General features: G+C 35.3%; 2 protein-coding genes across 2 annotated transcripts; both read right to left on the bottom strand.

The window, feature by feature from the left end:
- Positions 1 to 24306: 24306 nt before the first annotated feature.
- Positions 24307 to 29162, bottom strand: LOC102539971 (TLR adapter interacting with SLC15A4 on the lysosome-like). The gene is made up of 3 exons (XM_031671564.2): positions 29055 to 29162; positions 27073 to 27173; positions 24307 to 25554 (listed from the first exon to the last, which is right to left on the bottom strand). Exon 3 carries the CDS (start codon positions 25510 to 25512, stop codon positions 24610 to 24612), a length of 903 nt encoding a protein of 300 aa, XP_031527424.1. The 5' UTR covers positions 25513 to 25554; positions 27073 to 27173; positions 29055 to 29162; the 3' UTR covers positions 24307 to 24609.
- A 26689-nt stretch (positions 29163 to 55851) lies between these two features.
- SH3BGRL (SH3 domain binding glutamate rich protein like) lies at positions 55852 to 124380 on the bottom strand. Its single transcript, XM_015251918.3, has 4 exons — positions 124110 to 124380; positions 67046 to 67231; positions 62742 to 62822; positions 55852 to 57140 (listed from the first exon to the last, which is right to left on the bottom strand). The coding sequence occupies exons 1-4, from the start codon at positions 124152 to 124154 to the stop codon at positions 57108 to 57110; spliced, it is 345 nt and encodes a 114-aa protein (XP_015107404.1). The 5' UTR covers positions 124155 to 124380; the 3' UTR covers positions 55852 to 57107.
- Between the last annotated feature and the right edge of the window lie 19799 nt (positions 124381 to 144179).

Below are 144179 nucleotides of genomic sequence, written 5' to 3'. Positions count from 1 at the left end.
TGCTAAAGCCACTATGGAAAACAGTATGGAGATTCCTCAAAAAAATAAAAATAGAACTTCTATATGATTTAGCAATTTATCTGAAGTAAATAGAAACACTGACTTTGAAAAGATATCTATGTTCAGATTCTCCCCATGTTCACTGCTGCATTATTTACAACAGCCAAGACATGAAAGCAACTTAGGTGAGTCCATTGATGGATGAATGTGCAAAGAAGTTGTGAGCTATATGTGTATACACACACACACACACACATACACATATATACCCATTATGGAATATTGTTCAGCTATAGAAAAGGAGGAATCTTGCCATTTGCAACAATATGGATAGACCTTGAGAGCAGTATGCTAAATGAAATAATTCAGATAAAAACAAATATGGTGTGGCCTCATGTGTGGAATGTAAAAATAACAACAACAACAAAAAAACAAGCTCATAGATACAGAGAACAGATTAGTGGTTACCAGAATCTGGGGGTGTATAGTGAGTGAAATGAGTGAAAGTAATCAAAAGGTAACATTTTCCAGTTATAAAATAAGTAAGTCCCAGAGATGTAATGTACAGGCTTTGGTTAATATGCTACTGTATATTTGAAAGCTACTAAGAAAGTAAATCTTAAAAGTTCTCATCATAAGAAAAAATTATAAATATGTGTAGTGAGGATATTAACTAGCCTTATTGTAGTGACCATTTCACAATATGTACATGTAGTGAATCAATAAATTGTACACCTGAAAGTAATAATGTTATGTGTCAGTTGTATCTCAATTTTAAAAATATTCAGCATTTCCATTTCTAGGTATATACATAAGATAAATGAAACCTATGTCCACACAAAAACTTGTGCAACAATGTTCACATCAGCATTATTCATAATAGCTAAAAACTTTAAACAATTCAAATGTCCATCAACTGATGAATAGGTAAACAAAAGTTTGTATATGCATACATTGAAGTACTATTCAGCCATAAAAGGAATGAAATACTGATATATGCTACAACATGAATGAATCTTGAAAACATTAACTAAATGAAAGAAATCAATCATAAAATGCCACTTATTATATGATTCCATTTATGTGAAATGTCCAACATAAGCAAATCCACAGAAACAGAGTGGTTGCCTGCAACTTGAGGGAGAGAATAATGGGGAATTATTGCTAATGGACATGGAGTTTATTTTGGAGATGATTAAAATTTTCCAAAATTAGATGGTGGAGATGATTGGAAAACTCTATGAATATACTAAAAACAAATTAAATATATTTTAAATGGGTGTAATTTATAGCTTCAATTGTATCTCAACAAATCTGTTATTAAAATACTCTAAACATCAATTAAACCAAAATTATGCTATAAATAATAGCTTTGAGAATAATGAAAGATGGTGTAAGAGGCATATTTCCACCCCACACTTAATAAGAACTTCATAAGGGAGAAGAAGAATCAGAGGATAGAATACAGTCTGATTTTAGATATGGCTTCTTAGAAGGAGACCTGAGAACAAAACCTCTTAGAAATTAGGGATTTTATGTCCTCCTTTACATTTGGAATCCTAGTAGACAATAGCTTTCCACAGTTTCCCTGCACCAATATATTATCAAGGATGGAAGGAACTTCACATGACCCAGAGTGACACAGGGGCAATTCCATTTTTTCATACTACCAAGAGGAATGATGGAGTGTGCTGAGAGAGAGAAAGAATATCCTGAATTACTGTAACTTTGATTCATTTTGAGATGTAAACAACGTAAGAGGTGGGAGTTGGGAAGAACTGTGATTAAAAGAGGTGTAACTGAAGCCATCTCAGCAGGTGCCAGCATAGAGGGGAAACATTAACCAAGGAAAGAAGTATTTCTGTGCTTTAGTGGATGTGAGTATGGGCAGACACTAATGACTAAGTGCCTCTCCCAGATGCCATGGTACTATTTGAGCAGCTGGAAATGTATATACCACCCCAGGGGGAGACAGATAAAATGAGTAGAAATTCTGCAAAGACTTCATTGAACCCTGAAATAACTGAGAAAACCTGAAAATGACCAGAAATTCCCCTGAACTGACTAGTAACAAGCTTTTGCCAGTAGGTGAAATTAAGGCTCAGTACTGAAAGGAAGTTTAGTAACAGAAAAGTGACTTTTTGGAACACATGAATAAATGGTGTATGATAGACATACTTGCTGCATAAAGTGTACTAATATGATAAGATAGAAAAATAAACAGAATAAACTCTATTAAATGCAAATCTGTAAGCAAAGACATATTTCTGTCTTCCATGAATGATTCCCCTGCTCCTTATTTAATTTTTATTTCCAGATAATAGAATCTAGATTTGGACAAACTTCAGAAAACAGTTATTCCACTGCACTGTCTTTACCTCTACCTAGCCCTTCCTGGAACATCTCCAGTGACATGAAATTCATAATTCACAGTAAAACTTATTATGTTTCGGACATTCTATCTGTTAGAATGACTTTTTAATGATCCACAATCTCTCTCTAATGTCTGAAAATTAGACTAATTCTGGTCTTATTAATGTATTTACTCACTTAACAAATATGTGACAGACACCATGTTAGGCACTGGTGTTGCAACAGGAAACAAGACAGACACAGTATAGTGTATAAGGCAGACATCAAACATGAATCAGGCACCCTGATTTTTTCTGGCTTCTATGAAGCCATTGGTTTATAAAGAAATGTAGGAGAAAACAAATACAACTAATAACCTTTCCAAAGATAATATTTACTGGCAAGGTAGCTATTGAAACAATAGTTCATGGAATCTAAAATGGATGGTGAGGAAAGTGAATAATAGGAGGAGGTTACTTAGTTAGGAGCAAGTTAGAGGTATCAATGGACCAGAAGTTAAAGAACATTTTTTAAAAATTTATTGAAGTGTAGTTGATTTACAATGTTAGTTTCAGGTGTATAGCAAAGTGATTCAGTTATACATATACATACATATATTCTTTCAGATTCTTTTCCATTATATGTTATTATAAGAAATTAAATATAGTTACATGTGCTATATAGTTGTTTGTTTATCTATTTTATATATAGTAATGCGTGTCTTTTAATCCCAAACCCCTAATTTATCCCTTCCTGCCCTTTCCCTTTTGGTAACCATAGTTCATTTTCTATATCCATGAGTCTATTTTTGGTTTGTAAGTAGAATTTGCATCATTGTTTTTTAGATTCCACATATAAGTGATATCATATGATATTTGTCTTTCTCTTTCTGGCTCACTTCACTTAGAATGACAATCTCCAGGTCCATCCTTGTTGCTGCAAATGGCATTATCTTATCATTTTTTAATGGCTGAGTAGCATTCCATTGTATAAATATACCACAGCTTCTTAATCTAGTTGTCTGTCGATGGACATTTAGGTTGTTTCCATATCTTGGCTATTGTAAGTAGTGCTGCTATGATCACTGGGGTTAACAAGCAATCTGGTAACGTACATAGGAGACTGTAATGATAAAACAGGATGCTCAATGTGAATTAGAGTTTTTTGGGGCGATGCCATGGCTGATGTAGAATAGCCACTGGAGAAAAATATGAGAGTATTTTGGGTAGAAAAACTTTGAGCCATGTATCAAAGTCTTCTATAAAAGAGGGAATTAGCCAATGCATAGGAGAGAGTGATATAGAGGATTTCTATGAAACAATGGGAAATTTTGGGCTGGAAGGAGCAATGGGGAACAAGTGAATATAAAATCCACCTCCCGATCCCAAAGAAGCAATGTTCTCAAGGGAGAATTCAGACTGTTAAGATAAGGAGATGACTGGAATATTCCCAGAAGAAGCTGAATATATAAGTAAATTTTGCCAATTATAGAGAAAAAATTCCTGAGAGTACAGTGATAGGAAACTGGGTGAAGAGAAGCACCTTGATAAAAAGCAAAGAAATGCAGCACAATATAAGTCTTATTGTGCCTTAGAACTCTGGGCATCAAAATGAGACTGCACAGCCAGAGGATGGGTGCTTGAGGAGATGTGGTTATAGTTACATAATATAATCCATTAAGGTGTGAGAAGAAAATATAAGCGCTTCTATGTATATTGTTGGTTCATACTCAATTTATTTTTACTCTTTTGAAAACTACTGCCATAGGGAATATCTAGTCAGGACCACTTCTTTATGTTCTGAATGATAAAACAGATCAGAGGCATGAAAAATTAGTCCCAAAAGCTTCCATGAGGAGCATGGGCACAGAGCTTAACTATTTCCAAGCTTGAGGTGATTGTAGGTTCAGCAGTGACAGTTGCAGCATCCATGGCTTACAATCATGTATGTCTACACACCTCTTATGCAATGGAGCAGTGATTAAAAAAGAGAGAGAGATACATCTTCAGTGTAAACCAATATTTATTTGTCAATGTATACTTTATTCATTTTAGCTAAGCTGGTATAAATAATGGACATATGAAATCTATATTTTAGGGTAAAAATAAATTTAAAAGTATAATAGTAGTCTACTATATAATTTTCAACAATAATTTCCACTAATTTATAGTAAAATAAAATTACCACTCTTCCATGATCTGCTGACAAGTTTTTTGAGGGTATGCATGTCTCTTCATTAATGTCATCTCTGGAGTTAGCCATTATTACAATTTGATTTAACATGTCCATTTCCAACCTAGAATCTATCTTTTGATCTACAGTGAAAAACATAGCTTCAAATATGATTTTTCCACCTTTTAGATAGCTATGAGAAAAAAATGAGTTATTTCAGGTAAATCACTTAAAAATTTCATCTTTCACATAATAAACACTCAGTAGATAATATCTTTATTTCAGTCTCTGGAATGAGTCACAAGAACCATAAAAATGTTAGGAATTTTGGAGGGGAAGGATAACTGTAAGCTAGGAAAAACTGCATGAATAACTTATTAACACTTGTATAGACCTTCTAGTTAGTTTACAAAGCACTCCCAAACACATTATACTATATGTAATATAGTATATACTATATATATTATATATAGTATATATATTGCACAGTATTCCTGTGAGGTGTGAGTAGCACGAGTAAAAATCTGATTTTACAAATGGGGTTGTAAGTGATTTCCCAAAGCCCTGATAAGAGGCATGCTATGATATGAGCCTGAGTCATCTCACCTCAAGTCTGGTGCTCTTGATTTGCTACTGTCTTCCTTGATAATAATAAAACTGAAAAAGAAACCTTAAAAAATGAATTGCTCCAAAACAGTCTAAGTTAAATTGAAAAGCAGGAAGTCTAAAATCATTATTCAAAACCTTGTTGTTACTTTCTTAATGACTTTGTAAAACTCCTTCAGGGAAATAAGACTTCTGCCTTTCTTACCTACTGTTTTCTATACCTGTTCCTCAGAACCATGTTCTAACTGTTCTTTTCAGCTAAGGAGCTATGATCAGTTGTTCTTTCCACACATGAGACCCCAACATCCCATTCTCCCACCCCTGTTTTTTGCAATGGACACATCTCCCTGTGAGAAGAAAACTTTCTTGCTCTTGAGAGAACATATACTATCTTCATTCTTCTACTACGCTTTCTTTAATACCAAATCTTGCATCATTTTAGAGCAAATCCATTAAAATTGGGTACATAATTTGTCTTATGTGTTCTAAGGGTATCAAGTATGTGATTTTCCTTGGATAAACTGAAATTTTATGTCATTTGCATTGTATCTAATTGATGTTAAATATGAAGCTAAAAAAATCACTTCTCTGCTGTGGTTAACCCTACAAAATCTTTTCAAAGGCCACTCTGAATATTCATTCTCAAGATGGAGAATTATAGAAGTTCTATAAAGAAGAATTTTTCACTACTTGAATGATAAAACACCACAATTCATAACTGAAGGTTTGCTCCTCAAGAACTTTTTAAATAATAATGCAGTAAAATAACTACTGTCTTGGATAAATAATTTAGATCTTCAGCAGCTTGAAAGCAATATATTGAAAATTATGACCTCCTAACATATTTTTTTTTAATTTTTGGTGCAACTACTCTATGATGTAACCCAAGTAAATAACATTAATACCCTGCATATAATGTGCTCCATTGATATTATCACTACAGTCTCAGGGTCCAAGTACAAAGGAATATTTATAATTGAAAACCTAATAATTAAATAGCAGCAACCCACATGACTAAAGTTAGGAGTTCCCAATGAAGACGGCCTTAAAATTGTGGCCTCTTTATTTGAATAAACTGACTATATCCAAGGAATGAAAAATAGAAAATAAACTAAGAAAATAAGCTTATAAAACCTGCATTACAGAGCCACACTTCAGGAAATTCTGGTCTTTCCCACTAAATACTGTATGACAGATTCTGAAAAGACCCTTCATACAGTATTTCATGGGAAATAAATAAATGACTCTGTATCTATCTTTATCTTCCAGTATTGGGTGGGTCTCAACATTTCTCACCTGTCCACAACCTCTTTTGGAAAAAATATAAGCTGTCTAGAGTTGTTTTCTAGGTACTTAAAATGTCTTAACTTTGTTTTACCAGTAAGAATATAAACCTCTCTGGGATAAGGGTACTGTTCCATATCACTTACACTGCCCCCCCAACATTCACTGTTCAAAAACACAGGTGGAAAATAAAGTGACTTTCAGCAAGTCACTTAACCTTTCTGACTCTAGGTTTCTTTATCTTTAGAGTGAAGGAGTTGATCTAGATCTAGATCAGAGATTCTTCACCAAATGTCTGTATCAGAAACTAAATAAGATTTGAAGCCTAAGCATCAGAGTCAGATTTGGTAAATATGGGGTGAAAGACAAGAAAATTTCTCTGAGAAGTTTCTCAGGTGGTTTTGATGAAGACTCTTAAGTTGATAAATAGGCTCTAAGAAATCTGCCATTCTACAGCCATATTATTTCTCCATAGCCCATATGAAAATATTTTCTAGCCCCTTTTGAGATCTTTTTGAGTTTAGGGCTCCTTACACTGGCTAGTTACTTCAACCACTGCTCTTCATCAGCCAGCTATCAAGTTTCACAATCTGGTCTATTCAGATCCCTAAATGTAAAAAGTAATGAGATTTATCTTGCTCTCCTTTATTTGGACATTAGCAGCACTGAAGAAGTTGTCCCACATATACTTATATACAAGAGAGCAGTTTTAATATCCTGCAATGATAGGAAAGAAGAAAGCAAACATATTTACCTGCTTATTCAAACAAATATGGTGGCTTGACTCATTTTAATGGATTTGCATTCCTCTTAGGAAAATACACTCACTGAATTTCTACATCCTTTCCATTTTATGAACACTTTATTGCTCACTTTGTTTATTTCCTTTCCACTGCCCAGGCAGCAAAGCTAAACCAGTGGGAAAATTCTCACATTCAATGCTGTTATTTCCCTTTGAAAATAAGTTCCAAAAAATAGAATAAGTTTACAAAATACATGATGTATCATCCCTAGATTTTAGTGGATCTGGGCATGGGGGATGAGAAATGATGAATGACTGCCAGTGGTTGTGTGACAACTGACCCCTTTGGTGCTTGGAAGCCAGAAAGAGCAGCTTATGTCATCATTTGAGAGGAGTATTTGGAAGCAGCAATAAGGCCCCACTATATGGGAGCCTAGGGCACTTCTCACATGCATACCACAGGGTAAAATTATAGCTGCTGTTGATTATAACAGTGATGATAATGATGATGGTGATGATGATGACGACGACAATGATGATGATGAAGACATTCTGGTCCCAGCATATAGAAGCCTGGAATTTTGACTCATTTTAAGAAAAGGAAAGTAACTTAACTAGCAATCTTCTAGAAGACCTGGATACCGGTACCAGTTCGGTCATTCAGTAACTGCTTGAACAACTTTACCCTCTTTGGGCATCATTTTTAATTTATAAAATAAGAGCTCCAGATTAGATCAACAATTTTCAAATTATTACAAGGAGCCCCACAAGGGTTGCCTTAATGTGGGAAGAAGGTCAGAGTTTTTATTTTCCTTCTTTCAATCAGAGAAACTCTTAAAATATCTGTTTTACATATTGAGACACTGCAAAAGTGTGTGTGTGTGTGTGTGTGTGTGTGTGTACAAAGGGTGAGGGGAGAGAGAGGTTTATTTCCCTGGAGTTTTAAATGTAAAAATACACCTCAATTATCTCTACAGAACTTTATATCTATGATGTTCTACACCTCTACCATATCTAAACTTAGAAAGCAAAGACCTTCCAAGAGCTCACAATAAATCCTCCCTTATTTTTCCTCTATCAGAAATTTTTTTGCTATTGTTGTCATGTACTTCTTTTTTTTCCGTTTCACTACAAGTTTTTTTTTATTTTTATTGAGTTATAGTCAGTTTACAATCTGTCAATTTTGGGTGGACAGCACAAATATTCAGTCATACATGAACATACATATATGTATTTTCATACATATATGTTTTTTCACCATGAGCTACTACAAGATCTTGAATATATTTTCCTGTGCAATACAGTATAAACTTATTTATCTATTCTACATACACCTCTCAGTATCTATAAATCTTGAACTCCCAGTTTGTCATTTCCCACCCCTCTCCCCTTGGCAAACACAAGTTTGTATTCTATGTCGGTGAGTCTGTTTCTGTTTTATATTTAAGCTCATTTGTCATCTTCTTTTTTTTTTTTTTAGATTCCACATATGAGTGATATCATATGGTATTTTTCTTTCTCTTTCTGGCTTACTTCACTTAGAATGACATTCTCCAGGGACATCCATGTTGCTACAAATGGCATTATGTTGTTTTTTATGGCTGAATAATATTCCATTCTATAAATATAACACAACCTCTTTATTCAGTCATCTGTTGATGCATATTTAGGCTGTTTCCATGTTTTGGCTATTGTAAATAAGCACTATTTACTATGAACTTTGGGGTGCTGGTGTCTTTTTGAATTTTTGAATTAGGGTTCCTTCTGGATATATGCCCAGGATTGGGATTTCTGGGTCATATGGTAAGTCTATTTTTAGTCTTTTGAGAAATCTCCATACTGTTTTCCACAGTGGCTGCACCAAACTGCATTCCCCCCAACAGTGTAGGAGAGTTCCCTTTTCTCCACACACTCTCCAGCATTTATCAGTTGTGGGCTTTTGACTGGTGTGAGGTGATATCTCATTGTAGTTTTAATTTGTGTTTCTCTGATAATTAGTGATATTGAGCATTTTTTCATGTGCCTATTGGTCACTCATATGTCTTCATTGGAGAATTGCTTGTTTAAGTCTTCTGCCCATTTTTGGATTGGATTGTTTGCTTTTTTCTTATTAAGTCATATGAGCTGCTTATATATTCTGGAGATCAAGCCTTTGCCAGTTTCATCTTTTGCAAATATTTTGTCCCATTCCATAGGCTATCATTTTGTTTTGCCTATGGTTTCCTTTGCTGTGCAAAAGATTGTAAGTTTAATTAGGTCCCATTTGTTTATTTTTGCTTTTATTTCTATCCCTTGGGTAGACTGCCCTAGGAGAATATTTCTGAGATGTATGTGAGATAATGTTTTGCCTATATTTTCTTCTGTGAGGTTTATTGTATCTTATGTTTAAGTCTTTGATCCATTTTGAGTTGATTTTTGTGTATGGTGTAGGGGAGTGTTCTAGCTTCATTGATTTACATGCTGCTGTCCAGTTTTCCCAATACCATTTGCTGAAGAGACTGTCTTTATTCCTTGTATATTCTTGCCTCCTTTGTCAAAGATTAGTTGACCAAAAGTTTGTGGGTTCATTTCTGGGCTCTGTATTCTGTTCCATTGGTCTATATGTCTGTTTTTGTACCAATACCATGCTGTTTTGATTACTGTAGCTCTATAGTTTTGTCTGAAGTCTGGGAGAGTTATTCCTCCAGCCTCTTTCTTTCTCTTCAGTAATGCATTGGCAATTCTAGGTCTTTGATGGTTCCATATAAATTTAATTATGATTTGTTCTAGTTATACAAAATATGTCCTGTGTAATTTGATAAGGATTGCATAAAATTTGTAGATTGCCTTGGGCAGTGTGACCATTTTAACAATATTGATTCTTCCAATCCAGGAGCATGGGATATCTTTCTATTTTTAAGCCCTCTTTAATTTCCTTAATCAATGTTTGCTGTCATGTACTTCTAAAAGCCTTCCACTCTTATCTTACTGAGCCTCAAGTAACAAGACATTGCCTAAGGAAGTTGCACTTATCTCATATTTTGTGAAATGGCCCTACAGCCCCTGCAGTAGTAGCTTTATACCTTAAGAGATTCAGGTCAGCTTTGCTAGTGAAATTCTGAGGAACCATCACAGGAAGGTCAAATTTTAAGCCCATAGGTATCTGGATAAAGCTTGAATGTGTTTTTCCAGAGAATAGAATCCATTGTTCCACACTGGGAATTTAGCCTTTTAATTCAGGCTTCTATGGAGGAAGGAAAACTGACATTCACAGTCAGTTAGAAATGACTCTTGTGCAATGCCATAAATATAATTAACACTGCTGAACATTACATATGAAATTTAAGAGAGTAAATCCTAAAAGTTCTAAGCACAAGAAAAAAATATTTTGTTTTTAATTTTGTATCCATATGAGATGTTGGATGTTCACTAAACTTATTGTGATGATCACTTCATGATATAAGTCAAATCATTATGCTGTACATCTTAAACTTATACAGTGCTGTATGTCAACTATATTTTAATAAAACTGGAAGAAAAAAAGAAAAGACTCTTGTCTGAGATCAAGCTTCTGATTACAGAAAAAAAGAACTGAGTGCCTAAAATCACTGGACAGAACAAATCTCAGTTTCCCCATGTATAAAGTGGGAAAATGATAAATATAATAAAAGTAACAGCACTCACCATTTATTGAGTATTTATTAGGTATCAAACATCATACTAGACATGACTTATGCTATCTCATTTAAGTCGAAAACCAATCTTAAAAGGTAGGTGAATTACCCACTGCAATGAGAAGGCCTCTATTATTTTTAACTTTTTACCATTATCATTACTACTATTATTACTGAAAGGATCTAGAATGAGCAAACTAGAAAACAAATTTCACCAACTGCACAGTCCTGTTGTCACACTTTCTTAACAGCATAGAGTTGCCTCTCTCATTCAGGTAGTATCCTATTCTTTGCCAATGTTACATTTGTTTAAGGAATAAAGTACTGTATCTACAGCATTTGCTGTTGAATCCTAGTACTCTTTCAGTGACTCTTCCATAAAAGTTCCCACTGGTCTCCCAATACTTCAGTGTAATAGGAGATACTGTGCATTAAGCTTAAATAGTTTCTGTTTCTCTCATCCAGTATTTATAGCATATTTTGTCTTCAAAAAGTATTTACCTCAAATTTCCTTCATCTGAAATAAAAAATTAAATCAAAATGCTATAAAGTTTCTCAAGCACTAGGAAAAAAGCAAATCTTTTTCTTCTTCTATGTTCCTATAGAGCACAAAAGCATCCCCTCCCACCAGTAAACACTAACAGCATATGTGAATTCTCATTTCTTATTTTACATTCAGATGGTCCTTTTAAGTAATCAGAAGGGATTTATTACTAATGTTAATTAGGTTAGCAGAAAGGAATTCTTTACCCCACCCCAACTTGAACGTGATGATTGATTTCTTACAAGTGTGCTGATTCCTTATTTAAAAAGCTATATATTAGTGGAATCTTTTACCACTTACCAAATCTTTTAAACTCCTTTTAATCCTCATAGCACTGCTGTTATATAGTTGGGGGAGTCCTGTTGCCCTCATTTTTAGATAAGGACATTGAGACTCAGAGAGGCAAAACGCCTTGCCAGGCAGTTACTGTATGAGTTGGAACTGCTAAAACATAAATCTTCTCATTGCAAATCCTCTGCTCTTTCCAGCTCTCTTCTTACCTGTTTCACTGAATGATTTACTCATGTAACAGAACAGAAACATATATGTCTCAACATACCTACAATAAGCTCTGTGAATCTATAAAGTCCTCAGGAGATGAATCTCTCTCCCCAGCTCTCCTTGAAGTAATGGCTCTGTAAAATGGTATCCTGCACTTACAGCTTCCAGAATTCTTGGTCGTTTTCCCCTTAGTTGTGTCCCTCAGGTCTCACTCTGCTGTTTTAACCACCGTGGAAAAAGCAAGGGTAGTGTTTAAGGTAGGGTCACCCAATAAAATACAGGACTCCCAGTTAAATTTGAATTTCAGATAAATAAATAATTCTCTTAATATAAATGGGTCCCAAATATTGCATTGGGACATATTTACACTTAAAAGTAATTTGTTGTTTTCCCAAAATTCAAATTTAACTAGACATTAAAAAATGTATTTGCTAAATCTGGCAACCGTAGGTTAACAGCATAGGTTCTGATGTCAGAGTAACTTCATTTGAATAATGACTCTTACTCTGAGTAGCTGTATGATACTGGGTGACAATTTTAACATCTCTTAACTTCTTCTTTTCTAAAATGAGGATAATGATACTACTTATCTAATAAGTTTATTGAAAGAATTAAATAAGAGGATAAGAGCAAATATCTTAGTAGAGTGCCTGTCATATAATAGATACTCAAAATAGTAGCCATTAATATAACTGAATGGCAATGACTAAGAATAGCATTCCTCTTTTTAGGTAGATAGGCATTTAACAGGTAAAAAAATCTCCAATTATATGGATAAAGCTCTATAGTAGAAATTAAGGGAACTTCACATAGGCAGAAAGTCTTCTCAACGCATTGACGTTTTTCATACTTAAGCTTTAAAGTATAACTTTTCAGTGTCTGAAATAAAAATAACTTTTGTTATGAAGAAAAATGCAATATGAGTCAATAGCTTTTAGGTCTGAGATGACATATAAACCAGGAATATTATAAAGTAGAATGTTCAAATAATCAGTGTCAGACACTCAAGATGTGGTCCTCTCTTTTGTGTCTTAGGTCACTCAGTTTCGTCAACAGGTGGCAAGTAAAAATCTCATAAGTCAATCTGCATCTGGATAGTATATCAAGAAGTAAATGACCTTTGAGAAAAATACAGCAATAAATGTTAAAGGCAAGGCCAGAGAAAATCAAAGAAATTGACTAACAGTAAAGAAGTCCCAGTCAAAAGATTTGGTGCTCATGAATATATCTCCACTTACTTAAGAGTTGCAAGAGAAAAATAGATATCAAGTCTAGAAGTAATAGTGTTACTCAGCAGGGTTTTGGAAATGTAATCTCAATATTGAAGTACATACAAGCAGAATGAAGGGTCAAAATACTTAACAATTTATATGAATAAGAAGTGCCATAGATAGTACTAGAGTTGAGTATTAAAGACCTCTCATTTGTCTGTTTACTTGCTGGATCATAAGAAGATATAAGGATACAGAAGCAGGGAGTAGAGTAGCCAAGGTAGTTATGGGGGGTTAGGACTTGGAGAGTTAGTGGTGGCAGCTTCACACAAGTTGTCACAGAAATATTTCAACATGTTTAATAATAAATAGAGGTATGCTGGTGAATGACACCAAATAGCAGCTCTGGATACAAGATTCAGACTAGATTAAAAATAAGCCAGGCAGGAGAAGAGGCAAGATGGCGGAGTAGAAGGACGCTTGTAAGTCACCCTCTCCCACAAATACACCAAGATCCACATCTACAGACTCACTCAGCCAACCAGAGCACCTGCGGATCTCCGACAGAACATCGCCCTCTTCAAAAGATAAAGACGCCAAAAATCTGGTAGGAGAAAAGGAAAAAAGAAAGAACAAAAGGCAAAGCAGCGTGGGACGGGTCCCGCGGGGAGGGAGCGGCAAAGGAGGACCAGCGCTTGCTCGCTGGGTCTCCCCTCTCCAACTGAAAGGCCAGCGGGACGGAAGGGGAGCCTCCGAGGCTCGGATCTGTACAGAGCAGCCCTTGTCGGACAGAACTAAGTTAAACGGGCACAGAGTGTCCCCCCGACACCCAGCCTGAGACGCGGGCCAGCAGCGGCGGGCAGGGCCAGGCTGAACAAGCCAGGCGGAGGATGGGGGCGGCTGCACGGAGGCAGCGCCAGGGGACTGCAAGGGGCTGGGCGCCGTGGCTGTGGGTGTACAGGACAGAACAAACTGGGCCCTCCATAAAACAGCAAGGTTGATGTGCTCTCGGGGTAAGGGTGGATACCTCCATCTCTGAAAACCCACGGAAACTTTTCAGGGGAAGGGGGGGGGCCCAGGCACAGCCGCCATATTCTCTGGCGCGGAGCACCCAGGCGGCGGCAGGGGCAAAACCTGCATCCGCACCGAAGGGCTCAGCAGCCTCAAGGGCCAGACTCAGATGGGCCTACAGCCCGGGGCAGGTGGGATCTTTCAATCCTGGTCCCTCAGAGAACTTGCTCCGCAAAGACAAACAAGGAGCTGGGTCTTGGCTCGGAGCAGGGACAAGGCTGCCCCTGGGTCTTCCCCAAGCCCACCCGCGGAGCGCTCCAGGGCGGAGCACGCAGCCGCACAGAGCAGCTGAGCTACGGGCAGCGCAGGCAGAGGGAGAGCGGCCCCCCCACCTGTCAGGCAGGAACACAGCCCCTGACCGAGGTGCTGGGAGGGGGCACGACCCGCCCTCCTGCCTGGCCAGTCTGCAACATCTGACTGTGGCATCCGGAGGGGCAGTGACCCGCCCGCCCACAGCAGAGGAGAGCTGCATCTGACCCGGTGTTAGGGGGAGGCACGATCTGCTTGCCGACAGGTGCTGGGAGGAGCACAGAAGAGGTCGCCAAAGGAGGGCCTATGAAAACAAGCTGAACTTCCAAAACAGGACAAAGACAGAAGGACTTCACATTAAAAGCAGACAGACTCCAGGAGAACACCGACAACCCCTTTTTTTTTTGTTTTGTTTTTTGTTTTTGTTTTTTTTTTGGTTGTTTGTTTTTTGTTTTGTTCTTAAATCTGTTTTTACCGTTCTATTTTCAATTACTCTCTTAATTTTTACTTCTTAATTCATTTCTATTTCTCTTGGGTTTTGATGTCCTGTTATTGATTAGACACAGGCTTCAAATACATCTATTCATCTCCACACCCCTTTTTTTTCTTTTTCTTTTTTTTTAAAGTTTTTAAAAGGACGTCTCAACCCGATGAATACTCTGCTTCAACTCGCTCTTTTATTATTCATTATACACTGTTTTCAAGCCCTCTTTCTCCATTCTTTTAAAAATCTTTCTCTCTCTCTATTATTTCTCTCTTTTTTTTTCCTAAGTTCTATTCATAAATAGGCATTAGGTAGATAAAATACAGTTAAGATCCAAAATAGACAACTGATACTCCATAAACCACAGTGCCAGAGAGGTATGTGCAAGATGAAGAAGCAGAGAAACCTTTCCCAATTAAAAGAAAAAGAGGAATCCCCTGAAAGAAAGATCAATGAAATAGACACCGATAGCCTACTAGATCAAGATTTCAAAAAAGGAGTGATCAAATTGCTGAAAGAATTAAAAGAGATAGTGCTTAGAGAGATAAAATATGTCAAAAATGAAATTGAACCTATAAAGAAGAGCCAAGCAGAATGGGTAAACTCATTGACAGAGATGAGGAATGATCTAATAGCTGTGCAAAGCCGACTAGTTAATGCAGAGGAACGAATTAGTGATCTAGAAGACAGGGCAATAGAAAGCACCCATTCAGAAGAACTACAAGATAAGCAAATAAAAAATAATGATAATAGCATAAAGGACCTATGGGATAATATAAAGCATCCCAATCTTCACATAATAGGGGTCCCAGAAGGGGAAGAAGGATCAAAGAGGATTGAAAACGTTTTTGAAGAAATCATGACTGAAAACTTCCCAAACTTAAAGAAGGAATCAGATATCCAAGTACAGTAAGCTCAGAGGGTCCCAAACAGGAAGAATCCAAATAGACCAACACCAAGACATATCATAATCAAGATGGCCAGAGTCAAGGATAAAGAAATGATTCTATAGGCAGCAAGAGAAAAGCAAAGAGTGAATTACAAGGGAACCCCCATAAGGCTCTCATCTGATTTCTCTACACAAACACTACGGGCCAGAAGGGAGTGGCAAGATATATTCAAAGCCCTGAATGAGAAAAAGATGCAGCCTAGGATACTTTATCCAGCAAGGCTATCTTTTAGGATAGAAGGAGAAATAAAGAGTTTCACAGACAAAAAAAAAAAGCTGCAGGAGTTTGGCAACACTAAACCCATGCTAAAAGAAATATTGAAAGGGCTATACTAAATAGAAAAGCAGCAGGATGCTACAGAAATGAGAAACTCACAACTGGAAAGGTGATAACTCATGAATTACAAATAAAGAAAACACGAAATTATAAGAGAAGACATACAAACCACTGAGAGTGGGAGAGGGAGACAGGGAAATATAAAATTTTTTTCTTTCTTTTTTAAATTTTTTTAACAGTAGGATGAGTTTGAGATCATGTTATTATCAGTTTAATAAAAACGGGTATAGGTTAATAGATTTACTAAAAAGGGTAACCACAAGTCAAAAATTTACAAGGGAGTCACAAAAATTAAACAAAATCCATGATAATACAAAGGAAAATTACCAAACCACAAAAGGAAGAAGAAAGGAACAAAGAGGATATACCAATTCAACTGCAAAGATAAGTTCAAAATGGCAATAAACACACATCTATCATTAATTACTGTAAATGTTAATGGACTAAATGCTCCAGTCAAAAGACATAGGGTGGCAGACTGGATAATAAAGCAAGAACATTCAATATGCTGCCTACAAGAGACCCACTTTAGGGAGAAGGACACATATAGATTGAGAGTGAAAGGATGGAAAAGGATATTCCATGCAAATGGAAAAGCCAAAAAAAGCAGGTGTTGCAGTACTGATTTCACACAAAATAGACTTTAAAACAAAGACCATAAAGAAAGATAAAGAAGGACATTTTATAATGATTAAGGGAGTGATACATGATGAAGACATTACACTCGTTAATTTATATGCACCCAATATAGGAGCACCTAAGTACATAGAAGAATTACTAACAGAGATAAAGGGCGATATTGATGGGAATACAATCATTGTTGGAGATTTTAACACTGCATTAACTTCACTAGACAGATCTTCCAGACAGAAAATAAACAAGGAAACAGAGAAATTAAATACTACAATAGAAAAACTAGATTTGGTGGATATTTTCAGAGCATTACACCCCCAAAAATAGAATATACATTCTTTTCAAGTGCACATGGAACATTTTCCAGGATTGATCATGTAATTGGACACGAAATAAACCTCAACAAATAAAGAAGATAGAAATTATCTCAAGCATCTATAGTGACCACAATATCATGGAACTGGAAATCAACAACAGAGAATCAAAGAGAAAAAAAGGAAAGCATGGAGATTAAACAATATGTTATTGAAAAAACAATGGATCAATGAGGAAATCAAAGCTGAAATTAAAAAATACCTTGAGACAAGTGATAATGAAAGCACAACCACTCAAAACCTATGGGACACAGCAAAGGCAGTGCTAAGAGGGAAGTTTATAGCGATACAGGCCTTCCTCAAAAAAGAAGAACAATCTCAAATAAACAAGTTAACCCACCACCTGAATCAATTAGAAAAAGAACAACAAAAAGCCCCAAAAAGCAGCAGAAGGAAGGAAATAATAAAGATCAGAGAGGAATTAAATACAATAGAGATTAACAAGACCATAGAAAAAAATCAACCAAACCAAAACCTGGGTTTTTGAAAAGTAAATAAAATCTACAAACCTCTGGTCAAACTCACAAAGAAGAAAAAAGAGAGAGCACAAATTAGCAAAATAAGAAAGGAAAATGGAGAAATTACAACAAACAAAATAGAAATACAGAATAACATACGAGAATATTATGAAAAACTCTATGGAACCAAATTGGATAACCTAGAGGAGATGGACAAGTTTCTGGAAACATACTGTCCACCAAAACTGAATCAAGAAGAAACTGAACACTTGAACAATCTGATCACTAGAAAGGAAATAGAAATAGCAATTAAAAACCTCCCTACAAATAAAAGTCCAGGACCGGACGGCTTCACTGGGGAATTCTACCAAACATACAAAGAAGAACTCATACCAGTCCTTCTCAAACTCTTCCAGACGATTGAAAAGGAGGGAATACTCCCAAACTCATTCTATGAAGCCACCATCACCCTGATACCAAAACCAGGCAAAGACACTACAAAAAAAGAGAATTATAGGCCAATATCACTGATGAACATAGACGCCAAAATCCTCACCAAAATTTTAGCAAATAGAATCCAACAACACATAAAAAAGATGATACATCATGATGAAGTGGGATTCATCCCAGGGACACAAGGCTGGTTCAAAATACGCACATCAATCAATGTAATACATCACATCAACTAGAGAAAGGACAAAAACCACATGATCATCTCAATCGATGCAGAAAAAGTATTTGATAAAATTCAACACCCATTTATGATAAAAACTCTCGCCAAAGTGGGTATAGAGGGAACATATCTCAACATAATAAAAGCTATATATGACAAACCTACAGCCAGCATAGTTCTCAACGGTGAAAAACTCAAAAGCTTCCCACTAAAATCTGGGACAAGACAAGGATGCCCACTATCACCCCTCCTATTCAACATAGTCCTGGAAGTCCTAGCCACAGCAATCAGGCAAGAGAAAGAAATAAAAAGGATCCAAATTGGAAAAGAAGAGGTAAAAGTGCCATTATATGCTGATGACGTGTTACTATATATAGAAAACCCTAAAAGGTCCACACAAAAGCTACTAGAGCTGATTGAAGAATTCAGCAAGGTAACAGATTACAAAATTAATGTTCAAAAATCAGTTGCATTACTTTACACTAACAATAAATCAACAGAAAAAGAAAGTAAAGAAACAATCCCCTTTAAAATAGCACCCAAAGTAATAAAATATCTGGGAATAAATCTAACCAAGGAGGTGAAAGTATTATACACAGAAAAGTATAAACCATTGATGAAGGAAATTAAAGAAGACTTTAAAAAATGGAAAGATTTTCCATGCTCCTGGATTGGAAGAATCAACATTGTTAAAATGGTCACACTGCCCAAGGCAATCTACAGATTTAATGCAATCCCTATCCAATTACCCAGGACATATTTCACAGAACTAGAACAAATCACAATAAAATTTATATGGAACCATCAAAGACCTAGAATTGCTAAAGCATTACTGAAGAGAAAGAAAGAGGCTGGAGGAATAACTCTCCCAGACTTCAGACAATACTACAGAGCTACAGTCATCAAGACAGCATGGTATTGGTACCAAAACAGACATATGGACCAATGGAACAGAATAGAGAGCCCAGAAATTAACCCACAAACCTTTGGTCAACTAATCTTCGACAAAGGAGGCAAGAATATACAATGGAATAAAGACAGTCTCTTCAGCAAATGGTGTTGGGGAAACTGGACAGCAGCATGTAAAACAATGAAGCTAGAACACACCCTTACACCATATACAAAAATCAACTCAAAATGGATTAAAGACTTAAACATAAGACAAGATACAATAAACCTCCTAGAGGAAAACATAGGCAAAACATTATCTGACATACATTTCAAAAATTTTCTCCTAGAAGAAATAAAAGCAAGAATAAAGAAATGGGACCTAATGAAACTTACAAGCTTCTGCAGAGCAAAGGAAACCAGAAATAAAACAAGAAGAAAACCTACGGAATGGGAGAAAATTTTTGCAAGTGAAACCGACAAAGGCTTGATCTCCAAAATATATAAGCAGCTCATACGACTCAATAAGAAAAAAATAAACAACGTAACCCAAAAAGGGGCAGAAGACCTAAACAAGCAATTCTCCAAGGAAGACATACAAATGATCAAAAAGCACATGAAAAAATGCTCAATATCACTAATTCACTAATTATCAGAGAAATGAAAATCAAAACTACAATGAGGTATCACCTCACAGCAGTCAGAATGGCCATCATTCTAAAGTCCACAAATGACAAATGCTGGAGAGGCTGTGGAGAAAGGGGAACCCTCCTACACTGCTGGTGGGAATGCAGTTTGGTGCAGCCACTATGGAAAACAGTATGGAGATTCCTCAAAAGACTAGGAATACACTTACCATATGACCCAGGAATCCCACTCCTGGGCTTGTATCCAGAAGGAAATCTACTTCAGGATGACACCTGCACCCCAATGTTCGTAGCAGCACTATTTACAATAGCCAAGACATGGAAACAGCCTAAATGTCCATCAATAGGTGACTGGATAAAGAAGAGGTGGTATATTTATACAATGGAATACTACTCAGCCATAAAAACCGACAACATAACGCCATTTGCAGCAACATGGATGCTCCTAGAGAATGTCATTCTAAGTGAAGTAAGCCAGAAAGAGAAAGAAAAATACCATATGAGATCGCTCATATGTGGAATCTGAAAAACAAAAACAAACAAACAAACAAAAACAAAGCATAAATACAGGACAGAAATAGACTCATGGACAGAGAATACAGATTGTGGTTCCCGGAGGGGGGTTAGAGGGTGGGAAGGGATAGACTGGGATTTCAAAATTGTAGAATAGATAAACAAGATTACACTGTATAGCACAGGGATATATACACAAAATATTATGATAAATCACAGAGAAAAAAAATGTGACAATTAGTGTGTATATGTTCATGAATGACTGAAAAATTGTGCTGAACACTGGAATTTGACACAACATTGTAAAATGATTATAAATCAATAAAAAATGTTAAAAAAAATAAGCCAGGGAGGTAGAAGTACCAGCATACATAATCTAGAGCTATGTGTTATAACTTTCATGTCCCTAAAATAGTCTTGTGGTAATTTACTTTTGTTCTTTGATTCTATTATCAGCTGAACGATAAACTCAGTTAAAAGCAGTAAAAGCATCAGTTTTGTTCATCATTTATTGGGATTGCCTCTCACAATGCTCAATAAATATTTGTTTAATGAATAAAGAGCCAGTCAGTTTCTCCTAGTGCCTGGAGTGTCCTGAGGATAAATATTCCTAGAGGATGAAAAGCTCTGAGAATTCATTCTGATCTTGAACTGGCCTTAGAAGTCTTCTCCAGGTGAATGCTGGTCCCTGTCATTTGAACTCTTAGAAATCAATTTCTAAGCCTCATCTATTGGGAATACAAGGGTACTCTACAATTATATAGCTTCCCTAAAGCAGAGCTGAACCCTTAAAGGAAAGGGGCAGAACTACACAAGTCACTGAAATCCTGACCAGCCTCTTAAACTTTTTCAATTCTGCTCAAGAGTTCATTTGTCAGATATGAGTCCAGTTTACAATTGTAGAGGGAAATAAATTTCAAGAAGTAGCTGACCAATGAATTTCAATCACTCTCAGCTAAAACCAAGGTCTTATGACAATTTATGTTTCTCACGATAAACTGCCTCTATTAATTTAGGGAAGTAAAAACAGGAACTACAATGTAATTCTGTAAGCTACAAATTTCTCAGCTTTAAATAAAATAGCAGAAAAATTCAAAGAATTAACTGCCCAGAACAATGATTCAGTATTTTTAACTGATGTCATTATACCTTAATTTGGTTCTCCTCATGTTTATAGCTGTGATCTTAACATAATTATGTAAAAGTTATCTCATAAAATTACAAGTGATGAAGTGCATTTACACTATAATCAATGTGAAATCAACATTTCTATAAATTTTTGCTAAACCTTGAAGAAAAGAATACTATATGATTGGGGATTAAAACTCCCAAATTTCCAATAAGCATTTTTCAAAAGGGCAGGTATCTTTATTTTGCCATCAAGAGAACATTTTTTTCCATCATTTTTTTTTGCTTTCAAATATTTCTTTGTTTTTCATTGACTTTCACACATAAGTAGCTGATTGGTTAATTTCCATACAAATGACTAGTCATGAAAACATTAAATCACTTGAAATTTGATTTAACAGATATCTGTTGTTGTCAATTTACTTATTTCTTTCCTTCTTGTATTAACTGCAACCAATTTTCTACTTAACTGCATAATTATTCCATTTTATTGCACATACTAATCCTCATCAAGCCATCCCTCCACCTTTCATCCAAATATGCATTATGTAGTAATGCTATATTAGTCAGATTACCTGAAAAGAAATTCATTGTATTTAAAGATAAATATATTTGTATATTTATAATGATCTACTCTGCCCACAAAGCAGCTGCACTTAAAGGGAAATTGCATGTGAAAAGATATCCGTAGAGAACTATTTATTTTGTTTTTCCACTTCCAAAAATCAGTTTTGATAAGACTCAAATGTTAAAGGTAAGATTGGAAAGAACCAGAAAGTCTGCTTATAACTTTGAGTGGACCAGGTCAGTGTTATCGTTGGTCTTAAGAACCTCAGGGAGACTGGCTTCTTTTAAAGACTAACCCATGAGACAGATAGATGAAGCCTAAAAACTCCAGGAGTCCAGAATAGTCTATCTCTTGAATTTTTTTTAATGTTTTAGGGATACTCCTGACAGAAAATTACTTGAAACTGGGTCAAACCCACTCTGGGCCCTAAAATAGTGACCTGAAATCCAAAGATGGGATATAAATTATACTGACCTACACAGGTAAGGAGCAGCATTGTAGTGGGCATCATTCTTAACCTCCTAAAATTTTTCCCTACACAGAAATGTTATGATCCTCCCCAACTGCTGAATCAAAAACATTCTCCATTTCCACAAAAGCACAAAAGTAATACTTTCAACTTCTGAAAAAGTGAGACAGAAAGAAGTTAATCATCTCATACATTTCAAATAACATTTTAAAGGGAACTGTATGGTCATATAAGTGAAACCCATGATGAAAGACAGAATGAAGAGTGACTACTTAAGGTAAAAATATGCTAAACACAGTCCCATAAGCATATCTGAGTCAAGCATTAAAGTCAGCAGGTATGAGGTCAAGGTGAAAATAATACTAAATTTATCTTCTTTCCTTGGTTAAATATTGCATTGAATTCTTAGGCCATTTTAACAATAAGTATCTTTAGATAAGCATTTTGGTGACATAAACAAGAGGGAGAAAATTGAAGTCTGAGAGTATAATTAAATGCATTTGTAAATTTTATACTAGCTAAATATTGTGCTTTTTTACATAATACTATGTATTCTTAATACTATTTATGAATATATACACTTCATAAAGTATTAATACATATTATAATATTTTAGAAAATTTCACACAAATAATGTTGCCCAACATTTAATTCACTTTAGAAAAGATAAAGCTTGACATTAATATTTCATTATTTTGGTAACATATTAAAAGTATAAATTTAGCAATATATAAAACAATGTATACACAACCATTTTTCAGTATCTACAAGACACTAAGTCAGTTTTTCCGAAATCCTTGCCCATTGTTTCTTCAGAATCAATGTCAGAATGATGGATATGGATTGGAAAGTTTATGGCAGAAGATGCTGGGGCAAGTACCGATGAAAATAAAAACAAGATAATTCAGGCATATTTGTTATTAGATCATAGAAATTTGAAGACGATGAAAATAAACTAAAGATTGTGTGATCAAAATGAACAAGCTGTAAGGACATCTGGATAACTCATTCTTTAACATTTAATCAAAGACCAAAGAGATAATTAAGGGGGAATATGGGATTTCTAAGGTACAAATCTTATTAACATATAATGAAAACATAAAAATTCCATAACATAGATTCATACCATTTAATTTTACAAACAAAAGTGCATGTCAATCATGTTACTATCCAAGAGAGAAGTGTTAGCTGTCAAGTATAGGGTCTTGTTCCAAGACTGCAATAAACCATACCATTCCTTTAGGTATGTCATGTTTATTTTATTAATTAATTAATTAAATTCCAAAATTGCCATAACATTCTACTTACTTTTATCATAAACCAGGATCTTGACTGAGGATAATCTGAGAAGTGTAAAAAGTTGCCAAGAAAGCCTCTTTATTTCTAGGTGATTCTCTATGTACTCTGTTCACTCTCCCTATATGCTTTCCTTCCTCCCATTGCTGAAAAACACCATGCATAGCAGAGTGATATAAAAAAGTTGATGCTTGTCCCAAGAAAGATCAAGGAAGCACCAAGTTTAGTTGCAAATGTTAATGGCAAATTCTCCATTTTTCCTTAAGTCCTCCTTCCATATTTCTTTCAAATATAATTTAAATCCAACATTTCTTTGAAGAATTGCTGATTGACAGTGTGAACGATTCTATTTGTTGAAAATAAAAAGAATGGTGTTTAAGTACTATTCATGTCTTTAAACATTTTTGTAGAAAAATAAATGCTCCCTTCTGATACAGTTTCTACTGGTCTTTTCAGTAGCTGAGAACAATAATCCTCTCCTTATTCCACTTTTTTTTAATCACTTGTGTGGTAAATAAATCTGATGAGTGAGGGTGAAGTGATTAGCTTGGGATGCTCTGACAATTAAATAGATAAGCACATCAAACTTGAATGTAGCAACCATTAAAGATGTCAAAAACAATTAGAATTTATGGTCATAAAATTTAATTATTAAAATTGTCTCCTAAAGAATTCAGATGTACCATTGGTCAAATAATTTATCTGTAATAACCATACCCCAAAGGGGCCTGATGTGGCACAATAAGCCAGAGAATACTACTGTTACTCCAGTCTCATAAAACAATCCATCAAACCTACTGTTGGTTCTTATTGTAGATGTGATACATGTTCCCTACTTCTCTGGTTTGATATTTGTAAGTTAGGAGTGCTGAATTCAGAACTATTTCCACAGGAAAAGTTACAGAGATTACATCTTGCTAAAGAGTGTAAGAGAGCTTCCCGAACTTTCGATGCCTCTATGTTCTGCTCTTGAGAGATTTGAAAGCTTATCTGATTTACATTATTCATTAGTAAATTGGAAGCCATAAGATTGGTTATGGAGCAGCACCTAGTAAGATTTTCTTCCAAAAACTGTTTGTAGAGTTCGTCCACTTTTTTTTCCATATAACTATTAAGCATAGAATTAGAGATGGGCTTCTTATAAAACAACATACTTTTTTCTCGAATTTCATCCCCATTCAAAATCTTTGAGGTAGGTAATTTGTCTAGAGGTTCAAAGATAGGAGAATGTCCCAGAGGTATATCTACTGAAAGTAAAAGAGGACCATTAAAAGTATCATCACGTATGTGTTCCACAAAGCATCCTGAATCATACATGTTACCCACGTGGTCTCCTCCAATCTGTAGATCAGGATAATTCTGGCAAATACTTGTACATGACCAAGATCGGTATAAATCTTCTTGTGTTTCATCATGTTGTTCTCTCTTTGGTATGGGCAATGCAGCAGATACATTTCCTGGAAGCGATGCGCTTTTGTGTTTTGTTACAGTTTTCTCATCCACAGGTTTTATTATATTTGTATCATTACATTGCTCTGTTAAACTTTCTTTCACAACCTTATTTTGATTTTCCATTTTATCAGGGGAAAGTGAATTGTCGTCTATATCTAAAAGCTGCTTTTTCCAAGTTTCCTTTTCATCATTTGAGGTTTTCTTACATGTAAGTGGTTCTTTGTATAAGAGTTCAATTAGGAAGGCTTCTCCAAGCATTTTATTAGACAAAGTTTCTAACCAGAAGAAAGTAATATATTCCTGTAATATAAAAGAACTCATTAAGGCAATGTACATTAAAATGTGAAATGAAGATTTAACTTCTACATGAAAACACAAAAGATTTAAGGAGGCAGTATTACTTAAAGAATAGAGAATAAGACTAGCAGTAGGGAGACTTGGGTTCTAATTTTGTCATTAACTTTTTACTGTCAGGTGATTTGTTTACCATTCTTGTGTCTCAATTTTCCTCTCAATTAAATGGTGATAATAATGTTCCCCTGGCTTCTTCACAGGGTTATTGTCAGGATAATATTTAAGGTGTACATGCAAGTGTTTTAAAAGTACAAACTTGAAGGGCTTCAAGATGGTGGAATAGAAAAACATGGAGCTCACCTCCTCCCACAAATACATCAAAAATACATCTGCATGTGGAACAGTTCTCACAGAATACCTACTGAACTTTGGCAAGAGATATTATACAAGCAAAGCTACAAGAAAAATCTCCGTGTAACTAGATAAACAACAAGGTCATACTGTAATGCATAGGGAACTATATTCAATAGCTTGTAATAACTTATAATGAAAAAGAATATGAAAATAATACATATGTATAACTGAATCACTATGCTGTACACCAGAAACTAACACAATATTGTAAATCAACTATACTTCAATAAAAAGTACAAGCTTATACAAATGTATTCGTATAGATTCAATTGTCGTAAATGATTTATTTTAATTTTTTAAACATTTTTTATTGAGTTATAGTGATTTTACAGTGTTGAGCACAATTTTTCAGTTATACATGAACATACATATATTCATTGTCACATTTTTTTCACTGTGAGCTACCACAAGACCTTGTATATATTTCCCTGAGCTATACAGTATAATTTTGTTTATCTATTCTGCATATGCCTATCATTATACATGATGTATTTTAAAGTTATTAGTTAAAGTGCTTAACTCTTTCTCTATCTTCAAACAGTTTGTTTAGAATCAAGCCTGCTTTCAAGGAATTGATCATAACTGTGCTTTAATTGATGTCATTTGAATCACATAAAAAACATATACCTTAAGATGTGTACAAGAAATGGATATTTATATATAGCTTGGACACATGCAAATTGTCTGATTTAAACTATAAACAGAGTCACTTGATTTTTCAATAATTAAATGCAAATAGGTTTATGAAATTCACTGCCATCATTTTTCTTTTTATTCTCTCTCCCTTTCTTTTTTCCTTCCTTCTTCCCTTCTTTCCTTTTCTTTTCTTTTCTTTTCTTTTTTTTTTTTGGACTTAAATCTTATTTCCCAAAGCACTTATGTCAGTCTTTTGCATGATTCTTTAATACAGTTTTAAGACTTTCAATTTTCTGTACAAACTCTATAAGTGTGCAAGACGGAAAAATAGACTTGATTAAAGATACACTTTTCTTTTAATAGGCCTATAATGTCTACTATGAATGTTTCCAGGAAACCTACTTATTCATATTTTAAATCATTTGGTAAAAACTAAAATAATATGAACTAAAATACATAAGAATTCAAACTCACCTTTTCCAAATGTCAGGGTAACTAAGATTTAGTCTTCTGAGATTCCAACAATCCAAACTCAGGAAAAGTCCCTTTTGGCTTGTTTTTTTCCTAGGTCTTGCCTACACCTCAGAAAGATAACTTTAATCACGCAAAATGAAATGGTTCTGCTTTCCAGTCATACCCTAGGACTGAACCAACTAACAGGAAAGTGATGTGGGTTGATCACATATATGGTATGGCAATGATCACAAACTAAAAGAGGATCTTGAAAGTATTTATTCAAGATGCAACTGACAATGACAGTGGGAAATGTTAACAGCAATAGCCTTCTTTATTCAAGTGAAGACAGAGACAAGGTTATTTTAATTTTTTAAGTATTAAAAAGCAGTATGGTAACCAGCATATTTTGTAACAATTAATAATTAAAAGTAATTTAAATGGCCATCAGTAAGACAATGGTTAAATTGTGATATATCTCTTATGTGAAAAACTAAATTTCATAGGATTTTTAATAATGGAATGATAATAAAGAGAAGTAATTACTACATAACAGTCATTCTAAATGTTATACACATACGATTTAATTTAAAACAGAAACTATTATCTCCATTTTATGGAGGAAACAGAGAAAGTTGTATATATGAAAGTTCACAAAGGATGAAATTAGATTTGTACCAGGCAACTGGACTCAGAACTCATGCTCTTAATCACTATACTGTATTCCTTCTATGTTTATTGATGGAATGCAAGTTGCAGAACCTTATGTACAGTATGATTCCATCATATGTTGTATGTGTACTATGTGTCAAGCACTTTTCTAAATACTTCACATATACTAACTAATTTAATCCTCTTAACATCTCTATGAAACAGACATTATAATTGCCATTTTACCTATGAGGAAACTGAGGCATAGAGAAGTTAGATAAGATATCCATTATCACACAGTTGTAAGTGGTAGAGTCTGGGTTAGAACCCAGGCAACCTGGCTTCAAAGTCTGTGTATTTAACTTTCCTGCTGTAACAGAATTTTTCCCCTTTTAATTGACTTAATATATGTAATCATGTTAATGGAAAAGACTGCAAATCAAACTGTTAATAGTGGTTTCCTCTGGGAGAAGGATGGCAGGCAGAAGGTGAAAGGGTAATTTTATTTTTCACTTTCTATATTTCTATAGGGTTTGAATTTATCTACAAAGAGCATGTATTCATGTATTATTTGTATGATTAAAAATATATAATTCACATACATAAAAGGACAAGAAAAAACAACACTATCTTCTTTAGAATTTATTTTCTCCATCTCACAAGTGTCTGGCCCATTCTTTAGAATAATTTTAAAACCAGATAAAAACTGTGAAAATAGACTGGGAAGCACCAACAAAATTTCTACATAGTTGATACTTTCAGCTACAATTATCAATGCAGCTCTTGTTTTACAAATAATTATTTTAAAATAATTATCACTAACATCCTATAGAATAGGTTAATTCTAGTTTTGAAATACATATCAGCCATTTTTTTTAGGTTGTCAAAGATAGCCTCTTGTAAGAAATAGTGCATTAATTTAGCTTGGAACCAACGGAATGGTTCACAGTGAAATGAGGAACTATTTCACAATACCACACCAGAAAGATAATGAAAACAGTTGTTAAAAAAATTTTTCTACCACTGCTACCACAAAGAAATATTAAAGGAAAATAGAGGTCTCAAATTGTTTCTAACTTAAACTCCTTCATTGGTTTTATCCCATCTCCTCTGACTTCCTCCTCTCTATTTCCAGCTGATCCAAATTCTAGCAGTCCTCTGTACTAAATATCTCTACCTTTCACTACTGTCATTTTGTTCTTGGATTGTTGTAGCTACTTCCAATCTTGCCTCCTTTCAAATCCATTTGACATTGTAGATTTATCCACCTTTCACATGAACCTGCTAAATCCTTCAATGGCTTCTAATCATCCATGGATTAATAATAAGAATAGACATAATTTATTGTGTACCTCATAAGTGAAAGATGCTTTTAGGTGACATCTGTTGTTTATTTAATCTTCTCAGCAAATCTGCAAGTTATGATTTTCCACATTTTCACAAAACAGAAAACAGCCTGGAAAGGACTAAAAAGCAAAATCAAACATGAGATCTGAAGGTCTGTGTGCTTTTCCCTGTTTACTTCCTTAGCCTCTATTCCTCCACTTGCTCCCCAAAGTTCCAATTACCATGTTGCTTCATGACTGTTCCTAAAATTCTTTTACTCTTATAATTTCCTGGCAGACTATATATCCTTCAGTTTTCAGTTTCAGTCTCAATTCTTCAGATCCCTGAAGGGCCTTGACTCACCTAGCCTGGTAGATTTCTCTATATTGCATTTACCTCGTCTTATCAGTTATCACTTTGGTTTTTTCTTATTCATATTGATGTGTTTGTTTCCAAGCAGCATGCAATGAGTATGGCATTTATTATCATCTAAAGTAATCATCATCATTTTCTGAACTACCTGCATGTCAGATTGTATGCTAAACACTTGTACATACTAAATTCTTTTACCCTTCACTATGATGCTGTCAGGTAGACATCACCTTTCTCACTTTAACAATAGAGAAACTGACATTCAGAAGGAAATAATTTGCCCAAGAAGCATAGTTATGAACTGGAATCCAAATCTGCCTAACAGAAAAGCTGGTGCTGAGGTTCTCTGGCACTTTACTCTCAATTTTCATTGCCCATTTTTGCCAAACCAAAAAAATCCTGGAAATATTACAGTGATCTTAAAATACTGGAAAAGATTACAACTCGAAAATAAACGCTGGAATGAGTTATGAAGATATTGAAGAGGAAATGGACTTTAAAGTACCAGGTTATCTTTTTACAAAGGGGTGGAGAGGAAGATCTAGGAGTCAGGGACTATTTGCACCCACTATCACACAAACCCAAAGGTCAACTCCCAGAAAGAAAGGGTGCCTCTTGCAAAGCACGTGCTCAAGAAGCAGGTTGGGTAGGAGGACTGGAGAGGGAAAGGAGGCACTTCTCTGGGCTAAGAGAAAATGTAAGACTGCTATGGTGGTCCAGACCCATCCAGGTAAATATCGATTCCATTTTCTCTGTTCCTACAAACCTAGACAACACAGGTTTTAATTTATATGTTTTCTTCACTCATCATTTTGTATTTTGGCCATTTTCTCCCTCTGGTGTCTCGGCCCTTCATACATGGCCACGTTTCTCAAGCATGAAAGCTCAGGTTCACCACCATTCCCAACCAGGGAGACAGGAGAAGGGGCAGCAGGACTGTAGAGTGCTATGGTTCCCCTGCTATTCCTCCCCTGGGCCTCACAGATGAGGAGAGAAAAAAAGCTTTAACTAAGCTTTATTCTCCCTGAGAATTCAGCCCCTCCCCCGAGGCCAGTGGGAGTCACAGCCTCCGCCTCACCAGGCACCTGGAGTTCCTGGAATGTGCACAAGCTTGCACCACAAGGGCTCTTGTTTCCCAGCCAGTGGTGAGCACAGGGCCTCGGGCCGTTAGCAACGACCCTGGAGAAGGGCCGGGTGTTGGGACACAGTGCCTAACGTTGCTGATCCGGAAGCAGCGGTGAAGTGGCAGAATTCTGGTTACTTCTGCAAAGTAGCCTCAGAGTGGAAACATGAGCATTAAAGTCTATTACACCAGCGTGTCAGGGTCTAGGGAGGTGAGTGGAAAGAAAAGGGCCTTAGCGGGCAGAAAAATGACATAAGTGAAGACATCCCAGTTGGGGACTTTAGGATTGTGCTGAGCCATTACCATCCCCTTCCTGCTTTTCATTCTTCAGTTCCCTCCTCTGTAGGTTTTTGGGGGTGGGAAGTGCGGGAGAGAACAGAGAACTTCATTAATACCCTCACCCAGGTTGTGCTCTATGACCTGATCTGGGAGGTTTCTGTGTCCTGAGTTCAACCATCTTAAGAGCTTTCAGTAATTTTGTGGATGTTTCGAATGGATGAGATAAAGAACTCTGTTTAAGACGGGAGAGGAAAAATGCCAGTGAATGGCCAAAATCCTTAGATAAGTCTGGGCAACCACAAAAATACAAACTGATTAATTCCTAAGAAGGTATATTTTGCACAGATCAGTCATTTCTTTAGCTTAATTAGAACTAAGGAGAATCATCTTGAACAAGATGTACAAAATGTTATAGAGCAATGTTTTCCAGCAGCAATATATTGTGAGCCACATAAGTAATTTAAAATTTTCTAGTAGCCACTTAAAAAATAGATGAGATTTTAATATTTTATTTAACATAAAATATACTAAATGTTACTATTGCAACATATAATCAGTATAAAGATAGGAATATATTATTTTTTTCAAATTAAATCCTCAAAATTCAGTATGTATTTTGCATTTATAGCACATCTAATTTTGGACTAGCCATACTACGAGTACTTCGTAGTCACATATGACAAGTGGTTATCACATTAGACAGCTCAGTTATAGAAGGACCATTATATGATTAGAAACTTCATTCTGCAAAGTTTTTGGAGAAGCATGAAAACTGAAAGATTTGGAATTGGTTATAAATGGTTGAGAAACATTCATCACACTACCGATGTGCGCCAGATACCATGATCGGTGCAAGGAATGAGATTTGATCTGAGCCTAGAAAGAATACATTACTTTTCATAAACCTCATCAGGTAGATTAGAGATTTCACCTGGATATTAAGAAACAATAACAAGTAGTAGTTTAAAAAAGAAAATTACGGGCCATTTGACTAGTTATTTTTTTTTAACACTGAATTGTTATTGGATATGGTACTGAGTCTGTAAGAGGGAATGATTTGAAATCTGTAAGGACTACAGTGGATGCAATAGAAGATTCACCCAAATGTTGATCTGTGTCACTCAAATTGTAATATAAAAATAATCTGGAGGACTTATTAAAGCATTCCTGAGACCCACTGTAGACTGTGTGTAGTTTTGGAGTGGAATAAGGCTGATGATGCCAGGTTTATGAACCACCCTCTGACTAGCACTGGTCTAAGCAATAGTTCTTCTCTTAATGTGTTCCTCTGAGAAGGTTTTGAAAAACCACTATAGAAGTGTGACTAAAGTCACATGCACCATGTTTCTGCAACTTTAAAGACAATTGAGCCTCAGAAAGTGGAAATGTTGCATTTTGGAATTTCGGAAATTTCTCAGCTATACGTCAGAAATAAGCAGTTTTCCTAAGCGTGAGTGTGACTCGATTACATTTTCAAATAGTCAAACAAAAAGCCTACTGACATGCCCTTTCACAGAAATCCCACTTGAGTAGACTGGGGTTTGTACTTGTCAAAATGTTTTCACGTAAGTTTTCTCATTCTAACGTCAGAGATTTATGTGACAAAAATGTTCAAGACTGTCATATGAAAATGTAGAAACCTCAAATTTAATATTTCTGTTATATATTTTTTAATTTCTATTTGTAAAACAAGTTTAATAGATAACTATCACAATTTTACTTTAATAGTAGTGTGTATGTTTAAAAGATAACCGGCTATGACAATTTTATTTTAGTTGTCTGTGATTTAGGGGAAAAGACAATGGAGGGAAATACGGTAGTAACAAATGACACAAATCTAACTGTTTATATAAGTGGGCATAACAAGAACTGAGCAAGTGATACACACCACATCTTTATCTATTCATCTGATAATGAACATAGGTTGTTTACATATCTTGGAAATTGTAAATAGTGCTGCTATGAACACTAGGGTGCATGTATCTTTTCAAATTAATGTCATCATTTTTTCTGGATACATACCTAGGAGTGGAATTACTGGATCATATGGTAGTTTTAGTTTTTTGAGGAAACTCCATACTGTTTTCCAGAGTGGCTACAGCAATTTATCTTCGCAACGACAATGTACTAGGGGTCACTTTTCTCCACATCCTCTCCAACATTGGTTATTTGTAGACTTTGATGATAACAATTCTCACAGGTGTGAAGTGATGATATCTCGTTGTTTTGATTTGCATTTCTCCAATAATTAGTGATGTGAAGCACCGTTTCATGTGCCTATTAGCCATCCATATTTCTTCTTAGGAAAAAATGTTTATTCAGGCCTTCTGACCAATTTTTAATTGGGTTTACTTTTTATATTGAGTTGTTTAAGCTCTTTGAATATTTTGGATGATAACCTTTTGTCAGTCATATCATTTGCAAATATTTTCCCTCATTGTGTAGGTTGTCTTTTTTAATTTTTTTAACTTTTTTTTATTGATTTATAATCATTTTACAATGTTGTGTCAAATTCCAGTGTAAAGCACAATTTTACAGTTATACATGAACATACATATATTCATTGTCACATTTTTTTTCTCTGTGAGCTACCATAAGATCTTGTGTATATTTCCCTGTGCTATACAGTATAATCCTGTTTATCTATACTACAATTTTGAAATCCCGTCTATCCCTTCCAATCCTCCATCCCCTTGGCAAACACAAGTTTGTATTCTATGTCTATGAGTCTGTTTCTGTTTTGTATTTTGTATTTTGCTTCGTTTGTTTTTAATAGATTCCATATATGAGCGATCTCATATGGTAGTTTTCTTTCTCTTTCTTGCTTACTTCACTTACAGTGACATTCTCCAGGAGCAAATGGCGATATGTTGTCAGTTTTTATGGCTGAGTAGTATTCCATTGTGTAAATATACCACTTCTTCTTTATCCAGTCATCTGTTGATGGACATTTAGGCTGTTTCTATGTCTTGGCTATTGTAAACAGTGCTGCTATGAACATTGGGGTGCAGGTGTCATCCTGAAGTGGGGTTCCATCTGGATATATGCCCAGGAGCAGGATTCCTGGGTCATATGGTAAGTTTATTCCTAGTCTTTTGAAGAATCTCCATACTGTTTTCCATAATGGCTGCACCAAACTACATTCCCTCCAGCAATGTAGGAGGGTTCCCCCTACTCCACAGCCTCTCCAGCATTTGTCATTTGTGGATTTTTGAATGATGGTCATTCTGACTGGTGCGAGGTGATACCTCATTGTAGTTTTGATCTGCATTTCTCTGATAATTAGTGATACTGAGCATTTTTTCATGTGACACTTGATCATTTGCATGTCTTCCTTGGAGAATTGCTTTTTTAGGTCTTTTGCCTATTTTTGGATTGGGTTGTTTGCTTGTTTCTTATTAAGTCGTGTGAACTGCTTATATATTCTGGAGATCAAGCCTTTATCAGTTTCATTTGCAAAAATTTTCTCCCATTCCATAGGTTTTCTTCTTGTTTTATTTCTGGTTTTCTTTGCTGTGCAGAAGCTTGTAAGTTTCAATAGGTCCCATTTGTTTATTCTTGCTTTTATTTCTATTCCTTGGGTAGACTGTTCTAGGAGGACATTTTTGAGATGTATGTCAGATAATGTTTTACCTATGTTTTCTTCTTGTCATATGTTTAAGTCTTTGATCCACTTTGAGTTTATTTTTGTGTATAGTGTAAGGGAGTGTTTTAGCTTCATTGATTTACATGCTGCTGTTCAGTTTTCCCAACACCATTTGCTGAAGGAACTGTCTTTATTCCATTGTATATTCTTGCCTTCTTTGTCGAAGATTAGTTGACCAAAATTAGTGGGTTCATTTCTGGGCTCTCTATTCTATTCCATTGGTCCATATGTCTGTTTTGGTACCAATACCATGCTGTCCTGATGACTGTAACTCTACAGTGTTGTCTGAAGCCTGGGAGAGTAATTCCTCCAGCCTCTTTCTTTCTCTTCAGTACTGCTTTGGCAATTCTAAGTCTTTTGTAGTTCCATATAAATTGTATTATGATTTGTTCTAGTTCTGTGAAATATGTCCTGGGTAATTTGATAGGGATCATTAAATCTGTAGATTGCCTTGGGCAGTGTGACCATTTTAACAATACTGATTCTTCGAATCCAAGAGCATGGAATATCTTTCCAATTTTTAAAGTCTTCTTTAACTTCCTCCATCAATGGTTTATAGTTTTCTGTGTATAATTCTTTCACTTTCTTGGTTAGATTTATTCCTAGGTATTTTATTACTTTGGGTGCTATGTTAAAGGGGATTGTTTCTTTACTTTCTTTTTCTGTTGATCCATTCTTAGTGTAAAGAAATTCAACTGATTTTTGAACGTTAATTTTGTAACCTGCTACCTTGCTGAATTCTTCAATCAGCTCTAGTAGCTTTTGTGTGGACCTTTTAGGGTTTTCTATATATAGTAACATGTCATCAGCAAATAATGGCACTTTTACCTCTTCTTTTCCAATTTGGACCCCTTTTATTTCTCTCTGTTGCCAGATTGCTGTGGCTAGGACTTCCAGGACTATGTTGAATAGGAGTGGTGACAGTGCGCATCCTTGTCTTGTCCCAGATTTTAGTGGGAAGCTTTTGAGTTTTCCACCATTGAGTACTATGCTGGCTGTAGGTTTGTCATATATAGCTTTTATTATGTTGAGATATGTTCCCTCTATACCCACTTTGGTGAGAGTTTTTATCATAAATGGGTGTTGAATTTTATCAAATGCTTTTTCTGCATCGATTGAGATGATCATGTGGTTTTTGTCCTTTCTCTTGTTGATGTGATGTATTACATTGATTGATTTGCGTATGTTGAACCACCCTTGGGTCCCTGGGATGAACCCCACTTCATCATGATGTATAATCCTTCTTATGTGTTGTTGGATTCTATTTGCTTATATTTTGGTGAGGATTTTGGCGTCTATGTTCATCAGTGATATTGGCCTATAATTCTCTTTTTTGGTAGTGTCTTTGCCTGGTTTTGGTATCAGGGTGATGGTGGCTTCATAGAATGAGTTTGGGAGTATTCCCTCCTTTTTAGTCATCTGGAATAGTTTGAGAAGGACTGGTATGAAATCTTCTTTGTATGTTTGGTAGAATTCCCTGGTGAAGCTGTCCAGTCCTGGACTATTATTTGTAGGGAGGTTTTTTATTGCTATTTCTATTTCATTTCTACTTATCAGTTTGTTCAAGTGGTCAGTTTCTTCTTGATTCAGTTTTGGTGGACTGTATGTTTCCAGAAACTTGTCCATCTCCTCTAGGTTATCCAGTTTGGTTCCATATAGTTTTTCATAATATTCTTGTCTGATATTCTGTATTTCTATTTTATTTGTTGTAATTTCTCCATTTTCCTTTCTTATTTTGCTAATTTGTGCTCTCTCTGTTTTCTTCTTTGTGAGTTTGGCCAGAGGTTTGTCGCCTTTTTTACTTTTTCAAAAAACCAGCTTTTGGTTTGATTGATTTTTTCTAATTGTTTTAAAACTCTATTTTATTTATTTCCTCCCTGATCTTTAGTATTTCCTTCCTTCTGCTGCCTTTTGGGGTTTTTTGTTCTTCTTTTTCTAGTTCTTTTAGTTGGTGGGTCAAATTGTTTATTTGAGATTGTTCTTCTTTTTTGAGGAAGTCCTGTATTGCTATAAACTTCCCTCTTAGCACTGCCTTTGCTGTGTCCCATAAATTTTGTGTGATTGTGCTCTCATTTTCATTTGTCTCAAGGTATTTTTTAATTTCAGCTTTGATTTCCTCATTGACTCACTGTTTTTTTAATAGCATATTTTTTAATCTCCATGTTTTCCTTTTTTTTCTCCTTTGTTTCTCTGTTGTTGATTTCTAGTTTCATGGGATTGTGGTCAGTGAAGTTACTTGAGATAATTTTCTATCTTCTTAAAATTGTTGAGGTTTCTTTTGGGCCCAAGTACATGATCAATCCTAGAAAATGTTCCAAGTGCACTTGAAAAGATTGCATATCCTATTTTTGGGGGGTGTAATGCTCCGAAAATATCCTCCGAATCTAATTTTTCTATTGTATCATTTAATTTCTCTGTTGCCTTATTTATTTTCTGTCTGGAAGTTGTGTCTAGTGATGTTAATGCAGTGTTAAAATCTCCTACTATGATTGTATTCCCATCAATACCCCCCTTTATCTCTCTACGTAATTTTTTTTATATATTTAGGTGCTCCTATATTGGGTGCATATATATTAATGGGTGTAATATCCTCATCTTGTATCACTCCTTTAATCATTATAAAATGTCCTTCTTTATCTTTCTTTATGGCCTTTGTTTTGAAGTCTATTTTGTCTTAAATCAGTACTGCAGCACCTACTTTTTTGGCTTTTCCATTTGCATGCATCCTTTCTCTCTAAATCTGTGTGTGTCCTTCTCCTTAAATTGGGTCTCTTGCATGCAGCATATGGAAGGTTCCTGCTTTATTATTGTTTGCCACTCTATGTCTTTTGACTAGGGCATTTAGTATATTAACATTTACAGTAATTAATGATAGATGTGTGTTTATTGCCATTTTGTACTTATCTTTGCATTTGATTTGGTATTTCCTCTTTGTTCCTTTCTTCTTCCTTTTGTAGTTTGGTAATTTTCCTTTGTATTATGATGGATTTTATTTAGTTTTTGCAATTCCCTTGTAAGTTTTTGACTTGTGGTTACCCTTTTCTGTTAGTCTATTAGCCCATTACTATATCTTGAACCCATCCTACCGAAAACAAAAAAACAAAGAAAAATAAATACTCTATATTTTCTTGCGTCCCTCTTCCACTCTTAATGATTTCAATGTCTTCTTTTACAATTTCGTGTTTATTTTATTTGTAATTCATGAGTTATCACCTTTCCAGTTATGAGATTCTCATTTCTTCAGCATCCTGCTGCTTTTCTATTTAGAGTAGACCTTCAATATTTCTTTTATCATGGGTTTAGTGTTGCTAAACTCTTTTAGTTTTTGCTTGTCTGTGAATTTCTTTATCTTTCCTTCTATCCTTAAGGATAGCCTTGCTGGATAAAGTATCCTAGGCTGCATCTTTTTTCATTCAGGACTTTGAATATATCTTGGCACTCCCTTCTGGCCTGTAGTGTTTGTGTACAGAAATCAGCTGAGAGCCTTATGGGGGTTCCCTTGTAACTCACTGTTTGCTTTTCTCTTGCTGCCTTTAGGATCATTTCTTTATCCTTGACTCTGGCCATTATATGTCTTGGTGTGGGTCTGTTTGGGTTCTTCCTGTTTGGGACCCTCTGAGCTTCCTGTACTTGAATATCTCATTCTTTCTTTAAGTTTGAGAAGTTTATAGTCATGATTTCCTCAAAAACTATTTCAATCCTCTTTGATCTTTCTTCCCCTTTTGGAACCCCTATTATGCGAAGATTGGTAAACTTTATTTTATCTCATAGGTCCCTTATATTGTTTTCATTTGTTATTATTTTTTTATCTTGCAGTTGTTCTGATTGGGTTCTTTCTGTTGTCCTGTTTTCTAGGTCACCAATTCGTTCCTCTGCATTATCTAGTCTGCTTTGCACAGCCTTTAGGTCAGTTCTCATCTCAGCCAATGAGTTTACCAGTTCTACTTTGCTCTTCTTTATAGCTTCAATTTCATTTTTGACATTTTATATCTCTAAACACTATCTCTTTTAGTTCCTTCAATACTTTGATCAGTCGTTTTTTGAAATCTTGATCTTGTAGCTATCGATGTCTATTTTATTGATCGTTCTTTCAGGCAATTTCTCTTGTTCTTTTAATTGGGAATGGTTTCTCTGATCTTCATCTTGCTGTATCTCTTTGGCACTGTGGCTTATGGAGTATCAGTTATCTATTGTGGTCCTTAAAAGAGTTTATTTATTTATCTATCTAATGCCTATGTAAGAATAAAATAGATTTTTGGCATCTTTGTCTTTTGAAGAGGACAATATCCTTTCGGAGTTCCACAGGTGCTGTGGTTGGCTGAGTGGGTCCGTGAATGTGAGTCTTGGTGTATCTGTGGGAGAGGGTCAGCTACGAGCATCCTACTACTACACCATCTTGGCCTCGTCTCTCATTGTGTAGGTTGTCTTTTAATTTTATTGATGGTTTCATTTTTCTGTGCAAAAGATTTATTGAAGTCCCATTTATTTATTTTTGGTTTTATTTCTTTTGCCTTAGGAGACAGATCCAAAAATATATTGCCATAATTTATGTCAAAGAGTGTTACACCTGTGTTCTTTTCTAGGAATTTATGTTTTCAGGCCTTGGGTTTTGGTCTTTATTGTATTTTGAGTTTATTTTTGTATATGATGTACAGTAAGGTTCTAATTTCATTGTTTTACATGTAGCTGTTCAGTTTTCCTAGCACTATCTGTTGAAGTGACTGTATTTTTTCCCTTGTATATTCTAGTCCCCTTTGTCATAGATTAGTTGACTATAGGTGTGTGAGTTTATTTCTGGGCTCTCTTTTCTGTTGCATTGATCTAGGTGTCTGATCTTGTGCCGATATCATACTGTTTTGATTATTGAAGCTTTGTAGTATAGTCTGAAGTCTGGACACATGATTCCTCCAGCTTTGCTGTTTTTCTTAAGATTGATTGACATTTTGGGGTCTTTTGTGTTTCCATATGAATTTTAGAATTATTTGTTCTAGTTCTGTGAAAAACGACATGGGTATTTTGACAGGAATTGCATCAAGTCTTTACATTGTTTTGGATAGTATGTCCATTTTAAAAACATTAATTCTTCCAACCCAAGAACATAAACTATCTTTTCATTTCTTTTATCATCTTCAATTTCCTTCATCAGTGTTTTCTAGTTTTCAATGTATAGGTATTTCACCTTTTTTTTAAGTTTTTTCCTTGGTATTTTATTTTTTGATGTTATTTTAAATGGAATTTTTTAACTTTCTTTTTCTGATAGTTCATTATTAGGATTTAGAAATACAACAGATTTCTGTACATTAATCTTGTATCCTGCAAGTTTTCTGAATTTATTTATCAGTTCTAATTGTTCTTGCGTGGAGACTTTAGGGTTTTCAATATAAGTATCATGTCATCTGCAAATAATGACAGTTTTACTTCTTTCCTTCTAATTTGAATGCCTTTTATTTTTTTTTCTTGTCTGATTGCTGTGGATAGGATGTCACTACTATGTTATAGAAGTATCCAGAGTAGGCATCCTGCCTTGTTCCTGAATTTAGAGTAAAGGCTTTTAGTTCATCTTGTTTGGGACCCTCTGTGCTTCCTGTATCTGGATATCTGTTTCCTTCTTCAGGTTTGGGAAGTTTTCCTCCATAATTTCTTCAAATACTTTTTCAGCCCTCTTCTCTCTCTTCTTCTGTAACCCCTATACTGTAAATGTTGGAGTCTTTGATGTTATTCAGAGATCTCTTAGATCTCTTAGATTGCTGTCAAATTCTTTAATTTTTTTCTTTCTACATTTCTGGTTGGGTGATTTCCATTATTCTATCTTCCAGATCACTTATGTGTTCTTCTGTATCACTTAGTCCTCTTTTCATTCCTTCTGGTGTTTTTTTTTTTAATTTCATCTATTGAATTATTTATTTTTGATTTGATCTGTTTTATAGTTTCCTTGTTTAAATGTTCAGTGTTTAGACTAATTCTTTTTCCTAATTAATTTAACATTTTATTACCAGTGTTTTGAATTCTCTATCTGGTAAATTGTTTATTTTCATCTCATTATTTTTTTCAAGGGTTTTCTCTTGTTTTCAGTTGAGAGTAGTTCCTCTGCCTTTTCATTTTATTTAACTTTTCCTGCCTCTATGAATTTAGGTGAACCAGCCACATATTGTGGTCATGAAGGTGTATTCTTATGTGGGAGCATCCTTATGTAGATTGATTGTTCCCAGTACCTTTACTGGGAAGGCTGGATTTTATGTGGATGCCAGTAATTTTTTTCCTTAGGGTGTGCTGGTAGCTATCACCTTGGTAGTGGGTGGGGCTAGAGATGGAGGTACTAGAGCCTTGTGCAGGGTGTGAGGCAGAACTTTCCCCAGCTCAGTGCCCATCACAGCCTTGTCAGGTGCAAAGTCTGACCCCAGGTTGCTGGAGCAGTAGCCCCAAGGGTCATTCTTGGGATGGCTCTGTTTCCGTTAAGTGTTTGTTTTTCCCACTACCCACACTTGAATATTTTCCCCATAGGAGAGAAGTGCTGAAACAAGTAGGGCCTGTTCACATACAGAAATCTGATGTACTCCCTGTGTAATTGTGTGTGTCTCCATTTAGGCACAGACCATGGTTGAGTCTTTTCCTGGTTTTGCTCATCCCAGATCCAATGCCACACAGTGGTGTAGTCTGAGCAGGGTTGGAGTGTTTGCTCTGCTTGGGCTATGCTCACTCTGCTGGGCCACATGGCAAGTGGTTGCTGGAAACCCAGTAGCCACTACAGCAGTCCTCTCTCTGCCCTCCTTAGGGGCAAGATACCTTTGTCTCTCACAGCTGATTATCATTCCCAGCCTGCACTCCTCCACAAGGGAATCAGGGACTGTATGGTTTCTCTGAATGTATGGGGAGGTGAGCTGTGGCCAAGAAGTTGCCATCAGAAATTTGGGCTGCTTCTGGAGTGCCATGTGAGTAAGGGCCCACAATGGCCACCACAGCCCTACTTGGGCTCTGCCTTGGGACCAGGTCACTTCTGAGTCCTAAGATTGAATCTTTTCCTTAGTCTTGGCTGCCCCAGATCCAGTGCTGCACTGTAGCAAGGAGAGAGGGGGGCTCAGAACATTTGCTTTGTTCAAGCTGGGGTACATGGCTAAGCAGTTGTTGGAAAGCCAGCAACCACTAAGGCAGACTTTTTCTCTACCCTGCCTCCAGGGAAAGCCAGCACAAGTGAGTGCTACTTACATTGGAGTACTGGCTTTTCCTGCCTATCTGCCCCAGTGGTCCTTCAACCAGAGAAAAGCATTTGTTATCTCCACATAGGACCTGAGGACTGGGAAGCCCAGTCTGTGCCTTGACCCACTCACTCCTTAGGATCTGTGTCTGCTGGCTCAATCTTTCTTTTCCTCTAAGTCCCCTCCCAGGGACAAGTCCTGACCTGACCACTTTTCTTCCCTTCCTATATGATTACATATGTATCTTTCTTACAGCCTTGGTTTGACAATTGTCCTTCTGCCAGTTTCTAGTTAGTTTTCAGTGAAAATCATTCAACATGTAGATGTATTTTGGATGTGTTCATGGTGGTGAGGGTGGGGAAGTGAGCTACATATCCTTTTTCTCTACCATCTTGATCTCTGCCAGCCTGATTACGGTTTTAGAACCGGCATTAACTTTCCCTCAAATTTAAAAACCTGATATCATGTCCATTTTCTACACAGTTACTATGTATTAGCATAAATTAATGCTGTGATGAGTTCAAAAGTCTGCTTGAACTGTTAGCAGAATGTTCATAACACTTCATGCCCAGTATGAAAAGAATTTGGTAAATATTTATAATCAGATATTTTCAGCCCCCATTGACTGTAATTCTTCATATTTATGTATTAAACATATTTATATATTATATGCATACTATGTGTATATACATATGTAACATATAATATAGAGAGATGTTTATTTATAAGATATGTATACATCTCACAAGAAAATTACCTAACTTTTGCTCCTCAAAAAATATCATACCATTATAAAAGCTGCTCCTCTTGCATAGCATAATGAACAGGGAAAATAAAAACATAAAATGAAATCAGTTTATTAATATATTTTTATCTTTGTCAATCTAGGTGAAGCAGAGACAGGAAGAAGTTACCAGAATTTTAAATACTTACAAAATAAAATATGAATTAATAGATATTTCTGTCAGTTTGAAAATGCTTCAAGAAATGAAGATGAAGGTTTCCATCTCTAAGGCTCTACCACCTCAGATATTCAATGGCCAAGAATATTGTGGAGTAAGAGTAAATGTCTGTATATTTTTTATTTTTATTTCATATTTTAAAGTCATATATTGTGGAAACAGTAAATTCATGGGGTGTGAGGGTCAAGTTTATCTATTTATGTAATAACTTATGTTCTTGAAGAAAGGCAATTTGTATTTTATTATGAAAAGATCATAAAAAGAAACTGTATCATGCTGCTTGTTTGGGATACTTATGCAGTATTTTTCATCACACACATTATAGCATGAAGTGACTGCTATTCTGAGGAAATTTCTTTTTTATCTAACTTAGCTGGCAGCAGTTTGCATGCAAAGACAGAGGGAAGGCTATTAGCAAACTTACCTAGACACTTGAGTTTAATAACTTCATAGTTGGGAATTATCAGTATTCACATTATGAGTTAATATTTATTCTTTTTAGGATTTTGAAATGTTTCATAAGGCAAAGGAGAACAAAGAAATTCTGAAATTCCTGAAGATGGAATGAATGGGCAGCAACAACACAAAAGATGTTTATCAAGGTGGATCTGCATATACTTCCATATACATCAGTTACTCTAATTCTAACAATATAACTGTTTCATTAAAGTTAATTGTTACGTAGACTAAGTTGTAATCATTAACATGTGGATCTTTATCATGCATTAAAATAATTTCTCTATTACACTGTGAACATTTTATAAAACTGTGTAAAAATTTTGTTAAATATCTATTGACATAAAACTTTTATTTTAAATCACTAGTAGCTGTCACTTTATAGGCATGAAGTAGACCTTTAATGCAATTTTCAATTTACTTTCAGCATTATTTTTTAAATATTTCTCAGTACTTTTAACAAAGGCCTACATACTGTACTAAGGCTGCTTAAAAAAAGAAAAGAAAAAGATCACTGGACTCCATTCCAAATTCTCCTAATTGGAAATGAGGGAGGGAATAAGAATTTGTATTGTAAACAAATTCCTCAGGTAATTTTTTTTGGTACACTAAACTCTAGGAACCGATACTAAAGAATACCAATAATTTTAGGTCACTCCTCCCTTGGTCTCTACCTGTGCTATAAAATGGCACTCTTCCTCCAAATCTGTTTCTCCTGTGATTTCTATATTGCTGAATGGCACCTCCACCCACTCAAACCTCAACTCAGAATCCTGAGGGTCATTCTTAAATATCATCCACTCCCTCACCTCTGTATGTAATCAGTCAACAAACCTTAGACGAGCTAGTCTTAATACCTCAGTTACTTCTCCAGTGCTCCAGCTATTGCCCTGGTTCCTGTCCTCAGCACTCTTGCTGTGCTATTGCAATGTCTTAACTCCCTACTTCCACTTTTACTAATCTAATATCTGCCCTTTGCATTGATTCTAAATGAGGACTTTTCAAACTTGACTGAACTTTGGAATCACCTGAGGAACTTTAAAAAACACAATGTTTGGATCCTAACTTTAATGATTCTAACGTGCACCTAAAGTTGAGAACAATAGAATTGGAGGGATCTTTCTAAAACTTAAGTCTAATCAAGTTTATATTGCCTGTAGCAAACATTTCTCAGTGTGGTGTACGAAAACCACATTCCTCAGAATCATCTGGAGAACTTAATAAATATGCAGATTCCTGAACACTTCCCCATACCTCTAAATCTGGGCAAAGATATTTGAATTTTAAATGAGTAGCTTCAGATAACACACTAATTCTTGAAAAGTATTGATCTGTAGGTTAAAATTAAACTCCATACTCATTCTCTGAAACAAACCTCTGTAGATTATTGTTTTCCCACCTTTTAGTTACATCCAACACTCTCCCCTATTAACCCTAGTTATCCTATTTGTAGTTTCCTAAAGGTTTCAGCTTTGCATTATCTTGCCTTTTTGTACGTACTTGCAGGCCTACATAGTCCTGCCATCTGCTTGACAAGTAATTACTGCTATTTCAAGTAAAATTTCTCTAAGATGCCTTTTGTGACCTCCTCCTCCCTAATATAATGAAATACCATTTTTCTTTATGACCCAGATGGTACCCAGTAGCTACTTTTATCGCAGCACTACTAACAGTTTAGAACTATAGTCACTCTTGAAAGTCACAATTGTCAATACTTCTTTTAAGTGAGGATCTAAGAGAATGGGACTGAGGTCAGCCTCATAAAGGCTTACATCTGCATTGCAGTGAGTGAAAGAGCATCCCAAACTTTCCCATGTCTTCTATGGGAATGAACAAAGAGCAGTCAAATGTGAACAATTAAAGGTTATTCAGATATTGCTATAACCAGTAGCCAGTCACTAGCACTTTTATTCTTCAAAGACTGAAAGGCAGGCAAAGGAGTGGGAAAGCTTTATAGTGGAAAAAAGAAGGCTTTAGGTATGCCCTGATTGGAGGTTGTTGGCATGGGGAAGCTGGAGGCAGGCTAACAAGAAGCATGGTGTCTTATGTTGATCTGTTGGGGGAGCATGTTTGATTTTCTATGCTTAGTCCCAATTTGTAAGCAGGGCCAAAAATTAGGGAAGCTGTCAGTTGTCGATCATGCCCTGGCTGTCTTGGACTGATTGCTACAGAGGTTGTTTGACTTCCTGAATGGATTACTGCAGAGATTGTGTTTGGCTTCCTGAGTTAGTTGTTGCAGGTTATGAGTTAAAGTTCTATTTTTATATAAAGACTAGCATTTGTCTGTTTGTGTATTCAGTTTCACACTCCACTTTCAGAAAGGATCAAAGGTGGCTGAATGTGAGCTAGCAGATACAGAAGTCCTCAAATTCAGGAAATAAATGATGAGTGACTTTTGTGAACCTGGTGATCATGGAGTAGCGGGATATAAACATATCATCCACAGTTTAAAATCAGTTTGTCCTCCAAAATAGAGAAAATGCCCATTATGTGCTAACATTTTCCCACTTTTAACATTTTATGCTTCCAGCTTTCAGGCAGAGACTAAGAAAACTGAGGAGAATTATCATCCAGCATAATAACATTAACTGAAGCTGTCCCAGGAATATAAATTTGGGTATTATAAAATGTTTACTGATTTTGCAGATTCAACACTCTGACAGCCATCCACTGAGAAGGTTTTTTTCTTACCTCCATCCCTAAATCCCCTGTGATAGATTGAATGGTGACCCCTAAAAAGGTATGTCCACATCTTAATTCTTGAAACCTAGGAATGTTACCTTATTTGGAAAAAGGGTCTTTGCAAATGTAAGGATCTTGAGATAAGATCATTCTTATATTATCCAGGTGAATCCTAAATGTAATGCCTCTTTATTAGAGTGAAGCAGGGGATATTATAGAAAGAAAAGAGAGCACCATGACCACTGAGACAGAAATTGGAGTTATGTGACAACATGCCAAGGAATGTCCAGAAGCAACAGAAGCTGAAAGAGGCAAAGAATGGATTCTCCCCTAGAGCCCTCACAGGGAATGAAGACTACTAACACCTTGATTTCTAACCTATTGCCCCCAGGATTGTGAGAAATTAAATGTCTGTTATTTTAAGCCACCCATTTTTGTGATAATTTGTAATGAAAGTCACAGGAAATTAATATTAGACCCCATGTGAAATTTCCCAAAACTAAGACAAAAGGGAATAAAATAACTGGTGTCATGTGTGGTGTCAAAAGAAGAAGAGGGTTTCCTTTACACCATCACGGGATGGATACAGGGATATCCCTAACTTAATATTATAAATGAGAAAGCTAGTGGAATAGGGCAAGAGTCACTCCCAAGTCCCAAGGATCTTTTGTAAATTCTGTAATGCAGATATTTTGAAAAGGCAAGTGGCTACACAATGAAATTAACATGGTTGCATGCTACCAGCATTTCTGAAGAATGAAATAAAACACTAGAAAACAGAAACTAACAAAACAGAGGCTTCAGTGATCACATATTAAAGTGAATAGAATATTTGCAAAAATAAATTAGAAAACACACTAAAACAATGGATGACTGTAGCTTTAAATGATCAAGAACAGCAAATCCTGAGGAAGGGGGCAAGTCTGATTTCCAGAGATACCACATTATGCTACTGTTAGGTGGAGTCCTTTATATGTCTGTTAGGCTTAAGTTATATTGTTATTCAAGTGCCCTATTTCCTTATTGACCTTCTGTATAGATGTTATATTTGTTTTGAAAGTGGAACATTGAAATCTTTAGCTCTTATCATAGAAATATCTCCCTACAGGTCAACATTTGCTTTATATATTTTGAAGTGCCATTGTTTTCTGTGTATATTTATAATCATCTTTTTTTGAAGTATAGTCAGTTACAATGTGTCAATTTGTGGTATACAGCACAATGTCCCAGTCATACATATACATACATATATTCATTTTCATATTCTTTTTCATTAAAGGTTATTACAAGATATTGAATATAGTTCCCTGTGCTATACAGAAGAAGTTTGATTTTACCTATTTTTATATATTTATATATGCAAATCTTAAACTCTTAAATTTATCCCTTCCCACCCTTTTTCCTCCAGTAACCATAAGATTGTTTACTATGTCTGTGAGTCTGTTCTTGTTTTGTAGATGAGTACATTACTGCCCTCTTTTTTCTTTCTTTTCTTTTTTTTTAGATTCCACATATGAGTGATATTATATGGTATTTTTTCTTTCTTTTTCTGGCTTACTTCACTTAGAATGACAATATCTATGTCCATCAATGTTGCTGCAAATGGCATTATTTTATCATCTTTTATGGCTGAGTAGTATTCCATTGTGTAAATATACCACATATTCTTTATCCAGTCATTTGTTGATGGACATTTCAGTTGCTTCCATGTCTTGACTATTGTAAATTGTGCTGCTATGAACATTGAGGTGCATGTATTTTTTCAAATTAGAGTTCCCTCTGGATATATGCCCAGGAGTGGGATTGCTGGATCATACCGTAAGTCTATCTTTAGTTTTTTGAGGAATCTCCATACTGTTTTCCACAGTGCCTGCACCAAACTGCATTCCCACCAGCAGTGTAAGAGGGTTCCCTTTTCTCCACAGCCTCTCTAGCATTTGTCATTTGTGGACTTTTGAATGATGGCCATTCTGACTGGTGTGAGGTGATGCCTCATTGTAGTTTTGATTTGCATTTCTCTGATAATTAGTGATATTGAGCATTTGTTCATGAGCTTATTGGCCATTTGTATGTCTTCATTGGAAAACTGCTTGTTTTAATTTTTTGCCTGCTCTACAAATTTCAGACTTTCCAGTCACCATTATTGTGTGAATTTCCTTAAAATAATTTATATATAGTTATAATTCACATATAAAATAATTCCTACATATATATATATAGGATGTGTATGTATGTATATATATATATATATATATATCCTACATATATAGGATGTATGTGTGTGTGTATACATATATGTATCTCCTATTTGTTTTTCTGTTCTGTCCCCTGAAGAACTCTGACTGATAGGAATTTTGGCATGTAGAGTGGTTCAATAGGAACAGAATCTTAAGGGTGAGTTCTCTCCTGCTTTAGTTCTGGAATTTCTTGAATTGTTTCTTTAGTCTTATTAGATTTAAAGGCATTAATGACTCTATTCCAAATGGTAAAGAGGACATTGATAGTCCAAGGCATTACATGTCAATACAGAAATGTAAAATATCACCATTGGAATTCTTAATCAAATAATTATAAAAAGAAAAGTTCTGAGTGACCATGTATTTGATGCCTTAGAACATTTTTGTTAAGCTCAGGAATATAATGGGATTGGTAGTCTCTTCCTACCTCCATTAGAGAAAATGAGGAAAGGAAAAAATACTATTTTGTAATATTTATTTTCCAATTATAAATGTATGTGGAGAAATTGATTACATATATATAAATATGTATATAGAAAGATAGGTGTAGATAGAGATGCATACACATATAGATGTGTATTCATCTGTTTAGCATCATGATTTAGGATGTGTTTTTCACTGGATATGATAAACAACTAAGTTTGAAAGCCATTATTCTATTAGGTTGAAACAGATAACCCAAACCAAAAGGCAAGGCTCTTTTATATTCTTCTTTAAAAATATACATTCTTTCAGACTGTGTGTGTGTGTGTGTGTGTGCAAGTGTGTGTGACTGGCTTAAGAACATTTGGATTGTTCTGAGTCCCATCTATGACAGAGATGTAATATTGAGATTAGAATATATTTTAAGTTAATTTAAAAAAGTAGACCCACTGCATATAACATAGCATAAGTAACCAAGGTACATTTCAATAATTTTACCCTACTTATACAGAGATAGTTTCCATTCACCTGATTTAATTAGCCAATATGATGTCTATTTATTAAATCCAGTACATGATAAAGATGTTACTAATAATCTGTTCTATATATTTAGTTTATTGGCATAATTTGGGGTCAGATAATTGATACATTAGTCTATGAGCTTTTGTGTTACAGAAAGGTATATGATTTGTAAGATGTGAAAATATGTTTTAAAGTATGAATATACAAAATTAATAATTCCTTCAGCAGAAATACTTGTTCCTCAAATGCAATGGCTTTCAAATTATTCTTGGTAGAACTTTATGGGATCTCTAGGATTTTTAATGTTTGGCAGGGAGCAGGGGAGAGAATAGAGCTAGCCAGACTCACAGTCCTCCAAATACACACAGACACACACATCTATTTCAATCAGAAAAACCACTTACACATCTTCTATACCAGGCACTTACATCATATTTTCCTTGAAGAAAGAGTCGCACCCATCAAATTTAAAAGCACTAAGTTTGACGCAACATTGTAAAATGACTATACCTCAATAAAAAAAAAAGTAAAAAGCACTAAGTAGTGATTACTTCTTAGCCAGAAGTGATCAATATTGGAAACGGAAATACATGTTTTTGAAAAAAAACTTCACGTGTGCACTTTATAATGATTTTTTGTTACTTCACTAGCTTATCTTTCAAAGTAACCCTAAAAGAGGCATAGTAGAAACATCACTGAATTGAGTAAGAAGCCCCAGGCTCTTGACATATTCTTGTTTTGTAAGTCAGCAGGTTTCTGTCTTAGGGTAAATCAATTGATTTTTCTGGATTTTAGTTTCCTTTTTGGTGAAATGAGGTTGGTCTAGACTAAAGTAGCAAATAATTTCTAACTCTTGTGCTAAATCTGGTTATAGTTATTGCCTTTCTAAAGTAATGTGTTTAGAAGGACTCCAAGGCTCAATAGGAAAGAGAACTGTTATTCTTTAACAATATCTTCCATGAACAAAGGAATGGGTAGGGAAAGATTTGGGGCAATTTATTTGACATCCCCAGGCTAGATGATCTCTTGAAATATTTTCCAATCCTAAACAATGTAACAATGTAACATAAAAAAATAACAAGTAAAAAGCCCATCAAGTAAAATGTAAAGCACAGGAATAAATGATAAAATGCAATAAATTTCTGAGCAGATTGACAATCAAATGACGTGAATGGGGCAGGGAGGAAGGGATGAATACGTGGAATACAGGGGACTTTTAGGGTAGTGAAACTGTATGTTACTGTAATGTAATGTAACATTATGATTCTACAATGATGGATACGTGACATTATGCATTTGTCAAAATCAATAGAACGGCAAAACACAAAGAGTGAAACCTAATGTAAACTATAAACTTTAGTTAATAATAACTTATTAATATTAGCTTATCAATCATAACAAATATATGCTACTAATTCAAGATGTTAATAATACTGGAAACTAGGAAATGGAGAGGAGTATATGGGAACCCTCTGCTTTCTGCTTAATTTTTCTTTAAACTTAAAACTGGTCTAAAAAATAGTCTATCAATTAATTTTAAAGGTAAAAAAAACATAAAGTACACTCATTACAAAAGCAGACTGTCAAGTAATGGCAGTAAGGAACATTTCAAAGAAAAATGTGAATACATTAAAGTCTTGTCTACTTATCTAGCTTTTTAACTGATCACAGGCACCCCTGCAATTAATAATAGTGTGCTGACCATGCACAATCTCTACCTTAGCCATACTGAAGTCCTTGTACTTTCTTTAGTGCTCCATAATGTCTCCTCCAACCAGGCCTAGGGTCATGCTGCTGCACTCCCCTTGCTTCGTAACCTAGCTAACTCCTACATAGACTATATGTCTTAGTTTATAACTCATTTCTTATAGGAAAGCATGCCTGTTCACCTCCTACATCCGCCAACACATAATGAAGTATCTCTCCTAAGTCCTTTCTTAGCACCATTTACTTATATTTCTGTATTAGAAATGTGTAGTAATTTGTACTTTTTCGCACACTAAACTATTAGTTTCTTAAAAGTAGAGATAATGCCTTGTTCGTGGTAGTATTCTCATCACTAAAATTTTTCTGCTATGTAGTACGTGATTAAAAATATGGGTTGAATGAATGATTAATTACAATTGTTACTCATAGTAGCACTTTAAAATGTAGACATTATAGAATATAGAGTAAGATTTTTAAGACAAAGTTCTTTGATGATCAAGAATGCCTTTTTCCTTTTTTATTTCCTCAGAGCATATCAAATACATTTTAGGAAACAACAAATGTAGAATGGAATTGGAAAGGCTATTTGCCATCAGCTATGTAAACCTATGTACTACTTGCTGAGGTGTCACTCACTAAACCAGGTGCTTAATTTGTGTTTTCTTCCACTTTCACTTCAAGCTAGTTATTATAAATTTCATATACACAGTATTCCCTGACCCTTTCACTTAATATTTTACTAATACTTAGAAATAGTTAAAAATCAAATATGATTTGCATATATTTCCTCTATTTATTGTGAAGGAAAGTGAAAAGAAATGGAATTATCCATAATTTCTCCAAAGCTCCATCTACATGAACAAAACTGTTTGATTGTTTTGACTGACTTAATCAACTGAAGCCAGGCCAGAAGCTGTCAATCCAATACCTCATTTGACTTTTTCCCCTTACTGAGCTGATAAAGTCAGCACAAGCATCAAAACACTTTGTGAGTGAAGAACCAGATTTAAGTTGGACAAGCTAAATAATTGAAGTAAAATCTGTACTTCCTCTTCTTTATTTTCTAAATTTCTTGCCTATATTTGCCTCAAAATTCCATTTCACAGTGCAGACTTTCTGCTGTCATAGCAACAGCAACATTCAGTAGGACCAAGATCTAATTTTTAAATATAAGTAAAATTTTTTAAAGTGCTCAAGCCTCAGAATATGACTTTATAGTCAACTTTTCAGAAATATATTTATTTTATATACGGAGCCTAGAAGTAGAGAGGGGCAGAAAAGGAGGTTTCCTTTCATACTAACTTTCAGGGTGATGAAATGAGAGGGGGAAAAAAAAACACAGACTGTAGAGTTACTAGGACTTAGGTAACTGCCATTTCCCAGCTATGTGACCCAGGCAAGTTACATAACTTCAGTTTTTCCATCAAAACTATGGAGACAGTAATACCTATTGTATAATTTAGAGTGCTCCAGAGAAACAATAGGAATATATACACACACACACACACACACACATATATGTGTTGCAATAAAATGTGGCAAGAGAAGATTGTCACGTCCCAAGTCTTCAGAGAGTTCCTGGGATGCACCTCACCAAATGAGGGTCCTTGGCCTCACGCAGGAAAGAATTCAAGAGTGAGCCAAAGTAGAGTGAAAATAGATTTATTCAGAGAGATACACACTCCACAGACAGAGTGCAGCCATCTCAGAAGGCAAGAGGGGTGGCCTCAGGGCATGGTGTCATCTCAGAAAGTGAGAGCTGCCCTAGGAGATATAAATTCTATAGGAAGAATGTGGGTATATCTCAGAAGGGAGAGTGGCCCCCAGGGCAGGAGATCCTCTCAGAAAATAAGTGTTTCATTTTTATGGGCTCAGTAATTTCATACACTAAAAAGTGAGAGGACTACTCCAGTTATTTTGGGGAATGGGCATGGATTTCCAGGAATTGGGCCAACATCCACTTTTTGGCCTTTTATGGCCAGCATTGAAACTATCATGGCACCTGTGGGTGTGTCATTTAGCATGCTAACGTATTAGAATGAGTGTATAATGAGGCTCAAGATCTCCTGGAAGTTGAATCTTCTACCATCTTGGGCTTAGTTGGTTCTAACCTTAGTTATGTCCTATCCTTAATTGCTGTGCCATTCTTTTAATGGTTATGCCTTGCCCCCTTACCTCCTGTCTCACATGCATACATTTTAAGGAACTGATTTGTGTGGTTTGAGGGTGGGGTGCTGGTAAGTCTGAAAGTTTGAAATTTGCAAAGCAGGCCAGCAGACTGGAAATTCCAGCAATAGTTGAGGTTGCAGTCATGAGTCATAAAGGCAGTGGGGAGGCACAATTCCTTCTTTCTCAGGGGGCCTAGATCTTTTTCTATTAAGACCTTAAACACAATTCCTTCTTTCTCAGGGGGCCTAGATCTTTTTCTATTAAGACCTTAAACTGATTGGGTAAGATTTACCCACATTACGGAGGATAATCTGACTTACTCAAAGTCTATTGACTTAAATGTTAATCACATCTCAAAGATACTTTCACAGCAATATCTGGACTGGTGTTTGATCAAATATCTGGGCATTATAACCTAGACAAACTGACACACAAATTTAAGCATTACACCTACGTATCATGGCTGTTGTGAAGATTAAGTAAAGTTATGTAGGCAGATGATGTAGCAGAGTGCCCAGAGTAAGTGCATTGCCTTCACCATGCCCAGTAACAATCCAAATAATTAGGATTCATGTGAAGAAAAAGAAATGAAGAAGGAAAAGGTGCTCTACATGCTCTGGAGCCACTTTTGCTTTACATAAAGGTGGGGAAATGGAAATAAAGTTGTAAAACAGGTACCACTACTATCTCTCTGCCTCTTCCCCTATATTAATCCAGTAGTAATGAAAATTAATTACCCAGTAGCAATATAAACTGGTAACTCTAGGTCTTTAAGAATCACAGTCAGTCAAACGACTTGACCAATTTCTGAAATTGAGGCCTTTTCTCTATTCCTACAGTATGGATATTTTAATAATAAACCTAGGAAGATCATCTACTTTGAAGGCTGTGTCATTTTGATAAAACTTGCAGGAAACCTATTTTTCCCATAATCCCACAGTATGATAGGTTGGAAGGACTGAAGTCATACTGTATTTCCATGTACCCCTTGCAAGCAGGTTAGGGCCAAAGAAAAATAATGTTATTTTTTTTAATTTGTGGAGGAAGATATATTTTATTATGAAAGACAATCATGCTATGCTTTTGTAATGGTGGAGTAAGGAGCATGGCAAAACTTCCCCCATCAAAATAGCAATTTGAGTGAAGAAAATTATTTTGAAAGCTTCTGAAAGTTATCCTCAGGGCACACAACTATATTGGAATAAGAAATGACACTAGATGATAACTTACTTGCAGAGGAAGGAATAAAGAGAAGCAAAATGGTAAATAAGGTTAATATGCATATATAACCCCTCTATATTTGTTCAGTTCTCTCCCTTAGGGTAATAAAATTATCCCCTTGGATACAAGATCCCTCAATTTCAGGTTTTTTAGATTTTTTTTTGTCCAGAGGAATCCCCTTCATATTTCATATAATGGTTAAACAAAAATGAAACATAAAGGCTATGGATATCATAAGAAAGGAACTGAAAAACTCTTCTTCCAGTACTGGTGACAGAGATGGGATGGGAGAAACATTTAGTGGTCTGTCATCTTGTGCAAAAGATGATCTTAACTTAAAAGGCTGTCTAGCAGAGTAATAAGTAACAGGTGCCTGCTCCCTGTCCCCAGACACACTTTGCCTGATCACCATTAGGTCATGCATTAGACCCATGCATGAATGGGTCACTAGGAAGTGCAAGCATTTCCCACATAAGCTAGAGTAGCCACATGGTACAAGAAATTCCACTCATCCCTGGGTTTCCTGCCTGTCAGGAGGAAGTTAGGAAATCTCACTGCTTCCTAAGCCCTCTTCCCTTATATGCATTTCTGGAAAACCTATTAGTAGAGAAGAGAGAATTTTGCAATCCTGTGTAACTCCCTAACCCTACCCCAAGAGTCATAGTAGATGGTGATGTGTGAATATTTATATACACATATGTGTTTATATAGGTTTAATTTCATACATAAAAGTAGACAATTACATATTGTACCCTAAATAATAATAATAATAATAATAATAATAATAATAATAATAATAATAATAATGTTGATGATGATGATGAAACTGTTTCTAAAATTTCTTGTTCCTTGTATCTGGAAATGAAGAGAGTTTTTATATTGGGGAACCATGTCTCTAGTCTGGCTTAGGGTGCTGGTTAGAATTTGGAGGTAACAGAGCAGACCAGCACACCAGTGGAGGTGAAGACTTTTGGAAATGAGTATCTCAGAAAATGAGTGGTACACACTCCCAACATCAGAAAGTTGAATCAAGAGCAATCTAGGAAAACAAGGGGCTCTGTTGCTCATGGAATATCACAGAGAACCAAACCCCACCTTCTCTCTGCTTTGCTTTCAGGTTTGTGTATTACTTTCACTAGGTTAGTTATTGCAGCTTCTTACTATCTCTTGGTGTTTTGTGGGTTTATAGAATAGTGGGACAATTTTTGGTCTTTCATAAAAGGGGCCTCAGCATGGCCTTGAAGGCATTTCCCTAATATTCAGAATTTCACTTGCTTTTCTTAGGTCTACCAGACATCTAGTGCTCAGCTGACAAAAAAAAATCAATTTGGAAAGACTTAATACAACCTTTTACTTTAAATATATATATATATATGTTAATTGTACATTGTAGTTAAGTAGATATAAACATCTAGAAATGCCATCTATTTTAAAAGAATGTCTGTTTTTTGAGAGTGTTAACTTATTTGATACTAAAATAAAAGTAAAAATGCCTACATAAAATACTACAAGTAGGATCATCAGCATTTAATAAAGCTCAGGAGAAAATATTGATGAAATTTTTTTTAGCATTTTCCAGAATCTATTACAAAACACCCTGTTTACTCGAGAGTTCTCCACAGCATATTTTTGTACACAAAACAATGGAATAATTATTTGTTTGACTCCAGTGTGTATGCAAAATTCAGAGCTCTAAGGAGGAAATTTAGAAATTTCATTCAAATTGTTTTCTTTTTGTTATTTTCACTTTTCTCCTTCCCCACCCTCTAAAAACTATATTATTAATCTAAAGTTATTATTACACTATTTAGAAACTCTGTAAACATATAAATTATGTTTCTCAAAGTAGTAAGTTTATTTTAAAGTATTGCATCAAGTTTGAATCTCCGTAAACAAAGCCATGTCTTCATTATATACTGATTTTGGCAAAGAGCACAGACTTGCATCAGATGATATGATAAAGTAATTTAAAGGTGTTTGCTTTTAGCAATAAAATAATGTGGAACTAAAGTACAATATATATGTCTCCTGGATGATTTAGGTCATAATGTTTCTTGTCTTCTTGTAAGTTTTGAAAATTAACATTTTTAAATTGATCCTTTTATCTGATACTAATTCTATTCAGTGGAATGGAGGCATAGAAATGATTCTCTCTGCTTAGATTAATGTACTCATACAGTATATGCCTAAGCTAAAACAAAAAGGTCAAACGTCTGAGAGACAGTGACATTTGTGATCACAAGTTGTTTTGAAAGGGAAAAAATGAGTTCCAGTGTATTTAAAAATAGTTAATTAAAAATCTGAGTTCCTTGCAAAAGAGGCCATTTTAAACTTATTTGCCATCCCACTTCCATAACATACATATGCATATTTCACTGGGGCAAGCAACTTAGTAATATGATTGCATCATAGCTGTGTACTTAAGCAAGAAACTTGTCAACTGAATACATTATTTTTTTTTGTGGGAGGTCACCAGTGTTGACTGGATCAGATCAGATCATTTTCTAATCACTGAAATATGCAATGAAAGGCTATGTTTATAATTCTAGAAAACCTGTGGTTCAGTACATAGAAGTTTCAACTACAGAAGAATGGCAATGTTATAATTACCATAGGAAATTGTCTGACATATCATAAACATTACCTGCAGCTACTTTTTAATCATAATAATGTCACATCAAAAAGGTACATATTAAATGAGGCAATCTGGGAATAAGAGATTCTTTCTTTCTCTCTCCTTTTAAAATTTCTCAATGGAGAACTATGGATATACTTAAGCTGCAGTAAATAATACCAAAAAAGGGAACAAGTGTTTGCTTTTTAAAATTATTGAAATACATAAAATGCCTTGGCAGACAACAATACTATTCCATGACATCTACTTAAAATTGTATGTTCATCTCCAAAGCTCATCATAATGTTCACATTGTAATTATGTATTCATTTTGATTGTTTGCATTTGAAAACAACAACTAATCTATTATTTCAACATTAAGCCTATTTCTGTTGAAGCCAAGATAATTTTGCTAATTTATAAAAGCAAAGGAGACTCCTTTTTCAGGATGCTTAAGGCAGAATGTTTAAGGTTCATTCTTGCTGCTTTGCCTGAGCTTCTGCTTCCTGAAATGAAAAACAAACAAAACAGATTTAAATATCACAAATCAGACATCCATGTGTATTTTGGTTAGACTATATAGTATCTCAAATTACTAAGACTATTTAAAATCAGAAAAATGGCCCCCAGAAAAGACTGCTTACAAATTCTGAATAGAAAAGCTATAAAATAGAAACTTTGGCTAGAAACAGATGTCATAGAGAACTGTCTGGTCATTACTAATTGTTTGAAATAATTCCATAAAAGCAAATGATTTACAATTATAGCTGACATTTTATTTAAACGTAGATGATGTCCTTTTTGTGTGATTTTTCACAAAAATTGAGTGTTCAAAAACATTGTCACCCACAGTTTACAGTCAGTTGGGGTTTTGTTTAATTAAGGTTTAAGTTACTTTTAAAATGTGTTGTTTGTTAAAATGTTGTTACTTTTAAATTTCATTTCAGTAGGCACGAAGAGGTAAGGTCATCTTTCTTTTCTTGTGGACAGTGAGTACTTCTAGCATAGGAACTCTGACTTATGGGTATGTTCTGGCACCTAACTTAGTACTTGGTACAAAATAAATTAAACAAAAGTTTATGGAATTAAAGATGGGTGGCAAGAGTGACTTTGGTGAAAGAAACTTCAGACTTAAGTTGTAGAAATCATGTATGCTAGACAATATTACTCTAAACACCTGTCACTAATTGAATACTTTGACAGTCTCATGAGTAACAGCAGCTTCATATTCCAAAGTAAGCCTCTGATATAACCTCAAAAGAAGGGGGAAAAGCAAACAAATAAAAAAAAAGATGCTACATTTTTGCCAAAAAAGAGGTAGAAATGATAGAAATAAGGAAACTAGAGAACACTGTAATTCATTCGCAATACATCTGGAACACACAGATGTCATACACTACTGATTCACCTTCCAAAATCCCCAGTCAAAAAAAAATGTCCTTAAGTTAGACATTTCAGAAGTTTCTTCTGAAACTTCTAGCATAGTGTTTGGATGTCAAAATGAATACATCTTAGGCCCACACTATGCATTTTGTTTCATTTTATAGAACAAGCTTCCAAAATTTTTCTCACACAACATAATAAATTTTATATCAAGGCCCCTCAATGGCCCAGCACATATAGTTGGGGAAGCAGTGAGATAAAAATGTGAGTATGTCCTAATGTGAAGTCCTTCTTATGAGCTCCTAATGACTCTGAGTAACTAGTATTTTGGAGACAGTCTAGTTCCCTAAGTCACATCTTATCAATCTTTGCTGTAATTTATCATAAATTCCTCAGTTATCCTTTTTAATGGAAGAAATCACTAGTACAAACATCCAAAACAAAAGGCAATTCAAAAATTATTTGTAATCTTTCTTTAGAATATATTATATTTAAATTATTCACTTTTCTAATTGTTTTATTCATCAAATATGTAAATTGTCCTAAAAGCTTTATTATTACCTAAAAATAAGCAGCCAGTATATGTAGAATCACGTTATTTAATCAACCAGAAAGCTTTAGAAACTGGCATATGAGGTGTTCCCCCCCTCCACTCCTACTATAAACATCATTCTATAAATGTACTAATTTTGAGTCAGATAATTCTGGGTTTAAATTCCATATCTGCTACTAAATTATTGTGTAGCCTTGAACAAATAATGTAAATTATCTGAGCATCAGTTTCCTTCTTTGTAAAATGGCACTGAGAACACCTAAGCTCATAAGGATGGTGTAAAGATAAAATGAGATGTATGTGAAGTGTCTAGCTCAATGTTTTAGCCCACTGCAGGTATCCATCCTTCTTTCCTGCTTTTCTCCATTCCACTTTTGGCCTAGTAACTAAGACCAACACCACAGCTAAGTGTTATTACATACACTTCTCTTGGAGATGCAGTAGAATAGGATGGGCTTAGTGGAAATAGAAATCCTTCAAATTTCACACTAGGGGCAGATTTCCATGGCTCCTCCATAGAGGAGGGTAGTTCAACCAAAGGTAAGGAGAACATTTTTTAACCAGTATCTTCTATTCCCTCAACATATTAGTGAGCATAGTTCTTCAGGAGCATGTTGGTTTTCCCCTCAACATGAACATCACTGGATTATTATTTTTTAGTAAAAATATATGCTATTTGATTTCATATCAAAACTACCAACTACACTGCAATGTAAGAAATGCTAGTGCTAAGAACTAATCTTTTGTATTAATAAAAGAATACATAGTAAATATTTATATACCATGTTTAAATGCATCCAATATACAAAAAAAATGAAAATTACTTGTCTTCCAGATAAGAATTCTTTGCTTTGTGGAAATATTTGGCAATGGGTATTTTTAAATATCAAGCTTTCCAGTGTAGTGGTTTTTAATAATTTTTAAATGTAAAGAGAATGTATGCTAATTATTTGGAAAATAAAGAAAGGGAGAAAAACATGCACATTAGCTATTACAGTTCCTTTCAGTCTCTTTTTATCCTATACATAGATTTTAAATGTAATTAGAATGTTAATTATACAGTAAAAATAGTTTTGCAGCTCATTATAATGTATCTTTTCACAAACTATCATTTTTTAACGAGAACATGAGTTCATTCAGTGCATAAACCATTTTTGCTGACTCTGTTTTTGGATATTTAACTTGTTTCCAAATTTTTTAAGCTTATAAATAACATTTGATTTGTTTTTATCCATAAAGACTTTTCCATGTATAGAATTATTTTATTAGGCTTCAATACGCAATGAAATTACTGGATAAAGAACTATAAATATTTTTGAGGTCCTTGATACTTATTTGGCATTCTGGTTTTCAAAAGGCAATACCAATTTATACTGTCACCAATAATATATATGTTTCAAAGCACTCTTTTCAACACTGAGCATTCTCACTGTTTTATATTTGCTAACTTTATAGATAAAAATGGTATCTCATTTTGTCACATTTCTATTTTATTACCGGTGTACTTTCCCAATGCAGGTTAATTAGTAGTATTTCTTGTTTTGTATACTTTCTGTTCAGCCAGTTCTTTCTGGAAGGTTTATTGTTCTGTTAAATTAAAGAGGAGGGGACTCTGAAAGCTGAGCTGAAGGATAGAAAAATCATCCTTCTGATATTGAATTTATCACTTTTAATCTTGGAAAAACCTATTAAATATTAACATTCAAAATCTCCCTATCACCAAACCACTCTTTAACTCCAGTCAATTCCAGACCTCTTCTTGTTATCCCAATCTACCATTTTCCCCTAGTTCAAGTCTTGATAACATCTACTTTTTCTTTACTCTATTCCTACTCTTAGGATTGAACAAAGATGGAAAAAACACTACAAACAAGCTGACTGGCTCCACTATGAGTTCATCAACTCTAACTTTAGCTGGGCCTCTCATTTTGCTCAGCCATCCTTCCATTCATGATTTTAGCCTACACCTTAGCTTATTTTCAACAAGTGAATCCTTTCAATTCTCCTCAAATTTCCCATCACTCCTAGCAGATGATCTTTCTTCTTACTTCATAATAAAGATAAGATGTTTTCAATGTGAACTTTCCCATAACCTCCACACACATTAAAATTTCTATTTTTATCCTCTCCTCATTCCCTCCAGTCTCAGAAGAAAATTGCATGCCCTCTCCTTCACAAGACTAACTCCTCTCTTGGATCATTCATTTTTCTGTTTCGTTCATGATTTTTGCTTCATTTTCCAATCACTCAGGTTAGAAGCCTCAGAGATAGCTTCAATCCTTCCCAGTTCTTTACATATCCAAGTATTTTATAAGTTGCTAAATCTTATCACGAGTGATATTTCTGTGTCTGCTAACTCCATCTTCTTCTATGGCTGCTATATCACTTTAGGGCTTCTCCATCACTTTTCTGGACTCTGAAGGTATCCACTCACAGGTCAACCCATCTCTAACATATCATTTCTCCAATGTTTCACAATCATTACCATTGCCAAGTGTATTTTCTTAAGACATAGATCAAATCACATCTTAAAATACAGAAATAATCACATTACTGTCTTCCTCCATTTCCTATCATGGCTTTTAGATGTCTAGAAGATAAAGCTGAAGTTATCCAGCACAGCATTCATAATCTGGTTCCAACCTGCCTAGCCAATCTCACTCACCTCTTAATGAATCCCCCTTTATTTAATATGTCCTATACTGGATTCATGCTATATTACACTCTGCTCCCTGAACATATCATCAGGTGTAGCTACATCCCAATGCACTGGTTCTTGTTGCTGCCTCTGTGAAACATGCTTAGTTTTACTTCAATATTTCAGAATCCCTAACAGCTCAAATGCTACTTCCTCTATGAAACTTTCCCCAAATCCCTAAGTAGTAATTTATGATTATTTCCTCTGGATGCCTACAACACTTTATTCACACCAGTCATACAGAATTTATTAGTCTGCATGTCCTTCACTAGGTTATAAACACTTTGAAGGTAAAGACTATGTTGTATTCTCTGTATTTGCCCTACAATCAATATCAAGTCAATGTTTGACACTCAGTAAATATTTATTGAATGAATAAATGAATGAATGACCTCTACTTTTCATTGAAAGAGAGAGTCATCAGTCATAGAAAACAGACTATCTTTCCTTTTATACTTCCTCTAATATGCACTGAAATTAATGACTTAACTCAGACTTTACTAACTTCTTTAAAGAAAAATGCCTTACCTAACATTTCCTACAACTTGAGTTACAGAAAACCTAAAATAAGATATTTTATCCATGGGAAAAGAAAGTTTGGCAAGAAAACAGAATTTCACAGTGACTCAAACAACAATGCCTGTAAATGGTCTCTAGTGAAAACACAGACTCTCAAAATTGTAGGAGGAGCTGGAGTTTGAAGAATCTGTTTAACATAAAATTAGCTTCCAAGAGCAAAATGTAAAATAACAGAGCAGGGGACATACATTTTGATTAAACCAGACTGTGGGTAAAAGTAATAAAGTAAGAGGCAAAGGCATATTTGAAGTTCATCGCTTTGAGACATTTCATAAAATAGGCAATTTAATATTTGATTTTTTTTTTCTTTATATGGTCTCCCCTGGGAACACCGCCACTTGGAAAATTAATTTGTTGTTGACAGGGGAAAAGCTCCAAATTCAGCCAGCAATTTAGTGACCAGTTTTGACATTCAAATGTTCTTAGTTAATTTGAGTGGGTGACTCTAGCATTTGCTCTCACACAAAGATAATAGATACTGCCAGGAAGATTACTATGAACTAAGATGCTTTCTATCCATGTAGAACTGTGTATGACAGCTGGAATGGTAGAGTCTTTAAAATTGCTAACCATTTATTTGAGAATGGGTCAATGAGAAGTTTACTGCCTTGGGTAGCTTGATAGGGAAGTCATTTCACCTACCTCCCATTCACATACTTTATGTATTTGATTATGCACATCTGACTGCCCTATTAGGGGTTTTATGTATTTGATTATGCACATCTGACTGCCCTACTAGGGGTTAAGTGCATGCAGAGCAGGGATCTTTCCCTTTAGCTATGTTGCACTGACTCTGGCTTAATCTGAGTACTTAATAAAGGTGGAAATCTTACTGATTAAAAAACCTAGTAGCAATAAAATGGCCTATAAAGAAGGGAAAAAAAAGAATCATACCTTTGAACCAGGTGGGGCTGTCAAGCCTAAAAAGGCATACACTGCATTATTTTCTCTGGCTTCAAAGAAGGCATCATAGTCCTTGATAAAAAGAAGGTTAAGAAAAATTAGAAATATTCAACCAAGAAAGGAAAGAAAAGGGAACATTTATGCAGAATGATCTGACTGGTCAGTATCTTTGAGGGCAGACAGGCTAACTAACTTCCATAATACTAGAATTCTGGACAGAGTAGTAAAGAGGCAAGGCTTACTGGATCCCAATTAATGTGCGTTAGTAGATATGCTGTTCTTTCATACCACATAGAACTTAAATCTGCTTCAGGGCAAGTGGCTTTCTCCACAGCCCAAAGCGGCCAACTATTTGCCAGTAAGACATTGCTTATTTTTGATACGAGGCTGTTGTTCCAGTTCTCCGTTATTTCTCTTCCATTATTTATTAAGGTAGAAATGTTCTCAGAACCTACAGTGAGCCAGATAGTAACTACATATGCCCATGGCCATAAAAACAGTAAATCTGTGCTGTGTTTGGTGGAAGGGTATGGGATTTTCATAAAATATGACTGGAAGAGCAAACAATACACAAAATGTTTCAATCCAGGCATCCAATAAAACCTCACATGATTAAATTTGATTGGGCTGCCCATAGTCATCCTCTAAGCCACCACACATGCTCCAAAAGTAACAAATATAATTATCTAAATTTGACTATGACATATAATCAATAGCCAACCAACTTAGAAAGCACAGCCATTGTCTATACCTGCCCTTAGTTTGTTTGATTTAGAACATACAGAGAGAAACTTGGCATTTTGGCTGATTTATTAGAGGTAAAAAGTACCCATAATTTGCTGACTTCTCTAGAGATTGCATCACCAAAAGATCAGCAATTACAGGGTTCTTTTCTAGCACGTATAATTCCTGGCACCCGGAAGATCTAGAAGTATAAAGTTTAAGGCCTCTTAAGCCATTGATGACCCTAAATTTGAACCACATCCCAAGAAACATCAGAATTCCTCTCTTATTTAGGGACTTTTTAAATACAGTGTTATTTAGAGCCACTGAGATCCCCTCAAGGACTGACTCAAAGCATCTTTTTGGTACCCTAGATATTGACAAAGGAATAAAATAAACAAAACACATTTATAAGCAGCCTCCTATACTCTTTGAACTCACCATCCAAAAACAAAACTAACTGGATCTTTATACAAATTCTATACTGAGACACATGACCTATAAGCTAATCAAAGTAAAAAAACAAAATACATCATCACTATACTCAGGCACTTGGAAGTAACCTCAAGATGCTAGTTAAAGGAGCCCAACCGTTATACAAAAAGTATTTCTTATTATCATCAAATCAATAAAAATAACCCGTGTTAGTCTTTAAAATCATGTGAAAGAAAGCAGGTCTTTAACTACATTGAAATCTAATTATAAAATACTATGTAGGGTACTCTAGTTATCTCTGTTTCAAGTGTTTTGTGGTCAAAGTACATTATTTTTTGCCCTCAAACTTAGCAAACACAAACAGATTGTAACTCTGAGAGAAAAGAATAGCAGTTTCTCAATTAAGCCAGATTAATTAATTTATTCTGCAGATATGTATTGAGTACTTACTACATGCCAATCACTATTCTTGGTATTAAGAATACAAGACTGTGACATAATCTGTTTCTTCTGTAGGAATTTTCTTGAGGAAAAATAAAGATACTTTATTGACATCTCTGGGATTCCAGTAACATCAATCCAGAATGTATTCTACTATATATTGGTATCATATTAATTATTTCATAGAAATGTGCTTTAGTTCTTCATATACATAGCATAAGCTCTTTCAGAAGAGGACTACCCTTAAAAATTTTGTATCTTCTATAGCAGAGCTTCATCTATGTTGGTAGGGTAATTGTTTCAGTCACATCCTAATCTGGAAATAAGAACCTAAGCTATAATTCAGTGATTCTTAAAAGGAGGTAATTTTTCCACCACAGACATCTGACAAAGTCTGGAAACCTTTTTGGTTTTTTCACAACTGGGAAGGTGCTACTAACACTCATGGATAGAAGCCAGGGATGCTTCTAAACATCCTGAAATACACAGGGCAGCCCCCATGAACCCAAAATGTCAGTAGTGCCAAAGTTGAGAAAACTTGAGATAGTTTAAAGAAGGGAACTTAATATGAAGAACTACTTACAAAGGGTTAAAGAGCTGAGAGGCAGACAGGACATGGTGAGGCAACCCAGAGACTAGCAATGGCAGGAAGCTGCCACCACAGCTAGTGCTGGAGGGAAAAGTGGAGAAGGTGGTATTACAGAGCTAGTCCCATGAAGGAGCTGTAGCCACTGTCATGGAAACCTCCAAAAACAAGAAGGAGAGAGATAACTTGGTTTTTCCTCTCCTCCTGTCATCCACTCTTCCAAACAATGCTTCTTCTTATCAGCCACACCTAATAGGCAGCCATTTGGTAATGGACACTGGGAAATATAATTTGCTGAGGTCAGCTCCCCAACCCAATACAAAATAAAGCAATAAAAGAAGGAAGATGGGATCTTGGAGTAGACAGGAAACTAAACAATGTAGTGGTTTAAAAGAAAGAGTAAGAGCTTCAGGATAAAACAGATCTAAGTTTAAATCCTAGCTGCAACATTTACTAGTCATGTGATTTAGGAATTCAGTTAACCTCGTTTAGGCCTCAATTGCTTCATCTGTAAAATAGGAATAACAGTACCTATTTCATGCGATTTGTATGAGAACTGACTAATATTATACACATAAAGTATGTAGCACAATATACATATAATACACTTTCTATGAATGATTGCTATACACTTTTCTCCCTAAGAGTCTATATAGGGACAAATCTTAATTTTTATCATTATTAAACTCCTAACTTGGTGCCTGGCACACAGCAGGCAATCAACAGAAATTGGATTCCTTTTCCATTAACACCATTTGTTTGGTTTGAGTCTCACCTCCTGCCCCTTCCTTTCCTTCTTCCCATTTCTTAGTGACACTTGCCTTTTTTCCATAACATACTCCATTCCCTTGCAGTGTGGCTTCCAAGGGAGAAATAAACCAGGTAAACGTGGCTTCTCATTACCCTTATAACCCAAAATGTCTTTGTTTTTAAAAGGCAAACAAATTGAAATTTGTGCTTCAAAAAAGAAAGGTTAAGACAATATATGCTGGCTTCGATTGGACTGGATGACCTCTGAAGCCTCTTCCAGCCCTTGAAAGTCAACAATTTGCAGAAATTTCAAATATAGAGGCACTGAGGTTTCACTATCTAAATGAACAGCTGAATTGCCTTTTCCTTATCTGCAGAGTATGTCTTTACACATTGGCCCTGTTTGCAGAAACAGAAGAAATCTTCAGGCCCCTCCTCAGAACTGATGAATTCAATTCACAGAGAAAATATTTTACTTCTGAATTTTGCCATATCCTCCCCCAGATGCTCTGAAGTGGCACATAAAAGGATCCCCACCAAAAAGTATCCTCACTCCCATATAAACCTATGAGTTAGAATATTTGGATTGCTGGCCCTAAAAACATTTTTTCCTCAATTATGCTAATTCTGAGGACATAGCAAAGCAAACAATTCTTTACTGGAAATTCCTATAGCCCTTCCATATGATTTCTATACCAAGTCATCACATGGATGTGGCTTCATAACCACTCTCTGTTTCAAGTGTGTATGATTATACCCACATGCCACTCCCAACCAACTCTTTAAGAAAAGAGGCTGTTTTCTATTAATACTTGTACTTGCCATGGTAACTAGAATGGCCATAGGGTACAAATGTTACTTAAATATCCAGTGAATAAACAATGAAGGGAACTACTTCACAGTTTAAATGAAGACTAAACAAGATGGCATACTTGAAAGTACCAGTCACAAAGTAAAAACTCTATTTTTGCTTCCCTCATTCCATACATAAGTTCAATTAGCTAACTCAGAATTTTAAGAACATTCATTAATGATACCAAAATAGAAATATTACCTTTTAGCACAAAGTAAGATATTCCTCTTTTTAAATTGATTTTAATCTAAATAAGTAAAACACCTGACTTTTCAGAGGCTTCTTCCTGGACATACCAGAAACAGTATAAATGCTCTGGTTTGTATTTATACATTCACAGGTATTTTGGTGACTGACTCATCCCTTTGTTTTCTAGTAGAAGGCAAAATACTCTAGCTGCCTAGGATGGATGCATAGGATGAACAGAAGAAATGACTGTATGAAGATGTGGGGTGAGGGATTTAAGGTAATCATTTGAAAAAACAAGAATTTAAATTGGTTCCTTACCCCACGGTACTGGCTTTCATTGAAAATCTGAGGCGGCAGGGGGTACCCTGTTGCTGGTCGACTGTTTTCAGGTACATTTTCTCTCATCCACTTCCGATTCTCTTCATTGGCTGCAATATCTTTTTCTTCAAATCCTATCTTGTTAGCTTCTAAGAAACCAAGTACATCTTGCTGTTTCTTCTTAATCTAAGACATAAAAGAAAAGATACTATATTGTTGAAAAAAAGTGTTTATTGTTTTTATTTTTCAAATTCAACAAAAAGTGTTATGAACCAGCAGAAATGAAATCAAAATCCGTGGTTCACAGATACATGGTTTTCCCTCTATTATTTTATCATTAATGATGTATCACAAGTGGACTGAAGAGCTTTCACTTCACAGATCCTTTTATCAATCTGACTTTTTCTTTTTTTTCCATTGAAATTCCCGCACCTAATCATGCAGAAGAAAAGCTAGCTAATGCATATCAATAACCTAAAGTGAAATTAACTCAAAAGTGTGAGTAGTGGGAAGATGTGTTTCAGCCCTTGTTGAAAGTCATTCCAAATGATCTATGTCTACTTCCTGTCCTAATAAGCATCATATAGTTAACAGAAACGAATCTTTCCTTGAGAATGTTACAAGCCACTACATCTCAGTTTTTATCATTTAGAACAGAAACTGAATAAGAAGATATAAGAGCTAAGCCCACGTGTATAGTAAGTTTGAAATATACCTGTACTATACATTAGCCTTTAACATGTGCTGCAAAGGAATCTTAGAGATAATACACTTATTTTGTCTATTAATCATACCTAGGTGAGAGCTTTAAAATAGTAAAATTAATACTTTTTAGTTAGGTTTCCCCTCTGATATGCATTTCTTTTAGAACCTTAATTCATATATCTATAGTAATTTATCCAAATTTAAAACTATTAGCAAACAGTTCTGAACTGCAGAGCACAATCAATAAATGTTTCTTCATGGGGCTACATTAAAAAGACACATGGAGCAGAAACATTAGAAATATAAAATCAAAAGAAACAGTCTTCCTAATGGAAATTAAAATGCAAAATAAAAAAATTTTCATATAGTCAAATCTAGATTTATACCGTGCCCCTCCAACACACACATGCATGCATATGCAGAGGTTGTATTTTTGTCCTTGTAACTTGCTATGAGTAATTTTCTCTCTCTTCACACAACCCCAGGAAAAAAAATTCTCAACTTCTTCCAATAGGAACTGGAATCTCTACAGGCTATTTAGATCAGAGTACAGAATGTCCTCCTTTAAAGATCTGTTACAGCCCAGCAAAATTTGCAGCAAGATAATTTTTCTAATAGGAATCCTATTTCCTTATTAACTTATAAAGTCAAGCTTTCATTCATAAACATAACATATACCCTCTTTTCAATTTTGAGGATAAACAATGGAAAAGTCAGTAAAATAATCAGGAGTGATGGAAGGTTCAGTTAAATCAGTGGTTCTCAATCTCCATGATACAATAGGGAGTGTTCAGTTTGTATGAAGTGTGTCAAGTAATTTGTCCATTATTTGTATATTTACAAATTTAAGTAGATAAAAAGATGCCCCATAAATATGGTACTTTTAGGCACTTGGCATTCTTTCTGAATGAATTAAGAGTTAATGTTATAGCTAACATGCTAAGAATTATACATGGCCCTGGGTGAGTGTCATCTGTCATGTTTGTGTGAGAGACAAAAGGCAAAGGACCTTTAAGATAAATGACTTTTTGAAGCCTTTCCCACCTTATTGAATGCTTATATGTTCAGAGCACTGTTCACTGTTTGCTGAGTTAAGGTGGTGGCCAGGCCTAGTATCACTGAACATTACAGTAAACCTTCACTGATATCTTTACCCTCTAGCCATCAGCTGTGGACCACAAGTATTCCTCCCATGCTCTGGAACTGCCTGACAAGTACACATGCCTCCTAGCATGTTCTACATCTTTGTAAGGCTGACCAGAATGGGCTATAATAACACTTTTTTAAAAAAGTTATTACTTTTAAAATTTTATTTTATTTTTATTTTTTAATGGAGGTACTGGGGATTGAATTCTGGACCTCCTGCATGCTAAGCACGTACTGTACCACTGAGTTATAACCACCCCCCACATAATAACACTTCTTAAAGTAGAACCTACTTTAGGTAGAACCTGCCCTGGTGAACATGAACAACTGACCATCTTTGAATTGTCAGGAAATGTAAAAAACATTGTTTCCTAAATTGATCATATCTGTAAGTCTAAAATTTCACATATCAAGTTTATTTCTAACAAACGACCTTTTATATATAAAGAGTTACTGCCTACAGGCACATGTTCACTACAATACATCTTAATATTGGATGACGCTAATTTCCTAATTCCCTGGGGGAACTTAAAGGGACACAGTCAACAGATATGACTGAAAACCATACACTGCCAGAGCAATTAGGAATGAGTGTCACAAAGATTCACTAAGAAATAAAATTTAAATTTCTTATAGGAAAAGAAAGTAGTCTGGAGTTACAAGGTTACTGACATTCTTTTCAGCACACAAATGCATTTGTAAGTGGACAATGGCACTGTAGGAATTTAAAATCAATCTTTTTGAAAGAGCAAACCACACCCTTCCCCTCCACCCAAAGAATGCCAAGTTATTTCTGCTCACATGTCAGGGTTTGAGGTTCAAGGTACCCTTCCTAACAAAGGCACAGAGCAGGGCTGCTGAACAACTGTTGTCTACAGGAAACAACTTGTCTCCAGCTAGCTTCAGTAAGTTTCTTGTCTGTCATCCCAAGGGTCAAGTTCCTTTTAAAGGAAGGAAATTGACAAGGTTTCTGCTTTAGAAGGTGTCCATGTGAATGTTCAAATTCCAAAGGAAGACCAAAATTTCAATAACCATGCTTCAAATGGGAAAATAAAAGTCTCTTTTATGGAAGTATCAACCTACAACAAAACATTCAATCAAGATGGAGTTTTGTCTTGTTTTCTAATCAACCTGTCACATTTTTCTCAGTTGACACTTTAATGAATATTGAGAGGTTCCAGCTGTAATGCAATAAAATCTAAGATGGTTGTCCAAAACTGTATTTAATAGCTATTCAATAGTATTTCTTGGGTGTCTCTTAAGTGTGTAAGAAATTTATTCAATTCTTTAAAATGTCTAAAGAAAAATAGCAGAGATTCTCTCCTAAAGTTACAATCTAGTAGAAGGGATTAGACATAGACATATTAAAAGTTCATTTACAACGTGGTATTTAAATATGAAGCTAAGCCAACCATACAAGATGATTAGGTCAGAGGGGTCAAGTGAATGACAAAGCCAGTGAATGCAAGGAGCTTAGAAGAGAGAGCAAGTGCTTACTGCTATTAGCAATGCCACTTAGACTAAGCTTAATAATCACAGCACAATATGACCCAGTAATACCACTCCTGGGCATATATCCAGAAGGAACCCTACTTCAAAAAGACACCTGCACCCCAATGTTCATAGCAGCACTATTTACAATAGCCAAGACACAGAAACAACCTAAATGTCTATCGACAGATGACTGGATAAAGACAATGTGGTATATTTATACAATGGAATACTACTCAACCATAAAAATCGACAACATAAGACCATTTGCAGCAACGTGGATCTTCCTGGAGAATGTCATTCTAAGTGAAGTAAGCCAGAAAGAGAAAGGAAAATACCATATGAGATCGCTCATACGTGGAATCTAAACAAACAAACAAAAAAGAACATAAATACAAAACAGAAACAGACTTATAGACATAGAATACAAACTTGTGGTTGCCAAGGGGGTGGGGTGTTGGGAAGGGACAGACTGGGATTTCAAAATTTGTAGACACTGGCAGGCATATGCAGAATAGATAAGCAAGATTATACTGTAAAGCACAGGGGCACAGGGAAATATATACAAGATCTTGTGGTAGCTCACAGCGAAAAAAAAATGTGACAATGAATGCATGTATGTTCATGTATAACTGAAAAATTGTGCTCTACACTGGAATTTGACACAACACTGTAAAATGACTATAACTCAATAAAAAAAAGTTTAAAAAAAAACAGCACAAATGCCTGTATACTACATCCATCTATACTGCATAGAATCTATGGTTTTAGAGCAAGCATGATGTACCTAGTAAAATTTAATATAACTGGCTAGCTGTGAAAACTGAACCCACAAATATTATAGCATATTGCACTAGAACAGTGACGGTTCAGAATTTACAAAGTAAACTTGGAAACTTTCTAAATGTATGCTCACAATTTCTACAATTAAATTTTCACACATAATTGAAGTCTATAAATGACTTGTGTGGGTGTTTATTTTGTCTTTTTTAAACAGGTTATAATTTGTGACCCAGTCAGCCTCTGCAAAGAGAAATTTAGATACAGATTCCCTCCAAATGGTTCTGTTTATTTCAAATGCTGCCCCAAGAAGAGCTACTCTAATTTATAGGAAAATAATAAGGCTGTCTTTGCTTACCCAGTGCCTATGGATTTAAGAGTCAGGTGAAGGAAGAAGGAAGCATGAATAGAATTTAAAGCTGCCTTTTCAGTTTTTTACTTATCTACTTACAAAATACACCTAAAAGGAAAATCAAATCTAAATCCCCAGTTTGTCTGGTACTAGACAGTTGCAGTGTTACCACTGTGTAGTCATTTGGTCACCAGAGAGATCTATGTGCATTTTTAAATGAATACTGTCATGAGTCCTGAAGCCACTGGCTTCCTACTGCTTTATCTAATGGTACAACCACAGCAAGAGATGCTTGTTTTCGGCTTGTCTGTTTTGTGACATTTAATAAAAAATGCTTTTGTCACAATCAGCCATGTAAAACTTGTAATTCATATCTCTTTACCAATAAGTCTGCAACAAATCTAGGTTAATATGACCATTAAGACTTTTCTTCCTAAAAAAAGAATTTTCTTCCTAATCTCCCACCTCCACCCCTAGCTCCCTGGAATTTTCCTGAGAGATGTTCCAAGATGTGGCAAGAAGAGAGCACAAAGTATGGTTTGCTACTTTACTGCTGCCAAAATAAATAAATAAATACTAGTAGTATTTTCCCTTTTAGTTGCACTTCTACCACATTATGTCTAAAGAGATGTTAAGGCCTAAGCAATTTCAGAAGTACAGCCTAGTGTGAAAAGAGGAGAAGGTAGATATTTAAAGGTAGTTTCTCAAAAGTAGCTATGTCATAAGGTGGTCACAATAAAGTACATTCATGTCTATCATTCTGGATTAAAAAGGCTTTCCTTGATCAGTTCTAAATAATCTCATCTATCTAGTCCTTTCTTATCTGGAGTTTTTTCCAGAGTCAGAAGGAACTTTGGTCCCTCTCCAATTCCTTCAGAGATGGCTCTATGTGTAGACCCAGGAGGCTGTGAAATAAGAAGCACTGGGAGTACCATCTACTTTAAAATTCAATTCTTCTGATGCCTGGAATCCTACCATTACCAATTCACTACTTTGGTCTTCCTAGAAAGTGCAGGCAGTGTGCATGTTTGGAGTGGAGGGAGGGACTACCTGGAGAGATGCAGGTAAGGAAGACAGTGAACTTTCTTTGTCTGCCCTAGAATTTGGCCCAGAGTTGTCCTTATATAAACTCTAACAGAGGATCACACCAAAAAGGCGGCAGGAATGGCCTCCCCAGAGGAAATTTCCAAGCCTTATTGTATGTTAGTACTGTGTTAGGCTTTGTATCAGATGAACAACTTTAAGGAGAAAGGGAAACTAAGATTTGCTGAGTGCTTACTGAGTACAAAATTCTTTGTGAAGACATATACATATATTCGTGAAATCTTTACAATAATTCTGAAGTTTTAGCATGATTATTCTCATTTTACAACAAAGGAAATTTAGGTTCAGATAGGTTATGAAACATGTCCAAGAAAAATGATCTATTAATTGGCTGTACCAAATTACAAATCTAAAGCTATCTGACAGCAAAGCCCTATCCTTTTTCACTACATGCAGTACATATTAGAATTCCCAATCTAGCTGGGGATGTAAGAGTGACATAAAGGAAAGAGTTCCTTCTAAACTATGTGATACAGAATAGAAAGACAACAAAAATTGAGATACGTTCTCTTCCAAATAGCCTTATTTAGTGAATTTGATTTCCTAGTTATTATGGGCTCTTTCCCCTTGACCAGTCTAAACTGACCCCAATGAATTTCTAAGACCACCAATTTGTGAGTTTGCTTGCACACAAGCAATAAACACACAGGAGACCCGAATGGCATATCATGAGGCCTTTGGTTTCTTGTTGACTGCACTGAGAACAAGGTAGTCAATGCCTTCCCCTTTCTAAGAGCTCTGTCACTTAATAGTTCTGAGTGGGCAAAGTTGGTATGACCCTTCCCATTATTTATTTTTTAAAATAAGCAAAGTACCCATCACTTAAAAATAAAGTCCAACAATCTTTTCAAAGAGCAAAATGATCTGAATACAATGCACTACTCACTTGAAAGAAAAACAAGCTTTAACTGAGTCAGTAACAAACAGAGGGACTGAAGTTCCTTCTGACTCTGGGAAAGAGTATGGACAGAGAAAAGTTCCAGGTAAGAAAGGGCTTACAGAGAAGATTATTCTATTTCATTTAGTCAAAAGCCCTTTTAATCCAGGAGCTTGACTGTACTTTCACCTCTTGCAGGTGAACTTCATCCCCACAGTCTTATCAAATGTACATGCTAAGAGAAGCATTAGCAGATTAATAAATAATAGACATAAATTTGGCCAAAGGTTGAAAGCCACAAAATCAAACCATATACTGTAATCCTACTGCTGCTACACTGGTTCCTTGTGGCCAATTTTGACCCTATCCCCTACTGCATAACTTTCAAGGTTCTTCATACTGTTCTATCTACCTCTTTAAAAATATGCATTCCTCTTCCACCTCACATCAGAACAAGCTGCCTTTATTCTTCCCTGAATTTGCTGTACCCAAGACCTTAGTGTTTTTTCTCTTTGTTCCCTTCATCTGCAAGTTTCCCCTCTCTCAACTAATGCAATTCTAATTTATTCATCCAGGTTCACTCAGTCTGTGAAGCCCTTGGTGGCAACTCCAACCTTCTCCCTCTGACCTCCTACAGTCAGTATCACCCAGTTGGAGCTTAATCAAATAGTATCAATGCTTGTTAATCTTTTCACCTGTCAAATTCTTATCTCTTCAGTTCCTTAGTTGATAAGCCATCTGGAGGCCACACCTTATGCCTACGTCTCCTTACTTAATGCTCATCTCCAGGCTGGACCCTAAGTAGACAATGCTTACTGATCTAACAACTTCGTTTTAAATTCAGCACCACCAAAAACTTTTTTTTTAGTTTTTCATTTTAATAAACTTAAACTTTGGAATAATTCTAGATTTACAGAAAATCTGCAGATATAACAGAGTTCTCATGTAGCTCTTACTCTGTTTCCCCTATTGTAACACTTTACCTCACAGTGGTACTTTTGTCACAGCTAGGAAACCAATACTGGTACATTGGTACAGTACTATTAGCAAATGCCAGACTATTTGGATTTCATTAATTTTTCCACTCATATCCTTTTTTCATTTCAAGATTCCTTCCAGGATACCACATTCCATTTAGTCATGCCTCCTTAGTCTCCTCTGGCCTGTGACAGTTTCTTAGACTTTTCTTGTTTCCCATTATTTTGACAGTTTGGAGGAGTACTGGCCAAGTAATTTGAAAAATGCCCCTCAATTCAGGTTTACTTGATGCTTTCCTGATGATTAGATTTCCAAACTGTTTTTGAAGCAAGCCAATAAATCAATTATACATCAATAAAGCTGAAAAAATATATAGATAATAATAATCCCAGCCATATAAAGCAAGAAAAGCTCTCCTTTTGCAGCTCTTACATCATACTAGGAATCTGACAATACGTTCTAGGAAAGTTTGAAAAAAGTCTGATGGCTATAATCAGGCTATGAGAGCTTATTCAAAAGTAATATACATCATATTTGAGGCTGACTGCACTGAATTTCTCATAGATTAAATGTTATCTGGAAATACGTCTTCAAAAGAAATTTCCTGGATTAAACATATCATGCATAAGATTAGATTGATGGATTCTTCTAAAGGGATTGGAGAAAATGCCATTTATTAGTGGGTTTTAGTTATATTTTACTCACCATTTTCAATATCAGATATTTCTCACACCCTTAAAATACTAGTGACTATGGAATGTACATTATGACAATATAAATTCCAATTACCTAAGATTTGAGTGCAAAGAGATATTGTTGATGATTACTGTTTGCACATATAATCTTGTTCATCCCCAACTAGCAAAGTAAGTCTTGATTCTCCAAATTACCACTTGGATGGAGGTTCCTCAAAAAACTAAAGATGCTTACCATATGATCCAGCAATCCCACTCCTGGGCATATATCTAGAAGTAACATTAATTCAAATAGACACATGCACTCCAATATTCATAGCAGTGCTATTTACAGTAGCCAAGACATGGAAACAACCTAAATGTCCATCAGCAGATGACTGGCTAAAGAAGCTGTGGTATATATATACAATGGAATACTACTAAGCCATAAAAGAGAATAAAATAATGCCATTTGCATCAACATGGATGGACCTGGAGATAGTCATTCTAAGTGAAGTAAGCCACAAAGAGAAAGAAAAATGCCATATGCTATTGCTTATATGTGGGCTCTAAAAAAATACACAAATGAACTTATTCACAAAACAGAAACAGACTTACAGACACAAAGAACAAACTTATGATTACCAGCAGGTAAAGGAGGTGGGAAGGCATAAACTGGGAGTTTGAAATTTGCACCTCTTGGGGAATGATAGAAATGTTAGGTATCTTGATTGTGGTGGTGGTTTCACAAGTGTATACATTTATCAAAATTCATCAAATTGTACATCTGAAATATGTGTAGTTTATTGCACAGAAATTATAACACAATAAAGTTGTTTAAAATTAAAAAAATAAAGGATAGTTGATTAATTTATTGCCATTTCTCCATTTGACAAAATACAGTAAGAATAAGCAAATACAGCCCTTAGAAATCTCCAGAGCTAAAAAGAGCACCTCTGCTAGCACATTCTATGGTAGGGAGATAGATAGCAGCTGTTCTGAGCAAAGCATAGAAAAATTAAAGCTCAAAAGTTTCACAAGATTTAAAGCTTCTGGGCGTTTATCCAGCATAGAGAGATGCTTTGGGGTATTAGAAGGTACTCAGTAATTATTCCCAAATTCACAGGAATTTCAAGTTGTAGTTGTGTTCAGACAAGACTGGAAGAAAGATACTGTCTTCTTATTATTCATACCAATTACAACTATCAGTTATAAAAAGCCAGTTAAGTGACAGCTGCTAAAGTAGGTGTTTTGACACATTATTTCATTTAATATTCATAATAATCTTGGAAAGCAGATTTCGTTACCTCCATTTTACAGATTAGAATGTTGAGGCTCAAAAAGGTTCAGTAAATTTACCCAAAGTCACAAAGTTAGTGGGTGGTAGGACAGGCATTCAAACCTAGATGTCCTGAACTACAAAGCTTAAGTTTGTTCCAATACATTTCCATGTCTAACTTCAAGATATTTTTGGTATGGATTTTTTCTCTTAAGAGATTTTTATATAAGGACAACAAGCTCTTACAAAGAGTAATACCACTTTTTGATGTGTTCTTACTATATAATTCTAAATTCTATTTAGCAGACAGTGATTTTGCTTCCATTATTGGCCAAATGAGTATGCACACAATTTAATCAATCTTCACATGATTATGAACAAGAAGTGACTGGAATACCCAATTATAGCTCTAAGATCCTCTGTTGCTAGGAAAGGATTAGTGTCAGAACCCTGCTGAGGTAACGTTAGAGACTACCATTTAATCAAGAATTCAGTTCATGAAGTGGCCAAGATGACAGAGTAGGAAGACACTGAGCTCACTTCCTCCCGTGGGCACACCAAAATTAAAACTACTTACAGAGCAACTATTGATGAGAACAACCTGAAGACTAGCAGAAAAAATCTTATGCAAAGAAGAAACCACAGAGACAGATAGGAGGGGTGGAGATGCAGTGTAGTCAAGACCCACAATCCTGGGGAGGTGACCCACAAACAACAAGATAATTACAATTGCAGAGGTTCTTTCTGAGGAGTAAGGGGTCTGAAATGCACATCGGGCTCCTAAGCACAAGGGTCTTGCACCAAGAAGATGAACCCCCAGAATATCTGTCTTGATGGCCAGTGGTGCTTACTTTCAGAAGAGCCAAAAGGCTGTAGCAAACAGAGACTCCACTCTTAAAAGGTGCACACAAGAGTTCACACACTCCAAGACACAGGTAGAAGCAATTATTTGAAAGGAGCTGGGTCAGACTCACTTTCTGATCTTGGAGAACCTCCTGGAGAGGCAGGAGGCAACCAGGACTCATCATGAAGTCAAATATGTTAGCAGGAGCCATTTTGGGGAGCTCATTCCACTGCACGGATACTGGTGTTGGTAAACACCATTTTGGAATCCTCCCTCTAGCTTCTTAGTACAGGGATCTGGCTCTGCCCACTAGTTGGTTGGTATAAGTCCTGAGATGTTGCAAGCTAGAAGCTAGCCTGGTGAGGACATAGATCCACCTACCAGCAGGTCAGCTGCAGTAGGATCCCCTGAGCACACGGCCTCCCTGGGAGCCAGCCATACCCATCAGAGGGACCTGGAACTGTCCCCATGAACCAGTGCCCAACACCAGCTCCAGGATCCCTGGACCCCACAGCCAGCTACCTAATGCCCTGGCCCTGCCAACTGGCACTGGGCCCAGCTGGCACACAAACTGGGACTCCTCGGGCTGTGAAGCCCGCCATGCTAGGACCCAGCCCCACTCACCATGGCCAGCAGCCTCTACACTAGGTAGGGCCAGGCAATGACTGGACCAGAGGACAATCATGCCTACCAGTGCACCCACAGTAGTCAACCTACCACAATAGAAGGGCCCATACAGCCCACACAGAGGACACCCCAAAAGCATATAACTCTGGTGGCCAGAGAGGACTGTGCTGCTGGGCCCCAAAGGACATCTCCAACAAAAGGCCACTTCTCCAAATATACAGAAATAAAAACAGAATTGAGCAAAAGGAGACAACAGAGGAATATGTTCTAAATGAAGAAACAGGATAACATCCCAGAAGGACTAATGCAAGGTAATGATGGTAAAGATGTTCAAAAAAGAGGTTCCAACCAACAACACAGAAATAACAAAGGATCACAAGAAATTGCTATGAACAATTATATGCTAGTAAAATAGACAACCTAATAGAAATGTATAATCTTCCATGACTGAATCAGGAAGAAACAGAAAATATAAACAGAGAGATTACTAGTAATGAAATTGAATCGAAAAAAAAAAAAACATGAACAAAGAAAGTCCAGGGTCAGATAGCTTCACAGGTGAATTCTACTGAACATGTATGGACAAGTTAAAACCTATCCTCAAATTATTCCAGAAAACTGCAGAAGAAGGAATGCTTCCAAGCTCATTCTGTGAAATCAGTATCACCCTGATACCAAAACCAGACAAAGATATCACCAAAAAAAGACAATTACAGGCCAGTATTACTAATGAACATAGACACAAATATCTTTATCAAAATATTAGCAAACTGAATTCAACAATATACAAAAAGGATTATACACCATGATCAAGTGAGATTTATCCCAGGAATGCAAGTATGTACGGTTCAATACCTGTACAGAAAATCCTACAGATGCCACCATAAAATTACTAGAACTCATCAATGAATTTGATAAAGTTGTAGGATACAAAATTAATATACAGAAATCTGTTACATTTCTATACACTAAAAGCAAACTATCAGAAAGAGAAATTAAGAAAACAACCCCATTTACCATCACACCAAAAAGAAGAAAATACTTACGAAACCTAAGGAAGTTAAAAGACTGTACTCAGAAACTTATAAGACACTGGCACAAACAGATGGAAAGATATTCTGTGTTCATGGATTGGAAGAATTAATATTGCTAAAGTGATTGTGCTACCCAGGGTGATCTACAGATTCAATGCAATCCCTACCAAAGCACCAATAGCATTTTTCAACATAACTGAAACAGATAATTTCATAATTTCTATGGAGATACAAAAGACTCTGAATAGCCAAAACAATCTTGAGAAAGAAGAACAAAGCTGGAGGAATCACACCCCCTGATTTCAAATTATACTAAAGAGCTACAATAATCAAAACAATATGGTACTGACACAAAAACAGACACATAGATTACTGGAACCAAATTGACAGCCCAGAAATGAACCCATACTTATATGGTCCATTAATCTACAACAAAAGAGGCAAGAATACACAATGGGGAAAAGAGCCTCTTCAATAAATGGCCCTGGGAAAACTGTACAGCTACATACAAAAGAATCTAACTGGACTACTTTCTCACACCATATACAAAAATAAACTTAGAATGGATTAAAGACTTAAATGTAAGACCTGAAAGCATAGAACTTCTAGGAGAAAGCATAGGCAGTATGCTCTTTGATATTAGTCTTAGAAATATTTTTCATTTTAGGCAAGGAAACAAAAACAAAAATAAACAAATCAGACTATATTAAACTAAAAAGCTTCTTGCTCAGTGAAGGAAACTCAACAAAATGAAAAGCCTGCCTTCTTAATGGGAGAAAATATTTGCAAACAATGTGTCCCATACGGGTTAATATCTAAAACATACAACTCAACATTAAAAAAACAAGCCAATTAAATAATGGACAGAGGACCTAAATAGACATTTTTCCCAAAGAAGACATACATATGGGCAACAAGCACATGAAAAGATGCTCAATATCATTAATCATCAGGGAAATGCAAATCAAAACCAAAATGAGATATCACCTTATACCTGTCAGAATGGCTACTATCCAAAAGACAACAAGTAAGTGTTGGCACTCATGTGGAGAAAAGGGAAACATCATGCATTGTTTGGAATGTAAACTGGTGCAGCCATTATTCAGAACAATATTGAATTTCCTAGAAAAATTAAAAATAGGATTATCATACTATCCAGTAATCCCATTCCTGCGTATTTATCCAAAGAAAATGAAAGCAGTAATTTGAAAAGATATATGCACCCCTATATTCATTGCAGCATTATTTACAATAGCCAAGATACAGAAGCAATCTAAGTGCCCCATCAACAGGTGAATGGTTAAAGAAGTTGTGAGGTATATATATATATATATATATATATATATATATATATATACACACACACACACATATACATTACTCAGCCATAAGGAAGAATGAAATCATGCCATTTGCAACAACATGAATGGAACTAAAGGGCACTATACTAAGTGAAATAATTTGCCAGAGGCAAAGGGAAGGAGCAAGGAGAGAAACAGGTGTGGGAGATTAAGAGTAGACATTTCCAGTTACAAAATAAATAATTCAAGGGTATAAAACCTACAGTTTGGGGAATACAGTCAGTAATTAAGTAATATCTTTGTATAGTGACAGATGGTGACTAGACTTATCATGGTGATCATTTTGAAATGTATAGAAATATTGAATTATTATATTGTGTACCAGGAACTAACAGAGCATCATAGGTCAATTATACTTCAAAACTAAACAAACCAACAAACAAGCACATAGAAAAAGAGATCAGACGTGTGGTTACCAGAGGCAGGGGTTGGAGGGAGGGGGAAGTAGATGAAGGTAGTCAAAAAGTACAAACTTCCAGTTGTAAGATAAATAAGTACTAGGTATGTACTGTACACCATGATAACTGTAGTTAACATCGCTACATGATATATTTGAAAGTTTCTAAGAGAGTAAGTCCTAAAAGTTCTCATCATAAGGAAAATACCTAAGAAATATAATCAACACAGCTATATGTTATACATGAAAGTTGGTAAGAGTGTAAATTCTAAGCATTCTCATTACACAGAAAAAGGGTTTTTTTCTATTTCATTAATTTTGTATCCATATGAGGTGATGGATGTTCACTAAAATTATTGTGATAATCATTTCATGATTATATAAGTCAAATCATTCTGTACATCTTAAACTTATACAGTGCTGTATATCAATTATATCTCAGTAATACTGAATAAATAAATTTCTAAATAAATAAATAAATAAATAAGATAGTTGCATCTTTCTGTGAAAATAATAAAAGTAAGAATGCAGCTTCTAAGTACACGTTGGGCATTCAAAACATTGTTCTTACCCTGACATAAGTAAAAATAAAATAAAATAGATAATATTTATGATCTCAAGGAATTTATAAATTATAATTATATGTTTATAAATGCCATACTAGCAGACTATTTAAGCAATGGAATCTAGTCATTCATTAATCAAAGTCTGGTCCCTTTCTGAGGCAGGAAAGTAGGTGGATTAGGACTGGGCTGGTAAAGGGAAACAAAGGGACATAGATTCCACTTTAGGGTGTGCTAACAATGGACTGCAGACTCTTATATGTAGCAGGTCCCTCTCTGTATTGCACCAAATTTAATCTTACTCTAAAGTAATATAATTATAAAATAATAATTAGTATTGATTTAGTGTTTTTTATGAGCCAGGCACTATACTAAGCTCTTTACATGCTTATATTATTTATTTATCACAATAACCTTACGAGCTGCTGTTATTTTCATTCCAGATTCACAGATAAAGAAACTAATGCTCAGATGGATTAGAAACTTTCCAAAGTACACACTTGCCTGAGATCTGTCAAAGTAAAAAGCACCAGTTAAACATTAAACATAATGAATAGCAAAATAATACATTACCATACTTGTTATCTCATGCTAATTAGACTACCTGTCAACTTAATGAAGTAGCCTTCAGTGCAGAAATGGCTCATAATTCTTTTGTATTACTCTTAATTCCAAAGTTTGGCAAAAAGTAAGAACAAGAAAAACTGTTGATTATTTTAAGGATTTGATACACAGGGTAAATTTTCCTAAATGACCCCTTCAGCCCTTTCCCACTCTGAAGTTCTGTGATAATGAAACAAAGAAATATGACACAAGCAATAAAAGCCTCCTGGAACTTTAAGACTTGGTAAGAAAAAAGTTACAGCAAAGAATCTATATTAATTCCATTGCCTATATTAAAAAAAAATTTTATCTCAATTTAAAATCGTCATACGGTCAAAAAAGAATGAAGTTAAAAACATTCCAAAGAGCTTCACAAAAGTATCAGTGACTTGTGTCCAAAGGTGCCTAAGGAAATGAGTGCTGAGGGGGAAATAGGGTAACAGGTGCTCTGGCAGCTTTGGGAGTGCCCTTAAAGCAAAAGCTTTCCTTGAAACAAATCACACTGTTATAATCAAATATCAAAGCTAAATATTTAACAAGTATTAGTCTAACATAGGTGGATTTTATGTTCCATAAAATTTCAGATTAAGGTTGCACTAAGAATTTAAAGGTAAACAAACCAATTCATTCCAGCTCTACCTCCCGGCCCTAATCACTATCATCATCAACTCAGTACAATGAGTTCCTATACAGATTTCATTCTTCTTTAGGAAGAATGAATTTCATTCTTTGTCATAATAGAAGGAAAAGAATTTGATTAGTACATGAAGAGATATAAAAATGCTGGTGATTTTACAGTCGGCAAAGATGTTCTTCAACTCTCCACCTCTCTATGGAACAAATTCTGACAGAAAGGAAACCTAATTACACAAACCACAGCTTTCTCCTTGAGCCACACTTCCTGCAAATGCTACAGGGCTTCTAATCCCAGTCAGATTCTCCAGGCAGCCTTCCCATATAAGGATAAGCAAAAACACACAAATCCTCCAACAAGCAGATGTAAGGTCACAGGGCAGGCATATGAGAACCAAATATGGTAGTTAAATTCTCCAGCTCACAAAAGATACTGAAAAAGAAAAAGGCTATGACCATCCACTACAAACCATCAGTTCCTGAATCACAAGAAAAGTAATAAGCAATTAATCTAATTTTATTAGTGTTAGCCAGATGACAAATATGAGCTACTCTACCATATTTTACACCAGCTCTGCATTTTTCTTCTTTTCCTTTTCTATTGCAGGGAAGGCTAATGTGAAATGTGCAGCTGAAGTGGAAAACAGGGTATTGCATTTAAATAAATAAATTAGTTCATTCTGCCCCTGTAAAGAAAGAAATACAGATTTCCCAAGTGCCCCATGAGAATAGCTTCTGCTCCATTGTACAGAAGGCACTGTCCTACACTATGACTAAGAAAAATGTCCATATAAGTGACATCATTCAGTACTAAGGTTAAGTCCTGAGGGGATCCTTGTCCTTATTTGAACTCCAGGATAGAACAACATAAAAAGAAAATAATTTCCTCTACTTCTCACTACCAAAACCTTATGATTAACAGCAGGTAAGATATTGTCTTTCTTTCTAATGATCATATATTTCTAACTAGCATTACCACATGACTTGGTAATTTTGAAAGCTGTTAATTCAATCACAGTCAAATAAAACCAGAAGCATTTTGGGGCAGGGTCTAGCTCAGTGGCAGAGTGTGTGCTTAGCATGCAAAAGTCCTCTGTTCAATACCAAGTACTTCCATTAAAAAAAAAAGTAGATCCTTGCTTATCTATTTTATATATAGTAATGTGTGTCTGTTAATCCTCAAACCCTAATTTATCCCTCCTTGCCCTTCCCTCTCTAGTAACCATAGTTCATTTTCTATGCCCTTGAGTCTGTTTTTGGTTTGTAAACAGAATTTTTATCATTTTTTAGATTCCACATATAACTGATACCATATGATATATTTGTCTGACTCTATCTGACTTACTTCACTCATTATGATAATCTCTAGGTCCATAATTTTGAGAGATTATGCTGCAAATGGCATTATTTCATTCTTTTAATGACTGAGTAATATTCCATTGTGTGTGTGCACATATATATAGACACACATATATATATACTACTGTATAGTACAGTGAACTATATTCAATTTCTTGTAATAACATATAATGGAAAAAAATCTGAAAACAAACAAAAAATATATGTATATATGTGTATGCATAACTGAATCACTTTGCTGTATACCTGAAACTAACATTGTAAATCAACTATACTTCAATAAAAATTTTTTAAAAAATAAAAAAACAAGAAAAGTTAAATTGCTCATTTGCAAGTAAAAAATAAAAACTATTTTTAAAAAAGAAACAAAAATAAAAACAAAAGCATTTTGAGAGTGTGCATCAAAAGTCATGGAAACATTCATATTCCTTGACCTAGTAATTTGATTTCTGTATTCCTAGGCTAAGACATAATCCAAAAAAGGGTAGAAATTGTGCGCCTGAAGAGATTATGTAATTTTTTCGTGTGTTTTGTGGGTTTTTTTTTAACATTTTTTATTAAGTAATAGTCATTTTAAATGCTGTGTCAAATTCCAGTGTAGAGCACAATTTTTCAGTTATACATGAACATACATATATTCATCGTCACTTTTTTTTTGCCGTGAGCTACAACAAGATCTTGTATATATTTCCCTGTGCTATACAGTATAATCTTATTTATCTATTCTACAGTTTGAAATCCCAGTCTGTCCCTTCCCACCCCTCACCCCCTTGGCAACCACAAGTTTGTATTCTATGTCTATGAGTCTGTTTCTGTTTTGTATTTATGTTTTTTTTTTTAAGATTCCACATATGAGTGATCTCATATGGTATTTTTCTTTCTCTTTCTGGCTTACTTCACCTCTAATGACATTCTCCAGGAACATCCATGTTGCTGCAAATGGCGTTCTGTTGTCGGTTTTTGTGGCTGAATATTATTCATTGTATAAATATACCACCTCTTCTTTATCCAGTCATCTGTTGATGGACATTTAGGCTATTTCCATGTCTTGGCTATCGTAAATAGTGCTGCTATGAACATTGGGGTGCAGGTGTCTTTTTGAAGTGGGTTCCTGGATATATGCCCAGGAGCGGGATTCCTGGGTCATATGGTAAGTCTATTCTCAGTCTTTTGCGGAATCTCCATACTGTTTTCCACAATGACTTTCCTTGCTTCCCTCTCCCACTCTTAATGATTTAGATGTCTTCTTTTACAATTTTGTGTTTATTCTATTTGTAATTCATGGTAGTTATCACCTTTCCAGTTATGAGTTTCTCACTTTTTAGCATCTTCTTTACTATTTGGAGTAGACCTGCCAATATTTCTTTTAGCATGGGTTTAGTGTTGCTAAATTCTTTTAGTTTTTGCTTGTCTGTGAAGTTCTTTATCTCTCCTTCTATTCTAAAGGATAGCCTTGCTGGATAGAGTATTCTGGGCTGCATCTTTTTTTCATTCTGGAGTTTGAAGATACCTTGCCACTCCCTTCTGGCCTGTAGTGTTTGTGTAGAGAAATCAGCTGAAAGCTTTAAGGGGGTTCCCTTGTAACTCACTCTTTGTTTTTCTCTTGCTGCCTTTACAATCATTTCTTTATCCTTGACTCTGGCCATCTTGATTATGATATATCTTGGTGTGGGTCTGTCTGGGTTCTTCCTGTTTGGGACCCTCTGAGCCTCCTATACTTGGATATCTGATTCCTTCTTTAGGTTTGGGAAGTTTTCAGTCATGATTTCTTCAAATACCTTTTCAATCCCCTTTGTTCTTTCTTCCCCTTCTGGAACCCCTATTATGCGTAGATTGGCATGCTTTATATTATCTCATAGGTCCCTTATATTGTTTTCATTCTTTTTTATTTGTTTTTCTCTCAGCCGTTCTGATGGGTGCTTTCTGTTGTCCTGTCTTCTAGGTCACTTATTTGTTCCTCTGCATTATCGAGTCTGCTTTGCACAGCCTTTAGGTCAGCTCTCATCTCAGCAAATGGGTTTACTAATTCTACTTGGTTCTTCTTTATAGCTTCTATTTCATTTTTGACATATTTTATATCTCTAAATACTATTTCTTTTAGTTCCTTCAGTACTTTGATCAGTCCTTTTTTGAAATCTTGATCTAGTAGGCCATCAATGTGTATTTCCTTGATCGTGCTTTCAGGGGATTTCTCTTGATCTTTTAATTGGGAGATGTTCCCCTGCTTCTTCATATTGCTCATATCTCTGTGTCACTGTGGCCAGTGGGCGGGCAGGTAACTCCCCCTCCCGATGCCGCAGTCAGATGCTGTGCTTAGGCGAGGCAGGTGGGCAGATCATGCCCCATCCCAGCACCGTGGTCAGTTGTTGCATTCTTGCCACAAAGGCAGGTGGCCACCCACTCTATCCCAGCCCCATTTGCTCCGTTTGCTCCATTCGCTCTGCTGTACTGTATAGCTGCCTGCTCTGCCTCGGAGATCCGTAGGCGGGCTCAGGGAAGACCGCAGAATGGCCCCTCCCCTGCTCCCTGCCAAATCTCAGCTCCTTGTTTGTCTTGACAGTGCAAGTTCTCTGAGGTGCCAGGGCAGAAAGATCCTATCTGCCTCAGGCTGTAAATAAGTCTCAGTCCTGCCTAGTAGGTTGCAGAGCCCCTGGGTATGGATTCAGGTCTTGGCCCTGCCCCTGCCAGCGTGCTTCACATCGGAGGAGATGGCAGCTGTGGCTGCGCCCCGCCTCTCTTCTCATGAGAAGCTTCACTAATGGTGCCGTGGGTCTGAGGAGACAAAGGCTATGGTGCCCCTCCCCCCAGGGCACACCAGCCTTATTGCTTTGCTTTTTTTGTAATTTATGGGGAACTTAGGTTGTTCTTCTCTGTATCCTGTCCCTGCCACAGTGCACAGCAGCCTGCAGTCCCCCAGGGTTGCCTCAGTCCAGCTGCCCCAGTCCTCTGCCCGGCTCGGACAGCCTGTCCTGGCCCCCAGCTGCCAGCTCACATCTTGGGCTGGGTGTCGTGGGGACCCTTTGTGCCCATTTAACTTAGTTCTGTCTGTCAAGGGGTGCTCGGGGCAGATCTGAGCCTTGGAGGCTCCCGCTCCAGCCTGTTGGCCTCTCCATTGGAAGACCCAGTGAACAAGCACTATTTCTCCTTTGCCTCTTCCTCCCTGCAGAACCAATCCCGCACTGTTTTTTTTTTCTTCTTTCCTTTTCTCCTATGAGATTTTTGGTGTCTTTGTCTTTTGAAGAGGGCAATGTTCTGTCAGAGTTCGGCAGGTGCTCTGGTTGAGTGGGTCCATAGATGTTAGTTCTGGTGTATTTGTGGGAGAGGGTGAGCTACAAGAGTCCTTCTACTCTGCCATCTTGCTTCTCTCTCTTTCTTCATGTGTTTTGTTATTGCTGTTGTCATCATTAATTTGTTTGCTTTATAGTGGTGGAGAATTGAAAGTTGCCTGTATATCCAACCATTCAGACTTGGTTAAGTAAACAGTGGCATGGTCATTCAAAAGATTGCTATGAGCACATTAAAACTGACCACTCTACAATTATGTTGCAACAAGGAAAAACTGTTATGATATAAAGAGTGCAAAAAGAAATCTAGAGAATCATGTTTTTGCTGATTCCAACTATGGAAAGGACAATTGTGTATGTTTTTTAAAAGACTAGATAGGAATTTAAGTACAATTATTATGACCTCTTAGTGATAGCAGGAGTGAGTGCTTAACACCTTGCTCAGGTGGGTAATTGAGGTGTGTTGGGATTACTGGATTAGGGAATCCTCTTCCAAACTTTTCCAGTGGTATTATGTTGCTTTGTATACTTTTTTTAAATATTAAAAAACAAAACAATTCTTGTATATGGAGCTTGTAGCAGGGGAAACACAATATAGTAGAAATACCATTGACTATGGAACCTATGGCCCCCTTATGATCCTCACCTCTTGGCATTAATTTCCTTATAGAATTCCCTAACCTGGAGTGTGAGCAGGACCTGTTACTTGCTTCCAATCAATAGAATATGGCATAATTAAACTTCTATGTTTTTGTACAGCAAAGGAAACCATAAGCAAAACAAAACAGCAACCTACATAATGGGAGAAAATATTTGCAAATGATGCGACAAAGGTTGAATTTCCAGAACATATAAACAGCTCATACAACTTAATAGCAAAAAAGCAAACAACCCAACACAAAAATGGGCAAAAGTCCTAAACAAGCAATTCTCCAATGAAGACATACAAATGGCCAATAGGCACATGAAAAAATGCTCACAATCACTAATTATCAGAGAAATGCAAATCAAAACTACAATGAGGTATCACCTCACAGCAGTCAGAATGGCCATCATTCAAAGCTCTAGGAATGATAAATGCTGGAAAAGCTGTGAAGAAATGGGAACCCTCTTACACTGCTAGTGGGAATGTAGTTTGGAGCAGCCATTATGGAAAATAGTATGGAAATTCCTCAAAAAATTAAAAGTAGACTTGCCATGTGATCCAGCAATCCCACTTCTGGGTATATATCCAGAGGGAACTCTAATTCAAAAGATATATGCACCTCAGTGTTCATAGCAGCACTATTTACAATAGCCAAGACATGGAAACAACCTAATGTCCATCAACAGATGACTGGATAAAGAAGAAGTGGTATATTTATACAATGGAATACTACTCAGCCATAAAAAAGAATAAAATAATGCCATTCGCAGCAACATGGATGGGCCTGGAGATAGTCATTCTAAGTGAAGTAAGCCAGAAAGAGAAAGAAAAAAAAATATATCACTCATATGTGGAATCTAAAAAAGAAAAAAAGAAAAAAAAGCATACTATGAACTCATCTACAAAACAGAAACAGACTCACAGACATAGTAAACAATTTTATGGTTACTAGGGAAAGGGGGTGGGGAGGGATAAATTTGGAAGTTTGAGATTGGCAAATGTTAGCCACTATATATAAAAATAGATTAAAACTATAACAACAAAAAGAACAAGTTTCTTCTGTATAGCACAGGGAACTATATTCAATACCTTGTAATAACCTTTAATGAAAAAGAATATGAAAATGAACATATGTATGTATATGTATTACTGAGACATCGTGCTGTACAACAGAAACTGACACATTGTAACTAAATGTACTTCAATAAAAAATTAAAATTAAAAAAATAAAATATGGTAAAGTTGATGCATTGGGATGCCACTCAACACAAGGCTTTATCTTTCCAGCTAACTCACAGTAGAGTTTATCACTCCTTTGTTGGCTACAGAGAAACAAGCTGCCGTTAGTACTACAGCCTCAAAGAAATGAATTCTGCCAACAACCACATGAGTTTGAAGGTGTATTCTTTCATAGTGGAGCCTCCAGATGAGAAGCCAGTCCCAACTGATACCTTGATTGCAGCCTTATAAAGGACCCAAGTCAGCTATACCAGACTCCTGACCTACAGGCACTGTGATATAATATGTGTTGTTTTAAGGCACTAAATCTATAGTAATCTGTTAAACAGCATAGAAAACTAATACAGAACCCAACAACTGACTTGGGTTTGAATCTAAGATCCTCCATTTATTATCTGTGTGATGAAGCAAGTTGATTAATCTTTCCAACTCTCAAATTTTTCATTTATTAGTTGAGAGTAACTTAATACCCACCTCCCAGAACTGTTGCATAGAAAATTACAGATGAGAGAAGCAATGTGCCTTTAACGCTGACTGCCACAAAATATGCTAGATTGTAAACTATAAGCTCTCTCAGGGCTGAAACTTTATCTATCTTGCTCATCATTTTATCCATTGCCTATAATCATATCTGACTCATAGCAGGTGTTCTATAAGTATGTAGCTAATGAATAAATAAATGAAGGTAAGTTCTCAAGGAAATGTAGCTACTTTAAATATACAAAAGGAACTGTAGTTATACATAATTGAAAGAGAACACCCCCTAGGACTAGACTTACCATATGACCCAGTAATCCTGCTCCTGGGCATATATCCAGAAGGAACCTTACTTCAAAAAGACACCTGCACCCCAATGTTCATAGCAGCACTATTTACGATAGTCAAGACATGGAAACAGCCTAAATGTCCATCAACAGATGACTGGATAAAGAAGAGGTGGTATATTTATACAATGGAATACAATAGAGCCATAAAACCCAACAACTTAATGCCATTTTCAGCAGCATGGATGTTCCTGGAGAATGTCATTCAAAGTGAAGTAAGCCAGAAAGAGAAAGAAAAATACCATATGAGATTGCTCATATGTGGAATTAAAAAAAAATACAAAACAGAAACAGACACATAGACATAGAATACAAGCTTGTGGTTGCTAAGGGGGTGGGGGTGGGAAGGTACAGACTGGGATTTCAAACTGTAGAATAGATAAACAAGATTATACTGTATAGCACAGGAAAATATATACAAGATCTTGTGGTAGTTCACAGTGAAAAAAAATGTGACGATGAATATACGTATGTTCATGTATAACTGAAAAATTGTGCTCTACACTGGAAATTGTCACTACATTGTAAAATGACTATAACTCAATAAATAATGTTAAAAAAAGAAAGAAAGAGAACCCCTGACTTCAAGGTATTAAAAAACAATGAAGTACACCATGGTGCATCAATCACAATAGAGGATAATCTTTCTGGAGCAGTATGATAAGGATATGCATATGCAGATAAGGTGCCAGACTCTGGAATTAAACATAAGAAAATTGTATCTGCACAATTCAATGTAACCTTTGATAAGCTGCTATTAATATCAATAGAAACTATACATGAAGATGATACAGAGATATTTAAATCAAGCAGTATAGTCACTGGTTAGTCAGTATAAGGTGAGTGGTTTGTAAAATGCTCAGCTGATTTCTGAACATTCATAAAGTCTAGTGACTTTCCTCACTCACTTCACGGGGCTCTGAGAAGCTTAATGAGCTAGTTAGTACATCCAGGAAATGTTTGATGGATCACTCAGAGACTATAAATGTCTCCATGAGAAACCACAGAAAGATGTAACTATTTACTGCATTACAGTAAAATCCCAGAGGTGTTGTGCTCAGAAAAAAAGTGTCTGCCAAAGTAAGAAAATTTATCCTGATAATAGCCCATAAAAAAAGGTGCTTTTAATGTAAGAGAGTCTAGTAGAATGTTGACTGACAGTCAAATATTGTCAAGCAATACATTCCTTTTTAACTTTTTTTGAAGAATAATCAATTTACAATGTTTTTACTTTCTGATGTACAGCATAGTGATTCAGTTATACGTATATGTATATGTATATATATTCCTTTTCATATTCTTTTAATTATAGGCTACTACAAGATATTGAATATATTCCCTGTGCTATACAGTAGAACCTGTTGCTTTTATATATATATAGTCAGTTTACAATGTGTCAATTTCTGGTGTACAGTATAATGCTTCAGTCATACATGAACATACATATATTTATTTTCATATTCTTTTTTACCATAAATTACTACAAGATATTGAATATAGTTCCCTATACAGCATAAACTTGTTGTTTATTTTATATATAGTAGTTAGTATCTGCAAATCTTGGACATTCCGCTGGTGTTCACTGTAAAAATCCGCCAATATTTGTTTCTGTGAAAAAGGGAAGGCCAAAAATATTGTTAAACAATGGGAAAGGAAGTCATTGACTCAATCTCTGAAAGTCCTCCAAATCATTTTACGAAGAAAAACAGTAATACACAAAGACACATGCACATTCTCAGAAATGCGATTTCTAATGACTCTAAGTTAAAAGAAACTAATTTCTCCACTTCCCTTTCTTTTCTCAAAGGAAAAGGAAGCTGTTTTGCATATGTCCTATTGATTTTCAACCCAAAGACATCTCTTTGCTAGGACCAAATTCTCTCTCAGTACAATAAAAATATTTTAAGGTAATGACTTTTTCAATTTCAAGAGTCATATTATAATAGCAATAGGCAGAAGTGGGACAAAATATAAAAAATGATTCAGGGAGATTTGACCTATTGCTAATGGCATTACTCAAGGTAGGGGGAGAGAATCTCAATCTAACACCAATCATGAAGTAAAGCATCAAATACAATAATCTTTTCACAAGTTGATCAAATTAATGGAAATGACAAGAAATGTCCCAATAACAATAATCTTTTCACAAGTTGATCAAATTAATGGAAATGACAAGAAATGTCCCAATTCAACTTCTTTAAATTCACTTATCCTTAAAATTAATATTCTATCATATGCATAATAACAGGAGATATCGAATCTCTGCACACATTATCTAATGGGATAATTTTTACAAATAATTCTGTCAGATTTTAGATCACAGGGTCAACTTTGCAAACGGTTAAAACTTTAACTAATTAGAATGTCATACAATGAAACAAACAGGCATGGCTTTACTTTCATACTGAAAACAAGTTAACAGCCACCCAATTTAAAGCTAACTCTTAGTTACAGTCTATTTAAGGTAAAGGATTTTAACTGGCCTTACACAAACATATGATTGCTTTTTTTTTTGCTTTTTTATAGAATTTTCAAGAATATCCACAAAGGAATGTATATTACTAATGTTGTTTAACGATCTAAAAGTTGTTCATATGAATGCTTCTTCAAGGTTGAGAGAGAATGCTTGGTCTGGTTACCTTCACACACATGCACACAAAAACTGCATGTCCCTGGTCACCCTCTAGACCCTTCTGGAAAAGTAACTGTTAACCACATCCAGCTGATGATGAGTCCACAGCATAATCCTTACACCTAAAGGGCTGTCCATGACTTCAGAAAACACAAAAACAAACAGACAAAAAACCCCAAATACTACCATTTCAGACTACCTTAGCTGTAGTACTGATTATTTTCCTTTATAGTTGATGAGGTGATTAACATTTCATTACAAAGGAAATTAAACACTTTCCTTTCAAGGGAGCATGGCAACTCAGAATTCTGTGTCCTGTCCCGAACAAATGCATTTGCCACAGGAAAAATAATTAGTCTGAAGCCTTAGCTGAGCAGTGTGCTCCAGATAAACATTCCAGAGAACAAACACTGTGAGTGCACTTCCAGACTCAAGCCATAAAGCATGTTCCAAACTACCCAGCTGAGAACAGCTGCCAGGTATTACCTAATTAGTTAAACAAGACCAAGATCAAATGGTCCAAGAAATTAACCAACTAGCAAGCCAAGGTTACTAAAACAAAAGAGGCCTAGGTCATGTAGTTCTGTAGGGCTCATCAGTGAGTTTTCTGTGCAATTTAATTTGCTACCATTGTTATTTGGACTATGACTGTCAAGGATAACAGGAACAGAAACTGCTGTCAATGATGCTGTACACCAGAAATTGATACAACATTGTAAACTGACCATACTTCAACAAAACAAACAAAACAAACAAAAAAGGGAATGGCGAAAGATCTGATATTTTTCCTCCACCTGCAAATTAATAAGTAAACCTGCCACAGCTTTAAGGATGGTGGAAGAAAACAAGAGATTTTGGGATCATAGCAATAACAGTAGCCAGAGTATAAGCATTTTCTTGTACCCGTTCCTTGATCCTCAATTCCTACAGGGTGATACAGGGGGCCAGGTGGGGGAACATTTATCTTTCATACTGGGCTGTAAGCAAATTTTCCTTTTGCTTTAGAGAGAGACACTATTTCATCTTTCAAGACTGTTTGCATCCTTGAAAAAAAAATACAGGACAAATGTAGTCAGTGCCTCTGCTCACAAGATGTGCATAAATACAAGAGATGAATGGAGAACTGTCTGCCAACATCTACTGTGTACAACCTATTTGGCTATTATAGAGTTCTCAGCTCTTGTTTTACACATTAATGAAGAGAAGCTAATCTCAACATCAAATGTAGTTTTTGGGTGATGAAACTGTAATTCACCACCTGGTGGAACAGAAAATTGTGTGAGTTAAGTTGTATAGCAATTCAATTAAAAACAGAAATCATGGATTCTGCAAGAACCCAGCAGATCAAACTGAACTCTTCTATCTCCATGGATAACACATTCATTCAGCAGTCTTATAAGATGGGGTGTTTATTTGTAAAATCAATTCTTGTGACCAATGTTACATTTTCAACTCCTTTCACTTTAAAAATCAAATATCCATACGTGTGCCAAAAGACAAAAAGTAAATCATGATCTCATTTTAAAGTCTAGACAAGCTGCAAAGCATTTAATTCTCTCAGTAAACATGCTTTTGCCTTAAGGATTTTGATACTGATTCAGGAAATGATTTGTTGAAATGAATCTAATACTAGTCAAGTTTTAAAAAGGAAAAAAAAAACCTGGCAGTCATCTCTACAAAATCCTTATTGAAAGTAAAGTATATGAAAGAAGGACTTCAATGTCTGGTGTTATTGTAAAATGTTATGTAAGCATAATTGCTTTTTTATTTTGTTCTGTTTTGACTTAAATCAATATTAGAAGTTAGTATAAATTGTGAGGAATATAAATTGCAGAAATTAAAATATTCACTTTACCTCATGATATTTTTTGAGATCAACAGCCAATTTTATTTTTTGTATATATATCTTTTTATTGAAGTATAGTCAGTTTACAATATTGTGTCAGTTTCTGGTGTACAGCATAATAGTTCAGTCATACATACACATATATATATATTCATTTTCATATATTTTTCACCATAAGTTACTGCAAGATATTGAATATACTTCCCTGTGTCATACAGTATGAACTGTTGTTTATCTATTTTATATATATTAGTTAGTATCTGCAAATCTCAAACTCCTAATTTATCCTTTCCTGCCCTCTTTCCTCCATGGTAACCATAGTTTGTTTTCTGTGAGTCTGTTTCTGTTTTATAAATAAGTTTGTCTTTTTTTTTTTTTAGATTCCACATATAAGTGATATCATGTGGTATTTTTCTTTCTCTTTATGGCTTACTTCACTTAGAATGACAGTCTCCAGGCCCATCCATGTTGCTGCAAATGGCATTATTTTATTCTTTTTTATGGCCGAGTAGTATTACATTGTATAAATATACCACAACTTCTTTATCCAGTCATCTGTTGATGGACATTAGGTTGTTTCCATGTCTTGGCTATTGTAAATACTGCTGCTATGAACACTGCGGTGCATGTGTCTTTTTGAATTAAGGTTCCCTCTGGATATATACCCAGAAGTGGGATTGATGGATCATATGGTAAGTCTATTTATAATCTTTTGAGGAATCTCCATACTTTATCATTTTAAAAGTGTTTCACTGCTCGCAACAGATTATATGCCAGTTTCCATGGGAAGCTAATAAGATATATTCTCTTCATAAAGATTTATATACACAAGGGGAATGAATTATTCCAATGAATCATCTAGTGATCTGATAGTTGATAATTTGTTGACATATATCCAATTTTCCTGAGCACCTGACTCATTCATTCTATAGCAAAGAATCATAGGTATAATTAATAGCAAACAGGTATTGAATCGATGCCTACCATGGCCTTTCTAAAATTCAAATGTTATTTATTAACTCTGTACAATCTACCAAAGCAATAAAATCTCATAATGCCTGTTTGTTGATTGGTAGATATTCAGTTTCCTTAAATGTTTATGAATCTTTTAAAAGATCTACATGATAAGTATTTGTTAATGATTCTTCATCATAGTATCCTGCAACTTTTAACATTAAGTTTGAGACACAGGAACACTTCAGTAAGTAGTTTCGTAGGGGAACAGGGAAAAAAAATCACTAAGTATTCTTTTCTTAGTGTAGAAATATGTAAAAGTGTTGAAAAAACAGTTTAAAGAGATTTGCTACTATACTATACTTAATTTAAAAATAATTTTTTTCTATTTTCTTCAGTCTATGTTTATATGAAATATCCTGGCAACAAAATCACTCCCTCCCAAATCATCTTGATTACTTCTTGTTCCACAGCCAGCTCTTCAGGGAACATAAAAGGAGAAACACTATTTCTGTTTTAGAAAAATTTTAAATTTAGTATGACACTAAATTCAGTTTGTTAACACTTCAGTAAAATACTTGTTATAGGTAAATGTTTTTAAATACTTATGTGCCAAATATTACACTAAGCACTCCACATGCATTATCTCACTTTAATAGATGAGAAAACAGTCCTTAGAGCAGTTAACCATCCCCAAGAAGACACAGCAAGAAAATGGTGGAACAGAGATTCAAAGTAAGCAGCTTGACTCCAGCTCTTGAATCCATGATCTTTACTACCACATTACACAAATGGAAGTTAAGTAATTAAGTAAGCTATAAATAAGAAAATAATGCCAGTAAATTTTAAATAATTAGGAAATTTTTCGTTCAAAGGATTGAAAAGGGTGAAGCTAACCAATGAAGTCAGTGAAGAGAATAATGGCTTTAAACTAATAAAAGGAAAAGTATAAGATTAAAATATAAAATTGCTTTATTTTAAGACTTAAAGAAACATACTTTAAACAGTAATTTCCATTTAAGTACATATTTTTCTAATACATTTTCACAGCATTCATTTCTTTTCAAGTCTAGAATTGAAATTAAAAATGGATTTAAAATGTTATTGCATAAAATTCCTTAAAAAGCAAGCAATAATCATACAATTTATTAGATTGCCAAACTTAGTTTACAAAAATAAGGAGTTAGGTGTTCCTTGCTTTGGGAAAGCCCTAGGAAACTTCTTTTTTTCTTTCTGAGATGTCAGAAATTTGGATTAAGATCTATGGTATAAGTTAAACCTGTTTTCCTCTCCTACTGTCTACCAGATGGTATGTTATCAAATATATTTTCCTTGAGGCTGTACTGAATACATTCATTTCACAAATAAATACACAGCTGCTGAACAGTTCAGAGAAAAATTCTCATCACAACTTCTGATCAGTATGATCTGTGACGTTCATCCAGATGAAGGTGTGATTAGTGAAGGGCTAGAAATTCTGATATTTCTTATCGCACCACTACATAGTCAGTTTGACCAAAGTTAAGGCTTGAATGTTTCTTGTAACAACTACATGTGCAGATACAGATGGCGCTTATTTGCAATGTTAAAGTTTTCCATTGAAAGAATAGCTGCATTTATTTTGCCCTTTTCTATCACGATGTTTGGTATATAGGAGTAATTTTCCCATCTAACCTAGCACATAGTAAGGGCCTCACTAAACCCTCCCTCATGGCTGAGAATTTATTTCTATGGAATGGTCTGGAAAGGAGATGGCTATGGTTTCTGTTTATTTAGTGGGGCAGCAGGACACAGAATGGTCTTTAGCTCTTCCATCCAGATGAGGGAAGAAATATATTTGGATGCATTCAATACATGCCTAATTCCAATAAATTTATTAGTACAATTGAAAAAAATACATGTCTCATGCCTTTTTGTGAACACCATTTAGTGAGGAAAAAAAGCTTAAACTAAGGTCTAATTTCTTCATTTTAATGTACATATGGCTCCCCTCATGAAGAACCATAATTTGGCCCTGAAAATATATTCTTTAAAGGAGAAAAAAAAAACAGCTGAAGTTGGTAAACTTTATGTAAGTTAGGCTACTGCATACCAATGAATGCAAACTTTAACTAACCATACCAAATAATTTACTTTAAAGAAGGAGGAGTGATAAAAGAGAAGAGGAGGAGAAAGCACAATACCAAATTTGAGTTATAGAAGGCATTATGCCTTAGATTAAGAAGGGAAATAATCACAAGACTGTAACTCTAAAATATGGAGATAAGAATGCTGCTTAGTAGTATTCACTACTGCTTCATATTTACTTACTGGTTTCTCAGAACCCTTTTGCTGAATAAGAGTTTAGCTTTTTTCACGTAACACAAATGGATAAGGGTCTGTATGTCAGATCAGCCAGTATTTCTGAGATGCTTGTTCTGGGCCCAGCACTAAATTGCACTAAATTCTCTGGGGACTACAAGAGAAGATAAAAATACAACATAAGAAGGGAGGTCATAAACATAAGAAAGTTTACAGCAATATGAGATGTTATATAATGGAATGTTTAATTGTGAGAATCACTTTATGAAAAGGATCCTTAAGTTCAGACTTAGGATCTGTGAGTCCCCTAAAACGTGTAGGTGTATCCTGGGGGAGGCTCCAGAATTTCCATCAGGTTATCAGATTGACTAGAGTGGAAGGTCTATAGATGATTTAGAAGGGAAATAAGAATGGAGAGGCAGAGTGGAAATAACTGGTGCTAAATCTTATAAGTCCAATAAGTCCAACAGAAAGACTTAACTTTCACATAGCACTTCAAGTTTTCACATCCATTTGCATTTGGAGAAGGTTCTTAAGCAATGAGATGAGATGAGAGAAATAGTGTTTGAGGAAAATTAGAAGAGCAGTAGTATGCAGGATGGATTGAAAGCAGATTATGGGTAAGAAATTATTGTTTAGGTCTAAAGGGCCCAGGGACAATTTGAAGGTGTGAGCTGTAAAAGCGCAGAGGAAGTAGAGAATCTAAGAGACACTATAAAAAGAAAAATTGATAGAATTCACTGATGGATTGGTTGGGAATGTTTAAGGATTAAGATTTATTTAATCTATTACTCATTTAACAAGTATTTATTGAGCTGAGCCTATTAGGTTCCTGGCACTTGTCCTAGACATCAAAGAAACAGCAATAAATAAGACCAGACAAGGAAGGTAACTGCTCCCATGGAGTTTATAATCCAATGAGAGGAAACAGACAATAAATAGGAAAACAAATTAACAGACAAAATGATTTCAGATAGTGATTAACTGATAAATCTTATCAGTTGTCAAACTCTTAGTATGAAAGATGACTTCCAGGATACAAAGATGACAAGTGCAAGGGAACTAAATATGTGCTAGTTAATGGACTAGGTTTTTAGAAAAATTTATCTCATTTAGTTAAAAGATGATACTGACAATAACATGGGACCACTGGCAAACATAGGACATTGTGAAGGTAGACAATGTGTATGTGTGTGGTGGGGCAGTAAATATATCTAAGAAGGGAAGAATGGTGAGAGAAATGGCAGGGAGTAAAGATGATGAGTTAAGTTTCAAATAAATTGAACTAGAAGGTTTCTATTTTGATGAGAAATCAACCCATGGGTATGACAGCAAAAAGTACTATCTGAATTTAAGAAAAAAACTATCTTGGTGTAGCAAAACAAGATGATATATTCAGTCAATGCTGTCTTTACAAGTGAAGAGGTTTTAGTTTTTTATAAATGTATAATGGCTACTCATTAAGGAATGAAGAATTGGTAAATCAATGCATTGTGCTTCTCTTTTGCTTCTACTCCCACAATCAACTGTTGATATAAGTGTTTCTACCTTTATAGAGTTTTATCACATAAAAGCAGGCTTGCTCATCCTACTAGCCCTTGTGTGGAAAAAAGAAACTTTGAATAAATATGTACACACATTCACATATGAATCTTGTTATCCCTACTAGATTACAATCTCTTCAAGGCCAGCTCATGTATCTGATTTATGTTTGTGTCCCTCAAAATACCAAACAGAATGCATTATGTATTGTTGGTACTCAATAAATACTTTTAAGTAAAGGCCCCTTCAAGGTAGACAAACTTATATAAAACACAATGCATCATTTTGATAATTCTCCTCTCATGAGAATATTAACTGGATTTATTCTATTGGCACTTCAAACACTGTAAAATCAGTTACTACTAGCAGTATTTTTATCTTTCAGTCAAAGCCTACTTTGGTCCAATTCAAAAATAAGAAAAGGAACTGAAAAAAATAAAAGCAGACTATATGAACTTTCAGGCCCAAGAACTAAGCCAGAAAAGAGGCAGGCAAACTAATTTGGATGCAAAATAATCAGAACAACATTGGAAGAAAAGAATCATTAAAATCTTAAAAGGAAAAGTTGCACTGAATTGTTCACAAATGCACCTTGTAAAATTAATCAAAGACAACTAAAGACAAAGAGAGGAGAATCATTTCTTCATGCATACTGCAGAATTGATTTTATAATGCTTTCTTTATTATTTTTAGCAAGTGAGCAAGTTAAGGTATTTCTACTTTGGTGCAACCTATTTGTAATGGGAAGCTATTTCTTCACATGTAATTTGAGGAATTTAGAAAGAGTTAATCAAGGGACCACTGATGTTTGGTGATCTGCTTCAGATGGCCTGTGGGATTATTCTGGACCATAGAATGAGCCTAGACAGTAGAGTGAAACATTAATAGTGAAGCCAATCAAAGACGAAATAATCTGTTCAATGATAGTCTAGAAACAACACAAGCTTTCTCAACAGGATATTCAAAACATATTCAAAAACATTGCGAGAATTAAGATGGGCCTGCCAAATGAAAAAGTACAAAAGCAAACAACTGCTATAATTTCTGTGGATTCCAGGCTTACCAGTTCAAATCCGCACTTTCTTTACAGTAGCTGACTTCTGCTTTTCTTATTAGATTACTGATAATGTGAAATCCTGGGTATGGATACCGGCTCTGCAAATTTAATGACTGTAAGACCTAGGGCAAGTCATTCAAATATTTTGAGACTTGGTTTTCCTATATGTAAAAAAAAAAAGTATACCACACCTACTTCACAGAGATATAAGGGCTAAATGAGAAAAGGAATGTAGCGTGCCTGGCTTTGAGCCTGGCTCCCCAAAGGCACTCAGTAAATAGAAAAATCTCTCCACACCCATTTCCTCTTTTCTCCTACTCATTCTTCAAACTCAGTCCAAAGTCTTGTCTATGATGTATTTTAGGCACACTGACTTTTCTTATATCTGAGTTCTTATAGCAGTACTTTCTAATCTGTGGTCCAGAGATCACTGTGGGGAGAGAGAGTGAGAAGGGAAGAACAGTTATTGCAAAGGGTCTACAAATCTCTCAGTACACAAAGAATTTTCTAGAGACTGAAAGATAAGTTTTACACTGAAATATACAACTGTTTTCTAATATGTATAGATACTGTTGTGTAAATTAAAATATAAATTCATTTTAAAGTGTTACCAAATTTATGGTAGCTTTTTGCAGCTACTTATTTTCTTACCAATGCATAGTAAAAAAAGAAACTAATATCATAGCAGATTTCCATTATACTCTGAAAAGCTGAATCCCACTATCACAAGCAACTCTATTGTTGTATGACGTTCTCCAGTTGTTTAAAGCTGGCCTGAACTAAGTGTAGGAAATGAGATGCTTACCTGGAGTGAAAATTTGAGGGGTATCAAAAAGCTCGGTAATCATGATAAATAATATTTTAAATATGTTTTTAAAATAAAAATTAATGCAAAAATATATGATGAATAAAATATCAAAATTTTAAAGACATGACCAGCCAGAGCCAGGATTATAGGGAGGTAAATGAGATGAGTCAGACAAGAGCAGGGTCAGATCCTGATTTATAGGCATGCTGAAGATTTGACCCTATTCACTATTTCACAACATGAAAAGTGTTCATTAAAATTTTCAGCTGGATTTCCGAAAGAGTATACTAACCCATGCCAAGAGTGCTTTCTCTGTCTCTCTCTCTCTCTCTCTTTCTCTCTCACACACACACACACACACACACACACACAACTGCCTTTGGCATGCAAAAACCACTGCAAGCACCAGAGTATGCACAATGGAAGCCATGAGAAGAGACAGATAGGTATGCATGTCGAAAGTCTCAATTTAGTAATATGAATAACAGTTCTGGGAGAGTATCAGTGAAGCAGTAAAAGTCTTACTGTTCAGAAAGGCTAGCAGCTAGCCTACATTTATTTTCCAGAGGGCAAGCGACATCACCTTCTTTATCATCATTATCATCAACATTAGTATTTACTGAATACTTAATTGTATGCAAAGCACTACATTGAGAGCTTCATCTTGTTTAGTCATCACAATGGTTCTGTGATGTATATGTACTCCTATTACCCTCATTTTATTGACTGAGTTTCATCAGGAATTAAATCACTTGTGTACAGTGCTGCACCTTGTAAAGGATTTTAGGGACAATAAAATGTATCCAGGTGTACCTGTAATAATAATAATAATAATATCAAGTAACATTGAACAGTTACTGTTTTAAGCACTGTGCTAAACATACTATCTCATTTAAACTTTATAACAGCCAAGTAAGGCAGGTATTATTATCCCTGTTTTTACTCTGTATGTATACACACACACACACACACACACACACACACGGTCAGCCCTTGCACAAAGTGAGAGTTAGGGGCATTGACCCCCTGTTGGGCTGCACCCCACAGGCCTACAAGACCTGTACTTGCCCAGCTTTAAGACCTAGGAAAGAGCCCAGAGTCAGTGACAGAGATATCCATGGTTTAATGGATAGGGAAATCTTACATGTCTGAAACAAGGTCCTAGACACCCCAATGTGTGCCGCAGTCAGCAGGCAAGACATGGCAGCAGTCTTCGCTACGAGGGGAGAGGGAGGTTACCAGTTATAGGTGTAACTGACTTCAGGTTAACTCATCAGTTACCAGGGAAACCAGCAGAAGGGCATGCCCCTCACTTCCCCTTTGACAAGCTATCATAGTGGAGATATTCTAATCTAAAGCTATAACAATCATTATCTGGGGCCTGGGGTAAGTATGTAGGAAGGTCAGTCATGTGAGTAGGGTGTAGGTGAAATAGGCACTGGTTGAGAAGGCAATGTAGAGAGAGCAAGAGAACATACCAACCCCCATGCAGATGAAAATCCCTGTACTGCCATCACTGTCTCAAAAAAAAAAAATGACCAGAACTCATCCAAAGGCAGGAAGCTGAAACAGTTTGGATAGAATCAGGACTCAAACCCTAGTTCCTTTGATTCTACATATTGTGATCTGTAATCAAACACAAACTTTCCCTTACACTTAAAGATCTATAAAATGAAAATATAGATACTATAGTTATTGAAAAAAAAAATCCTCGTACAAGTGGATCTGCACAATTCAGAACCTTGTTGTTCAAGAGTCAACTCTATAGTTGAAATAAATATCTAGAACCAAGATGGAGCTGCTTCTTCCCTGGATGTCATGTCAGCAAACCCAAACTTAAATAATTTTCATGTCCCTGTAAATGTTCCATTGACCAGAAAAGCAGTATATCCAGTCAGCCAATCCCCAAACACCAAGCCAACTCTGGGCCTTCTTCCTCCAAACAAGGTCGACTGTGTGACCCCAAACAATTAGTCATTTTCTATTTTTCTCTTCCTTGTTCAATATTCTTTATCCTATAAAAGTTTCCTGCCCTCTAACCCATTTTTCTGTTCTCTGAACATAGACTGTCCACTTCATGAAATGGTAAATTGTTTCTATCTCCCAAATTATTTCTTTAATCATTTTTAATCATATATATATATACACACATATATACACATATATAATATATGAACATACACATGTAATATATTTAGCATCTACCTTGTGCCAGGTGTTATGCTAAGTACCACATACATTGTGTCATTTGATTTCACTTGCTTGTACCCAGAGAATATTGCTATTGCAGTCTTGTACCTAAAACTGCCATTTTTATAACTGGGGTCTTCTAACAGCTTGTCATTAGTCTTTATCCAATTGAGTTCCATATATCATAAGGCTCTGAAAGGTTCTCATAGAGATATTACTGCTATAACCTATAGAAGATAATAAGGTTACAAAACCAGAATCAAAGAAGACTCTTAGAATTTAAATGAAAATACTCAAATTTTAATCTGAAAAGAAATTGACCAACAATCTGTGTGTTTTTTTCCGACAACTACATGCCATTTTTCTATACCAACAACCAATTCTCCAACACCAACTGAGTATCCAACAATATAATTCTGACACTACCTGAAGTTAGTTCAGATCCCACAAATTAAAGGGCTCAGTCCTTCAATTCAGATGCCAGCCAAAAGTGGGGTTCCTAGACAACCCACAATTCTACCTGGCCAACTACAAATTCAAGGGTTCCCACAACTCCCCATCAAGATCAGTAATTCAACAACTCATAGATCTCCCCATCAAGATCAGTAGAACAACTCATAGAACTCAGTAATGTGCTCCACTTACTATTACACTTTATTATAAAAGATACAAATGAGCAGCCAGATGAATAATAGGTAAATAGGGTGAGGATTTGAAAGGACATAAGCACAGGAGCCTCTGTCCCTGTGGAGTCAGGTTACACAACTCCTTGGAATGTGAATATAGTATTTCACCAACTTGGTAGCTCCCCAAACCCTGCCATTTAGTTTTATGTAGGCTTCATTATATAGGCATGATTGATTAAATCATTGACCATTGGTGATTTTTTAAATTGAAGTATAGTCAGTTTACAATGTTGTGTCAATTCCTGATGTACAGCATGTTTCAGTCATACATATACTTACACATATTCCTTTTCATATTCTTTTTCATCATACATTACTACAAGATATTGAATATAGTTTCCTGTGCTACACAGGAGAATCTTGTTGTTTATCTATTCTATATATAGTACTCAGTATCTGTACATCTCGAACTCCCAATTGCCATTATGGAAAATGGTATGGAGAGTCCTCAAAAAACTAAAAATAGACTTACCATATGATCCAGCAATCTCACTCCTGGGCATATATCCAGAGGGAACCTTAATTCAAAAAGATACATGCACCCCAATGTTCATAGCAGCACCATTTACAATAGCCAAAACATAGAAACAACCTAAATGTTCATCAACAGATGACTGGATAAAGAGTTATGGTATATTTATACAATGGAATACTACTCAGCCATAGAAAATATAAAATAATGCCATTTGTAGCAACATGGATGGACCTGGAGATTGTCATTCTAAAGTGAAGTAAGCCGGAAAGAGAAGGGGGTAGGAAGGGACCTTCGGCGGTTAAATTCAATCTCCAGCCCTTTTTTCCTCCCCAGAGGTTGGGAGGTGGGGCTGAACGTTCCAACCCTCTAATCTTTTGGTTGAGTTCTCTGAAGACCAGCCCCTATCCACAAGTTATCTAGAGGCCTCACCCTGCTAAGAGCCACCTCATTGGTATAAACTCAAGTAAGGTTGAAGGACGCTCATTATGAATAACAAAAGGCACTCCTCCTCTAATGACACTCCAAAGGTTCTAGGAGTTATGTGCCAGGAACCAGAGACATAGACTATATAATACCACAATGTTATTCTAAAATTTAAATGACAAGTCATTTTGAACACTGCTAGTACATATTAATTTTGCACAAATTGTATATTCTGTTTTGAACTTAACTATACTTAACTTTCCAGCAAAAATTTGACTAGTTCATTCCAAAATTGACAACATAATCACCATTTAACAGATAGCAATTCAATTAAATTAATAACTGCTAGCAATTGGTAAGAGTTAGGAATCCCCTTCTAATCATCTATAACAACAAGTTGACTGCTTTCTAACAGAGATAAAATCCCATAATATAGTTTTGCTACTTTATTTAGATCCTTAGTTTCAGATAGAAAAGATCAATAAAAGGAAGTGTCCAAAACTATAACTTAATTTTTCTGTTCTGAAAATGACAAACGATGGATGTGGATACCTTCAAAAGCTAACAATATATGCAAAATGAAATTCAACCCTCCTCATTAAAAAAAAAGCCTAATGACACTGCACATCACAGCTGTCTTAAATGATAAAAGGACCTAGGAGTGATAAGTATTTGCTTGAGTCCAAATTTACAAATAGAACTTCATCTGCAAGTTCATCTTTTTAGATATATGTCTGGTGAAATGCATCATTCTTATTGGCAGAAAACAATTTTCCAAAAATGTTGAGTGGGCAATGCTTGTGTTCACAAGCTTCTACTAAAATAATACTTAAACAACATGGTTTTTCTAGCTTCTCTCCCTAAAGAGCCACAGACCACCAACTACTGAACATACTTGCCTAACTTCAACATATCAACACATTGTTCTAAAGAACATTGACCTGGGAATCAGGTGACCTGGAGTCTGGTCTCTGAACTGCAGTTATTCATATATATAACAAGGGATTTGAAACAGCTAATTTCTAAGGACACTTCCTACTCTGCCATGTTGTTCTGAGAAATCTTTCACTTTAATAGCCAGGTAAGACAGATAGGGTAAGGGATGTGCAATTCTTCCTGAATTCTTATTTACTCTAGAAATTAGTTGGAAAAGTAAACCCTTGCTTTACCTGAAAAGCGATAGAAGTGTTCTGTATTCAGTTTATATGAATGAAGTTGTTGATGTTACAAGTACAAACAGCTAAAACTCTTCAGGATACTGTGAACTAATTAGGAACTCCAAAGAACCAATAATCTCATCTGGGGGAAAATAACCACAGAAGGCACCTAGAATACTTTTGATGTTAGCGCAAGTGATAGTGAGAAAAATCCAGCTTTCATCCCATTTAGCTCAAAGTACAAATATAGGAATACACAGGCTTATCTTCATGTGTTAAGAGTCAGTTAGGGCCATACATTACAGGGATGGAAAAACTCAGTAATATGTTGAAAATAGAAGTGCCAACAGTACTATGACCACTTTAAACTTATGGAAGTTTACAGTTCATAAAGTTTGTCATTGTACTCTCAAGGCTCTATTTGATCTACCCTCTGATTTCTACTCCAATTTTATTTCAAATTATTCAATTTGTACCAACTACACCAGGGATCACCCGTATTCCTCAAATATGCCAAGCTCATTTCCTCCTCTAGGTAGGTCTTTGAAGCTGCTGTTTCTCTGCCTGAAATGTTTCCTTGCGTATCGTCTACTTGGTTCCTTCTTTCCTTCTAAGCACACTGGGACCTTCTCTGACCACACTATCTAAAGTGAGTCTCTTGTTATGCTCTCACATTAAACCCTATCTTCTTTTTTCATGGCACTTATCACAAGTTGTAATTACATCTGTATTTATGTGTTTACTTCTTTAATATCTGCATTTTCCATCAGAATGTAAACTTAACGAAAGTAGGAGTTATGTTAATCTTGTTCATTGCTGAATCTCCAGGGCATAGTACAAAATCAAGTAAACAGAAAATGTTCAAAATATACTTGATGAATGAATATACATTCACTCATTCAATACAATAGCCTAATGGAATAGGTAGAGCAAGTACTAGGTACTCATTTTTTCAGTTGAGGTCACTGAGGTTCACATAAACTAGGGAATCTATAACATAGCTATGAATGATGGAACTAAAACTCAACCTCTGAACTTCATACTCCAAATCCAGTGTACTTTCCACTATACCACATGGCTAGAAACTCCCTAATTACTAGTAACCCCATGTAATTTAATCATTGACAAACACCTCCTCCATAGCCTCTGAAAATGAAATCTAGGCAGCAGAGATGAATATGTATCACAGATTTCCTTAAAAAGGAGTTACCCAATTATCTGTGTTCTTTTCAAAAGAAGACCACCATTCCATTGAGGCCACTCAGGATTCCCAAACTTCAGTAATGGCTAATCTTAAACCTCTAAATTCTATATTTAACTCACAAGCTATACCTCCTGTCACATTTCATGTCATTTTGTTGAAAAAAAGAATTTAGAGTTATAAACCCAAAACATATCTACAGAGTGGATTAACTGTATACTTTGGGTTAAAATAGACTATTCTTCTTATAAACAGACACATTAACATTAACTATCACAAATAAAGGTCTATACATTTTTATATACAATCACTGTAATCATATTTTTTAGAGCTCTAGTATCTAAAATTGCCTACTTGGTGAAATATACGAGAGAACATGAAACTACATGGTCACAGTTTATTTTGTAATAACTTCTGTGAATTGCAAGAAAGTGCAAATACAAGAAATGAGTGAAGTATGCTATCACGTGGGTTAATGCTCCAAGTATTAGTTCTCCATTCATTGTACTCAGCCCACTCTTGGCTTAGGCTATTTAACAGCACATCCAGCTTACAAGAACCAAGGAAACAACAATAAATTTTTCAAAAAAGCCATGACTTAAAGAATATTTACAATTAAAGGTTATTGTTACTTAAGCCTTAAAAAGCAAATGAAATCATTGTGCCTTTTAGAGACTTATCAAGACAGCAAGTAAAAAATAAGTCATTTTTAAAGCAAAAGTAAAAACATAAGACAAGTTTACTTTAGGCTAGGAAGTTGTCAACAGTCCCATCTGATAGTTTGTTCAAGAATTTTTGTGCATTCTTCACATAGAGTTGAACCCCTGGGGTTTTGCAAGCAATGAAACAGGCTCTCTGTTCTGAAATAGACCAGCTGAGTAAGGGCATATAGTGGTGGGAAATGTACAGAAGAGAACATTTTGGTTGCTTTTAAGCAGAGAAATAAAACAGAACTCTTAAATGAGAGACTAATTGATTGCTTTTGCAATGGCTCTGGCAATCTCCTTCAGATCAAAATAAAATGTGGCAATTTTAAACCCATGAAGTAGCTAAAAACTTTGCACTACGTTTTTAACAGGTGTAGGGGTCTATCAACAAATTACTCAACATTTGGTCTTTGGCCCTCTATTTTTCACAATGATATTTCTATTGTGAAGAGCCCAAAGCATTTATTTCAGATACAATTTTATAAATTTCCTCACAACAGAGTTGAATGATCTGTAATATGGGCAATGTTAAACCCAATTTAGGTAAACTAAGAGAAACAAAAGCAATGACAAAGTGACTTGGCCAAAAATACATGACTAATCAATGGCAGCGCTGGGAGTTCTATTAGCTTCCTATTGTCACAGTAACGACTTACCAAAAATTTAGTCACTTAAAACAATGCAGATTTATTCACTTACAGTTCTGGAAGTCAGAGTTTGAAATTAGTTTCATGGGACTAAAATCAAGATAGTGGCAGTGCAGATCCTTCTGAGGGCTCTAGAAAAGATTCTGTTTTCCTTGCCTCTTCTAGTTTCTAGAGGCCACCTACATTTCCTGGCTCATGACTGCTTCCTTGCAACACTCTCAACCTATTTCCATCATCATATCTCCTACTTGCCCTTCTGCCATCAAATTTTCCTCTGCCACCCTCTTTTAGGGAATCTTGTAATTACATTTAGGGCCCATCTAGATAGTCCAGAAGAATCTCCCCATCCTAAGATCCCTAAATGAATCATAGCAACAAAGTCTCTTTTGTTATATAAGGTAGCATTCACAGGTTCCAGAGATTAGGACTTGGATATTTTCTAGAAGTTATATTTATTACCTTAGTAGTTAATAGTAGTAGTTAGTAGTATAAATTAACCAGAGTTGTCTGACAATGGAACAATCTATTTGAAGGATTACTAGAAGTATCAATGGAAAAGGTCAATATTTAAAAGGCTGTTAAAAATATGTTTGCAGTCAATAAAATATTGGACAGATTGGGCTACAGGTCCAGTTCACCTAAAAGACTGTATGGGTCTCGAATTAGATTTTGCCAAAAGATACAATTCCTTCCGCATAAAATCTTACACTAATGTTACTTATTTTGTTAACACAGCAACATCATTAAGAAAAGAAATTTATCAACAATCATTTACTGAACATCTCTTATGGGCTAGGAATTGAAGACATATATGATATAGGCCCTATCCTCAGAGAGTTTAATGGCTTGATCAGAATGTAGCTGACAATATGATGAATATCCCTCATGAAACATATAGGCAATGAGTACTAAAGGAGTTTAGAGGTACAGAGAACTGCCTTACTTTAAGTAGCCAAGAGAGACTTCATTAGTGAGGAAGGATAAAGATGGATAAGACCAAGGGCTATAAAACAGGAGGAGAAGTATAACTTAGGTGGAGGGAACACTGGGAGCAAAGGCACAGAGGTGAGGCTATACCTGACGCATGTAGAAGTAGTAAGCCCAGATGTCTGGACCAAATAGTGCCTCTAGCTCAGTGCTTTCCACTGATGACATACAAATAGATTTTTAGTACATGATTAAAGATGTTCATTTAACTGTATGTGTTTATGTTTATGCTAATGTGTAATAGACAAAACAGGTAATTAGCACATCAAATCCATGAATTCACAGATACTATTGCTTGGGATAAATCAAGTGCTTTATTCATGCATGCATTCCTTCATATATCCACTAATGCCATAATCATGTATTCACTGTATAGTTCTGGGGACTTGGCACTGTGCTACAGCTTGAGAACATAACAGAGATGCACAAAACAAAGACCCTGAGCCCAGGGAGTTCACAGTCTAGTGGGAAAGACTGATATAAACAGAAAATTATAATACAATATGCATTGATATAAAAATATGTACAAGGTGTTACTAGATTATAAAAAGACACCTAACCTAGCTTGAGGGTGTTTCCTGGAGAAGATTAAAGTTTATTTAGGAAGCTTAATATGGGGATCCTGAGTGGAATGCATTGCAGAGGGACAGGCAATGAAGAAAATGGTTGATTTTTCTCTCAATATAAGGTAAAATATCAGCTTAATTCAACTGGGATTTATCCTGTAGTTCTCAGAAATATACAGTTATCAAATTGATGAGATTCCTAAGCCATGCCCCCCCTATTTATGAAGATTAACATTATCAACATAAACTCATTCATTGTGGGGAAAAAAAACACTTCACAGGAACAAAAGTCCAGTTAATGTTTATAAATATGTAGGTCTCACCAAAGAATATCCAAAAGAAGATTGGGCTTAATGCTGGTGATTAAAAATGTGGCAAAGGCCTAATTTTAAAAGGAAATTTCATTTTTCTAGAAGAATTAATTTACTGCCAACTTAGGTTAAGGTACAGCATTTTTCTTTTAGAGACCTTGACTTTATTTATAATATATTGGTAGTGACCCAAATTTTGATTAACTGTCTAACTAGGATCATTGTTTTCCCTTAGCCTTAATTATATAAAATTAATAGAACTGGTATTGTGGTGGCCTGAACTTACTTCAGTCTTGAAAGGCTTGAAAAAAGGCATGGGTGTTGAATGAAATATAGTCTCTATTTGTACAGGGCTTTAATGAGGAAACCAGCTTTACTTAGCTCTACATATCACTCATCAGGTCATTATCTGATCCATTATCTTCTCTAGAAAAGAGAGACGTTGACTCAGTTTTAAACAGCAATCTCCAAGAAGGAGCTATAACACTCCCTCATGGTTTCTGCAACAATTTTGTAAAAAAAAAAATCTATATTCCCAGTTCCCTCCAGAGTTGAGGAAAAAGAAAGGGAAAAAACCGATGAGGAAAAAAAAAATGAGTGAACAAAGGATGGTTAGCGGTCCTTTTATTACACTATGTCAAAAAGTGGAGTTTAAGACAACTGCATTGGAATTATAAGGGAGGCTCAAAATAAGCCTTTTTTTGTATAAAATTAACTTAGTAAATACACATCAACTTAATTTCACAGATTGTGATCTGAAAAAATGCATTTTAATATCTATTCTTGATTCATTCTCAGTCTTGCTTCCAACTATTGGGTTAAGACATAACCTGTGCCTCAGGTTGTCTTTCTGACTCAATTAGTACTTTAAAGATCTCATATTTGGTGTATATACAGTAGGATTTCACAAAATTTGTTTATAATTTAGGTAGGTCTTGAGACTGGAACCTATTGCAAATTTGCCTGAAATCATTGAAAAATATCCGAAGAGAGTAGATGTTTAATATTTTAGAAATAAGTATAAGAGCTACTAATAGATTCAGAATAAATAGATGGCAAGGAGGAAATATCCAAAAAGAGAGATTATTGATGAAAAGAATATGATCATTTTCATTAGCATAAGATTCTTTTTCTAGAACACGATAATACATTTACAAAAGCTTTTACATGTGACAATTCTAATTTGGAAATATGAATGTCACAAACAGCATGATTAGCTTATTTTCTAGAGTTGAAGGTCCTATATAATCTTTTCTTAGTACCTTTCTCCTAGCTTAACGTATAACTTCTCTGGGACACAACTTTGTTATTAAATGTCACGTTCAACTAATTGTAAATCACTGTGCATTCTTGCAAAGGCATAGAAAAGAACCAGAGAGAGGAGAGAGGAAGGGAGGATACTGGGGGAAGAGAGAGACCAAACATAAGAGTCTACAATATTGTTCCCTAAGAGAAGAGTTCATTTTCAATGAAAAAGAATGAGGCAAAACTCTCCCCTGTGCAATATTAGGATTTCAACAGAAAACAAGGAGTTAAGGTTCCTTGAAGCCTAATCCTGGACTGCTAAAAACAAAACGTAAAATTCTAATTTATAAAAGAAAAATAGAAAGGCAGTTCTGTGCCAAGAGTTATAACAAAATATTTCAGGGTGCCAGAGAAAAATAATTTTCTTTCAGAGATCATCACATTGCTATTCATCACATTTTTAAAAATCTAACATTCATGGGAAGTGGGGATAAGGTCGTTTCTTCTATTTCACAGAGAGGGGGAATAAAGCATATAGATTAAGCACTATCTTAAGGCCTTTATTCCCTGATCCAGGGTTCCCTTGTTGGTTAGTACACTAATGATGGGAAGGATTTCAAGCAAATTACTATTAAACAACATTAAAAAGTCACAGCCTTCAGTTCGGAGTTCTGAAACAGCTGTGTTTTCTCTATAACAGCAAGTAGTATAATTAATAATTTTATAACAAAATATTTTCCTTGAAATTGAACCTTTTAAAGGCACTACATTAGGTCTTACATTAGCCATGCTATATGATTTTCTTCATTAGTAATACCATCAACTATTATGAATGAACAATGCCCAGTACTTCAGCTTTAGGGAATTTTTGATTTTAAAATGTTTAAAATGCTGATTTTGAGATTAGTATAAATTCAACAAATCATAAGTCTCACAAAATAGCCAATATATAGAATATTCTCTTATGGCATGATCTTAAAGTGTACTGGTCTACAGGCATGAACAATGCCCAGAATGCTTCCTAAAAAAAGAAAAGGGGCAGAAGAAAAGAGAAAAAACAAATCATCAGACCTACTTTAAGCTTTCCAAAACAAGATAGGTTGTAAGCTCTCTCAGGACAAAGACTTTGTCCCCCACAGAGTTGACTATTTTATCACCAGGTATTTAGGAAATGTGTGTTGAAGTGATAACTAGTGGATCTCTATGTACTGTACAGTGCTTTAATTCCTTTACTTCCATGGTTTCAAGAATCTGATCTTTTCTCTTCACTACACAAAAACAGGCAAAATATATCCTTCATTGGTCACCCAGATTTCCACAATCTTAGTCCTAGAGTCTAGGACAACAAGGAATAAAAAGTAGTTCTGCAGCATATTATCAAGGGAGGTTGTATATTTCCTTCTTTGGAGAGTTTACTAAGAGAAAATTGATTATTATCTTTCTGGGACAGTTCACAGGCAGTCTTGATGTGTATGGACTGGATGACCTCCTAAGATCCCTTCTCCCTAGATGTTTTTCGTATTTTATTTTCAGTATGTTTGATGCTGATAAAAATGAAAAAGACCAAAAGCAATTTTTTTACAATGAAAAAGGGACTTCCAGTATTATAGTCTAGGTTTCTTAATAACAAAATAACAAATTTAATAGATTAATTTTTACCATGCCCTTTATATCTAGATATCATTGTTTTAGTCCACTAAAGCACTGTTATAAAAATGTGAAAGCCCTAATGCTATTTTAAGAACAATAGTGCCCAAGTGGATATTGGTGCTTATTAATTCTTGGTAATGTGGCAACCATTTTTGACAGGGTTCAAATGTTTGTGGTGGGGAGAATTAGAAATATGTTGGGAGGAAGAAGTAGGAGTTAAATTATATTTATTTATCCAATGATTTGGTGGAAACATAAGAAGTTTGATTATCTCAGCATTTAGTTCCTTTGCCATACGCATGACCAAAGGCAAACACTGAATAACCTCTACACTTGAAAGTCTGGCTCAGGAGATAATCTTTATCAAATTTAAAGGAGCAGTGACATGAACTAAAGCTAAAGTAAATGAAGCACATTGATATCCAGAACCCTGAAACAAACATTAAACCATACTCTTGAGATGCCTATAATCCTTATAAAAGGAGGAAAGAGCCAGGGAGAACAGGAAGGGAGAGACAAACAGAAGATGGTTAGGGTGTTATAAATAAGAGTTAATAAATACACCTCAGATTTTTGTAAGGCATAACTGTTTATACAAAAGTCAAGGCCAAGGTGGTCCCAAGATGTAGGGATTATAGAGAAGTCTAAAAAGCGTGTTTCAGAGATTTAAAAGGGGGCTTAGCGTGCTTTGTTCCAGAATTCCAAGGTAACTGATAGAACTGGTTTGGCAATGATATCACAGATCTTTAACTTGTCATCACTGCTACATTTGGCTTTAATCAGAAACATATAATAATCATGCTTGTGAAAAATGTTCAAATATAAGAAGAAAGTGCAAATTGTGCCTATGATCTCCTTCTCACACTTTTCTAAAGTAAAATGGCAGGAAAACTGAGTAAAGTTTGAACTAATAAACTATTGTTTTCAGAATAGTTACTCAAGGAGATCATTGTTAGGGTGACTGGAATGGGTAGACAAAGTAGTTTAGGACATTTGTTTGGAGGCAGAATGTTGATTCCTGTGAAACAGCATATCAGATTTCATGCTAGAAGTCCCTGAAGTATTTCTGCCTTTGATCTCCTCATGTACAACTCCTTATTTGCATACCCTGAAATTATCACCATAATTTCTTCCTTTTTCTGGTTCAGGGAAGAGGGAGGCTGAGGAATCTTTATTCCTGGCTCTTATTTTGCCCTTCAGGACCTGGCTCCAGAGTCCAGCCCAGTGGATGGCAATAAATATTTTCCGAATGAATTAATAAATTTGGGATGAAAGGAAAAAAACCTTAAGACAGCCTATAGATTCAGTATGACCAGGGCCTGCCTACATAATTTATTCAAATTATCCACCTCATGTAAGGCTCTGCACCAGAGCACCACTGTCAAGTGTTTATATGGTATGCATGTATGCATACATTATTAAGTTTGCTCAATGTTTTCACTTGGCCTTAATATCTATTCTTTTATGTATAGAAACCTACCTTATATGACTTTAAAACAATTACTATGGTAGAGGCAATTTCTGTAACTTGAGAAAATGTCTAGAAAATAAAAGTTTAATGCTATTATAAACAACATGTGTTCTCTTATCACATGCTTTTACATACAATAAGGGCTCATTATTAACCAAAAAAATGAAAACTGCTATACATTTTTATTACAACAAAATAGGTAAATTAATGTCCACCATTTCAACTTCAAATATTTTTAATATGTCTTATAAAGACATCAAATGATGATCCTTTTAGCAAATGTGCATATAGAATTAGGTTGTAATTATCTCACCCATTGGGAGACTGTCTGATTACTTTTCCTTATAACTGTCTATTGGAACAATCCATGTTTTGACAACCCAAGTATTTATGTTTTGTAATTTTCTTCCCGCAGAATCTCTTAACATGAGCTATTGTACAATATAGTACCTAACTGTTGTACCTATAGCCCCCTTTATAGATGTTCTATATATATTCCAAGCAATAAGATGTTTATGCACAGTTTCAGTAACCTGAGAGCACAATTCTAATACTTCTCTATCCAGCCACATTAGGCAGTGAAAAAATAAAATTCATCTCTGTAAATGAGTGATTTTTCAAAAAGTAATTAGATTTACAATAGCCAAGACATGGAAACAAACTAAATGTCCATCAACAGATGACTGGATAAAGAAGCTGTGGTATATGTATACACACACACACACAGACACACACACACACACATATATATATATATATATATACATACACACACAATGGAATACTACTCAGCCATAAAAAATAAAAATACTGCCATTTGCAGCAACATGAATGGACCTGGAGAATGTCATTCTAAGCAAAGTAAGCCAGAAAGAGAAAAAAATACTGTATGATATCACTTATATGTGGAATCTAAAAAAATAAAAATAAAAAAGGACAAATGAACTTATTTACAAAGCAGAAACAGACTCACAGACATAGAAAATAAACTTAAGGTTACCAGGGTTAGAGGGAAGGGGGTGGGAAGGGATAAACTGGGAGTTCAAGATTTGCAGTCATTAATAATGTACATAAATAGGTAAACAAGTTTATACTATATAGCACAGGGAACTATATTCAATATTTTGTAGTAACTTATGGTGAAAAATAATATGAAAAAAATATATGTATGTTCATGGAAAACTGAAGCATTATGCTGTACACCAGAAATTGATACAACATTGTTAACTGACCATACTTCAATAAATATATATATATACATATATATATATACACACACGCATACACACACACACACACACACACACACACACACACACACACACATACACACATACAAAAAAGCAATTATTGACTGAGTAAATCTACGTGGGTATCCAGATATAAATTATGTAGATAATATTGTGTTAGATGCTTTGTGTTTCAAAGCATCACATGGTACATCACTTTTCATGAAATCTATAGTCACTGACTTTTGAAAGTACATACATACTGTGTGGCTGGTGGGACCTCCCCCAAATAGTCCCTGACATTTGGGCAGTGTAAGGATCTCCTGGGATGTAGTATTTTAGTTTTAAGGTCAACTTTTTCATAGAGTCAGACTAAGTGAGATATACATACTCCTCTCTTAAGCCTCCCATGTAGAGCCTGATCATAAGCATACAATTAAAGGGATACAAACACATACCAAATTAAAATCATTCTTCAATTTCAACTTCAAGGTGAACTTGTAAATCTTAATGCAACTGGACAATAAGTAAATGTTTATTCACACTTTCCTCATATTTTTTGTATTTGTCTTTCAACAACCTCTTTTTTAAAAATCACATAAATTCCAAATCTGGTATAGAATTGGCTTTATTCTGGATCTTGTCATCCTTCATACTTAGTCCCTTTAAAACTCACCAGGTGTTTGTCTTATCACCTGGCCAACTCTCTATATTACCACCACTACCCTTGAATGTCCTCTCAACATTGCTCAGAAGATTTAAATTTAAGACTTTTATGCCTAAATGTCTTAACTAGAAACTCACTGAAAAAACTTCACCCCACCACTGCCTTTTTGAGTTCAAAGTATTTAGCTGATGCACCAAACCAATTATGTTTAAGTTTCTGAAACTGTTAGATCATATCCCACAATTTTTAGTAATGGATTTCCATTAACAACACTTGCAGTTTTCTTTCATAATACTCTAAATTTATGTCATTTACATTCCACTTGTGAGGGTGATGAGAAGCAAAGAAAAGTTTGGCGATCTACTCAAATCACATAGGCAGCAGGCAATAACACATACTTCACCTTAAAGCCTCATGTGTCTTATCTACTTTTAGTTAGAATGCCTTACATAAGGTAATTTTCTTATACTGGGATAAAGGTACATGTTCTGCATTCTAACTAATCGTATATACTAAGCTATTATGACTTTAATTTTCTACTCTAAAGAATTCTAAGTTCTCTACATGGTAAGTTTTCTACATGATGTAACAAGCCACTAGAATTATTCTTGGTACTGCTATAAACCAATTAATTAAGAAGTACTTTTCATGACTTTCAAGCTCAGAAGAAAAGCAATTTTACAATACTTATAAATTAATTTTAGAGCCTCATTCGTACTGGGTAATAAATAAAAATCAGTAGGCAGAAAAGCATAAGGGTTAAGATTATGGGCTCTGGAATCAGACCACCTGAGGGGTGCTTTGCTAGCTCTCTGACATTGCTAGCTCTCTCAGTCTGTTTCCTCTTCTTTAAAATGAACATAATAATTGGGTGTTAAGAGATACAAACTACTATGTATAAAATAGATAAGCTACAAGGATATATTGTACAGCACAGGGAATATAGTCAATATTTTATATTAACTATAAACGGAGTATAATCTTTAAAAATAGTGAAGCACTATGTTGTAAACCTTAAACTTATATAATATTGTAAACCAACTATACCTCAATAAAAAGAAGGAAAAAAAGAAAGAAAAATGGACATAATAAGAGTACTAACTTCATTGAGTTGTCACAAGAAGTAAATGATGCATCTAAAGTTCTTAACACTGTGTCTGGCACATTTTAAGTGCTCAATGAATGACAGCTCTTATTATTATTAACTAAAGCTGACAAATTATTTGCATGAGAAACTAAAATGAGATGATTTATCACATTTTTAACATGTTAAGTACTTCTCTATCCTTATCTTCCTTCTAAATCAACTTTGAAATATCACATTGGATAGAATGGTTTCTGATATACAGCTACTATTAAATATATATTTACTGTTATAATTTTAGTGTTGAGAAATATGCTGCACTTATGGTGAAACAATAGGCTGAGTGGTGGTGAAACAAACAGAAAATTTTTCCATGTTGTAACTGTTAACTGAGATGAATATTCTCTGATGTTTAAAAGGTGAAGTTCTTTTTGTCTTGACTCACTGCTGGAAATCCCCTAAGCTTTAAAAGTGTTTGTCTACACTCCAACTCTGTGATAGGGTCTCATTTCCAAACAAGACTAAGCCAAAGGGACAGAACTCATAAAGACTAGAGTCAAGGACCAGAGTTCAAGTCATAGAAGTTCTGCCTTCTAGATGAATTTAGATATACAGAATCAGAAAAAGCCACCTTTTAATTATGTTGGTCTATAGCCACGCATAGACACTTTTCAGGGAAGAGAACTAAAGTCATAAAAGTTCAATATGTCACAAATGGTGTTTAAAAATGTGCCCTTGGCTACACAACTTTATTTTTTTGTAACATTTTTTATTGATTTATAATCATTTTACAATATTGTGTCAAATTCCAGTGTTCAGCACAATTTTTCAGTCATACATGGACATATACACACTCATTGTCACATTTTTTTCTCTGTGAGCTACCATAACATTTTGTGTATATTTCCCTGGGCAGAGGGTGGGAAGGGATACACTGGGATTTCAAAATTGTAGAATAGATAAACAAGATTATGCTGTATAGGCAACTTTATTTTAAGAAAGAACTAAATTGTATATGAAAATGTTGCTACTAACCTCTCTATCTCCCCCACTCCCATCTAACTCTCACATGCAGATTATGGATGAAGACATATTTGCCTAGTTAGGCATCATCCAGTCTTTTTCTTTCTTTTCAGGGATCATCCAGTCTTAAATGGCAGTTATAGGCTCCCAATCACATGACAAGATTTTAGTGTACTATTGACATAATTTCTGTTCAATACCTGTACATTAAGAGGATGTGTAAATAACAGTGTTTAAGAGTGGGTTCTGGAATCAGAAGAACCTGGTTTCTAACCTGCGTTCTGCCATCTGTAGTTGTTTGATCTTGAGCAATGTACCTAATATTCTGGGACTTAGAGATATCTTCTCCGATTATATGAAATGGATCTAATACTAGTACTTACCTCAGTGTTATTATAGGATTCAACTGATTGAGATAAATTATATAAATTGTACCTGACGTACACAGTGCATAAATAAATGTTAGGCTGTAGTATTACTAGAGTCAAATCTTGAAAGGTAATTAAACAAAAATTCAGCAGCACTAGCAACTAATACTTTAAAATATACATTTTTTTCAATTTGTTGTGGTATTTTTAAACTTATATTTAATTTTTGCCTGATGTTCTGAAACACTTGAAACAAACTAATAAAGCCAAAATGTGAGGAACTGAGCTAGAAACTAATCCCTTTAGCTTCAAATTCTTCTCTATTGGTTGGCCAAGTGTAAAAAGTCAGCTTTGCACACATATTAATTAAATTAGTTTAAAAATCATAAATGAGCTGCCCCTTCTCTCTAAATGTATGTTTGTTTAATCTTGGTCTGCATTGGAGGAAGTAATTAAGTGCTGGGTTTAAAAGGTTTCCTGGTGGGCTGCAAAGTAGAACTGAAGGCAAACAGATGGTCAGACAGTTATCAACAGAATAGATAAACAAGATTACACTGTATAGCACAGGGAAATATACACAAAATGTTATGATAAATCACAGAGAAAAAAATGTGACAATGAGTGTGTATATATCCATGAATGATTGAAAAATTGTGCTGAACACTGGGATTTGACACAATATTGTAAAATGATTATAAATCAATAAAAAATGTTAAAAAAACAGATTCTCAATCTGTTTAATTTTATAAGTAATAAATGAAACACAACATTCACCCTTGATAATTCAATTAAAACATAAAACATTTCTGTAAAAGATGTATGTTTGATTATACAGTATATATTTTAAAAAATAATTTAGAGATGAACTACAGAGAATTAGAACATTCAACCTAATTGTGTCTGGGTGCTTCGATTTATTTTTTTTCCAACTCAACCCAGGGGGAGAATTGACCTTAAGGTTTATTGATCAAAACCCTTCCTCAGTAACTAGTCTTTGAGTTAGAGATGAATCCATTTTATCTTTTTCATCTACCAGATTATGAAACTTCTGCAATAGATTTTTTCCTACAACCATTCAACTTTTAAATACGTTTTAAAATTCCAAAAATCATCATCATTGATAACTGTTTTCCCCAAGCTTCTGTAAATTGAGCCAAATTATGCCAAATGCTTTGCCATTGTTGCTGTGAGATTTAGGAAATAAGTCACCAAATATATGGCACCAAACTGAAGGCACTGATCTTGGTTCCTGTATCTGTCATGTGAAAGTTGCCATTTTCAACTTTTCAGTGCATTCAAAAAGCATGTCCACACAGTCATTTCATGAACGGTTTCTAATTTTGCTCTTCTAAGTAATTAATGAATACCTTTACATAGCACTCAAACTAACTTGGCAGCTACAAAAAAGACCTCAGCATACATCAAATCTATGTTCAATTTACAAATAAAGAGACAGAGCAGCAAAATACTCTGCTACCTAAATGCAATTACTTGAGAATCATATAGTTGAAGAACAATGGTTTGTTGTTCTATATCCAAATAAAGAATGAAGAAATGAAGAAAATACTGACTAGTGACTAATTTTTTGGCAATCACGAGTGTTCATTTTGTTCACTTGTTTTTATAACTTGTGTACAGAATAATCCCATAAAGGAAAATCACATACATTTCACTTATTACATGGACAGTCCAAGCTACAACTAGTTCATGTTTTAGCAGTCATTAAAGAGATGATTTTACAAAAGTCATTCCATAAATAAAACCCTCACATACCTATCACAATCTATCTACCCCAGTCTTAAAATTTCTACACCAAGCTCACCTAAAATGCATAGAGACCATGAAATGGAGATTATAATGGATCTGAGGGGAAATGTATGGGAAGAAAACTTCCAAACCAGTGAAAATTCTCCAAGGTATCATCACTGTAGCAATCCTGATCAAAGGCCAGTTTTGATTTTTGTTTAAAGTTACTGAAATGAATTAAGTTTATTATAGGCTCTGTGCTTACTATTTCTCTCCCATTAAATGTAAATTTACAGAGCATTACTACCTCAAGAGAAAAAAAAACATAGTGTATACTACTGTGTTACAGCAGAACAAGACATTCTGAACAGGCAGAATTCACTTCCTGTAGATAGACAACTTGGAAGTTGCATTCCTGCTAAATGGTTTCCATTAAAAAAAAAACAGTATTAAGACCTGAATTTTCATATCTTAACCTATAAAAGACCAGTTCCAAATGTACGTCTTTTCTATTTCCCTGGCCTTGAGTAAATAGTCATTTAGCTCACTTACTGACATTCACCTTTAGACAACTATCCCTCCTCTACACTGGCTCCTCATTTTTCTTCTCCTCCATATGTATGTGCCTGAGCAATTTTTCCACTTACAGGACCCACTCCCTTCTATACCTCTCACCTCATGTTCATATTTATCTCCTCATGCCTCCTAGCTGTCATGCATCACTGGGCGGATTTATTTATTGGTGGTTAAACACAAGTCATTTGGATTTAAATAGCTTGTGTTGGATTCAAGTTCTGTGGCTTACGAGTTGTGTGACTTTGAGAAAGTTGTTTAACCTCTCTGAAACTCTATTTTCTTAACTTAAAAACAGAGATAATCATAGCATGTAATTCATAGGACTAGAAAATGTCAAGAAAAAATGAGATAGTACCTGACACACTTAAGTGTTCCTTCTAACTGTCATTATTGTGGTTATTATCAAGAAATCCACTGTGAAAACCAACATACTTGCTTTCATTTCTCAACTTTTAAGAAACAAGTGTTCTATATTGGGGCAGAGTTGAGTACAAATTTGAAAACTTTGTTTTTTTAATCAAGCTATGAAGGAAACGGAATCTTGAGATAAGGTCAGAATAAGTTGCAATCATCATAGATCCTCCCTTGCCTGATAAAGCATCAAATATTGGTTATTTTTATGAAAATCATTAGGAGGAGTAAGAAAACAGTCAAAGATTACCAATCCCAAACCAAAAGCTTTCTTTTAAATGTTCTTTAGAAAACTATACTTAGTCACTTACAGGAGCATATCACTTTGTATAATTGTTGGGTTCCTGTTAGGATATTGGCCCTCAAATTTCTGAAGCATATATTAAAAACAACATAACAGCAATCTTAAAGGAAAACCCTTTCTTTGTATTGCAAACTGAAGAGTCCCCATTTATGTTATAAAGGTGTTTTTCTGAAGTATACCCACTATATACTGTTTTGATATCATTTAAAAGTACTGTAAGATTATAATAAAACAAGAATTTATTTTGGAAATATGCAGTAGAATTCTGACAACAGGTTCATAAGAACTATAACTGATGCAACAACAGACAAATCTCTAATTATCCACAGGAAAAAATAAACATAATAGCATAAATATTTCCTATTTGCATAGTCTTTAACAGTGGAATCTAATAATGGACATAATAGGAGAGAGTAGTCATTTTTAAGGCTCTAAGAAACTTAAGTCAACAAAGAGTTAGAGTTATTCTTACTTGAATAGAAATTCTGAAAGGAGTCTCTTTTTGAATCTTCTTTTAAGAGCAAGAAAGCCAAGAATAAATAGCAGTACTGAAACTGTATATCGCCCAAACTGAAATCCTGAAATTAACTTCCTGTGTTCAATCTAATTAGAAGTTTAACTAAAGCTATCAAGCTGATCTTTTAAATTTTACAAATATTGCATTGGACTTGAGACTCTGAGCAGCTCGAATATTACTTTGAAATATCATAATTAATATATATGGAAGATAATAAGGCAAGAAGCTTATAAAGTGAGGTTCAAAGACAATATAAAAAGTTTCTTTTTTCCAACCGAAATTTGCTCCAAAAATGTAAGTTTAAGTATTCTATTTCAAAACTATCTAAACACACCCACACATGGTAGCCACAGAAGACAAGTTCAAGGTTCAAGGCTCTTACGATTTCACATAAATTTCAGTTCTATTTCAAACCCTCTTAGGGGATAAATAAACAAAACAAAAACACACAGCAACAAGAACATGGAATAGCTGCTGCTCTAAAGCTCAGAAGAGGGAGGGGGTTCCTACACGGTACATCCTGAGCCCACACATCTGATCTTGCCACTGGTGGCTTTTACCTTGGGTTGCGAAAAACAGAGACATTTTCATTTATCATGGATATACACTCAGCTTTCATCTCAGTTTAGCCTATTGCTCCCCACAGTTGTTTAAACTTGTTATTCTAAATTAAGAGCATGCAAATGAGGGGGGCATCCTATCACTGAAGAAGCAGTACTGGAGTTTATCACTACACAAGAAGCCACCCACTTGTTAGTTCCCTTTCCAGTTCTCAATACACTTAAAGCAGTTAGGCACTCTTTGAAGTAAAATCTTTTGAAAGAAAATAAAAAGTCAAAATCAGGGATCATATGGAAGAAAAAAGAGGTCCCTTTTCACATTAAGTTTAAGAAAACACCACAATTTTGCATCACTGTTCCCAAATTCCCCTCCCACACTTTCTAGTTCTAACCAACTCTTTACAGCCACCTCTACGCACTGGCAAATAACTATTTGATAATAGGGATCTCACTCTCTGATACATAATCACAATGCCTCAGTAGGCCTCCACTCAATCATCATCAGTAAGAGCATGATTTACATCTTTAAGAGATGTGTACTCCTGCCCCTTGCTTCAGTACCTAGAGTACACATGTCAAATATCCCACTCTTGAAAGCAACGTGTGATTTTACTTGACTTCTTCACCTACCCCTAAAGACCCTATAGCAGCACTATGTTCCATTTACCAGAACTCGGTCGCATTCTTTTTCCGTCGAAAAAGAAATGTGGCCCTAACGTCATAAGTCAACCAAAGCCAAACTCCATGGAAAAGTGAAATCGATGTAACAAAGGGAAGAAAGGGAGGAAGAGGGGGGTTGGGTGGGAGATGCGTGTCTACCTAAGGAGAAGCTGCCAGACAAACTTCTGCAATTTAACGGTTCTGGGGCAGCAGGAGACTGACATGCAGGAAAACGACAAAGGTGGGCTCCCCACCCTCCTTACCGCCGTCGAGCCAGAGGAAGATGCAATATACACACGGATCACCATCCTGGAAACAGCGGCTGTAATTGTTTGAGTCCTTCAAAAGGCTGGAGAGCAGCTGCAGCACAGGCTGGAATCAAGCTAGGGGCCATACAGAGGTTGGAAGAGAAGGGTGGGGGAAGGTGGAAGGGGAACTCGCCAGAGCCCCGCCTCCTCCCTCCGCTGCTTTCACTGGGCTCTGAGGGCTGTAGTCCCAGCCCCAAACCCCGGAAGGCACAGGCTCCTTTGCATCGTTTCTAATTTTTTTCTAATTGGGAATCTCGAATAGCACCGCGAGATTTGTTGAAACATTTATTTTTGAACTATTCCTTCCCTGAGGAAAGGGAAAGGAGAAAGAAAAAGAAAGAGGGAGCATCGAATTAAATTAGATTACAACGAAGGACCTTTTCCCACGGAGACTTAAAGTTCTTTGTGTAACTTCCTGCTCAGAAATGTGTGCAAATAAGAAGATGTCTTCCTTGAAAGAGGAAGTCATATATTGAATCTAGACTCTAATAAGAAAGCCCAGGCTCTCAAAGCCTCGTGCATTTTAAGACTCCTATTATGAAGTGATTGTTCTGATGTTAGCTGGTGGCAGGAATCCGCCCTGAAGGACTGAGCGCTGCCTTCGAAGGTTTAAGAAAAGTTTCTGGTTTCCCTAAGCCCAGAAACGGCAGGATTAGTTTTCTTTTTGAGTTTTGCTTTATTGATAAGTTAAGGAATACTGCTTCTCTGTGAGAATTCGCAGGAGACCTGATTGACTGGCAAACTCAAGAATGGAAGAAGAAATTGCAAACCAAAAAAGTTGAAAATACAGTGTAAGAAAGTGAATGATCTTTGTTTTGTTCTGTTTTATTTTGTTTGCTTTTTGACTGAGGAAAGAGAGTTTGGGCCATATATTGCAGGAGATGTTTAAATGGTAAACAGAGAGAGCAAATGGTTATTTGTAGATTTAGGGAAATGAGCAAAACAATTGGTAATGTCCAGAGAGAGACCATATGGAATGTAATTTCAACTTCCCAGATTATGGTAAATTAATAGAAATAAGGAACTTGCAAGATAAATGTGAGTGGAGATGGAGTCAGTAGCCTGTCCTACTTATTTACTTTTACTTTGCAGTTTGTCCTTCCTTTGCATTCTACTGGTTTATTATCTTTGTCTAGGTCCAATAGTTGCAATAGCTTCCTAATTGTTCCCTGTTCACAGATTCTCCCTTCTCCAATCCATGTGATCCGTACAACCTTGAGAGGTGGATATTATCACATCAAGTTTTCAGATGAAAAAACTGAAACTCAGGAAAGTAAGTAATCTTTCTAAAGTCATATAGCTAGTAGATTCCAGAGTTAGAACTAGACTTCAAATCCAACCAACTCCAAAGGCCACCTTCTTAAGCATCATTGTAATACACTGTCTGGAACAGGGAAAGTATTCAATAATTGTTAGCTATTTTTCTTCCTAAACATTATTTTTATATATCACTAAAGACAATGTAGACTGAACTACTTAAGGCAGGTATCCACTGACGATCAAACCAAACCTAAATTATGTTGCTAAGGAGCTCCCACCATAATCTGGTCCTACACTATCCATACAGTCTTACCCATTGCTCCCCCAAACTAACTTCCTTGAATAATCATTGTTGACTCCCCACTACTATCATCACACTTATTCCCATTTCCATACCTTTGCTTTTCCTGTCCCTTTCTTCACCTTTCTCCCACATCCTTACACCCTTTTCTGCCTTCTCCTTCTGTCCAGCTCTTACCTTTAGTAGACACAAATCAAAATCTTTGTACAAATAATCATGCTGAAGAAAGTCAGGGTGATCCAACCACCCTCATCATTGTCAACATCAGAGTGACTGTTATTGTGCTTCCCAGCCCACAGGAGTGGAAGATCTTCCTTCAGGTTTTAATTTGACAAAACGGGCATAATTTGCCATATAATAACATAATCTAACCTCCTACCCCTTTATTTATAATTTATGAAAGAAAATGAAGAGAAAGAAAGAACTCTTCTGTTTATTCTACATACCCATATGACAAAATATCTCCAGAGAACTGAGTGGCAGGCAAGATTAGCAATATGTCCAGTGGGTCTTATCTGAAACTTTGAGAAGACAATTCCTGGTATTTAGTTTCTTTTAAATGCAGTCATATTAACCTAAGTGAAAATTTCAGTAAGCTGTGCATAGAGTGGTAGCATTGGGGTGTATGGCATGGGCATAGGTGAACAGATAGAATAAGAAGGCTACAGAATTGAGGATATCTGTCACATGGAAGGATTCCATACAGGAGTCTAATAAATTCTGGTAGATACGGGTCATGCATATGGTATAGAATAAGAACTAGAAGATGTCTTTCACTCAGAAATTCTACCTCAAGTTTCAACCTCTATGCTTCCCTCCTTCCAAATCTTTTCACTACTCATTGGAGGTTCTGCTTTATGCTGAGAAAACTGTCCCATATCTTCAACCTTTTCTCTGAATGTTCTTTCTACCTCCTTGCCTTAACTGATACCTGTTTCTTCAGGACAGCTCTTTCCTTTCTCAAGTGGAGACTTCTTATGTTCTCACACCCTCCTCAAGGTTAGGAGTCTTCAGGTGCATCATCTTCCTTGCCAAAGCCAAAAGAGAAGGATCTGCCTAGAAGCTTCATTTTCTTGCTCAGCATATAACTCCCTCCTAGGGCAAAAGTATCTCCAACTCATCACTGAGCTCTTTGAAGTTTTAATTCATCCCTTGTTCTTACCCTGGTAATTCCTCACTTTCTTGTCTAGGTCTTCGATGTTTTTAAGATTTTGTTAAGTGTCTTCTAACATTTTAAATTGCCTTTAGTAAGAGGGTTGTTCCAGATCACCTAGTCCACCATTGCCAGAAGAGTAATTTTCCCTATTTTTAAACTTTTGAGAAAGTAAAAATATTATTTACCCCACAATACAGAAAGAAAACTACAAAATCACAATTATGATATATTTGATGAAATAGCTACAAAACAGTAGCATGTCAACTTCTTAAATAGTAAATTTGGTATTCGTAAGAATTTCATTTAATTTGAAAACAATTTGGAGTTTAGATTTTTTTCCTACAGCAACAGAATTCCCAAGTATATATAATGCTTGAAGAGAAATAACTATCAAGCATAGTTTAATGAATTGCTTGGTGCTGAATAATTTTAAATTTAAAAACAAAATTATAGGGGAGGAAGGTATAGCTCAAGTGGTAGAGCACATACTTAGCATGCATGAGGTCCTGAGTTCAATCCCCAGTACCTCCATAAGAAAACTAATAATAAATAAATAGACCTAATGACCTCCCCTGAGAAAAAGTAAATAAATTTTTAAAAGTTTAAAAATTAAAAACAAAATTATAAAATCTTAATAATATTTGTATTGAACATTTATATTTAAGTAAGAGGTACATTTGAATTTTTATATTTTGGTGTTTCCAAAATAAAAGTGCCTGGGCTCTTGATGGTATTGAAAGAGGCTTGACTGTTGGATGGAACCACCAACAGTGTTATTCAATGATGCCCTAGTCCCCACCTTTCTGCCTGCTCTGGCAGATGGGAGACTAGAAATATAACATTTTTCTTCTATTAACAGACAACACATTAACATAAATATATCTATCCCCCCCTAAAAAAAAACCCAAAAACAAAAACAAAAAGACCCTGTACTTTGGAGGACTTAGTGTTGTTTTTCCAAGGGTTTCCAAGCCTGTTGCAGTCACCTGCTACATGGTGATGTGCATCAGCAGGACACAACTTTAGGACTTGATGCCAGAAGTTGTCTTCAAGTTGTCTTCGTAGTTTTGAGTTTAGAGTTCTGATTTCATCCAAGACATTATAATCATAGCTGTAGCAGCTAGAGGGCACCATATACCCATGGAACATAAATATTCTGGTGCTTGGATTTTTATCAGCTCTGTACAGAATTCCGGCAGACAGGTAGAATGTCATTTCATCCATTGTCCCCGAGCAATAACAACAACAACAAAAAATGTCACAGGGAACAATGAGACTCCAGGAAAGAGAAACGACTACTTCTAAAAAGCTTTTGATACCTGTGGTAAGGGCTACTGGCCCATTATTCTTTCAATTGGTTACCACTGATTCCAGAAAAGTAGTGAGTCAACCTGTGAAGATAACTCATTGATCACCAGAAGAAATGTAATGGGGTTAGGGTGGAGGGTGATTTCCCAGGTATTATTTCTTCCAAAGAGAAGCCTGCTTTGAGATCTCATTCTCTCTCTCTCTGTCTCTCTTTATCTCTCTCTGTCTCTCCCTGTCTCTCTCTCTCTCTCTCTCTCATGCACGCAAGCATGCAAACACACCATAATTTATGGAATTATAAATCTGAAAAGGACCTCATAAATCAGTTTCAACCCCCAGCTTCCTTCACGCTCTAGTAATAATAGCCCCATCAAATGGTTGCCCAGGCACTGCTTGTGAACACCTGCTGTTACAGTGAACTCACAACTCCTGAGGTATCCCCATTCCATTTTTTGGTCAGTTCAAAACTTGAGAAAATTTTTTTCTGAGGTTCAGCTGTTTCCTTCCATGTTTCTATGATACTAATAATTTCCAGTTATAAACTCATCTCTATTCTTGTGAAAGTCTTTGTAACAGGAGGACTTCTCTCCTACAAGTTAATATTTCCAATTTTTCTAACCATTCTTCATATGCTGTGAGATCTAGAGGTCTCTCTTCTAAATATGCTCTGATTTGTCAATTTCTCTCTTCTGCAAAATGTGGTCCCCAGAACTGAATATCATGCTCCAAGTATGGTATGACTAGCACCGTGTAGAATATAGTATGGGGTTCTCATTTTGGACCCTGTGTTTCTCTTTTAGCCCTCTTATTAGTGGGGAATTGTTATCTTATTGTGATTTTAATTTACATTTTCCTTATTACTTAGAAGTTGTGCACCTTTTCATATATTTATTGTCTTTTGGATGTTTTATTTTGTGGAGTATCTGTTCAGAACTTTTTCCCATTTAAAAAAAATTGTTTCAAGCTTCTGCACAGCAAAGGAAACCAGAAGTAAAACAAGAAGACAACCTACGGAACGGGAGAAAATTTTTGTAAATGAAACCAACAAAGGCTTGATCTCCAGAATATATAAGCAGCTCATATGACTCAATAAGAAAAAAATAAACAACCCAACCCAAAAATGGGCAGAAGACCTAAACAAGCAATTCTCCAAGGAAGACATACAAATGATCAAAAGGCACATGAAAAAAATGCTCAATATCACTAATTATCAGAGAAATGCAAATCAAAACTTCCATGAGGTATCACCACACACCAGTCAGAATGGCCATCATTCTAAAGTCCACAAATGACAAATGCTGGAGAGGCTGTGGAGAAAGGGGAACCCTCCTACACTGCTGGTGGGAATGCAGTTTGGTGCAGCCACTATGGAAAACAGTGTGGAGATTCCTCAAAAGACTAGGAATAGACTTACCATATGACCCAGGAATCCCACTCCTGGGCTTGTATCCAGAAGGAAATCTGCTTCAGAATGACACCTGCACCCCAATGTTCATAGCAGCACTATTTACAATGGCCAAAACATGGAAACAGCCTAAATGTCCATCAACAGGTGACTGGATAAAGAAGAGGTGGTATATTTATACAATGGAATACTACTCAGCCATAAAAACCAGCAACATAATGCCATTTGCAGCAACATGGATGCTCCTGGAGAATGTCGTTCTAAGTGAAGTAAGCCAGAAAGAGAAAGAAAAATACCATAAGAGATCGCTCATATGTGGAATCTAAAAAACAAAAACAAAAACAAACAAACAAACAAACAAAAACAAAGCGTAAATACAGGACAGAAATAGACTCATGGACAGAGAATACAGACTTGTGGTTACCAGGGGGGTGGAGGGTGGGAAGGGATAGACTGGGATTTCAAAATTGTAGAATAGATAAACAAGATTACACTGTATAGCACAGGGAAATATACACAGAATGTTATGATAAATCACAGAGAAAAAAATGTGACAATGAGTGTGTATATGTCCATGAATGACTGAAAAATTGTGCTGAACAGTGGAATTTGACACAACATTGTAAAATGATTATAAATCAATAAAAATGTTAAAAAAATTTGTTTGTCTTTCTTTGTCTCTATCCCAAATAGCAGCCTCATGCCCCTTATATGTGTTGTAAATAATATCTTCCAGCCTGACCTAACAGTGTCATTCTATAAGCAACAGCTTTAATTTTAAGTAATTTAAATATGGCATATTTTCCTTTATGGTTAGTTGCCTTTATGATTAGCTTTATGTCAGTTTTTTTAAGATATTTTCCAAATCCTGATGGCATTAAGATATTCTCATATTCATTTATAAAAGCTTTATTATAGTATTTTACTTTTAGAGTTACAATCCACCTGTAATTGACTTGCATGTAAGCTTTGAGATACAGATCAAATTTAATTTTTTTCCAAATAGATATCCAATTATTCTAGTGGTAGTAATTGGAAAAAATATTTTTCTATTGCTTTGCAATGCCATTTTTGTCAAAGATCAAACAGTTTTTGTATCTCTATTCTGCTTCATTTGCTTGTTTGTCTGTCCTTACACCAATAGCACACTATCTTAATTATTATCAAATTTAATATCTTAAAAACTGTTACAGCAAGTTCTCCTACTTTGGTCTTCTTCATTAAGTGTCCTCTCTGTAGTCCTTTATATTTCTTTTCAACAAAGTTAGAATGTTTGTAACTGCAATATAAAAATACAATTGATTTCTGTATAGTGACTTTGTATCCAGAAATTTTGCTGAACACAAACGTTAACATTAATAACATATCCATATATATTTTGGAATTTATGTTTACACAATTCTATCATCCAAGAAAAGTGACAGCTCTGGCTTTTCTTTTCAATCTTATACTTTTAAAATTTATTTTCATTTTCTTGTACTGAAATTTCCAAAACATTCATTCTTCTTACTATTGCTGTGTAATAAACAACTCCAAAACTTAACAGCATGAAACAGTTATTTCATCATGCTCAAAGATTCCATGGGTCAGGAATTCAGCCAGGGCATTACAACTAGTATTTTTCTCTTCTCTATTGTATCTGAGGCTGCAGCTAGGAAGTCTTGAAGGATGAGAGTCACTTAATGGCTGGAGGCAGAAATCACCTAGAGATTTCTCTATCCATATATCTGGTGCTAATGTTGAGATGATTCTCAGATGCAGCTCAGCTGCAAATCTTGACTACAGTACTTATATGTGATTTCAATATGTGACTTAATGCTTTCTCATGACATGACAACTCCAGAAAGTGAATCTTCTTTACAAAGCAGCTCAGAGCTCCAGCAAATAAAGCAGAAGCTATCACCTTTCATAATTTTACCTCAGAAGTCACATAACACTACTTTTCCAAAGAGCTATACTCCAGAAATAAGGGAAACAAAATAAACAGACCCCAAAGGGACCTTGATTATTTTAAGTTAATCTGGGGTTTCTCCAAAAGCAGAAGTAATTCCTCTTTGGAATAAGATAGCATCATCCAGATTCTTATTATTACTACACTTTTTAAAATCTACAATGTCTAGAACTCAAAAACAATCTTACTTAAAAAGAGAAAAGATGTGACTGAAAGCCAAAGACAGAGAGAAAACCATAAAGGCAGCCACGGAATAAAGAATAAAAAAGACACATTACCATCAAAAGAGCAGCAGTAGGATCTATTGCTGGTTGTTCTTCAGAAAGAAAAAAAATAGGAAACAGAAGGCAATGGAAATATATCTCCAATGTGCTGAGTAAACATACTAAAACCATGTTTCCAAAATGATATCTATAAAACATTAATTTGGGATAACGTTGATAAGTGTGTGCACGTGCGCGCGTGCGCACACACACACACACACACACACTACAAAATAGTTCTGTGCTCACATTTGGGAAATACTGCAAATGTCATGCTATTGGAAACGTATAACACACTTTTAAAACTCTGAAAAGTCCTGCAGTAAATACATGTGAAGGCATGTTTAAGTTTAACTTTGCTTAATCTCATGTTTCCTAAATTTATCTAGTTATAGAAAAGTTGTTTTGTGCATGTGTGTGTATTTTTATTTTTGTTTGTTTTGGCAGCACTATCCCATTAACATGAGTGTTCTGAAGGATACCAGTTTAGGTGGTCTACTGGTCTAGCATAATATATTCTTAGTGAACCCATACTGGCTTTAGTGATCATCACTTCCTTTTAAAAATACCTTTTAATACATTTAGAATTTTTCTTAGAATTCCACTGTTTCATTCAATTAAATAAAATGATATTCTCCCATCATGAGTCTTGTGGAACTTCTTTTATTCCCTTAAGAGTACAGGTAATCATCCATCCATTTCATTCACTAATATCTTCACTATTCTGAGAACTTATTCCCCCATGACTCATAGAGCCTAAGAATTAGGGTAAGAGGTACCATATGTGAGTATCAAGTCTCTCTGTAAGTATTTAGAATGGGGTCATATGCTACAATAAAGCAGATGAATGCTAACATTATGAAACAGTAGACTGTAGAAAAGAACATTTCTATTTTTAGGTGATAAGATTGAAAAGAAACACTTTTAGCATGGTTATTATATGCCAAGCACTGTGTACAGCACTATATGTACATTATTTCATTAAATCTTTATAAAAATTTAAGTGAGATATAGCTCAGTGGTAGAATGCCTGTTTAACATGCACAACATCCTGGGTTCAATCCCAAGTAACTCCACTAACAACAAAACAACAAAATCTTCATCAAAATCCTGTGAAGTAACTATTACTGTCTCTATTAGTCAGAAAACTAAGCACAGTGTTTAAGTAACTTGCTCAAGGTCATGTAACTATTAAATAGGGAAGCAATATTGCAAATATACATTTATTTGATTTCATGTGTTCTTAACCACTACGCTGTACTGCCTCCCTGAGGACAAAGATCATATTATATTTATATTGTAATACTTCAGAATGCTTAACTTAGTTAAAAATTGCTGAATGAATGAATATATAAATAAATACATTTCAGCTAGATCAGGGGACTTTCAGGCAATCAAATAACTTACGTGCTCTAGGATAATACCTCTATCATTCTTGGAACTTCGATTCCTATTTATTAATGTTACCCACTAGTCTTCTATAAATTCTAACTAAATGCCATTAATACATTTCAAAATTAATCCTTGAAATTCTGGAAACGAAACCAAAAGAAGATTTTAAAAACAGTTTAATAGATTACCGTATACCCTTGAATAAAGGGCTGTAAGATGTGTGAGGTTTCCATATAGAAAAGCACCAGTGTAATGAACAAAGTTTTTTTTTAAGTTTTGATTCTTATTTTCCACTAATGAGACTCTATTATTTTACTAGAGGGTGGTCATCTTAGATATCACTAAGTATTGTGATAGTTTTGGCATCATTTTTTAACTTAAGAATTATAGAAAAATTATTTCCAATTTTTCAGGTTCTCTCTGTTCACCATCTTCATTGAATACCTGCTATATCTCCAGGGGTTCACAATAGTATAAAGACAAACAAATCTAAGAAAATAATTCTAATACAAGAGAGTGACAAATGCAATAAAAGAGACGAAAGCAGGATATTGTAGGAAGAGATTCATTAAGACAAGGTGTACCTGAAAAGGTTATATTCATTCAAAAGACAATTTATTGGGCAACCATCACATGCCAGGCACTGTGCACATTATGAAAGAGACAGAGATGCATTAACATGAGAATCCTACACTTAAGAAGTTCATACCTTTGTAGAATTAACTAACAAGAAACAAAAACTATGATACTAACTGTGGAGTGTTATAAAAAAGCTACATATAAAACAGTGTTTGGAGCATATCTTGGATAAAATGGGGAAGGCTTGCTGAGGAGTTAATCTTTTTTTAATGTTTATTTATATTGTTTTGAATATGTAATATACTCAAATGGTTCAAAAAGAAAGTAATAAATCGAGATTTTTGTTGAGAAGTCCCATTCCTATCCCCTCCCCAACTGCACCATTCTTATCCCGCACAAGTAACTACTTTATTAGTTCTGTGGCTACTTCCAGTGTTTCTCTATGTAAATACAAGAAAATGAAGATATATGTCATTATCACCCCATCCTTTATTTATTCAAAAGGTATTAAACTATAGATACTCTCCCTTTTCTTACTTTTTCTTAACTTAATTATATATCCTGGAGATTTTCCCATATCAATGTATAGAGAGAGGTTCCTCTGTTTTGTAAAGAGATGCACAGTGTTCCATTGCATAAGTGTACCATAATTTACTAAGCCAGTTTTTTTAATGAATGGACATTTGGGTTATTTCTAATCTTTTATTATTATAAATAGTATACCAATAAATAGCCTCATATACATATGCAAGTATATCTTTAGCTATAAATTCTCATTAGGATTACTGAGTCAAAGAATAAATTCATTTGTATTTTTGATAAATATAACCAAATTATCCATAGGAATTGTCCTACCAAAATATATGAGAATGCTTGTTTCCTAAAGCTGATTGGTGAAAACTGTCATTGTAGCTTGATGTATATTTGTCTTATCACAAGTGAGATTGAGCATTTTTTCATATGTACAAGGAATTTGTACTCCTTTTCCTCTGAACTGTGTATTTTTCTCATTTTTCTAATGGGTTAATTGCCTTTTTTGTATTAATTTCTAGGTTCCCTTAATAAACTGGGAAAATTAACTCTCATCTGTGATATCAATTGCAAGTATTTTTCTAGGTTTTAATTACTCATTTGAGAAAATTTTTATCATGGGTTTTTTTTCTTGTTATGCAGAAATTTTGTTTTGTTTTTTAAGTAGTTGACATTATCAATCTTTTCTTTTTGGCTTCTGGATTTTGAACCACAGTTAAAAAGGTCTTTCTTATCACTTGATTATAAAAAAACATTCATCCGTGTTTTCTTCTTGTCCTTTTTGTAGCTTTTTGTAAAAACATTTGGAGTTTATTCTGGGTGTTCAGTGTATGTTACTGTATCTCTATGCATCTAATTATTCTTTCACTTTTTATTGGAATATATTAAATTTTATATTTAATTTTATCAAGACATATGATTCATAAAAAGTAATTTGTTTTTGATAAATGTAAACTTTATTGTCTTAATCTAGAATTCTTCAAAGAGTTCCCTTGTTAGCATATTTATCAGTTCTCATTTTATATACTTATTGTTATATTTGAAATATTTTCTAATGGGAGGACAAAATAATTTTAGTAATGTATCATAATTTAGGTACAGTATGTACAATGACCCTGAAGCAGTGTGGCCAGAGTGTAGTGAGCAAGGGTTTGAGTGACTTGAGATGAGGTACAAAGAGAGAGGCAGATGCCAAACCGTGCAGGGTTTTCTAGGGCCATTAATGATTTTAGTTTTTATCATAAGAACAATGGGAAGTCATTGAAAAGCTTTAATTTTTCAGTTGCACACCTTCAACTCCAGAAAACTCTGAATAGTTCCATGTTGATTAACTAGCTCACATAAAAAATATACAAGGAAATGTAAATTTTTGGCTCTCATCCATCAACATGTGAGTTAAAAATGAGTAAATTATGTTCTCAAGCCTGGAAACATGCCATTACATTTCTGTTCATATTTCCATCAACTCCTAAAGTTATGCAGAACTAGAACTGACCTGCTACCTGACATAAAAGAATTCAGGGTTCAAAAGTTTGTTTTTGAAGAGAAAATAAGTTATATTTACGGGAAAAAAGAAAAGTTGTACAGTCAATGTTACTTCAGTGCCATTTATTTTTGTTCACATTTATCTAAGATGCATGTTTTTTCTACAATAAAAGCTACAGTTTCATCACCCTTGGTTGGTCCACTTATGAAATCCCATTTTCTCATAAACAGAGCTCCAAAATGCACTTTGTCAATCACTTAATATTCACCAAATGGGACTTAAGTTACTTGTAATACACAAGTTACGTGTTAAAATGAAAGCGAAGTCCCCTGAGTCACAATATTAATGCACTATTCTTGTGACAGTGTTATACGTTTTTCCCTCCTCATTTCAATCTTTAAAATCAACTGTCTTGGAAGGCAACATATTGTACCAGAGGAAACATAAGGCTTGAAATCAATCAAAACAGGATTGCAATCCCAATTCCACCACATATTTGTAGTTTATCTTGGCCAAGTCATAGGCTTTCTGAATCTCAGTGTTTTCATCTACATAATGGGAATAATAATATCTAACATGCAGAGTTGCTATGAGGATTGAATGAGATAGTTTACATAAAGCATCTGGCACATAGTAGATGCTCAATATGATTTTGATGTCATATTGGTATGTTTAATACACCCCTAATATTAGATTTGGAGAATTTGAGATATATTAGCATTTCTCACTATATATGTTACTAGTTAGCTGATAATCTCTCATTGATAACTGATGCATTTCATCAGTGATAAATCTCATTGATAATCACTCATTGACAGTGTTTGAGGGAATATTGATTTTACTCTTTATGCCCCTAGTGCATCCACTTGTTTTATAAATTAGGCCATTAACATTACTGGACAAAATGGTTTTGCCTGATTTTGCTTCATTTTCTTAATATAGTCAGTTATTTTTCTGTTATACATTTATTTTCTTACTAGAAAAGTAATATAACCATAAGTAATTGTCATTTCCAGGGCCACATCATCATTGATGTAAAATAGAGTTATTCTAACAATCATCAAATAATATTTCTATAACTCTGGACTCAGTTGCTTTAAAAACTCTAGTGCCTGCTCTACTTCAGACTACTCATGGTCCCAGTGCACCATAAATAGGCTTGAGATTCCTTAGGGCATCCCTCAGATGCCATGTGAACCAGTCCTCCTGGCTGCTACTTGGTGCCTTCCATTTTCTTCCTCTCCTTGCCATAGTAACGCCTCTTGTCCTTGACTATGCCCCCAAAATCTATGGAATTCATTGCCTCTGAAGGCACCAGCCATTATTAATAACTACTGAGGTTCTTGTTGCTTCTGATACTCTTGCACATTTTTACAGTAAGTTTACTGATATCTATTGCCCTTGTCTGGGAAGCCTATATAGACTTGAGGATGCTACCTCCCATCTCAGGTTGCTGACACTAATGTTACTAATACTTTAATGTAAGGATTAAACACTTAATGTGTCATGAAAAGATGAAACAACTGTATAATGCTGTGTAATGAGGTAAAACAGCTCATTACATTTTTTATTCTTTTTCTTGTTTGGTATTCCTCTAGGACTGAAATGTGAGTCCCTGTGAGTGAGCTGGGTCAGTGACTAATCCAACTAAGTGATATGTACCTGTGCTATAACTGTAATCAATCTTTCTAATGGCGTTGACCCACTGTCTTTGAACTCATCTTGGGTTTTGTGACCTTTTTTTCCCCTGTGGATGAGTTATTTTCCAAGAAGTTCTTTGGCAGTTCAGGCAGCTAGGTAACTAGGAACTGCTTTTCCACCAGTTTTCCAAGACATGTCAAAAATCTAAATGTTACAAAACTTGGGTATATTCTAAGAGATCATACAACTTTCTCTTTCTGGTAAAAACTTTGTAGTACATGCTGCAGTCTGTATCTTCATTCAGGAATCAATTCATACAACAATGGGGAAATAATCAATTATTTACTTAGATACTCTAAGCTTGGCTCACAGGCCCAGATTCTCACATACCAAACAACCCTAGACTCTGTGACATCCTCTCCTGACACAACAAATGTGATTGAATTAAGGCTGGGCTACAATGCAGTTTCCAAATTACCTATGCTGTGAATGCTCTTTTTTCAAAATGAGCATTTTCCTTTCTGTCTTTGATCCCTTCTGCCTTAGAGAAGTAGGTCCCCAAGTTCTTTGTGTCTTCTGGAACTTCCCAATACCTCTCTGGAGCAGCCACATGTTCAAAAAACACTGCCCATGAGAAAACCTATGGTTATGGGTAGGCAGATTCTGTATTTTATGATGGCAACAACTCTAGTGTCATCTTCTGACTCACCCTCTACCCTAGCTTCTCTTGTTTTCTATGAAAATCAGACATAGTTAACTGTAAACTTTTCCTAGGCAAAGGATAGATGCTTCATCTTGCTGCCTTAGTTCCCAAGCACTGGGCTAACAGATGTAGGAAAAATATCTTTCCCCAATTCATCTCTAGGCAATAGATCATATCTGTAGACCCCCTATGTCAGATGGACCCCATTTTCTGCCAGCTCTTTTTACACAGGTAATGGCCCTAACCTTTAGCCCCATTAGATAGGGTATAAGTATTCACATGTCATTCATTTTATACTGGACAAGGAGACCCAAAGTCTATAACAGTACTCATCACCCATCTTGGAGTCCCTGGCACTACACTTCAGCATTGACACCACTGCCATTAGCCACAGTAATGTTTTATCTGGGAATCTGTTTTTTCTCACTTACTTAGTTACTCGATAGGTTGGGCTTACTGAAGTTCCAGTCTCAACACCCATTCTAAGTTAGTGGTCTGTGGACAGTCAGGATACCTGCTAAATATGCAAAAATAAAGGGTAAAGAAAGTGGTGTTTTTCTTAGTCTTTATAGCCAAGTGCTAGGAATGTCATGTCTGGCTCTGAACTCTTTTTTATATGCCCCCCACTCCCCATTTCCTGGTATTCTCAGCAAAGTAATCAAATATTTGTGGATCTCCTGAGAGCCATGATGGGGTAGTTCTGCATTTTTGCATGTCCATCAATTGCATACTTTGCATAATAGCCTATATAGAGAGTAGTATGTCTTCCATAAAATCTAAGCAACTGTGATTAGAGCCCTTCAATTTTATGTGTCATGGGTGAAAGAATTGGTTTCCAGGAGTCTGCTCCTATAAGCTCTTTTATCTGGTTTTAAAAACAAGAAATCTTTGTTCATTAACACTATGGCTTGCCATTGTGAATTATTTATGGTTGACAAGTTTGGATATCTTTTGCAGTATACAGAAGTTTCTCAGTGGATTTAATGCCTTCGGTCATCCTTGGCAAACAAAACAAAAGAAAATCCAGGTCCAAATTAGTTCTAAGGTCTTTTCTCTTTTAATAATCACAGTCATTGCTAATGCCCTCATAAATATTTGTGATATCCTCTGAGAAAAAAATCAAATGGGTTAAAAAAAATCCACATGTTTCTATTTCCCTTGTACAGACCAGTGCAAAACTTGGCATAATACCTGACTGACTACTTCCAAATTATGCCATTCTTAAAGTAAATCTTAGCAATCCTAGAAGAACATTTTTCAAACTGCAGATCATAGCCCATTAAGTAGTGAAATAAAGTCAGTGGGTCACAAAAAAAGCATTTTTATAAAATGCAGTAGAATAGGATGGAGTAAGAAATATAAGACTACATGGAACTTAGAAAAATAATTATTGTGTGATATTTTTGTTTCAGTTATATATTCATGTATATATATGTATGCATATGTGTTTCTGGATAGAGCCATAAAATCTACTTCAAACTGTGGACAGTAGTCAAAAAATTTTGAAACCTGTTATCACAGAAGAGTTACCAGTCCTCTTGGCTGGAAGGCCTTTTCTCTTAGCTCACTATGCTCTGTATCTATCCTCTACCCCACAAATTGTGTCAGCAAAGATTTATATAGGACAACACAGCTGACAGTTACTACAGATACTGTCTACAAGTTTTCAGACATGCTTATTAAAACAGGGTACCAGGTAATCTGGGAATTCCAAATAGACCTAATTTCCTACATAAGGGTAAATAGTTTCCATTTCCTATAGGTTGAGTACCTGAGATGGCATCTCTTTGTCACAAATCTTGGCCCTGTAGCATAGATTGACACCTTTAAATTATAATCTAGAAAAGCCACTACCCAATTATGCTCAGTAATATCTAATCTGAAAGTGTTATTAAATCTCTTCTCCAACAAGCAAGAGGTTGGAGACAGTGAAGACCAAGGAAGGATATGGTATCCTAGAAGTTAGTGTCAGCAGTGATACAGGAATGACTATTTAGAATCTTGTTCCTCATGCAGCTGGGTTGGTTGAGGACAAGAATGTATGAGCCTTTGCCTGGACTTCTCTGAGGTTCTTCTTTGCATGAGTCCCTCTTTAATAGCATTGCCATAGAACTAGTACTTTTCTGAAGATCTTTGCAATTGGCTAAACTCAGGTGGCTTGATACTAAAATAGCCACCATCCATGTTCTTCCAGTGCCCTGACAAAGGCAATGCTGTGATTCCCCCTACTTGATAGTTCACGCAATCTACCCCTTTTCCATTAGGTGTTGAGATGTGTCAGAAACTTCTGTTTTCTTTTTCTGAAGTAGTCTTTTGAACTGATAAAGATATTTCCCCTTTATCTTCATCAATTACTGAAATTTTATGATTCATGTTTAACAAATATAATAGAGAAATTTACTGTCTTCCTAATAAACCATACTGTAATTTTATATCTAGATATAGTAAATGTGAGTGTGAAAATCCATGCCCATTCAAAAATTTTCAGACTTTTTTTCATTATCACAATAGGTAAGGTACACAGACAGAGGATCTGGTAATAATGCCAGTAGTTGATAGTTCTTTAATGTGATTTCTCAGGTCATTAATATCCGATAAAGTAATTCTCCTAGATTAATGCCTATCAGTTGGGATGAATTTTGCCACTCACAAACATTTAGCAGTGTCTGAAGAGGTTTTTTGTTATCAAAACTGTGGGGGTGGTATTACTGGTGTCTAATGAGTAAATGCCATTGATGCTGCTAAACATTATGCAACGCACAGGGCAGCCCTTGTCATCTACCTCTCAACACAAAATTATTTGGTCCAAAATGTCAGTAGTGATAACATTAATGTTGAGAAATTCTGTCCTGACCCTGACATTTGATCCTAACATTTCCTTAAGTCATTCAAAGTTATAGTGAGCTATTCCCTTTATATTCCCCTTCGTTAACATAGAGACTGTATCATGGCCCTAATCCTGATCTTTCTTCTGAACCTTTTATTCTATGTCTCAGAACTTAAATAGACCTCAAACTCAAAATTAAGCTAACTCAGATCTTAAACTTGAAATTTTTTAGGATGATAGCCAGAAGGAAGAAAGAGAGATTGAGAGTTGTTTTGTTTCTATTTCTAAGTCTGGTGAGCTGGTGTGTATAAGATAAGTTTTTTTAAGGCTATATCATCAGTCTACTGCTGGAAATAATGTTCTGGTATTTTAAAAAGGCTTAAATTAGGCTCAATCACCACAGGAGGTTTAAGTCAACTTATCTCAATGGCTGATATGGGGTAAGATGATGAGTTCAATTTTGAATATGATGAGTTTGAGGTGTCTGTGGGTCATTCAAGCAGAGATGTCTAGTAAGTAGTTGTATATATGGCATTGGAGGTAGAAATAGAAATGTGGGTATCATTAGCTTATAGATGGTAATTTAAGCCACTGGAGTAGAGAATAACAGCTAAGGAAAGAATATAAATTTAGAAGAGAAAGTAGTCCATAACTGAACTCTTAGGTAAATCCAACATTTGATGTCAGATACAAGATCATTTCAGAGCCAAAGGTCTTTCCACTATATCAGGCCATCTCCCAGATAGAAGGAGAATTACATTTAATCATTCACTAAATCTTTATATTAAGGACTTATTATATGTCAGGAACTATTGTAGGAACTTGGATCGGTAAACATCAGTAAACAAAACTGACAAAAACCCAGACCTTAGGGGAGCTTAACGTGTAATAAGTTTCTTTATAATGAAACAGGAGTACCAGATGTTTTCCCTTTATGAAGTCTCTGGTTCTCTGGGAACTTCAATCCCCCACCTTCAATGTTAGAAGGAAATCTTAGGTGCCACTCTGTTCTACCATTTCCCCCACTCCAGCATCTTTGTTCAGTATTGCACATGACTTTAGTTTTCCTACAAATTTGCTGGCTGCTTTGAACAAGTGAAATAGATAATAGAGCAATTCAGAAATTAGAGAGACGTTGACCTTGGGCAAAAGGAAGGAGAATGAATGTCACATCAAAAAGAATGAGAGGCATTCATAATGAAATGAATAACATTATAGACCCAAGTTAAGATAAGTGAACAAAGAAATCTCAGTTTCTAGATTGACAAAATATAACAAAGATGGGACAACATAGTTACACAGTATTGGGGGGAGTAAGGATAAAGGGTTGGCCTGGTTTGAAAATGCTAGGGAAGTGGGAGAAACTTAATCATCTTTCTGATTCTGTATCTCTGCTCTTGTTACCTTAGACTGAGTTTCACTCCCATCAGGCAACAAATTGATGTGAGTCAGACCACATAATAAATGTATTTAACTAAAATTTGATGATAAAACTTTAGAGTTTCTCAGCACTTTTGAAATACTTCTCTTACTGTAGGGGAGGGGAATCACTGACAGAGAAAGCCCAGTAACACTTAATGACAGATTTTCTGCTTCTCTTTAGAATAGCATTTGTTTCCTCATTTTTGTTAAACAATGTTTATGGCTTTAGAATACTCAAAAACTTGGGAGTTAGATCATTTGAAAGCAGAAAGTACAGCTCATCTCTGATGCATTAGGCACTATTATGATGGCAATCCAAGTAGAAAACATCCATGTAATAGGTAACCAGAGCTTCTGGATGGACACATCGCCATGCAAGCCTGGATGACATGGGGTAGAAGAGGCCACTTATGCCAAGAGATCCTCCATCATGGAAACCTTATAGCCATCCATTAGTACTTGGAAATAATTCATCAGATATGAATGAAAGACAGAAGGTTACATATAACCTTGTGTGGGACACTGTGTGAAGGACATCAAAGTGGTAGACTAAACTGGGAGCCCATCGTACAGAATGATTTATTGAAGATGTCAGCTCAAAAACTTTGCGCACAAATTATATGCTTCTGGGCATTACCACATTGGACACTGATAGTGAACTTTATGGGATTTCTATTGATCTTGTATCTATAAAGCACAGTGTTCCTGAATCTAGGAACACCCATCAAGTCCTAAAACTGCTATGGAATCTTTATCAAGTTTGGTTTAAGATTGAGAGTTGACATCACATTGTAAATACAATTTTGAATTGGCCCTCTTCATCTAATATTATATCAGAAACATTTTTTCTGGTAATTGCTTTATTTTCGTAATTGGAAATATTTTTTTATTGAAGTACAGTCAGTTATAACATGCCAATTTCTGTTATACAGCACATCCCAGTCATGCATATACACACATATATTCATTTTCATATTCTTTTTCATTAGAGGTTATTACAAGATATTGAACATAGTTCCCTGTGCTATACAGCAGAAACTTTTTTTCTAATCTATTTTTATATATAGTGGCTAACATTCGCAAATCTCAAACTCCCATATTTATCCCTTCCTACCTCCTTTCCCTGGTAACCATAAGATTGTTTACTATGTTTGAGAGTCTGTTTCTGTTTTGTAGATGGGTTCATAGTGTCCTTTTTAAATTTTTTTTAGATTCCACATATGAGTGATACCATATGATATTTTTCTTTCTCTTTCTGTTATAACTGGAAATATTAATTTCAGTGGTTCCCGTACATTCTCTCAAGGTTTATTTTCATAAAACACATTTGAATAACAAACAGCAACACTAAAACTCACCAATAAATTTTATTTGCATTTTAATTTTCAGAAATGAATATTGTGTAGGAATATGTTTTAAAGCAAAGGAAAATGTCACTTTTTAGTTCATATATTAAAAGTAGTAATTTTATCATAAATACACTTTTTAAACTATTTTAAAACGATAGAATTTCAAGGTGAGTTAAGTAGTAACCAAGAGAGCAAAATTATCCTAGAATCTTCGCTTACCACCTTGACTGCTACTTGAATTGTTCCTTTGGCTCAGGTCACCTTCGGTTTACCCTATCACCAAGATCCTTTGAGTGGCATTCCCACTGAACTCTCCACAGCCTAAAGTGTAGGACATGACCATCGTATTATGAAACCCATAGCTCCAGAAGCACTACACATGTGGACATAGATAAGCTGGCAGCAATCCTGCAGTTCTTTCATTAATCTTTTGGAAGAAAACAATTACAGA

The sequence above is a fragment of the Vicugna pacos genome, chromosome X, assembly GCF_048564905.1.
Source record: "Vicugna pacos chromosome X, VicPac4, whole genome shotgun sequence".
NCBI classification, from domain to species: domain Eukaryota; kingdom Metazoa; phylum Chordata; class Mammalia; order Artiodactyla; family Camelidae; genus Vicugna; species Vicugna pacos.
This window is presented reverse-complemented; position numbering and strand designations above follow the sequence as displayed.

Bases quoted from the DNA above. Each gene is read 5' to 3' on its own strand.
- LOC102539971 (XM_031671564.2), bottom strand. From the start codon at position 25,512: ATGCTTGGAGAAGCCTTCCTAATTGAACTCTTATACAAAGAACCACTT.
- SH3BGRL (XM_015251918.3), bottom strand. From the start codon at position 124,154: ATGGTGATCCGTGTGTATATTGCATCTTCCTCTGGCTCGACGGCG. The intron at 67,232-124,109 runs GTAAGGAGGGTG...TTTATGTCTTAG, and splicing joins CTTCCTCTGGCTCGACGGCG to ATTAAGAAGAAACAGCAAGA. The intron at 62,823-67,045 runs GTAAGGAACCAA...CTTTTTATCAAG, and splicing joins ATGAAAGCCAGTACCGTGGG to GACTATGATGCCTTCTTTGA.